Source organism: Papio anubis, chromosome 18, assembly GCF_008728515.1.
Source record: "Papio anubis isolate 15944 chromosome 18, Panubis1.0, whole genome shotgun sequence".
Classification (NCBI taxonomy): Eukaryota; Metazoa; Chordata; class Mammalia; order Primates; family Cercopithecidae; genus Papio; species Papio anubis.
Genome location: NC_044993.1, coordinates 63,232,081 through 63,374,170, shown reverse-complemented (window position 1 = coordinate 63,374,170; position 142,090 = coordinate 63,232,081). Strand labels below are relative to the sequence as shown.

General features: G+C 46.3%; 1 protein-coding gene and 1 long non-coding RNA gene across 3 annotated transcripts; one reads left to right on the top strand and one right to left on the bottom strand.

The window, feature by feature from the left end:
* Positions 1–37,542: 37,542 nt before the first annotated feature.
* TEKT5 (tektin 5) lies at positions 37,543–102,740 on the bottom strand. Its single transcript, XM_003916526.4, has 7 exons — positions 102,111–102,740; positions 98,785–98,868; positions 98,095–98,165; positions 90,722–90,865; positions 85,037–85,259; positions 45,751–45,905; positions 37,543–37,851 (listed from the first exon to the last, which is right to left on the bottom strand). Exons 1-7 carry the CDS (start codon positions 102,672–102,674, stop codon positions 37,635–37,637), a joined length of 1,458 nt encoding a protein of 485 aa, XP_003916575.1. The 5' UTR covers positions 102,675–102,740; the 3' UTR covers positions 37,543–37,634.
* On the top strand, positions 99,576–125,986 carry LOC103880309. 2 transcript variants are annotated; one of them, XR_002519143.2, is made up of 3 exons: positions 99,576–99,784; positions 104,596–104,767; positions 125,860–125,986. It is a non-coding gene; the product is annotated as an uncharacterized LOC103880309 (long non-coding RNA). The 2 variants fall into 2 exon arrangements; XR_002519144.2 differs by lacking the exon at positions 99,576–99,784 and adding an exon at positions 102,828–102,901.
* Positions 125,987–142,090: the final 16,104 nt, after the last annotated feature.

The window sequence follows — 142,090 nt, the reverse complement described above, 5'->3', positions numbered from 1 at the left end:
AGCAAATGCGGCCATAGTAACTGAGTATCAAATTTAACGTTGGAGCCTCTGACACCCTGGGCACGATGGTGAGCTGATATCCTATTGAGAAAGATTTCCTTAGCTGATGGAGAGTCGCCTTATATTCCCACAGCGGTGGCCCACAGGAGAGCATCATTGACTCAATTGAACTACCTTGACCTTCAGTTGCATCTCTCTGTTGCTAGAGAGGGCTTTGTGTGAATCCTTGGCTAGGGTAGGATTCAGATTTTGCTACCAAGGCACCGTGGCACAAACAGCACCGAAACAACCAGCCTAAGCGTGTAAACCGCTGGAATATGCATGGTCAACTTGGCATTGAGAATGACGATGAGCTGGTAAGATAAGGATGAACATTTCCAGCCCTGGAACAGCCACTCTCCCTCCTGGGAGAGATCCTGCATAGACAAAGTGGGACCGTGTTTACTCAACCTCCAGGACCAGAAAAACTGGGAAGTGTAGGGATGTGACGCCTTTGAAATTCTACTGTGTGTGCTGTCCTCAGCTAAGCTTCCAGAGCATCTTTGATTCTGTGCTCCTTGCCCTTTCTCGTACTTCTTTATTAATCCTTTCTTACGTTTCAGTAGCCCCTTCCTTGCTTCTGAAAAGCCTGAAACCTCTCCCCAGGCATTGAGCAACGGGAGGGAGACATAGATGGTGAGGTGGCTGACTGAGAAGGACAGACTTTATGTAGGACATTGCTACTTAAAGTGTGGTCCATGGACCAGCAGCATCAGCGTCCCTGGGAACTTGTGAAAAATGCAGACTCTGAGGTCCCACCTAGACTTGGTGGCTCAGAATCTACATTTTCACAGAACCTCTAGGTGAATCACCTGCGTGTTAAAGTTTGAGAAGTGCTGCTGTACTTATTCCTTCATCCCACAACTATTTTTTGAGGGCCTCCCAAGGGCCAGGCTCTGTCCCGGTGCTGGGGCCCAGTGATAAATGAAAATGACATAGTCCCTGACTCAGTGAAGGGAACAGACTAGTGAGGGAGCTATGAGATATTAATAAATACCCAAACAAACAAACATTCAATTACAAATTGTGCCAGCTACAATTCAAGAAGGAAAAAAAGATCCAAGTGACAAAGTATAAAAAAAGTTGTGGTCAGGTGCGGTGTCCTGTAATCCTAGCACTTTGGGAGGCCAAGGCGGGCAGCTCACATGAGGTTGGTAGTTCAAGACCAGCCTGACCAACATGGAGAAACCCCGTCTCAACTAAAAATACAAAATTAGCCAGACATGGTGGTGCATGCCTGTAATCCCAACTACTTGGGAGGCTGAGGCAGGAGAATCACTTGAACCCGGGAGGCGGAGGTTGCAGTAAGCCAAGATTACACCATTGTACTCCAGCCAGGGCAACAAGAGTGAAACTCCATCTAAAAAAAAAAAAAAAAAAAGGCGTAAGACAACAGACTTAGAGAGGGATTTGTAGCAGACAGAATAGACACAGAGTTAAAAGGAGGGGAAAGACCAAGGACAGTCAGGGCCAGGGAAGGTCTCTCTGAAGATGTGTCTTTTAAGCATGGAAAGTGGGTGGTCCTTGAAGGAGTTGGAAGATTCTAGAATGGATGGCCAGGTCTTATCCTGGATCAAGTGAATTGTCCTGCAAGCGAATTAGAACCTGAAATGTCAGAGCTCAGATTGTAAGATTCCTGGAGAAGCAGCTAGCACTGACCATACAAGGTTATAAGTTCATCCTGTCCATCTGCGCCCATGGGATCCTCTTCAACCCAGCCCTATTCAGCCTGGTGCTGAAGCATGGAGGCGGAGGCTCCCCGGGCCCATTCCTTGCTCCAGGATTGTAAATGCCTGTTAGACACCAGTCCTAGGGCTTGAAAACTGTTATTCTAGGGCCTCCTTATTCTAGGGTGGATCCCAGGTTTTGTGGCCAGAAAACTGGCAAATCAGCTTTTGGCTAAAGATTAGGGAAGGAGATGTTTTGTTCTGTTTTTCCTGAAATGGTTTCTAAATGTTCCCCCTCTCAAGGGTACTAATCACCTCTCCAACCAGCCAGTTCCGATGGCAAGACAGGAGCCCACGGCATAAGTCTCCACATGGTCACCCCCTCCCCTGGCAGCACTCCAGACTCCCCTAACCAGAGAGAGGGGGCCTCAGGTGGGAGGGGGTGCTCAGAGCTGAAAAAAATCCTGGGAAGCTGGAGAGATGAGGGAGGGAACCACAAAGACTTTTTCCCCACCTAATACAATGGAGGTAATCCCCTGGCTGGATTGGGTGGGAGGGGAGTGTTCATTAAAATTTTACATCACTGGGTCCATCATCCAAACCCACTGAATCAGAATCTCCAGGGGAGGGGGCTGGGAATGATCATTTTTAGAAGTAAGGGGTGGAGCACTAGGCAACTGTATGTCCAGGCGAGTTGGAAAGTCTGATGTGGAAGGAACAAGCTCAGAGAGGACTTGACTTGCTCAAGGGCGCATGGCAGGTCAGAAGACAACACAAGATGCTGGTCAAGAGAACCAAGCTCCTGGTCCAGTGGATTTTCCCTTAATTTTGTTGGTTTCAACCTTTTTTTTTTTTTCTTAAAAGAGATGGGGTCTCACTTTGTTGCCCAGACTGGTCTTAAATTCCTGGGCTCAAGTGATCCTCCCATCTTGGCCTCCCAAAGTGCTGGGATTACAGATGTGAGCCACCATGCCTGGTCTCAACCTTTTAGGATTCAGAATCTTTTATCTTTGTGTTCAAATGAAATATTGTGGGGAACAGAATGTATAAGTCAGACCTAAAGGAGTAGGGGGTGAGGGGACCATGGCACATAGTAGGTGCTCAACAAATACCTGTCAAATGAACAAAAGAATAATATTTCTCCTAAAGAAAGAGCACAAGGCCTCAACTCAGAAGTTTGGTTAGGCAACAGCCTCCAGGTAGAATTGAAAAACATTGTTTTGCTTTGGCTCTATTTTTCTAATTTCCTTCCATTTAGGCTAGAAATTCTGATTTTCTGTTTATGGTAGTGGTAAAAAAAAATTTCATTTTAAAACAAATTTAAGTCAAAAACATAAGTTGATTTTTTTTTTTTTTTTTTTTTTAGGCGGATTTTCGCGCGGTCTCCCCCAGGCTGGAGTGCAGTGGCGCGATCTCGGCTCACTGCAAGCTCCGCCTCCCTGGTTTACGCCATTCTCCTGCCTCAGCCTCCCGAGTAGCTGGGACTACAGGCGCCGCCACTACGCCCGGCTATTTTTTTGTATTTTTAGTAGAGACGGGGTTTCACTGTGTTAGCCAGGATGGTCTCGATCTCCTGACCTCGTGATCCGCCCGTCTCGGCCTCCCAAAGTGCTGGGATTACAGGCTTGAGCCACCGCGCCCGGCCTAGTTGATTTTTTTTTAATGAAGTATAATCAAAGGTCACGAAACTTTTTCTGTAAAGGGCCAGATAGCAATTATTTTTAACTTTGCAGGCCATACATCTCTACTATAAATGGCTGGGACTGGCTGTGTCCCAATAAAACTTTATTTACAAAGGCAGACTTGGGATCATATTTGGCCCACAGGCTGCAATTGAACAAACTCTGAAATAATAATATAGGTAGGAGATACTGAAAAGGCAGTAACTGTGAAGGTGGTATTGGGACGACCAAATTCAGAACTCTGTTCCAGGATAAATCTAGGAAATCAAGGATAATAACACAGAGTAGTAGAGAGTGAATCTTGGGGTCTCTTCCCACGTGCAGCCCCCAGACCTTTTGTGGCACATCTATTGATCCCCCCCCTTTGCATCCCCCAAAGGGGAAGTTAAAGGATACCCCAAAAAACGTTCTAAGGGCTTTAATTCCTGTCTTTCCTCTGCAGTTGAATCCAGTGTCTGTCCATTTAATAACCCGGGGCTGGGTCTAAGGACACTTAGCAGACATAGGAGGGTCCAGGAAGCACCCTTCAACCCAAATCACCCTCTCGTATCCCCTTCTCTGTGCCAGGCTCGGCAGAGAATGTTCCTTTGGCTTCTCGAGGTGTCACTGGGTAAAATTCTTAGATGGGAAAGCATGCTAATTATCCCATTAGCTACACATCAACTGTTAGCACTTCAGCTAGAGCATGAGCAACCAGCTTTGCAAAGTGACAAAACAGAATATAGAGTGGAAAGAGTCCAGAGAGGTGGGGCCCATCCCTGCATTGTCTAGGAAGGGAAAGTAAAACTTAGATGAGAGAGAAAGGAGGCACAGCAAGTGATAACAGGCACCAGACTGTCCTCAGTATTGGCCATCTAAGCTTCTCTTCCTTATTCCCAACTTATCGAACGCCTAAGTGCTGAACACTTTTTACCTGCCCTGGCTTCATCTAATCCTCGCCACACTAGAAGGTAGGTGCTATGACGCCTGTTTCACAGGTGAGGGAGCAGAGGCTCAGACAGGTTAATTAAGTAGGTGGCAAGAGGTCTCAAAGGTCTGCGGAACTCCAAATTTTTTTTTTTGAAATGGTTTCACTCTTGTTGCCCAGGCTGGAATGCAATGGCGCAACCTTGACTCACTGCAACCTCCACCTTCTGGGTTCAAGTGATTTCCCTGCCTCAGCCTCCCGAGTAGCTGGGATTACAGGTGCCCACCACCACACCCAGCTTTTTTTTTTTTTTTTGTATTTTCAGTAGAAACGGGGTTTTGCCATGTTGGTGAGGCTGGTCTCAAGCTCCTGATCTCAGATGATCCGCCTGCCTCAGCCTCCCAAAGTTCTGGGATTACAGCATAAGCCTCTGCACCCAGGCTCCAAATTCTTTAAAAAAAATTTATTATTATTGCTACTATTTTTAGAGACAGGGTCTCACTATGTTGCCCAGACTGGTCTTGAACTCCTGGGCTCAAGTGATCTTCTCACCTTGGCCTCCCAAAGTGCTGGGAATACAGGCATGAGCCACCATGCATGGCCAAAATTATTTTTTTCATTTAAGTTAATGTATTTATTTTTAGTGATATATTAGATGTACATATTTGAGGGTACATGTAATAATTTGATACATTCATATAATCAAATCAGGATAATTGGAATATCCAAGGAGCTCCAGATTCTTAATGACCACACTCAACTGTCTTGCGTCCCCCTCAAGGTTTCTCTCCTTACTGGCTTCTTCATGCATTTATCTTGACCCAATCTCCAGTTCATTTCCAGCCCTGGAATACTTCCTCCTTTCCCTCCACCAGGACGTGAGATGCTCTCAGGAAGCCTGACTCAAGTGACCGCGTGCCCAGCACATCCTCGGTTCCTGGAAGGATGCCAGGGAACCTCTGTGTCCTTTGAGTTGATGGTCTCAAACCCAGAGTCAATGCAGACTGGGGCTGCTCTGAGGGTGGGAGACCAGATGCCTCCCCATCTCCAGGGCAGGAGTGTCACAGTTCACTGGCTGGCACCCTCACCAGCCCACACCCTACACTCACCCAACCAGTTGGGTCACACCACCCACATGCCAGGTGGATCCATTTGGACGGGCGCACAGCATGACCCAGCTTGTCTGCCACCTGTCTTCGGCTGCTGGGTTCCTCCCATCCTCCCACCTCCCAGGTGCCCCAGGTCCAGGTGTTCAAAGGCTGCTCCGTGCACATGCCCCTCCTCCATGAGAGCGCTTTGTGTGTCTCACAAAGAAGAGAAACAGGTCATTTCCTGGAAGCTCACGGAGGCTCAGTGCTGGGGATTCCCTGCCCCTGGGTGCTGGGCTCCCGTTTGTGGGAAGTGATTCCAAAGCCCAAGTATTCCTGGATGGAGGGAGGTTAGAGAAGTTCTTCCCCAAGGGGATGGAAGGCCAGGTTGGTATTCTGATATGGCTTCCTTGTCTCTTGCCTGGCCTCAGTTTCCCCATTTGAAAACAGGACAAAGAATTCCCTCATTGTAACTCTCTGAAGTATTCCATAGGAGGATTACTTGGCATTACACACACTCCATTGCCCCATTAATTTATTCATTTATTCAAATATGTCTAAATTTTGTATTTTTTAATTTTTTTGAGAACGAGTCTCACTCTGTTGCCCAGGCTGGAGTACAGTGGTGCCATCTCGGCTCACTACAACCTCTGCCTCCCAGGTTCAAGTGATCCTCCTGCCTCAGTCTCCTGAGTAGCTGGGACTACAGGAGCCTGCCACCACCACGCCTGGCTAATTTTTGTATTTTTAGTAGAGATGGGGTTTCACCATGTTGGCCACGCTGGTCTCAAACTCCTGGTCTCAAGTGATCCACCTGCCTCGGCCTCCCAAAGTGCTGACATTACAGGCGTTGAGCCACAGTGCTCGGCCTCAAATATCATTTTTTTGAAACGCTGGCCAAGTTCCAAGGGCTCTGCCTGGCCCAGGAAGGTAGGGGGAGGCACGACACTCAGAGAGGGGGCTTACACCAAACAGGGGAGACCGACAAAAGCAAATCAACATACAAGGCAGCCAGCCAACCTCGGCTCACGATATGTGCCCTGAGGAAAATACAGCTGGAGGACATGGGAGACACTGACCACAGGGGCAGGGCAGGGCCTCTCTGAGGACACCGTTGATAGAGGCTGAAACAGCCAGAAAGAGCGGCCGTGAGAAGGAGGGTCTGCTGCTGAATGTCCGGAGCGAGGAAGCAGCAAGTACAAGTGCCCGGGGTGACTAGGAGCTTGCCCTTCCGAGGCATAAACAGTGACAGTGCTGCTGAAACATGGCGCACGATAGGGAAAGTGGCAGGAATGAGGTCAGAGGGAAAGGCTGGGGCGGGAGCCTGTGGGGAGCCCTCTGAGGATTCTGTGTACAGCAAGAGGCTCCCCAGTCACAGGAGATACAGGATCTTGCATGACTTGGGAGGAGCCCAGAAGTGGGAACCACCTTCCTCCTTCATCACCCCTGGTTCCCTGGGGCTGGGACTCCTGTTTGGAGAGAGGATCTGATCGGCTTAGGTTGGGTTATATGTCCACCACCATGGCCATGGGGAAGCCAGAACCCTGTATTAGACACTCCTGCCCCCCCGATCTGTACAGCATGGTCAAAGGGTAGTTCTCAAAAGGGAATGCATGCAGCTAGCAGAGAAAGGAGGACTGGGCACTGGGCAAACAGAAGCCACAGCTGTGCACTCCTTTCCACCGACCCCCACTTCTGACCTAGATTCTGATGCCTTTCTCTGCTGTCTGAGCCCCACTCCCCGCCATTTCCTACCCACTCCAGGAGTTTCTGGCATACTGGCTGGCACCCATTTGTCACTTAATAGAATCATAAAACCAAGAGAAATGCCCAGGACCATCCTGTCACTGTTGCACTTTGGAGCTGGGGAAACTGAGTCTGGTGTAGTGAGAAGCCATGGGTCCTAGAACTTTGTGCTTCTGATTTACCCACCATGGAATTCTGCTGCTTCTTTTACGATTCCTGAAGGAATTACTTGTCCCCCGTTCCAAACGCCTTCAGCAGCCTCATTTCACCCATGGGGGTGAGGCCACAATATAAGGAGATGGATTTTCTTTGCCTTGTGCAACCCAGCTAAGAAGTTTGCATCACACCTCATGTTTCCCCATAGACATGCCACAGCTTAGGGAGCTGGCTATGCCTGGGTTTGACTGACTATGTGATCTTACACAGATCATTTAACCTCTCTGTGCCTTCACTTTCTCATCTGTAAAACGGGACTACTACTACTACTCCCTACCTCCCACGATTGTGGAAAGGTTGAGTTCGTACATGCAAAGCACTTAGAATAACCCTTGGGGTGTATTACCTTCAGAGTGGTGATGTGTAGTTCCTAAGCCCCTACAGTGCCTTGCACACACTTCATGCTTTGAAACTCTTTGTGAATTTCTTTTGTTCCTTCATTCAACTAACACCTTTTGAGCATTTGCCAGGCCCAAATGCCCTCACTCATGATGAACAGGCCAGACAAGGTTCCCACCCTCTCTAGGGGTAGAGATAGATCATGGAGGAAAAAAAATCAATCGAAAACAAGACACTTTCAGTAATGACAAGTGCTAGGAAGAAATGAAACAGGGTGACAGACAGAGACAGTGGTGAGGGCGCTGTTTAAGCAGAGTGATCTGGGAAGATCTCCCTGAACGGTGACAGTTAGAAGAGGAACCAGCCACAGAACAAAACCTTCTTGTAGAGGACAGAAACAGCAGGTGCAAAGTCCCTGGAGTAGGAAAGAGTCACGTGTGTGTGATGGAAAGGAGAAAGTTGTTATGGCTGGAATGAGTTGGGGGAATGGGAGATAAGGAGAAAGCAGAGAGGCAGGCAGGGGCCACATTAAGCAGCTCTCCTCGACCTTGGTAGGAATTTGAATTTGATCCTAAGGATGGTGGAAGCCTGTGAACAGTTGAAGCAGTGGAGTGAATGAGCCAATTCATGTTTTCTGGCTACTGTGGGAGAAATGGATTGGAGGGGACAAGATTAGAAAAGGAGAGACTGGTCATGAAGCTGTTGAGAAGTGGTGACACATATCTTTGGGTCCCTACAGAGCACTTAGCCAGGCACCTGGGGCACCTCATCAAAGAGCACTGCTCACGGCACGCGGGTGGTCCCTGTTTGTGAGGCTGCATCATTCCACTAATGAAAGAGGATAACTCCATACAACCTGGGTGCCCTAGGCAGAGAACTGGAGATGAGTCCCTGCCTGGAACCTGCTCCAGGATCAATCTTTTTTTTTTTTTTTTTTTTTGAGAGGGAGTCTTGCTCTGTCACCCAGGCTGGAGTGCAGTGGTGCAATCTCAGCTCACTGCAACCTTCGCCTCCTGGGCTCAAGCAATTCTCCTGCCTCAGCCTCCTGAGTACCTGGGATAACAGGCACCTGTCACCACACCCAACTAATTTTTATATTTTTAGTAGAGACAGGGTTTCACCACAGTGGCCAGGTAGGTCTTGAACTCCTGACCTCAAGTGATCCACCTGCCTCAGCCTCCCAAAGCACTGGGATTACAGGCGTGAACCACTGCGCCCGGCCAGGAATCAGTCTTGTTCCAGCAGCCCTGCTAGGGCCCTGGCTCTGGCTTCCTTCCAACCTCCGGGGAGTGCCCAGGGCAGAAATCCGGCCCTGCCCACCCTGGGCTGCACACCGATAACCTCCCCAAAGGGAAGCCGTTTGTTTGGAAGGAAATGGTGCAGAATGAGCAGTGGCCACGCTTAAAATAGGGCTGGGGCCTGATTTCCAGGGCTGAGCTGGGAGCGCTGGAGCTGAGATTTCAGTGGCTGAGACGTTTGGTGGCCTTTCCCGGGACTGTGAAGATCGGATCCGGTTCGGCACCCTCTGCCTTGCCCCAAGGAGCTTCCAAGAGTTTGCATGTAATGCCATTCTTGGGGCAATGCGCTAAGCACTCAGGGGCATAATCACTTTCTTTTTTTTTTTTTTTTGGAGATGGAGTTTTGCTGTTGTTACCCCGGCTGGAGTGCAGCGGTGCCATCTCGGCTCACTGCAACCTCTGCCTCCCAGGTTCAAGCGATTCTCCTGCCTCAGCCTCCCGAGTAGCTGGGATTACAGGCACTTGCCACCACACCTGGCTAATATTTGTATTTTTAATAGAGATGGGGTTTCACCGTGTTGGCCAGGCTGGTCTCGAACTCCTGACCTCACATGAAGGGGCATGATCACTTTTAATCCTCAGTCCTGGGAAGTGGGGGCATAGTAAACCCTCATTTCAAAGAGCAGAGCCCAGGGGTATTGATGGGTTTAAAGTCCTGTCCCAAAGCAAGCTCCTCTCAGTGCCCTGGGGGGCTCCGGAGGAAGATGACAGCTCCACAGAGGGTCTCTGGGGCTGACCCATGACTCTTTACTCTCCCTGTCTCCACTTCCTCCTTCATTCTGGCATTTTCTTGTCCCCATCTTGCCCCATGATGAAGAAGAGGGTTGGAAGTTGGGAATTATAATCGCCTGGCTGCACACTGGCAACACCTGGGGAACTTTTAAAAGTGCTGCTGCCAAGACCCCACCTCTGACCAATTCAGCCAGGTACTGGGGTGGGGCCCTGGCACTGGTCTTAAAAAAAAAAAAAAAAGAAAAAAGAAAGAAAGATCCCCCCGGGGGATCCTAACATACAGCCAAGGTTGAGAGCCACTGCTTCAAAGCCTTTCCAATCCTGTAGTTCCCGGCCTTGACTGGTCGTCGCAAATCACCTGGGTAGATGTTATTATGAACTCACATCTGAGCTGCACCCCGGGCGAATTAAGCTAGGATCCCTGAGGATGGCGTCTGGGCAGTATATTGTTAAAGAGCTCTCACAGGTGATTCCCAAGGGCAGGCAAGGTGGGGAAGCTCTGTGAGTCCAGTCTCGTAGGTGTACACATATGGAAACTGTGGCCCAGAGGAACGTGGCAACTTGTCCAGGGCCACAGAGCAGCTAGTGGAGTTCAAACCCAACACTCTCGACCCCCAGGCTAGCACAGCCCTGATGGAGGAGGTCTAGGGGCCACTGCCTGCTGTGACTGTAACCATCAGCCCTCGGGACCCTCACCTTTCTCTAATCCCCGATTTGAGGATGGGTAGGACCTGAGAATATACTGAGCTATCGCTCCTGTGACTATATTACTTTTATTACCTTACTTAGCAAAAGGGATTTATTGGTTGCCTTTGAGTTCATCAAAAGGGACTTATCTAGGTGAACCTAATCTAATCACATAAGCCGTATAGAAGCAGAGTATGGCCAGGTACAGTGGTTCATGCCTGGAATCCCAGTACTTTGAGAGGCCGAGATGGGCAGATTGCTTGAGCCCTGGAATTCAAGAGCAGCCTGGGCAACATGGCGAAGCCCCATCTCTACAAAAAAATACAAAAATTAGTTGGGCATGTTGGCACACACTTATCACTCTAGCTTTTCGGGAGGTTGAGGATGGGAGGATTGCTTGAGCCCAGGGGGTTGAACTGCAGTGATCCGAGATTGCACCACTGCGCTCCAGCCTGGGCGACAGAGTGAGACTCCATCTCAAAAAAACCAAAAAAAACAAAAAAAACCCACCCTTTCCGGTGGGTGGCCCATGGTCCCCCACTGTGGCCAGGTAAGTATAGTCAAATGCATCCAGGTTACTGCACCCAGTCTCCCCTACAAAGGCGTGACCCACCTTCTGAGGCTGTTTCTCAAAAAGACAGCTTTGCCCACTCACTCCTTTCCTTGACTCAAAAGTCCCAGAGACTTTCCCTGACCCCAGTCCACACTTGACATACTGCACCCCACCAAGCCCACCTTCCTTGATCCCTTTTTGCATCACCCTGTTGTATTTCCCCACAGCTCGTAATGCCACCTGAGACCATCTGTTTCATTGACTCATGTGTTCACTGTCTGCACTCAGCCCCAGTTCGCAGTCACAGGAACCCAAACCCAGAAAGGCAGGGACCTTGTGGATCTGGAGCCTAACACAGTGCACCAGCCAGATCTGTGGGGCTACTGAGGGGGTTTCAGGGAGAGGGTTGGGAGGGAGGGGAGAGGCCTGGGGCAAAGAGCTGACCCTGAGCCAGCTGCCTTATGCATCCCACCCCAGGCTCCTGGGATCCGCTGCGGGATTCCTGGGTCCTGCAGACTTCAGCCAGGCCATGCGCACTCCCTGCCCTTCAGGGAAGCCCTGGCAGGTCCCCTGGAAGTGCCTGGAGGGTCCGAGCTCAGAGACATGGAGGGAAGGAGGTGAGGCAGGGTGATCCTGACAGCTCCCAGGGGAAACTCCCTGCTCTCTTCCCACAGGTCCCTTAGCTCGGTGTTTTTTAAATGATTTGTGGTGAAGGACCAGTCTGTGCATCTGTTTTCAATTGCTGATTCATCACACACCAATACTTTCACAATTTACCATAAAAATCCCCCTGTGCCTACATGTCGCAGCAATGGCTAATTGCTATGTAGGTTTCCAAACCCTTCCTCTGGGAACTGCACTCAGCTTTTCGAGGACAGATAACTGTGAACGGCTTGCAGGCCACACTTTGAGCTGTACAGATCTGGATATGCCAAGGCCCAGGATGGGTGGGTGGGTGGGTGTTGGCAGCTACAAGGGCCCTGACACCTGCCCAGAGGCTGGGTGTTGGAGGGATGAAGGGCGGGGTGGGATGTGCGGGTGAGGCGGGGACCTGATGTGCAAGCCTGTGTCCCCCAGCAGTAAAGAGCCAGGGCTGGGAAGTAGAAGGAATCTCCTCTGTCCTCAAACCACAGGAGACAGGCAGGCAGGAGTGGAGGTACTCCTCCAGCTCGGTCCATGCCTCCTGGTCCTTCTCACAGTTCAGGGGAAACTTCTTTGGGGGAGGGAGCAGTTTTGCCCCACTCCGTACTTGTCATCGCCATGCCACTTTGGCCCGGAGTCATTAAACTCCTCTAGAGATGTTTGCCTTGTGCCTTCTCGTGCAGATTCCAGTCCGGGAGGAATGCGCGCTCATGACATGAAGGCAGTGTCAGAGGGCCTTGCATCTCTCTGCACCCAGCCTGGGGACAGCTGGCTTCCATCTGCCAGACTTCAGGCTGTTGACAGGGGTGGGGTGGTGATACCGTCCCAGCCCAGCATTCAGGGAGCTGGCATCTCAGATTGCCCCACCCTGCCCCTCCCCGGCCCTCAAGGAGCCGAGAGGAGAGTGAGATCGAAACTCCACTCCATCAAGAGTGGGCTGACCCGGCCCCCTCCGTTTCTGGGTGGGGTCCCAGGAATGCCTCACCCCCCCTCCCCACACCGTCTTGCACACAGTAGGCACTTAGAGTATTTGCTAAGCACATGCAGGGTCCTCAGCTGGCCTGGAGGGAGCCCCAGCCCAGTGGCCTTCCCCAGGGTCACCTCGGTAGCCTTCAGGCCCTGGCCGCATTGTTCCGATTCCTACAGGTTTGGAATGTCTCTGTTTACTGTCAATGTCAATCTGACTGGGAGAACATCCAGTTCCCAGAGGCCTTCTGGGGGCCGGCAGGGGACACAAGGCTGAGAGATGGGAGCAGGCCACACCTGGGCCCCCCAGCTCCCTTCAGGATCCCCTACGTTACAGACCCCAATCCAGGCACATTGTCACTCTGGGACCCGGAATTGCATAAGCAGATAGGTGGCAGCCAGCAGGAGTTCCACAGGGCCTCGTACCTCTACCCACGACTTCCAGCCCCTCCCCTCCCTCCTTGTCCTTTTATTTGGCAGGATATGGGGAGCAATGGCTCCTTCTGCAAGGAGCTGCCCCTCCTCCTATGCCTTTGAACGGAGTCCCTCCACCCCCCACCTCCACCTGTCCAAACCCTCTCCGACTCATAGATCTCAGCTCTGTCTCCAGATGGCTTGGATTCAAATCTTACCTCCACCATTTCTAGCTGTGTTGCCTGGGCAAGTTACTCAACCTCTCTCTGCCTGTTTTCTCACCTGTAGAGTGGCATGTTGGGGGCATTTCTTCTATTTCTGACTGCCCATCATTTCGGAATCCCCTTTCTGTAACTGGAGATTTCTCCATTTGCCCATAGTATGAGTCTGTTCTCACGAATGCAGAAGTCAGAATTCAATTTCGCGCCGGGCGCGGTGGCTCAAGCCTGTAATCCCAGCACTTTGGGAGGCCGAGACGGGCGGATCACGAGGTCAGGAGTTCGAGACCATCCTGGCTAACACGGTGAAACCCCGTCTCTACTAAAAAATACGAAAAACTAGCCGGGCGAGGTGGCAGGCGCCTGTAGTCCCGGCTACTCGGGAGGCTGAGGCAGGAGAATGGCGTAAAAACCCGGGAGGCGGAGCTTGCAGTGAGCTGAGATCCGGCCACTGCACTCCAGCCTGGGCGACACAGCGAGACTCCGTCTCAAAAAAAAAAAAATAAAATAAAAATAAAAAAAAAAATAAAAATAAAAAAATAAAAGAATTCAATTTCGCAACCCCTGTTTGATCATCAATCTGGTGCAACCATGTAGGACTTCCATGGAGAGACAGATCATTAGCTCAAGCACTATCTTTTCTTTGGTGAACATGGTGGCGGGAACAATTGGATCTTTGGGGACATCAATGGCTGAACTCATGTGTCTGTAGAAGCAGTTGCACATTTGCTAAAGGATCCTCCGTAGACTGGTTGGGTGTTATCTCTCACTACCTACCACCCAGACCCAGTTTTCTGTCTCCTCACCCTGAATTCAGAGAGCTGCCTACTTTTAAAAAGCCTTTGCTGTTTAAATTAGCTAAAATTCTGTTATTTGCAACCAAGACGCTTAACAAAGCATGGGGACAATAGTAATATCTACCTCGTGGTGGTGGTGTGAAGATCAAACCCTCCTACAGGCTTGGTGGGAAGTCAAGAGGCAGCCAGCCCAGCTCTTTGAATATCTTCCTTGTGTCTAGGTTGTCCAGCTTTATGGTTTGTGGACAGTGTCCTCTGCCTGTGTCCCAGAACACAGCCTCACTTGCAGGCAAATTGCTCTTCTGAATCTTCCCTCTCCTTTAAGAAGCACAAGAACCCCAGGGTTGCACTAGGTCCCAGGGTCAGTCACTCAACTCCCCGAAATAAAACCAAGACATCTGACCCATATGGCAAAGAGCTCCATTCTCTGAGTGCAGCATCCGAAACAAGACCTATTTGCTACAGGAGATGCTACGGTAGCCGGGACTCCTGCAGCCGGGGACAGCCCCTTTCCCCTTGGGAAGTTCGATGGAGACCGAGAAGCACTGAGGCTTCGGACATGGGGGCACATCCCCAGTCCCAGAAATACCTAACTGGAGGAGACCTGGGATTTCTAGGTCCCTGCTAGTTAGTGACACAGGCAGACCTTGCATGTGGCTCCTATATTCTTGGTCACTTCCCTGGGGCAGCCATGGTGAACTTGGCCGGGCAGGTCTTAGAATCCACTGCCTCGCAGCCCCAGAACTGACATCTTCCCTTAGTATCCCAACTTTCTGTACATGGAGACATGCCTCCACACGGCCACTCTGGCCGTGTTTAAACATAATTGTAACTGTGATGTGTAATTTAAAGGTGGCGACAGCCGGTCGTGGTGGCTCATGCCTGAAATCCCAGCATTTTGGGAAGCTGAGGCGGGCGGATCACTTGAGGTCAGAAGTTTGAGAACAGCCTGGCCAACATGATGAAACCCTGTCTCCACTAAAAATACAAAAATTAGCTGGACATAGTAGCATGTGCCTGTAATCCCAGCTACTCTGGAGGCTGAGGTGGGAGAATTGCTTGAACCCGGGAGGCAGAAGTTGCAGTGAGCTGAGATTGCGCCACTGTGCTCCAGCCTTGGCGACAAAGCAGGACTCCATCTCAAAAAAAAAAAAAAAAAAAGGGTGGTGACGATTGCAGTTAGGAAATTTTGCATAAGCAGCTCATGGGCCTTTGGCAAAGGAAGCAATTGAGACACTGTCCCCAATCTATGGGTCACGGATTGTCCAAACGCTTCCCAACCAAGAGATGTCAGTTCTGTATCCAGGCAGCTTGGATTCAAATCTTACCTCCACCATTTCTAGCTGTGTTGCTTGGGCAAGTTACTCGACCTCTCTGTGCCTCTGTTTTCTCACCTGTAGAGTGCTGTGCTGGGGGCCTTTCTCCTATTTCTGGCTGCCCATCATCTCCGAACCACCTTTCTTTAACTGGAGATTTCTCCATTTGCCCATAGAGTGAGTCTACTCACTAATCTAGAAGTGAGCTCAACAGAAATACACTAAGAGGCCGGTGGCTCACGCCTGTAATCCCAGCACTTTGGGAGGCCAAGGTGGGTGGATCACAAGGTCAGGAGATCGAGACCATCCTGGCTAACACTGTGAAACTCCGTCTCTACTAAAAATACAAAAAATTAGCTGGGCGTGTAGTCCCAGCTACTCGGGAGGTTGAGGCAGGATAATCACTTCAACCCAGGAGGCTGAGGTTGCGGTGAGCTGAGATCACGCCATTGCACTCCAGCCTGGGTGACAGAGCAAAACTCTGTCTCAAAAAAAAACCCCTCAATTTATTTTATTTTAATGTATTCATTTTTTTTTTCAGAACAGGGTCCTGCTCCCTGCTCTGTAACCCAGGCTGGAGTGCAATCATGCAATCATAGCTCACTGCAGCCTCAAACTCCTGGGCTCAAGTGATTCTCCCACCTCAGCTCAAGTAGCTGAGACTACGAGTGCACGCCACCATGACTAGCTAATTTTTTGTAGAGATGGAGTCTTGCTATGTTGCCCAGGCTGGCCTCAAACTCCTGAGCTCAAGCAAATCCTCCCTCTGCAGCCTCCCAGTGGGCTGGGATTACAGATGTGAGACACTATTCCCTACCCAAATATCTCAATTTAAACAGTAGCATCTAATTTTTTAGCTTTGTGTGGAAAAACTGAAGATAACAAGTTTGCACTAATTTTTATGAAACAATTGGCCAAAAACTGATGGTGTAACTCTCTCCAAGCTGTAGACAGATTTCATCTTCTGTACTCAGCAAAAGACTCCCATTATCCTTTATTCGAGTAGTTCAACCAGTGACTTTCGGAAAGTGGCTTAGTGGCTTTATGCCTCAGTTTCTTCATTTGTAAAAGAGAGATAATGATACTCTCTAATCCTACTGCATAGGGTTGCTATGAAGATTAAATGAATTAATTTTGTGATTCACTTACACAAAATAAGTGCTCAGTAAGGATTGGCGGTTATTGTTATTATTATTGTTAGCCAAAGCAGCTTGAAGGGGGGATGTTCTGTGTTACAGGAAGTTCTCAATTTAGACCACTCGGAGCCTCCTGCAGGCTTCCTACTGCATTCCTGGGTTCTCTCCCTCCCTATGGAGACTCAGCCAGAGGAGACCCTTCTTCCTGACCCACCCCCACCAGAAAGTGGGGGTCCCAACAAGGCACACACAGTCCTTGTAAAGACAGAGATTACATCCTGGTTTTGGTGTGGTTGGGACGTAGCCTCCTGAGCACTGTGCCTCCAAATCATGTTTGCAAAGTGATTGTTCAGGACCAATGGTTGGGAAGCAGAATGGCTCAGGTTCTTGGCTGAACAACAGATGAGAGGGGGCCTCTGGCTTCCCAGAGGAAGGGGAAGAAAGGGACATGAGTGAGTTAGCGGCGAGGCAGGGAACAGAGAGCAAGCAGGTGACAGCTTGGGCTCTGGCTGGTCCACCCACCTGGTACAGCCCCCACACTACATCACAAAGCTCTTGCTCATGATAAATCCCCGGGCTCTACTCCCATGCTCGACAGCATCCCTAGCTGCTAAGCACATTCCTTAGCATTCAAGACCTTCCTGGTTTCCCCTGCTGACCACCAGCTTCTTTCCAGTTTTGAACTTCATGCTGCCTGGAGCCCCCTTCACAGAACACACTCTCTCATGCCCGTCAGCTGTTCCTTCTGCTCAAAAAGCTCTCTCACCTTGCTGGATTCCAGTCCTCCTGTGAAACTGCCTCCAGGAAGCCTCCTGACTCCCCAGTGGGGTCGCGTTCTTCCTGGATGACGAGGACATTTCTGTTCGCTTAACCATTTCCCTCATCGAGACTGGCAGCGCCACACAAGGGCACGGAGGGGTCTGAGCCCCCAGCTGCATACTATGAAGTGGACCTGGGAACCCCGAGGAGAACTCCTTAACCTTAGGTCCTCCCCTGCCCCCCTCTTCCTCAAACTTTACTTTTACCAAAGATCATCTAAGGATCTCTATTGCACGCCCACCCAGTTCTGCAAGGGGTGCAGGGGAAGGGGGAGGCTCTCCCTACTTCAGAGAGGTGTTATAGGGTGAATTACATCACTCCCAAAATACATATGCTGAAGTCCTGACCCCCGGTATCTTAGAATGTGACTGTATTTGGAGAGAGTGTCTTGAAAGAGGTAAGTTGAAAGAGGTAAGTTAAAGTGAGGCCACTCAAGTGGGCTGTAACCCAGTATGACCAGTGTCCTTATGAGAAGAGGAAATCTGGACACAGACACGTACAGAGGGAAGACCACGTATAGACACAGGGAGAAGAAGGCTGTCAACTAGCTAAGGAGGGAAGAACCATCCCTGCTGACACCTTGATCTTGGACTTCCGGCCTCCAGAACTGTGAGAAAATACATTTCTGTGGTTTAAGCCAGGGTCTCCAACTCCCCAGGGAACCAGTTAGGAACCGGGCCACACAGCAGGAGGTGAGCAGGCAAGTAAAGCTTCATCTGTTTTTACAGCCACCCCTCATCGCTTCCATTACCACCTGAGCTCTGTCTCCTGTCAGATCAGCAGTGGCAATACATTCTTATAGGAGCTGGCAGGGTGTGGTGGCTCACACCCGTAATCCCAGCACTTTGGAAGGCCAATGCAGGCAGATCACCTGAGGTCAGGAGTTTAAGGCCAGCCTGACCAACATGGTGAAACCCTGTCTCTACTAAAAATACAAAAATTAGCTGGTCGTGATGGTAAGCACCTGTAATTCCAGCTGCTTGGGAGGCTGAGGTGGAAGAATCACTTGAACCTGGGAGGCGGAGATTATAGTGAGCCGAGATTGTGCCACTGCACTCCAGCCTGGGTGACAGAGCAATACTCTGTCTCAAAAAAACAATAAATAAATAAAATTAAAAATTAAAAAAAAATTTTTTATCAGCGCGTGAACCCTACTGTAAACTGCACATTCAAGGGATCTAGGTTGCGTGCTCCTTATGAGAATCCAACGCCTGGTGATCTGTCACTGTCCCCCATCGTCCCCAGAGGGGACCGTCTAGGTGCAGGAAAACAAGCTCACGGCTCGCATTAATTCTACCTTATGGTGAGTTGCATAATTATTTCACTATATATTACAATGTAATGATAATAGAAATAAAGTACACAATAAATGCAATGCACTTGAATCATCCCCAAACCATCCCCCAACCCCCATCTGTGGAAAAATTGCCTTCCATGAAACCAGTCCCTGGTACCAAAAAGGTTGAGGACTGCTGGTTTCAGCCACCCAGTCTGAGGTGCTGTGTTATGGCAGGGTAAGAAACTTACATAAGGAATTGATAGTCCTCCGTTTCTGCCTTCGTAAAACAGAGATAATAATGGTCTCTACCTCATAAAGTGGTCAGGAAGACTGAGTGAGTCAAATGCACATAAAACAGAGCTGATATTGATGCATCAAACAATCCTAGGATTTCAGAGCCGGGAAGCCCGCTTGGTGTCCCCCTCCCTTGTCCGATGAGTGAGCAGAAGAGAAGGGACTTTCTCAAAGTCTCATGGTAAATGGGGAACACCAGGGCCAGAATGCAGCTTCCAGGCTCCGAGCCTTGGCCACGCCATCATGACGCTCGTGGGTTTCTATTATTAAGCAAAATGCACGCTTGTTCTTTGTTGCACAGCTTGCATCAGCGCCTGGCCAGCCCACTCTTGGGGTGCTGGATTGATCCTCGCTTGATGAGACACAGACTGCAAGGAGGAAACAGTCTGGCCAGTAGGGAGTGGGAAGTAGCTGTTTCCAGCTTTGCATCTGCTAAGCTACTTACTCTAAGGGCCTCTCCACACCCAGGCAGCCAAGAGCTTCCCTCGTGTGGGAGCTCTGCCCAGGACCTGGAACTGAGCAGACAGCCATGAGGGGTCCTCCCTCTGCACACTATCTGGGAGCAGGAGAAAATGGGGGCCTCATGGGGCTGACCCTGAAGCTGGGCTAAGCCACAGGGGCACAGAAGGCAGGCAGGGTCCGGTGCTCCTTCTGCCGATCCTTGCCCACTGAACCAACAGTAGTTCATGCTGGATTCCTGTTAAGAAGAGATGATTCCTGCTGTGTGGAATGAGAGCTGCTTTCTAGGCCACTTCCAGGAAGATGATGAGCTGCTCTCTAGCTATGCACTTAGCTGTGGTCCCAGAAGGCCCTACACATCGAGGAGACCCAGGAGCTGAATGGGTTCTCGACTCTGATGTCATCACGTGTTGTCCCTACTTCACGATCATCCACCTTCGGCTTGAAATGCTCTCAGGACAGGGAACTCACTACTCCACAAACCATTCTATTCCATTGTAACAGAGGTTTTAATCAGTGCTACCCAACAGAAATATAATGTAAACATGTTAACGTTACTTTTTAATGTATATTTAAAAAGTAAAAAGAAACAAGTCAAACGAATTTTAATAATGTATTTTCTTTTTCCCAATAGATCTAAAATACGATCATTTCAACATGTAATCAATATTCAGAAATGTAGGCCGGACACGGCGGCTCACACCTGTCATCTGAGCACTTTGGGAGGCTAAGGTGGGTGGATCACCTGAGGTCAGGAGTTCGATACCAGCCTGACCAACATTGTGAAACCCTGTCTTTACCAAAAATACAAAAATCAGTTGGGCGTGGTGGCACACGCCTGTAATCCCAGCTACTCAGGATGCTGAGGCAGGAGAATTCCTTGAACCTGGCGGGTGGAGGTTTCAGTGAGCTAAGATCATACCACTGCACTCCAGCCTGGATGACAGAGCGAGACTCAGTCTCAAAAAAAAAAAAAAAAGTTAGAAATTTAATGGGATGTTTTACATTCATATGTATTGTACTAAATCTTAGAAATCTGGTGTGTATTTTACACATCACCACTTCTCAATCAGACTAGCTGGATCAGGGCTCAGTGGTCACTTCGGGCTCATGGCTACTGTGTTGGATAGTACAAGTGTAAATTATAGTTTTCTCTTGTGCTGAATTAAAATCTAACTCCCTGCTATTGTTACCTGTTCTGTTGATCTGTTTTTTTTTGTTGTTTTTTTTTTTTTTGTTTTTTTTTTTTTGTCTACTGTGCTTAGCAGGCTTAACTCCTTTTCTATATACTAGCTATTTGGTGGTTGTTTGTTTGTTTTGGTTTTTTTTGCAACAGTCTTGCTCTGTCGCCCAGGCTGGATTGCAGTGGTGTGGTCACAGCTCACTACAGCTTCAATCCCCAGGGCTCAAGCGATCCTTCCGCCTCAGCCTCTAGAGTAGCTGGGACAACAGGTATGCACCACCACATCCAGCTAATTTTTGTTTTGTTTAGAGATAGGGTTTTGCCATGTTTCCCAGGCTGGTCTTGAAATCGTAGACTCAAGCAATCTGTCTGCCTTGGCCTCTCAAAGTGCTGGGATTACAGGCGTGAGCCACCACGCCTGGCCCCTGGCATTATGTTTTTATTGCACTGCGTTGCGCTAACGCGTTTCCTTCCACGCTAAATAGTCTCCATTCCTTCAACAGTTCTGTGCATGACATCACTTCTAATTCCTTCCCCCGGATGCTTCTTTTGATGAGTGTTTCTAGGAGTGAACAATGATCTATTTTTCTGTAACTTGGTAGCTGATGTCCTTGGCCCGATTTGAGCATAAGTGGTTTTTCCTTTTGTTCTATTGGTGTTCAATTCAATTATTTCTGTAATTAGGAGTATTTACCTTTGTCCATTGCAATGTTGTAAATCTTTTCTCCCAGTCATTGTTGGCCTTTCAACTTTTTCTATGCTATCTTTGGCTATACAAGTTTCTGTTTTCAGGAAGTCAGTCTGCAAATATTTTCCATTTGTAGCTTCTGGACTTTGTGGCATGCTAAGGAAAGTCTTGCCCACTCTCATGTGTATGAAAAAGTATTATCCTGCATTTTCTTTCACTGTGTCCACTTTTTAATACTTCCTTCATCTAACTGGAATTGTTTTGTGATACGAGGAAGGGGTCTAACTTAATTTCCATTCCCCCAAATGCTAGCCAGTTGTTCTATTTTGTGAATAATCCATTCTTTCCCCACTAATGTAAAATGCCATTTAAAACAATCAGTTTTAGGGCTGGGCATGGTGGCTCACTCCTGTAATCCCAGCACTTTGGGAGGCGAAGGCGGGCAGATCACTTGAGGTCAGGAGTTCAACACCAGCCTGGCCAACATGGTGAAATCCTGTCTCTACTAAAAATACAATAATTAGCCAGGCGTGGCAGTGTGCACCTGTAGTCCCAGCTACTTAGGAGGCTGAGGCGGGAGAATCACTTGAACCCCAGGAGGCAGAGGTTGCAGTAAACCGAAATTGCACCATTGCACTCCAGCCTGGGTGAGAGAGCCAGACTCCGTCTCAAACCAACAAACAACAACAAAAAATTAATTAAAAAAATAAAAATAAATAAAAATAAAAAATCATCTTTAGGGTCTACGTTCTCTTTGTCAGCAGAGAAGTAAGACTCTAGCAGTTCCAGGGTTGCATCTGATCAGCTCAACAAGCTCAGCAAAGAGTTTTCCCCTTCTCTAATGGTCCTGGCAAAAGAGTCCTAGAACTAACTCCCACTGGACAGCCTAGACCAACATGGAACCAATGGGAGAATAGGATCTGCTGATTGGCCACATCTGATCCCCCTGTCTTCCTCAGGAGGAGAGGGGAAGTATCACTTGAGAAAGGGGGAAGGGTAGATACTCAAGGGGAAAGTAGGATGCTGTCGACAGAAAGAACAGATGCTGTTCAATCCAAATGCTGCCTACCACAATGCAGCTGCCCTCTTAGCCTGACACTGGGTGCTGCACAGCCCCAGCTCTGTAGGCATCTGGGGAGTCCACATCCCCTCCGCTGTATCTAGGTTTCCGTCTCAAAGATCAGCTAGAGTTGTGTCTGCCCCAGAAATTCAGATCTGAGGCTGGGCATGGTGGGATTACACCTCTAATTCCAGCACTTTGGGAGGCCAAGGTGGGCAGATCACTGGAGGTCAGGAGTTCGAGATCAGCTTGGCCAACATGGTGAAACCCCATCTCTACTAAAAACACAAAAATCAGCCGGGTGTGGTGATGTGTGCCTCTAACCCCAGCTACTCAGAAGGCTGAGGCAGGAGAATTGTTTGAACCCAGGGGTGCAGGTTGCAGTAAGCCCAGATTGTGCCACTGCACTCCAGCCTGGGCGACAGAATGAGACTCTGTTTCAAAGAAAAGAAAAGAAAAGAAAAGAAAAGAGAAAAGAAAAGAAAAAAGAAAAGAAGGGAAGAGAAGGGAAGGGAAGGGAAATTCAGGTCTGATTCCAGATGCCTTTTCAGCGGGATCCCCACTAGCCTAGAAAATCAGCCCAGCAAGGTTGGGTAGGACAGTCCTGCCCCCTCCTGCCCCAGGACCTTGTCCACGTTGCTTCTCTCTGCCAAAAAGAGCAGAGTTCAGGAAGGCCAGGAGGAAGGAAGGATGCCAGTAGGATGTGGATGCTGTTTACAAACAGAAAGTGGCTCCGTCCTGCCCACCTCCAGGAGCAGTGCTGCCTTGCTTAGCTACTGCAGGGAGGGTCCCTGGAATGCCCTTTCTGGCCTCTTGTCAAAGACCCACAGCCAATCCCTGGGTCACCAGAGGACAGCCTTAGAATCCAGAGATCAGGCTCTAGAGAAAGGTTTACAGGCCAGACCGCAGACCCGGAGTGTTGACCTGAGAGAACAGATGGCTGTGTTTCTACACGGGGATGCCCCAGCCCTTGACGCCTCACGCCACAAGGTGGGCACGGTGAGCCCCTTCCTCTCACTCTTGAGCCTTCAGGGAATCAGGATGTGATTTGGGAGGAGTCAGTGGATGAGGTCAGAACCCCAATTTTTTTGGTTGCCCCCTCCATCTCCATCAGCCCCTACAAAGGCCCCATAATAATAATATGCTAAGTAGAACAATAGTAAAGTGAAAACACCATATAAAATGGAAATTAAAACTCTTTTTAGGCAGGGTGCAGTGGCTCATGCCTGGAATCCCAGCACTTTGGGACGCCGAGGTAGGCAGATCACCTGAGGTGAGGAGTTTGAGACCAGCCTGGCCAACATGATGAAATGCCATACCTACAAAATAATAATAATAATAATAATAATAATTAGCTGGGTATGACGGCACGTGCCTGTAATACCAGCTACTCAGGAGACTGAGGCAGGAGAATTGCTTGAACCTGGGAGGTGGAGGTTGCAGTGAGCAGAGATTACGCCACTGCACTGAAGCCTGGACGACGGAGTGAAACTCTGCCTGAAAATAAAAGCAGCATAGGAATAAAGACTCTCCTTAGTAAACTTTGCTCTGTTGGAAGACAGGGAGCACTTCAACTAAACAAAAGCAAGCTGCTCGCCTGCAGTGTGAGGGATGCTTGAGTTCAAAGCTCAGCCCTGCCACTCGCTGACTGTGACCCAGTGACTTGCAGAAACTTCCTGTGGCTCCAGAGACCCCCGTGACATGAGGCTGAGGACTGTCTCCACCTTGTAAGATTGTTGTGAGGATTCAAGACATGAGTAACTGCAGTAAACCAACAATAACAGCAACAATGTGTTGGGTGGTTATGGGTGATGATAGCATTTGCAGAAGTGAAATGAATGGCAGCAACATTATAAAGGAGGGGAGGGAGGAATTGCAGATACTCAGTGAAACCCTAGAGCATTATTTGAAAGTGGACTCAGGGTTAGGTGCGGTGGCTCATGCCTGTAATTTCAGCACTCTGGGAGGCCGAGGCAGGAGGATCACTCGAGGTCAGGAGTTCAAGACCTGCCTGGCCAACAGGGTAAAACCCCGTTTCTACTAAAACTACAAAAGTTAGCTGGGTGTGGTGGTGAGCACCTGTAATCCTGCTACTCCTCCTGTGGGAGGCTGAGGTGGGAGGATTGCTTGAACCCCAGAGGCAGAAGTTGCAGTGAGCTGAGATTGTGCCACTGCACTCCAGCCTGGGCAACAGAGTGAGACTCCATCTCACAAAACAAAAATGAAAACAAAAACAAAACAAAACCCACAAAACAAAACAAAACAAAAAAGAAAGTGGACTCAGATTACTTGTAAATGTATAGTAAATGTATATTACAAAACCTCTAGGTCAACCACCAAAAAGTTGCTTAAAAGAAGTATAATTGATATGCTAAGAAAGGAGAGAATATGGAATCACATAAAACACTCAAAACCAGAGAAGGCAGAAAAAGAGGAGAAGATTTTTTTAAAGTAAAAACAAGTGTACTGAATGCAAAGTAGTTAGAAATGTGGTAGGTATTAATCCAACTACTTTAAATGTGAATGGTCTAAATACACCAGTTAAAGACAGACAGCTCAGAACGGATTAGAAAAATCAAGACCCAACTATGTATTGTCCACAGGAAACCCACTTTATATACAAACAGGAATGCTAGCAGAGGGTGAAGGGCGGGGGAGCCAAACTGCCCAAGTTATTGGGCCACTTCTTAACTTCCTTCCTTCCTCCCTCCCTCCCTCCCTCCCTCCCTCCCTCCCTCCCTCCTTCCTTCCCTCCCTCCCTTTTTTTCCTCCCTTCCTTCTCTCCCTTCCGTCTTCCCTTCCTCTTTCTTTCTTTTTATGAAACAGCGTCTTGCTTTGTCTCCTAGGCTGGAGTGCAGCAGTGCAATCACAGCTCACTGCAACCTTGACCTCCTGAGCTCAAGCAATCGTTCTGCCTCAGTCTCCTAAGTAGCTGAGACTACAGGTGCATGGGTGCATGCCACCATGCCTGGATAATTTTTTGATTTTTTTTATAGAGACAAGGTCTCACTCTGCTGTCCAGGCTGGTCTCAAACTCCTGGGCTCAAGTAATCCTCCCATCTCAGTCTCCCAAAGTGCTGGGATTACGGGCATGAAACACCACACCTGGCCACTTTTTAAATTTTAATAAGCCTCAGTTTCCTTTTCTATAAAATCGGAATAGTAGTAGTTCTGATAAAAAATAGTATAATTGATACACTAAGAAAGGAGATTAAATGAGCTAACTCATATAAAGCATTTATTTATTTGAGAAGGAATCTCACTGTCACCCAGGCTGTAGTGCAGTGGCACAATCTCAGCTCACTGCAACCTCCACCTCCTGGATTCAAGCGATTCTCCTGCCTCAGCCTCAGAGTAGCTGGGATTATGGGCACCCGCCACCATGTCTGGCTAATTTTTGTATTTTTAGTAGAGATGGGGGTTTTCACCATGTTGGCCAGGCTGGTCTCTAATTGCTGACCTCAAGTATCTGCCCCCCTCAGCCTCCCAAAGTGCTGGGATTACATGTGTGAGCCACCGCAGGTGGTCCCACATAAAGCATTTAGAATAGTGACTGGTACATAAGTGCTATAAGAATATGCTGTTATTGTTATTATTATTATCCAAGTGCAGCTTCAGAATAAATTGCCTAGACCTCACTCCTAATGAGCCTTTTACTTCAAAGCTTCTCCTAAATAGAAATTTTGGAGCCACTAATATTTCCTTTTTTTTTTTTTTTTTTTTTTTTTTTAAGACAGTCTCACTCTATCACTCAGTCTGGAGTACAGTAGCGCAATCTCAACTCACTGCAACCTCCGCCTCCTGGGTTCAAGTGATTCTCCTGTCTCAGCCTCCCAAATAGCTGGGACCACAGGTGCATGCCACCACGCCCAGCTAATTTTTGTATTTTTAGTAGAGACAGGGTTTTATCATCATATTGGTCAGTCTGGTTTCAAACTCCTGACCTCAGGTGATCCACCCGCCTTGGCCTCCCAAAGTGCTGGGATTACAGGTATGAGCCACTGCACCTGGCCCCTTGTGTTTTAAGATCAGGATTGGCTACATAATTTTCAGAGCTCAGTGCAAAATGAAAACAGAGTCCCTTGTTCAATATTACAAGGAATTTTAAGATGGTACTTCTGTGTGACAGTACAGGTAGAATGTCCATGAAGCCAGCCGTGAATAAGACTATAGACTAAGAGGGCAAAGTCAGAATCCAAGATGCCAACTACCCAGTCTGTTCCACCCCACTTGAGTCTGGAGGGCCATGACCTCCTGGCTGTGAACACATCTCACCTCTCTGCCCCCAGGGAATCCCAGCCCAGGTGCACATTTTGAGGAAAAAAAAAAAAAGAACTTCAGCAAATGCTCTGTGGAGCCCTAATGCTGGCTGTCTTGTGAAATCCTGGATCCAGGATTTCCGGGGCGCTGGGGGCTGGGCTCCCCTGGGCTGGAGGCCAGTTTTGGAGAAAGGAAGGGCAGAGCTCAGACTGCTTCTGAGAAATGCGCTCAGGAGTGGGCTGAGAATTTTTGGTTTCCTGGGACGCCTGCTCCAGGGAGCCCGCAGCAGCAGGAGCGAGTCCTGGCCTGTCCAACACTCTCACCCACTCCCCCTTCACCCTCAAGTCACCCAGTTGGCCACACTCTCCTGGGGGGCGGGGGTGGAGGTTGGCAGAGTCTTCAGAGCCTTTTATTAAAACCTTTTGGGTGCTTTGTTTACCAGGCCTGGCAAAGTCCAGGGCTCTGGCTTACCCTGGTCTCTCCTTGTCCTGCCCCAAAGGTCACCACCCAGGGTCCCAGTGCCTTGTCCTTTGGGGCACTCTCAGAGCTGCCACTCTGGGGAGGGGGAGCAGATGGGCACAGGCCTGGTGTTAGCGGCAACCTCCGCCTGGGGTGCCCGGCCACACAGGCGATTCCCAGAGAGTGTGGGCGGCAGACAAACAAGCGTTCAGTGTCAGCACAGCCCACCCAGCTCTGAAATGCGTCCTTTCTGTCTCCCAGGGGTGGGGCCTGACAGTAACCCCTGGGGCCCAGTGACTGCAGGGGCCACCCGCTCCCTAGCACCCCCACCTCCCACTCCTCCTACTTTGCAGATCCAGCCCTCCCCTCCCATCAAGCGGCAGGGACAAGGCCAGCTCTGCAGGGTGTGGGCCAGTTGGCTTTTGATCTCAAAGATACTGTTCATCCCAGCCTGGGCAGGGCATTGGGAAAGCCTCTGGCTCCTCCCGCCCTCTCTTTCCATTTCCTGCCCCCTCCGGCACCCTGCCAAGCTAGAAATCCTGAAATGCAGGCTGCAGCCTCTTGTGGGTGCAGGTTAGGAAGCCAAGAGGCAGGAGAGCTGGGGAAAGGGGCTGGCTCCTTCTGCTACCCCCAGTCCCTCCTCCCTTCACCCCTATACTCTCGCAGCAGATGGAAGAGCCCCACCACTACGCTTGGCCTCCAGAGCAGGGGCGATGTTCACAGAACCCGAAATCAGCAAATACAGACGGAGAGGGGCTCCGGTGGAGAGACTGGCAGGGAGAGAGGAGCTGTTTGAAATCCAGGACATGCCATGGTGGAAGCAATACTTCAATTCCAAGTTTAACACTTGGAGGAACTGGAAGGGGAGGGAAAAGAGAGGAAATTGGTGCCTGGCAGGAACTGGAGAGGGAGAGGGAGCAAGGGAGCAGGTGCAGCTACTAGATTGCATGACCTGAAGTGCAAAATGCTCAAAGCAGTGCCTAGCATTATCCGGATGCCCAAAAGGCACATCTTCATTGCCGTCGTTGTTACCCTGTCCTGTCTGGGTCATCAGCTCCCCACAGGTGTAACCAATTCTCTGCCTCCACCTGACCTGGGGGAGAGATGCCCTCCCAGCAGGAGGTGGGTCCAGCTACATCAGGGTGGGTACTCCTGTCCTCTGCTCAGGGCTCACTGCGCAGGCAGAGTCCTCTTCCCATACTCGCCTCAATCCTGGACCCCATTTGGGTTTTATTAACATCCTGTTCACACTGTCTCAGCTCTGATTCCCAGCGCCCACATCATTCACCTTGGCATTCTTCTTGTGGACTAGTCTTGTGTAGGCCGGGTAAGAAGTACGGTATGCTCAGAATTGAATCACAGTTAGTTACTGCGACTAATTTCATTCATTCTATAGCCATCCATCCACTTAATAAGTATATCTTGAGCCAGATCCCACGCCAGACGCTGTGCTGGAGATGGGGTTGCAACGGTAAAGAAACGGCGGTGCTCACTTCCTGGTGCTCAGAACCTGGGGTAGGGGCGTCCCTCTGCTGCCAGCCCATGGTGGTGGTCCGGCATCACCCAGCTCCCTCTCTCGGAGCTTCTAACTCTAGGGACAGGAAAGGGTCAAGGAATCCGTATTTTTAAAACATGTATATTTCACATGACTATTTTCAAGGCAGTTCGGGAAACTGCATCCTAAGGAAAGGAAATCTACTGGACTGGGGAAAAAAAGAAGCTGAGAGGACCCCTCAGCGAGATCCGGTAAGGCTTTCCTGGGAAACTGACTGACAGCTGTGACCTGTGACTACAGGTCAAGGCTGTGAACTGGGGAAAGAAGGGAGGGACAGGAACCAACGTTCCAGGAGGGAACAGCGCGTGCAAAGACCCTGATGTGGGTAAATGCAGCTTGGGGGTAATGGGGAGCTGGAGAGGTGGCTGTGAGTTGGAGTCAGAGACGGAGATGGGGTATCCTAGGAGCCCTGGGGAGCCCTGGGAGGGTTTTGTGCAAAAGGCCTGCTGTGATCGTTGTTTTGAAAAGGTTTCTCATTCAGCAGATGCCTGTACTGAGCCATACAGGCCCCGTGCCAGCTTCTGGCAGAATCAGGCTTCTCTCCCAATTCCCTCTCCCTGTCAGGCCCTGGCTAGCCCCGCTTCTGCAGGCCTTGGCAGAGGGAGGAGGGGAAGCCCAAGTGGCCTGGAGGCCCCAGCTCCGCTCCTCTCCCTGTCTTGGCAGACAGAAAGCTATAGACTGGGTTTTGGCATCTCCCACCGGCTGTGTCTGCCTCAGCATCCCCCCAGACCCAGCGGTGGGTGGGCACCCCTTAGGGAACCCATTGGCCCTACTGCCAAGAACCCCTTTGCTCTCCAGAAGGTGATGTCAGGACTACCCCCCATCCCCCGACACACACTCCACCCCTCCTCCAGACCAGAAAGGGTCACCTGCCAAGACACTAACAGATGGGCCACGGGGAGCTCAGAGGAGCAGGCATGCGGCCCCTCGGGCAGAGTCCTCATCCCTGCACCTGACTCAGCCCCGCGCTCCCACCACCACCTCCTCATATGCTCCAAAGTCTTGGGGAGCAAACGGGGAGCAGGGGGATCCCCAGCCACTTCTCAATCCCGCAGAAGCTGGTGGGTAGGAGGCAGTGGCAGTGGGGGGAGCAGGGGGGCAGGATCCACGGTGAGCTGGGCTGGGTTGGAACAGAGCTGGCCAGGTGCCCGAGGTCTGTGCAGGGGTGTGGCGGGTGTGGTGCGCACCGAGGGGCGGGGTTACAGAGTGGCTTCGTTTGCATACAACCGTGAGGGGCGGGGCCATGCCGCCTACCATAATTCTTGATCTGCGATCTCCCCACCTCCGCAGCAGCCAGACTTCCCCCCACCCAGCCTCGTTATCTCCTCTTTGATTAGATTTAATGCTCCTGAACCAAATTCCTGGAATTCAGGGAAGATAGATGGGGGTTGGGGACAGAATGAACCCCACCCTGCAAACTGATGACACTGCTCCCGTTTCCACTTCTGGAAAAAATCAAGTCCATTGGCATTTCTGAGAAACCAGTATGGGGAGGTGCGACAGGGAGGGGTCATATCCCAACAAGGGTCATTTGCTCTTTTCCCCAGACTCCTGGGGTCCTCAAACTCTCTCCTCCTCCTCCTCTTATTCCAGGGGCAGCGCTGAGTGAGAAGCCCCTTCACCCAGCATGCACCACTGTCTTGCTAAATCTGAGTGCCAGTCAGCGAGTTCTACGTGGGAAAGGCCCCTGCAGGGTCGCTCTCCATTTTGAAGCAGGGAGTCCCTAACAGCTCCTAGGCCAGCAGGACCAGCTAGTGAGTGCCCGCTATGTGCCAGTCTCTGTGACCCCGACCTCATATACATTCACTCAAATAACCCTTGCTAAGTAAGCCTTTATGAGTAGAGACTATTGTCATTGTCCCCATTTTACAGATGAGAAAACCGAGGCTTGGAGTGTGTAAGTGAGTTGCGGAGGCCCCCAGAGGGGGAGCTGAAGAACTCGGATTTAAATCCAGGCAGAGGGGCTTCAGACGTAAGAGTGGGTGCTTTCAACTCAAGTGCTGACCACAAAGAGGGTGAAAAGGTGTCATCTGTGCTGGGAGGGACATAGGGTGACTGGATGCAAAAGCACAGAGCACCCTTAAAAGGTGACAGGGGCCTGAATCGGGACTAAGGTGAGCCAAGGGAGGCATATAATGTGATGAGGTCCTTGGGTTTGTGCCAATGCAGACCCTTTAGTTGAAAGGCCATGAGAGCAGGTCCTTCTTATGTGTACATAGATTTATTATGTAAATTTTCAAGATATTTTCCAATTTTTTAATCACTAAGTTTTCTTGTGTCTAATGGAAATTTCCGTGCAGAAATTTCCTTAGAAAGGTCTAAGAATAAGATCACAGGAAGGAAGAGAATGGGCTGCACCAGCCATAACGAATCCTTTCTCTTTCTTAAAAAGTCAAGGTGAAGGCTGGGTGCGGTGGCTCACGCTTGTAATCCCAGCACTTTGGGAGGCCGAGGCAGGCGGATCACGAGGTCAAGAAGTTCGAGACCAGTCTGACTAACATGGTGAAACCCCGTTTCTACTACAAATACAAAAATTAGCCGGGCATGGTGGTATGCACCTGCAATCAGGAGGCTGAGGCAGGAGAATCGCTTGAACCCGGGAGGCAGAGGTTGCAGTGAGCCAAGATTGCACCACTGCACTCCAGCCTGGGCAACACAGTGAGACTCTGTCTCAAAAAAAAAAAAAAAAAAAAAAAAAAAAAAGATGAAATTAGCATAACATAAAATTAACTATTTTAAAGTGTTCAGGAGTATTCACAGTGAATTCACAATGTTCATCAGCTCTATCTAGTTCCAAAACATTTTCATTGCCAACTGGAGACCATGTACCCTTGGGCAGTTGCTCCCCAGTCCCTTCTCCCAGACCATTAAGGGTGAAATGAGGCCAGGCATCATGGCTCACACCTGTAATCCCAGCACTTCAGGAGGCTCTTTAGGAGGATCGCTTGAGGCCAGGAGTTGGAGACCAGCTTAGGCAACACAGTGAGACTCTGTTCTCTATAAAAAATAAAGAAAATTAGTTGGATACGGTGGTGTGTGCCTGTAGCCCTATAGTCCCAGCTACTCTGGAGGCTGAGAGCAGGGAATTGCTTGAGTCCAGGAGTTGGAGGCTGCAGTGAGCCATGATCACACCACTGCACTCTAGCCTGGGTGACAGAGTGAGACTCTGTCTGGAAAAAAAAAAAAAAAAAGCCAGGCTCAGTGGCTGACGCCTGTAATTCCAGCACTTTGGGAGTCCAAGGCAGGTGGATCACTTGATCTCAGGACTTCAAAGACCAGCCTAGGCAACATGGTGAAACCCTGTCTCTACAAAAAATACAAAAATTAGCCAGGTGGGGTAGCGTGGGCCTGTAGTCCCAGCTACTTGGGAGGCTGAGGCATGAGAATCGCTTGAACCCGGGAGGCAGAGGTTGCAGTGAGCCGAGATCACGCCACTGCACTCCAGCCTGGGGGACAGAGTAAGACCCTGTCTCAAAAAAAAAAAAAAAAAGTAAGAAAAGAGAAAAAAAACTTGAAGTGACCCGAAGTGAAGACTTCTTAGATTTTGCGCCCCCAGTGTCCTGCCAGCCTTGCCTCGCCCTGGTCCTCCCTGATCTGCCTTTCAGTTCATCGATAACCACAGCCTCTTATCTGCTCTCAGCTCCTAGATAAGGGAAGCCCCTTATCAGCAGAGGAGGTCCACACCCCTGGGGAAGGCAGGCCTCTCTCATTCACACCTCAGCCGAAGGGTCTCCCTTATCTTCGGAGACCACCAACAGCCCAGGTCCCAGCAGAGGCAGCTGCAGACACCCACTCCCAGCACACGCACACACTGCCAGGTGCTGACCTACCAGGCATGTGGCCTGGGCCAGCAGCCCCTCAGATATCCCCGACTCAGGCTGTCCAGGGTTCTGCGGCCCATGGGTGCCCACACCCGTGCCTGCCCCCGGAGGAGCGCCAGGAATCCCAAGCAGCCCTGCTGGGTGGGGGGCGGAGGGAGGGGCCGGCTGTCTCGGGGGACACAGAGAATTCCACCGGGGAGCATGTCTGGGGTCACATGGGATGGGAGAAGGTGTGGCAAGAGGCTTCCAGCCCAGCCCCCTGTGCCATACGCAGACCAAGAATGCTCTGCATGTGGAATAAGACTCCATATCGCGGCTTAGGAATTTTAATTGTGTGCTTTAAACCTGTCTCCCATTCCTGCTCCTCCTCCCACCCCTCACCCTGGGAGCAGGGACACTTGTTTAGAGTGCCTTGGAAATCACAGGCGCGAACAGCCAGGACTTTGTGTGATAGTGACACACTGACATTTCTGGACCAGGCAAAAAATGCAGCCGCCTCCCTCCCAGGCAGTGCCTTGTCACTGACACTGGCTGGGAGTAGAGCAGTGGGGGCAAAAGCGCCAGCGGGGGGCCACCTGGGTGGGTGCATAAGCACTGAAGGCCAGGGCCAACCCATCCTAGCTGTGTAACTGTGGGCAAGGGACCTAGACTCTCTGTGCCTCAGTTTCCTTATCTGTAAAGTGGGGATGAGCGTGGGGATTATCTGAGATAGAGCACTTGGCATGTCCCAAGCATTCAAGCTGTTAGTGCCAGTTTTTTGTTTTTGTTTTTGTTTTTTAGAGACAGGGTCTTGCTCAGTCACTCAGGCTGGAGTGCAGTAGCACCATCATAGCTCACCGCAGCCTTAAACTCCTGGACTCAAGTGATTCTCCTGCCTCAGTCTCCCAACTAACTGGGACCACAGGTGCGCACCACTGTGCCCAGCGAATTTTTTTTTTTTTTTAGAGATGGGGTCTTGCTGTGTTGCCCAGGCTGGCCTTGAAGTCCTGGCCTCAAGCAATCCTCCCACCTTGGCCTCCAATTGTTATTGTTATCATTACTCTCTTCTCCAGAGAATGAAGAAATGTTTAATCAAGTCGGCCCCTCTGAGAGCAAAGCTGTGAGGTCCTCTGCTCCTTTAGATGCCGCTGTGGGGCCGGCCTTTGCCTGACCCTTTTTGGTCTGTGGATCCACCCTAAACAATAGTTTTTTCTTTATTTTGGGAAACTGTGGTCAGTAGTAGTTCAGACCCAGGATTCTCATAACTGGACATAACTGTCTCAGTCATTTATTATTTGCAAATCCTCACTTAGGGGGACCATTATATAGATAAGGAGATGCTGTGACTATGGCTAAGTTTCTTTTTTTTTTTTTTTTTTTTTGAGCCGGGTTTACCGACTCCTATCGCCCAGGCTGGAGTGCAGTGGCCAGATCTCAGCTCACTACAAGCTCTGCCTCCCGGGTTCCGCCATTCTCCTGCCTCAAGCCTCCCAAGTAGCTGGGACTACAGGCGCCCGCCACCTTGCCCGGCTAGTTTTGTACTTTTTAGTAGAGGCAGGGGTTTTCACCATATTATTAGCCAGCTTGTGGTCTCGATCTCCTGACCTCGTGATCCGCCCGTCTCGGCCTCCCAAAGTGCTGGGATTACAGGCTTGAGCCACCGCGCGCGGCCATGGCTAAGTTTCTTAACCTCTCTGTGCCTTAATTTCCATTTCCATGTTTCACGGCTGGTGATGATTAAAATGAGATGGTACTTTTAGAATTGCCTGGCACAGAGCAAATCCTCAGTAAATATGAGCTGTTATTCTTAAAATATTACTGAATACCCCTTAGATATGGAGGTATTAGTCCTATCATCCTAACTTAGTCCTCACAGTCACCCATGAATGGGGGAAATGAATATTGGCCCCCTTTGACAGATAGGGAAACTGAGGTTCAGTGACTCAGTGACTTTCCCAAGGCAACACAGCTAGTGGGGAGTGGAGTCAAATTAGATCTAGTGTGAAAGTTCTGCTCATGCCAGGATCACTGGCTAGCACCTGACATCCCAGTGCTTTGGGAGACTGAGGCAGGAGGATCACTTGAGGCCAGGAGTTCAAGACCAGCTTAGGCAACATGGCAAAACCCTGAGGAAGGAAGGAAGGAAGGAAGGAAGGAAGAGGAAGGAAGGAAGGAAGGAAGGGAAAGGAAGGAAGGAAGGAAAGGAAGAAGAGAGGAGGGAGGGAGGGAGGGAGGAGGGAGGGAGGAGGAGGGAGGGAGGAGGAGGAGGGAGGAGGAAGGAGGGAGGGAGGGTCTTGCTCTTGACCATGGTGTCATCCCACCACCTCTTTTAAATAATGACAGAGAAGGAGAACCCCTTCTCCACATGAGATTAGGTGGCCTCCTTCTTTATATTTTCAGGATTTGTCAAAGAAAATCTACAATAATAGAAGGCCAGTATCAATTCAATAATATATTGGTTGAACCCAATGGCGTCCACGAACATTTCAATCATAGCTTAAAAAGTGTTGGAGATCTATTTTTTTTTTTCTACCCATGTTTTGGTGCTCACATGGGCTCAAGGATTCTGTCCCAATAATGCTGAGGTTTTCCTAGACATCCTCGTGCTGGGGGACCCATTATACAAACAAGGCGACTGAGGCTCACTGAAGTGCAGGAACCTTGCCAACTCAAGCGCCTGACTTCAAGGTTGGTTTTTCCTGAAAGATCACTGGCCCCCGTCTGCCTAAATGTAGCTGCATCTGGTGGTGTATAGTCCCTGTGTCTCCTTGTAGCACCTATAAGGGCCAGGGGGGCCACAGTCCAAGTTGACTCATCTTCCTTCCCCACTGTACCTGTTGCCCAGGTGAGACATAATAGGTGCTTATCTCAGATGGTAACAGAAGAGAAGGCGAGCAGTGGCCAAGTTCAGGAAAGATTCGGAAGGTAGTATGCACGTGACTTGCTGATGAATTAAATGTGGGGTGTGGGAGAAAGACAGGGATCAAGGATGACTCTAAGGTTGGGGATCGGCTGGGGAAGAACAGAGGGTGGCCTGGAACTGGGCAGGTAAAGCTAGAAATGTCGTCAGGAGCTGAGTTCAGGAGCCTGGATTTAGAAGCCAGAAATTTGGGAGTCAGTGGGGGGATGAATGGGATTAAAAGGAAGGGAAGGTACGCTGGGCTCATGCCTGTAATCCCAGCACTTTACAAGGCCGAGGTGGGTGGATCGCCTGAGGTCAGGAGTTGGAGACCAGCCAGGCCAACATGGCGAAATCCCATCTCTGCTAAAAATACAAAAAATTAGCTGGGCACAGTGGTGGGCATCTGTAGTTCCAGCTACTTGGGAAGCTGAGGCAGAAGAATCGCTTGAACCCAGGGAGGCAGATGTTGCAGCGAGCCCAGATTATGCCATTGCACTCCAGCCTGGGTGACAAGAGCGAAACTCCATCTCAAAAGAAAAGAAAAAAATAAAATAAATAAATAAGAGGGGAAGGAGTGAAATCCCCTATGGAAGAGATATATTAAGAAACTGAGGCCTGGCTGGGTGCGGTGGCTCATGCCTGTAATCCCAGCCCTTTGGGAGGCCGAGGCAGGCGGATCTTGAGGTCAGGAGATCGAGACCATCCTGACTAACACAGTGAAACCCCGTCTCTACTAAAATTACAAAAAATTAGCTGGGCATGGTGGTGGGCGCCTGTAGTCCCAGCTACTTGGGAGGCTGAGGCAGGAGAATCGCTTGAACCCGGGAGGTGGAGGTTTGCAGTGAGCCAAGATTGCAGCATTGCACTCCAGCCTGGGTGACAGAGAGAAACTCCAACTCAAAAATAAACAAACAATTCTATGGCATTTAGTGTATTCACAATGTCATGCAACCACCTCTCTCTAGTTCCAAAACATTTTCATCACTCCAAAGTAAAACTCTGCAACCACTAAGCAGTCACTCCCTGTTCCCCTCTCCCAGCAACCATATCTATTTCTATGGATTTGCCTATTCTGGACATTTCATATAAATAGAATCATACACTATGTGGGATTTCTGTCTAGCTTTTTTCACTTAGCATCCTGTTTTCAAGGTTCATCCACGTTGCACCGAGGATCAGTGAGTGCTTCATTCCATTTTATGGCTAAATCAGACTCCTTTGTATGGATTCAGCACACTTTGTTTTCCCATCCATCCATGGATAGACATTTGGGTCATTCCACCCTTTGACTAATGTGATCAGTGCTGCTGTGAACATTCGTGCACGAGTATTTGAGGATCGTTTTTACTTCTCTTGGGTAAACACCTAGGAGTGAAATTGCTGGGTCATAGGGCAGTTTTATGTTTAACTACTTTTTGAGGAGTGCAGTGGCATAATCTTGGCTCACTGAAACCTCCGTCTCCCAGGTTCAAGCGATTCTCCCACCTTAGCCTCCCCAGTAGCTGGGATTACGGGTTTCCACCAAGACACCTGGCAAATTTTTGTATTTTTAGTAGAGATGTGGTTTCCCCACGTTGGCCAGGCTTGTCTGGAACTCCTGGCCTCAAGTGATCCACCCACCTCGGCCTCCCAAAGTGCTGGAATTACAGGTGTAAGCCACCACAGCTGGCCTCCCATAGCTATTTCTAAAATACTCCATCGGCCAGACGTGGTGGCTCACGTCTGTAGTCCCAACACTTTGGGAGGCTGAGACGTGTGGATCACCTGAGGTCAGGAGTTTGAGACCAGCCTGGTCAACATGGTGAAAACCTATCTCTCTACTAAAAATACAAAAATTAGCCAGGCGTAGTGGTGGGTGCCTGTCATCCCAGCTAGCGAGGCAGGGGAACTGCTTGAACCCAGGAGGTGGAGGTTGCAGTGAGCCGAGATTGCACCATTGCACTCCAGCCTGGGTGACAGAGTGAAACTCCATGTCAAATAAATAAATACATAAACAAACACTCCATCTACCAAGGCTGGGATTCATACCCAGAACTTCTGATTCCAAATCCTGGTTTTTTTGTGTGTGTGTTTTTTTTTTTTCTCTCTGCCCCACACTGCTGGCAATCCCCCGCACCTCGGACTATCCTCATTCCATAGATGAGGACCACAGGTGAGAAACTTGTTCCAGGCCACACAGGTCCTAAGTGACAGTGCTGGGCTCTAGATTTTGAGCTATCAAGTCTAATCTTAAAACACCATGGTCTACACTGTGCTCCTAAGGTGACAAACAGGTAACAGAGAGAGAGAGTGAGAGAGAGAGAGAAAAATGCAGATAACAAATAGGTACGAAAAAGAGAAATTCGGCCCCTTCCAAACAAAATAACTGTTTTACTTTGTTTCTCAGCCTTTTCCAATTTTATGCCAGCGTGGAACGAGGCGCCAGGGCGGTGCTCAGGTGTGGCCCACCAGGCGCGGGGTGCAGGGGAAGGTCTTACGCATGCCCATGCACTTCTCCTTGTCGATGCAGAGGGTGTTGGCCTTGATGGCGAGCTCGTGCTCTAGCCGGCACTTGGTCATGACCAGCAGCTGCAGCACGTCCTGCGTCTCCCGCAGCCGCAGCTTCAGGGTCTGCAGGGTGTCGTCGATGGTGAACACCTCGTTAACCAGCCTGGGGTGAGGGAAGAGGAGAAGGCACAGGTTATTCATTTATTTTTATTTGTTTATTTTTTGAGACAGAGTCTCACTCTGTCGCCCAGGCTGGAGTGCAGTGGCATGATCTCGGTTCACTGCAAGCTCCACCTCCCAGGTTCAAGCAATTCTGCTTCAGCCTCCCGAGTAGCTGGGATTACAGTCACGCACCACAACGCTCAGCTAATTTTTGTATATATATATATATATTTTTTTTTAGTAGAGGCAGGGTTTCACCATGTTGGTCAGGCTGGCCAAGAACTCCTGACCTCAAGTGACCCACCTGCCTTGGCCTCCCAAAGTGCTGGGATTACAAGCATGAGCCATGGTGCCCAGCCTGGCACAGGTTATTAGGTTCAAGGTAGATGTACTCACTGTGCACTGGGAACTGTGCCTGACAGCAGCAAGCAAGACAGGCAAGGCTCATCAGCCCTCCCTGGGAAGGCAGGGGCAGAATAGGTAGACGAGTAAATACACAAGAGAACTGTCAAGGGTAATGTACACAAAGGAAGAAATAAGACAGGATGGTAAAACGGAACAGGAGACCAATCTGGAGATTCCTTGGTAAGTTAGACATAGACTTACCATACAGTCCAGCAGTCCTGCTCTTGGGTATATACCCAAAAGAACGGAAAACAGGTGTTCAAACCAAAACGTGTACATGAATGTTCACAGCAGCCCTATTCACGATAGCCAAAAGGTGCAAGCAGCTCAAATGTCCATGGATGGATGGATGAGTAGATAAGCACAATGTAATCAAGCCACAAAATGGGAGATTATTCAGCTATAATAAAAAGGAATGAAATACAGCTGGGTGTGGTGGCTCACGTCTGTAATTCCAGCACTTTGGGAAGCCGAGGCAGGTGGATCACTTGAGGTCAAGAGTTCAGGACCAGCCTGGCCAACATGGGGAAACCCCATCTCCACTGAAAATACAAAAAATTAGCCGGGCATGATGGCGCGTGCCTGTAATCCCAGCCACTTGAGAGGCTGAGGCGCGGGAAGCTCTTGAACCCGGGAGGCGGAGGTTGCAGTGAGCTGAGATCACACCATTGCACTCTGACGGAGCGAAACTCCGTCCCAAAAAAAAGAAAAAAAAAAAAGTGATGAAATACTAATACCTGTGACAACATGGATGAATATTGAAAAACATGATGCTAAACAAAGGAAGTCACACACGAAAGGACAAATATTGCATGACTGCATTCATAGGAAACGTCCAGAATAGGCAAAGCCACACAGACAGAAAGTTAACTGGTGACTTCCAAAGGTCAGGCGGTGAGGAGAATGTAGAAGATTCTTTAATGGGTACGGGGTTTCCTTTTGGGTTGATGAAAATGTCATAGAACTAGAGAGTAGTGAGGGTTGCACAAACACCGTGAATGTACCAAATGTCACTGATGGTAAAATTTATGTTATGCGTACTTTATCACAATTTTTTGTTTTTTGTTTTTTTTTTTGAGACGGGGTCTCATCCTGTCGTCCAGGCTGGAGTACAGTGGTGCAATCTCGGCTCACGGCAACCTCCACCTCCCAGGTTCAAGCAATTCTCTTGCCTCAGCCTCCCAAATAGCTGGGATTACAGAAGCCCGCTACCACACTCAGCTAATTTTTTTGTGTTTTAGTAGAGGCAGGGTTTCACCGTGTTGCCCAGGCTGGTCTCGAACTCCTGAGCTCAGGCAATCCGCCAGTCTCAGCCTTCCAACGTGCTGGGATTACAGGCAGGAGCCACCGCTCCCGGCCCTATAATTTTTTCCTAAACAGGATAACAGGGCCAGCCTCGTCTAGGTAAGAGCCTCACTCAGTCTTTGTTACTGACCAGGGCACCATCCCCAGCTGCTATGCTAGCGGCCCACAGGTCTGTACTTCTCCAGAGAATTATGTTGCTCAGCCAGTCAGAGCTATCTCACCTGGGAGGAGAGTCCCTGCCAGTGGCCACAGGCAATGACTGGCTGACTCAGGTACAAAGGGCCTCTGGTGCAGACATCTCCATGATGCACTTCACCGTCTGGAGCCCCTTGCAGGATCAGCTGGGGTTGAGCTGCCCCGTACTACTTCCCCACCCCCCTCCTTCTGAGGCTTTGCTTTTCTAGAACTTTCCGAGGAGAGGACTTTTTTTTTCTTTTTTCTTTTTGAGACAGAGTCTCACTCTGTCTAGGCCAGAGTGCAGTGGCACAGTCATAGCTCACTGCAGCCTCAACTTCCTTGGCTTAAGCGTTCCTCCAGCCTCAGCCTCTCAAGTAGCTGGGTCTACAGGTGTGCAAAACCGCACTTGACTAATTTTACATTTTTTGTAGAGACAAGGTTTCACCATGTTGCCCAGGCTGGTCTCAAACTCCTGGGCTCAAGTAGTCTGCCCGACTTGGCCTCCCAAAATGCTGAGATTACAGGCATGAGCCACCACACCCAGCTGATTTTAATTTTAATTTTTATTTTTTAGACAAAGTCTCCCTTGTCACCCAGGCTGGAGTGCAGTGGTGCCACCATAGCTTACTGTAGCCTCAAACCTCTGGGTTCAAGAGATCCTCCTGTCTCAGCCTCCCAAATAGCTGAGGCTACAGGCATGCACCACCACACCTGGTTAATTAAAAAAAAAAGGTTTTATAGAGATGGGATTTCTTTTTTTTGCCTCCAGGTTGGTCTCAAACTCCTGGGCTCAAGTGATCCTCCTCCCTCAGCCCCCCATGAGATGACTTTGACCAGAGAAGAAGATGAGATTGAGCTGGACGTGCCAAGAGGGAAATTGGGCTTCAGCAGTGCTGTGGAGTAGAACTTTCTGTGAAGATGGGAAGGTCTATATCTGCACCATCCAATATGGTACCCACCAGCCCCACAGGGCTAATGAACTGAAAAACTGAATTTTTAATTGTATTACTTTAATTTAAAATTTAAATTTTGGCTGGGCGTGGTGACTCACGCTTGTAATCTCAGCACTTTAGGAGGCTGAGACGGGCAGATCACTTGAGGTCAGGGGTTCGAGACCAGCCTGGCCAACATGGTGGCAAAACGCCGTCTCTACTGACAACACAAAAAATTAGTCAGGTGTCGTGGTGCACACCTGTAATCCCAGCTACTTGGGAGGCTGACCCAGGGGGCAGAGGTTGCAGCCTGTAATCCCAACACTTTGGGAGGCTGAAGCGGGCAGATCACTTGAGGTCAAGAAGTTGAGACCACCCTGGCCAACATGGTGAAACCTGGTCCTTACTTAAAAAAAAAAATACAAAAATTAGCCAGGTGTGGTGGCATGTGCCTGTAATCCCAGCTACTCAGGAGGCCGAGGCAGAAGAATCACTTGAACTCGGGAGGCAGAGGTTGCAGTGGGCTGAGATCATGCTACTACACTCCAGCCTGGGCAATAGAGCAAGACTCCATTTCAAAAAAAAAAAGAGAAAAGCACATGCAAAATTAAGGGCTTGGGTTTGTTCTCAGCGCTGTGGGAAGCCATGGGGTAGGGGCGGGGGGGTTGAAACAGGGAATGACATGCTGATTGGAGTTTCGGGATAACCTCTAGGTGGCTGTGTAAGATGAGATTGGAAGGGGCAAGAGTAGAGGCAGGAGAAAGGTTAGGAGGTTATTGTGAATCCACACGGAGCGGATTGGATGGTGTTCCCCAGAAAGATATGTTCAAGTCCTAAGCCTTGGTGGGCGTGTGATGTTATTAGGAAATAGGGTCTTCGCAGGCGTAATGAAGTTAAGGATCTTAAGATGAGATCATCCTGGATTTAGGGTGACACTGAAATCCAATGACTGATCTCCTCGTAAGAGAAAGGAGAGGGAGGTTTGAGACACGGAGACATGCAGGGGAGAAGGCCATGTGGAGACGGAGGCAGAGATGGCAGCGATGCGGGTACAAGCTGAGGGACGCCAAAGATTGCTGACAGTCCCCCGGAACCGGGAGAGTGGCAGGGGACAGAGCCTCTCTCAGAGCCTCCAGGAAGAGCAACCTTGATTTGGAACTTCGGGCCCCCAAAGCTGTGAGGGAATAAACTTCTGTTCTCTGTAGCCACCCAGTTTGTAGTAATTTGTGATAGCAGCCCTGGGAAATGAAGGCAGCAAGCTGAGCTGTGACGGTGGCTTGGCTGTGGGACTGCGCTGGGGGTCCCACCTCTGCGGAGAAGAGACAATGAAACCGTGCTCAGGACCGGAGAACATGAAGCTGGGTGAACTTCCCCATGGAGAGCCTGGGCTAGAGAGAAGCGAAGACAAGTGACAGCAGCAGCCTGGAAACTTCCACCAGCACTGTCCAATAGAACTTTCTAGAGCAAGGGAGATGTTCTGTGCTACATTGTCTGATATGGTGGACCCTAGCCACATGTGGATACTGAGGTCTTGAAATGTGATTAGTGTGAATAAGGAATTGAATTTTTTAACTTTATTTAATTTTAATTAAAATTCAGTTGTTGTTGTTGTTGTTGTTTTGACAGGGTGTTGCTCTGTTGCCCAGGATGGAGTACAGTGGCACGATTATAGCTCACTGCAGCTTCCACTTCTGTGCTTAAGCAATCCTCCTGCTTCAGCCTCCTGAGTAGCTTGAACTATAGGCACGCCACCACGCCTGGCTAATTTTTGTATTTTTTGTAGAGATGGGTGGGGTCTTGCTATGTTGTCCAGGCTAGTCTCGAACTGCTGGCCTCATGCAATCCTCCCACCTCAGCCTCCCAAAGTACTGGGGTTACAGGTCTGAACCACCACACCTAGCCTTTAAAGTTCAATTTTAAATGGACTTTCTTTCTGGGGGATAGGCATGGATGGGACCCCAGTGATTGGAGTAGGTCAGGAGAAGAGAGACCACTTGCAGGAGGAAAAGGAAAAAGACGGCCCAAAGGCAGGAATAGAGGGGATGGGGACACGGAAGATCATGCGTAGATGGGACAATGTAGCCACTGGAGAAGGGAGACAGCCTGAATCCTATCATCTGCTCAGTTCCCAAGACAGCCATGCATACAAACCAAAACACAACATGTACAAACATACAGACACACAGAGACACACACACACACACACACACACGGCCCGACTCCTGAACCAAACATGCTCTACCTTCTTGCTCTCTGTCTGTCCTCCTCAGTGGTACGACTGTTGAACAGGAAACGGAAAGGCAGAGAGCTTGCCCCAAAGCGGTAGGTCCTCCAGGCAACTCCCCCAGAAGCCCTGTTCTGTAGAAGTCCCCTGTGGGGGCCGGGCACTGTGGCTCACGCCTGTAATCCCAGCACTCTGGGAGGTGGAGGTGGCTGGATCACTTGAGGTTAGGAGTTCGAGACCAGTCTGGCCAACATGGTGAAACCCTGTCTGTACTAAAAATACAAAAATTAGGCGAGCATGGTGGCAGGCACCTGTAATCCCACCTACTCAGGAGGCTGAGGCATGAGAATCTCTTGAACCTGGGAGGTGGAGGTTGCAGTGAGCTGAGATCGTGCCACTGCACTCCAGCCTGGGCAACAGAGTGAGACTCAATTTAAAGAAAAAAAAAAATAGTCCTGTTGAGGAGGCAAAGGGATCACCTGAGCCCTCCACTCCAGGAGGTGCTGGGGTTCAGCTTGAGCATCGAAGAAGCAGGGGCAGGTGGAAGACAGGTCAGCAGAGCCCAGCCCCCACTCTTCTGCAGCAGGACCCAGACCCCATCCAGCCCACTTCCAGAGCTGAAGACCTAGCAAGCCAGTAGCAGGCCTGCTGGGTGTTGCTCTGTTGCCCAGGGTGGAGTGCAATGGTGCAATCATAACTCACTGCAGCCTCCAACTCCTGGGCCTAAGCAATCCTTCTGCCTCAGCCTCCTGAGTAGCTGGGACTACAGGTACATGCCACCATCCCTGGCTAATTTTTGTATTTTTTTTTTTTTTAGAGATGGGGTCTTGCTATGTCGTCCAGGCTGGTCTCAAACTCTTGGCCTCAAGTGATCCTCCTGCCTCAGCCTCCCAAAGTGGGAGGGACCCCAGGCCCTCAAGTTCAAAGCCTTGAATCATGTTGCCTGCCCCTCCACCCCACACCAACACATACCCTGCTTTTTCCATTTCCTAAATGGTTACTTAGGCGGTAACTGAGGCTGGGCAAAAATCATCGCTTGGACACCACCCAACACTTTTTCTGGATTATCTATCCTCTTTCTCCTAACTGATAGCTTTCTTCTTGACATCTTTTCACTTCTAGCAGTGGGGTCTCCACACCAGGATGTAGGAAGCAGGGTCCATCGCTGGACCAAGACCTGTACTCCCTGCCCAGTGAAGCCCTGGCTTCGTGCTGTGTGACTGCGACAGTTTTTTCAACCTCTCTGGACCTCAATTTATCTTCCCATTTGACAATAGTAGGAGTAACAGACTTCCCAACTCCCCTAGGAGTAAGACTGAAAGGGACAGAACTCAAAAGAAGCTCAAGGGATTGCAGTTAGACATCAGGGTGAATTTCCCTTGCTGTAGGCCAGGGCTGAAATAATGTGCACAAGGAAGCCTGAGGATGGTCCTTTCCATCTTCTTCTCATGGGGGATATCAACTCAGTATCTTGTCAAAAGAAGTACTACTATGAAACCCGGTGAGCACAGCCCTGGGCACAGTGAATGCAGAATAAGGTTTATGGAGCAAATGAGCAGCTGAAATGGGGCCAAACTCAGTCTCCTCCCACTCCACCAGAAACCCTGTTAGTGCCCATAGGAGGATGTTCCAAGGATGACCCTCAATGATCACCATCTCCTGGTATCACACCCTTGAGTGTGGGCTGAACCTAGAGACTTGGTTCTAAAGAAGAGCATGCAGAAAGAGTGATGGGTGTCACTTCCACGGTTAGGTTACAAAAGACTGCGACGTCCTTGCTCCTGGTACTGTTATTGTCCTTCTGGCTTGCATCCTTTGTTGAAACAAGCCACCATGCTGGAAAGACCCATGGGTGAGTGAGGGTGGCTGCCAGCCAACAGCCAGCAAAGAACTGAGTTCTGCCAACAAGCATGGGAGTGAGCTTGGATGTGGAACCTTCCCCAGTCCAGCCTTGAGATAAGACCACAGCCCCAGCTGACACCTTGATTGCAACCTCTGGAAGACCCTGACATGTGGAACCTAGCAAGGAACCTAGCCCAATTCCTAACCCACAGAAACTGAGATAACAAATGTGGTTCTTTCAAGTCACTACCTTTTGGGATAATTTATTACACAGCAATAGACAACTAAGATAATGCCCCTAGCATAGGAGAACAGAGTGGCCAGGTGGTTTGCCCCAAGTCATACAGCACGTTCATGGGAAATAATCCCCAAGTCTGATGACCTGTTCCTTCTTGGTCTGGCCATCATCCTATTACAATCCCCCCCCTCCGCCCCCCACAAACCTCCTTTCTAGGCTGGAATGAGCTTTTCACCCCGTCCTGTGAGAAAGCCCTTCGTCAACAGACACCATCCTCCTTAGCACAGCAGGATGGATGGAATCCATCAGCCAGGAGCTCATGAGGCTCTTCCAGGGCTTCATGGTGAGAACTTCACAAAGCAGGAGGCGGGAAATGAGTGAGGTATGAGCCAGGTGCCTCTTTCATGGGAGCCTGGAGAAAGAAGGTAAAGCCACTGCCTGGGAGGCTACCATTCATTGCCTTGGCTTTCAAGGGAAACAGGAGGGTTTCTAGAGCACAACCGAGTTACAAAACCAGCGCTAGTTTAGGCAAGTGAGAAGACCACAGTGCACAGGGTGGGGCTCCCAGTGATGAGGAAGCCACGCAGTGGTACAGCCCGAGCTGCATCTCAGAACTCCACCCGCACCCTGCACTCTATTGAGTTGTGCCACTGGATGTCCTGATTGAGGGAGGGTCCATTTTTCAGACCCAGTGCACCTGGGAGCTCCTGAGACCCACCCTTCCACCTTCCTGGATTGCCAGGGGTTCTCCTGCCTCCTCTGGCCTCCCTCACTTACTTGAACTGCGGGATGTCCCTGCACAGCTCCACGTTGGGGCGCCAGGTCCGGCACTCCAGCCTCGTCTGGGCCACCTTCAGCGGGCCCTCCTTGGCCATGATGGACCTTTCCAGCAGCATGATGGTGTTCTCGGCCTGGAAGATCTCCTGCAGCGTCTGCGAGGGAACACACAGGTGTCACCACCCACCAGGCCCTTTTGACCTCCTCTGACTGGGGACCTGGGGGCAGCTCAAGTCAACTAGGTCAGCATCCAGCCAGGCACTTACGATACCCCTTCCCTGGCCTTGACTACCTGTGGGGCAGGGAGCTCACCCTTCCTAAGAAACCCTGAGGCCCCAGGCGCGGTGGCTCACGCCTGTAATCCCAGCACTTTGGGAGGCCGAGGCGGGTGGATCACCTGAGGTCAGGAGTTGTAGACCTGCCTAGCCAACATGGTGAAACCCCATCTCTACTAAAAATACAAAAATTAGCCGGGCATGGTGGCAGGTGCCTGTAATCCCAGCTATTCGGGGGACCGAGGCAGGAGAATCGCTTGAACCCGGGAGGCGGAGATTGCAGTGAGCCGAGATCACGCTGTCACACTCCAGCCTGGGGGACAAGAGTGAGACTTCATCTCAGGAAAAAAAAAAAAAAATGGGTTAGAAACCCTGAGAAGCCGCTTCAGGTACCCTTTAGTCACCGGGGCACTGTGGACATGGAAGACGGGCCAGTACCATGGTTAGTTTTGTTCTGAATCTCCAATAGCCATTAGAGTTGCCTGTCAGTGCTCAGCAGGAAGAAAGCAAAGGAAGGGAGTGAGGGAGAGGAAGAGGGAGAGGAAGGGAAGGAGGAAGGCAGGCCTTTCAGATTGACAGAGACTGTTCATCTGAAACAATCTCTAAGCCAATCTCTAAGCCAGTTTCACTTAATCTGGGTTTTTCCATAATATATATATGTATGTATGTATGTATTATATATTCCATAATATATATATGTATGTATTCAGATTCCATAATATATATATGTATGTATGTATTCAAACATATATATATTATGTATGTATTCAAACATAATATATATATGTATGTATGTATTCAAACTTCTTAATTACTAAGAAGGTAAACTCTGGATCTGTATGTATTTTCCATTATTAGTAGTATTATTTTGACATGGAGTCCCGCTCTGTCGCCCAGGCTGGAGCCCAGGTAGCGGCATGATCTGGGCTCACTGCAAACTCCGCCCCCCAAGTTCAAGTGATTCTCCTGCCTCAGTCTCCCAAGTAGCTGGGATTACAGGCACCTGCTGCCTCACCTGGTTGATTTTTGTATTTTTAGTACAAATGGGGTTTTGCCATGTTGGCCAGGCTTGTCTCAAACTCCTGACCTCAAGTGATCCACCTGCCTCAGCCTCACAAAGTGCTGGGATTACAGGCGTGAGCCACCACACCCAGTCTGTTTTTTTTTTTTTTTTTTAACAAATCCAGAGTTTACCCTCTTAGTAACTAAATCAGTGAATAAAGAAGAAGGGAAGGAAACAAGAATGCAAGGAGGGAGGGAGGGGAGGGAGAGAGAGAAAAGGGAGAGGAAGGGAGGGAGAAAAGAAGGCAGGAAGGCAAGAAGGAAAACAAGTTTTTATCTGTCAAAATATTTTTCCCAATACGATGTCACCGTTGTATCCTACAATTTATGAAAATGCAGATCTCAGGGAGGGGCAGGCAAGAGCCTGCTGAGGTCTGAGAATGTTCTACATCTTGATCTGAAGGTTGCACAGATATAAACATAGATGAAAATTCATCTTCAAAATCCATCAAGCTGTGAGCTTTACTGACTGTTATGCCTCAACAGAAAATTCAATGAAAATCAGAAAAAGTCAAATACAAGGCACGATTGGTGAAATGTCAACATTTGTGTTGGGTATATGAAAGTCTTTATTTTATTTTTTTGAGAAAGGGTCTTGCTCTGTCACTCAGGCTGCAGTGCAGTTGTGCAATCACAGCTCGCCACAGCCTTGACCTCCGGGGCTCAAATGAGCTTCCCGCCTCAGTCTCACAAGTATCGGGGACTACAGTCACACACCACCACACCTGGCTAATTGTTTAGTTTTTTTCAAGAGATAAGGTCTCGCTATGTTGCTCAGACTGGTCTCAAACTCCTGGGCCCAAGCAGCCATCATGCCTCAGCCTCCCAAAGTGCTGGGATTACAGGTGTGGTCCACAGCACCTGGTGCGAGTCTTTGATATGATTCTCTCTACTTCTGTGTACTGGAAACTTTCCACAACAGAAAATAAAAGAATGAGAGCATGAACAAAGAATGGGCTCAAAAGCCTATGCATTTATTCCAGAAGGAACCCATCCTTGCGCACTTGGCCAACCACAAACACACCCAGAACTGAGACACTGGCACTAAACGATGTCACATCCCCATGACTGAAACATCCACTCTCCACCCTATTGTCACCCAGTGGCCCTCGACCTGTGAGCAGTTCTGCTGGTCACGGTGTCCCTCTCCTGTGACAAGGCCCTTTGAGGACAAGCTGTCCTGACACCCCTTCCCAGACTCAGCAGAACACAATGGCGAGGTTGCATGTGCTCAGTCCCTGAGAAGCCTAGAAATGATGCAGTGATGTCCTGCCATGATGGCCTCCAGCGCTCAGAAGGATATGCCTGAGCAACTGATGACCATGAAGAGTTCAATTTCATTTTCCCAGAGACTCTATACCACCTAGAGAAGCCATTCATCAGCTCCACCAGGAACATCTTCATGGGGTCACTGCTGGAGATGCACATGCTCTTCCGTATAAGGGCATCTGCTTTGTGAATGTGATTGCTACCTTGATACAAGACCATGGGAAGTCAACATTTATGACCATTTCTACCCTGTTCACGTAATTAATGAAGAGGATAATTCAAAGAAACAACCAGTGAATCCCTACTTTAAAGTTCATCATCAAAACCATGGGGGTTTGGGGAAAGAGACAGACAAGACTATGATGTGAAACAAAAAATACTATCTGCAAGTGACGTGGGGTAATTCATTCAATATTTGTTCAATACCGTCTACCTTTTCCATTTTAGACTAGTGATAAGTGATAATGATTTACAACTGAAGGGTCCCAAATGCACCTTCAAATCACACTCAAGTTTGGGTGCAGTGGCTCACACCTGGAATCCCAACATTTTGGGAGGCCAAGGTGGCAGAATTGCTTGAACCCAGGAGTTTGAGACTATCCTGGGCAACATACCAACATACCTTATCTCTACAAAATAATTTTAAAAGTTAGCCAGGCATGGTGGCGCAAGTCTGTAGTCCCAGTTACCTGGGAGGCTGAGGCTGGAGGACTATTTGAGCCCAGGAGTTCAAGGTTGCAGTGAGCTATGATTGCACCATGGCACTCCAGCCCAGATAACAGAGCAAGACCCTATCTCCAAAAAGCAAAAACAAAAAACTCAAACAGTTGTACATTCCAATATATTCTCCATCCACACACGCACACACTAGAGGCAGATTGGGAATAATAGGAGTGCTGAATTGGAAACTAGACCACCAGGGGCCAAATCTTGGTATCACCACTATACCTATAAGACCTATACCTATAAGACCTTGGGCATCCATGTCCTTATGTGGAGGTGATAAAAGTGTCCACACAGTAAGTGTGTGACAAGAATAAAATGGAATACTGCATGTACAGCTTTCCAAGAGTCCCTAGCACATACTAAGTGCTCAACAGAGGCCAGCTATTCCAATGATCACACTCTATTTTTTTTTTTTTTTTTTTTTGAGACGGAGTCTCGCTCTGTCGCCCAGGCTGGAGTGCAGTGGCCGGATCTCAGCTCACTGCAAGCTCTGCCTCCCGGGTTTACGCCATTCTCCTGCCTCAGCCTCCCGAGTAGCTGGGACTACAGGCGCCCGCCACCTCGCCCGGCTAGTTTTTCGTATTTTTAGTAGAGACGGGGTTTCACCATGTTAGCCAGGATGGTCTCGATCTCCTGACCTTGTGATCCGCCCGTCTCGGCCTCCCACAGTGCTGGGATTACAGGCTTGAGCCACCACGCCCGGCCCTATTTTTCAAATATGAGACCAATACATTGAAATACCATTGTTTCCAAGAAGCCTCATCCCATCCTCCCAATTGAAACAAATCACATCTCTGGCATAAGCAAAGGTTTGTGTCTCCTCTAACACACCTCAGACAGACTGGTTCACAGCAGGGTAGGTTGGGTCCCCCAATCAGAGTGTGAGCCACTCCGGGGGAGGGTCCAGGCCCACCTGTCCCCTTCTGTGTCCCCTCTGCATCCTAGCGCCTGCTCCCAGATCTGCCTTGGGACTGGAGGCTGGCACTGCCTCACAGTCTGATCTCCCGCCAGCCCACCCCTAAAGCTTACACATGCTTCTTTCTTCTTTTTCTTCCTCCTCTTCCTCCTCCTCAGTCTTTCTCTTCCTCCTTCTCCTTCTTTCTCTTCCTCCTTCTCCTTCTCTTCCTCCTCCTCCTCCTTTTTCTTTCTCTTTTTCTCCTTCCTTCCTTCCTTCCCTCCCTCCCTCCTCCTCCCCCCGTCTTCTCCTCCTCCTCCTCTGTGGCACAGGGTCTCTGTTGCTCGGATTAAAGAGCAATGGCGGGATCATGGCTTACTGCCTCCCAGGCTCCAGGGATCCTCTCACCTCAGCTTCCTCAGTAGCTGGGACTACAGGTGCATGCCACCACACTCAGTTAACTTTCTTTTTATATTTTTAGAGAGGGTGTCTTGCTATGTTGCCCAGGCCTGTCTCAAACTCCTCACCTAAAGTGATCCTGCTGCCTCGACCTCTTGAAGCACTGAGAATACAGGCATGCGAGCCACCATGACTGGCTTGTACATGACTTTTTAAAACACAGATTTTTTTTTTTTAAAGCTTTATAGCTTTGAGGCAGAGTTGATATATAATAAATTACACATGTTTAATGTTTACAATTAGCTGAGTTTTGACTTATGTATATACCCATGAAACCATCACCATAATCAAGATAATGAATGAATCCATCACTCCCCAAGGTTTCTGTATACCTATTTATAATCCCTCCCTCCTACCCTAGGCAACCACTGATCACAGATAAACACTTCTCCTTACAGTGCATTTAGTTTTGCCTTTCTGAGTATCAGGATCCCAGACTCTCTCTCTCTCTCTATATATATATATATATATATTTTTTTTTTTTTGGAGGGGGGTGGGTCTGGTTTCTTTCATTCAGCATAATTACTTTGAAATTACTTCATGTATTAATATGTATGGTGATCTGTTTCATTTCATTGTACAATATTCCACTGCATAGATACACCACAATTTTCTTTCTTTTTTTGTTTTTGGGACTGGAGTCATAAGCACAGCCCTAGACTGGAATGCAGTGGCACAATCTCAGCTCACTGCAAGCTCCGCCTCCCGGGTTCATGCCATTCTCCTGCCTCAGCCTCCTGAGCAGCTGGGACTACAGGCACCCGCCACCACGCCCGGCTAATTTTTTGTATTTTTAGTAGAGACGGGGTTTCACCGTGTTAGCCAGGATGGTCTCGATCTCCTGACCTCGTGATCTGCCCGACTCAGCCTCCCAAAGTGCTGGGATTACAGGCGTGAGCCACCGCGCCCGGCCGACACCACAATTTTCATCCAGCCACCTGTTGATGGACATGTGGGTTGTTTCCACTTTGGGGCTATTACAAATAAGAGCTGCTATGAGCATTTGTATTTGAGTCTCTGGGGAGATGTGTACTTTCATCTCTTTTGGGTAAATGCCTAGGAGTGGAGTGGAATAGCTGGATCATAGACTAGGTCAATGTTTCACTTTTTAAGAAATTGTCAAAGTTTTCCCCCAAGTTTCCAGTTTTCATTCCCACCTGCAGTATTCAAGAGTGCCAGTTGCTCCACACCTTCACCAGTACTTAGTGTGGTCAGTCTTTTTAATTTCAGCTGTTCTTGTGAATGTAGTGGTATATTATGGTTTTCATTTGCATTGTGCTTGTCTCTTTGAAGAGCAGGTCTTCAGAGAAGCATGTGGATTAGCCCAGGTGGTCCAGGTGGACAGGTGGATTGGGGTGGCGCCTGAGGGGTGGGCATCAGAGATATTAACCGAAAGAGGGTCCTATCCCTACACTCTCCTCCCATGGTCCGCAAGCACCAACCACTGAGATGTTGCAGCCAAGAGGGACCTGGTATTTCCAAGGGAGAGGAAAATACCACTCCTCATCTCCCAATACACTTGGGTGATTATCAGCAGGCACTAGAAACCCCTAGATTCCCCCAGACCCCACCATGTTTGGAGTTGGGCATTAATATCACATAGAGGCCTGACGTGGTAGCTCATGACTATAATTGCAGCACTCTGGGAGGATGAGGTGGGAGGATTACTTGAGTCCAGGAGTTTGAGACCAGCCTGGGCAACATAGTGAGACCTTGTCTCTACAAAAAATAGACAAAATTAGCCAGGTATGGTGATGCATGCCTGTAGTCCCAGCTACAAGGGAGGCTGAGGCAGGAGCATCACTTGAGCAGGGGAGATCAAGCCTGCAGTGAACTGAGATCATGCCACTGCACCCCAGCCTGGGTGACAGAGTGAGACACTGTCTAAAAAGAAAATAATCACACGAAAGGAGGAGAAAGGGATCCTGTCCCTTGAATGTCTCAACTGGAATTAGGCAAAGCCTTCACAACTTCTAGCACAAGAAACAAGCTCTGAAGAAGCTCAGTTCAGGCAATTCCTTGAAATCTTTCTTCCTGTTAAAAGCTAAGGGGCTGGCCGCAGGCTGTCAGGGCCGAGAAATGACAGAGCTATTGACATTCACCCAAACCAATCTGGATTGTCATGCCCCCGGCCAAACCTCTTGCTGTATGAGTGCATGACACATGTCTTATCTTTTGTGTTCTGGAGCTTTGATATCTGAGGCCTTGCTGACCCTACAGGCACTGGCCCTCCCAGGGTTAGCCAGTTCCTAGAGATAAGCAGACAAGTCACCCTGGAGCACACTCTTCAAATGCAAAGCAACCAACCTACAGCCCACAGTCCGACCACCTCCTTTACTGGGCATTCACTGTCCACCAGGCCACCATACACCTGCTCTAATCACCCCAGGCCAGGTACTATTCAACTAGGGACAGTCCCTATTCCCCAGAGCCCATTGAAATGATCCTAATTAGCCATTCCTAAGCCTCTTACCCTGCCCCACCCTGTCCTTCCCACGGAAACCATAACAGGCTCCTGCCCACAATTCTCCCCCTCCCTCCCTCCTTCCTGAGCCACCCCAGTGCTCCCCCTGTGGACCCCTGTGGTGTGGAATGCCCCCTCTTCTTAGGAACTATCTTTTCAATGGTGATCATCTGTTGATCTGTTGCCCTTAGTCTGGCTTCTTTTACTTAGCCTATTGTAAGAATCATTCATATTGTTGTGTCACTGGTCTGTTTCACTTTACTGTTCAATATTCTACCATCGAAGTAAACCACGGACAGAAAGTTAAACACTGCATGCTCTCACTCATATCTGAATCTAAAGTGTTGATCTCATAGAAGTAAATGGTAGAACAGAGGATACTACAGGCCTGGAAGGGGAAGGGAAAGGGCGGGGGATAGAGAGTGAGTTCTTAAAGGATGCAAAGTTACAGCGAGGTGGGAGGAATAAGTTCCAGTGTTTTATGCCACTGTAGGATGACTATGACATAAGCTCCAAATAGCTAGAAGGAGGATAGTGGATGTTCCCAACACAAAGAAATGATGTTTGATATGATGGAAATGCAAGTTACCCTGATCACTATACATGGTGTGCATCAAAACATATGCACAATTATTGTGTCAATTTAAAAAATAAAATAAAGGCTAGTCACAGTGGCTCATGCCTGTAATCCCTGCACTTTGGGATGCCAAGGCAGGAGAATCACTTGAGACCAGGAGTTTGAGACCAGCCTGGGCAACGCTGGTGAGACTTTTCATCTCTAAAAAAAAAAATTATCTGGGCCTGGTAGCTCACATGTCCTATAATTTCTTCTCAGAGGCCCAGAGGTGGGAGGGATGGCAGGCCCTTGAGTTCTAAGGCTCTGAAGTGAGCTGAGTGGCACAGCATTGCACTGCAGGCTGGGTGGGAACTCACTTTGAGACAGGAGATCTGCATCTCTTCATGAGCTATATATATATATATAGGTCTGTCAGCTTCCATCTCGGCTCACTACAAGCTCTGCCTCCTGGGTTCATGCCATTCTCCTGCCTCAGCCTCCTGAGCAGCTGGGACTACAGGTGCCTGCCACCACGCCTGGCTAATTTTTTGTATTTTTAGTAGAGACGGGGTTTCACCGGGTTAGCCAGGATGGTCTCGATCTCCTGACCTTGCGATCCGCCTGCCTTGGTCTCCCAAAGTACTGAGATTACAGGTGTGAGCCACCGCGCCCGGCCCCATCTCTTTAAAAAAAAAAAAAAGGAAAAGTAAAATATAAAAATATTTAAAAATTTGCTGTATGATTATACCTCAAAATTTCCACTAATACACTGTGTTTTAAAACAATGAGGCTGGCTCTTCACAAAATATTCATGATATAAGCTGTGCTGTCCAACATGAGACCAAGGGTCACACATGGCTGTTAAGCACTTCAATGTGGCTAGTGCAAATCGAGATGAGCATAAGTGAGCCGTAAGCATATAACATGCACCAGATTTTGAAGACTTAGCACAAGAAAATTGTTATAAAATATCTCTGTAGTAATTTTTACATTGACAACATGTAAAAATAACACTTTGGTATATTATCAAAGTATTATGTATTACATAAAACATATTAAAATCAATTTCCTGCTGGGCGGTGTGGCTCACGCCTGTTTTACCAGCACTTTGGAAGGCCGAGACAGGTGGATGACCTGAGGTCAGAAGTTCCAGACCAACCCAGTCCACATGATGAAACCCCGTCTCTACTAAAAAAAGAATAAAATTAGCCGGGTCTGGTGGTGGGTGCCTGTAATCCCAACTACTGGGGAGGCTGAGGCAGGAGAATCGCTTGAACTCGGGAGGAGGAGGTTGCAGTGAGCCGAGGTCGCTCCACTGTACTCCAGACTGGGCAACAAGAGCAAAACTCTGTCTCAAAAAATAAATAAAATAAAATAAAATAAATTTCATTTTTTTGCTTTTTCAAGCAGCTACTAGGCACTTTAAAGTTACACAAGGGGCTTGCATTGTATTTCTATTGGACAGCGCTAGTCGAGACCCTGCTGAGCGCTTTTCAGTTTATGAAGTCCTTTCCCATCTTTTACGTCATTTGATACCCACAACAGCCCTGTGAGAAAGCTAGTCAGTGGCTACTATCCCCACTGCACATATGAAGTCAACTGAGGCCCAGAGAAGGGCAGTAAACAGCTCAGTGGATCATCAGAGGTGGACATGAGCCTTGAAACCCTAAAGTCATTTTTCTCCAAGTGGCGTTCACAGACCCCCATATCGGAATCTTCCAGAAGGGCTTATTATCTATGCGGATCCTTGAGCCTTACATACTTACTGCATCTAAATCTCACCTCCCCAAGTCCTTGTTTAAATGTCACCTCCAAAGAAAGAGCCTCCCTGTCTACTCTATTAAAAATGGACAGCCACCTCTATCACTCCACCCCTCACCTGGCTTCCCCCTTCCTTCCTGGATCTATTTGTCTATGTGGATTGATTTGTCTCCAGACCCTATGGGGTCACCAGGAAATTGCTTCCTCACTAGAACATAAGCTGTCAGAAATCAGGGGCTGTGTTTTGTTCACGCTGTTCTCCCATCGCCTAGAACAGTGTTTGGTGCAGCATTAGGGTTACCAGTTAAACTATAGGACTCCTAGTTAAAATTGAATTTCACATAAACAGCAAAGCACTTTCTCATGTATGTTCTATAACGGACTGTCTGAATGTTTGTGTTCCCCCAAAATTCCTATATCGAAAGCTTAATCTGTCCCAATGTGCTGGAGGTGGGGCCTCTGGGAGGCGATTAGGTGAGAAGTGGAGCTCTTGTGAATGGGATGAGTGCCTTTATAAGAGGCCAAAGAGCTACGTTGCTCTCTGCCAGGTGAAGAATAAACAAAGGCTGTCTACGACCCGGAAGAGGGCCCTCACCAGAACCCGCTCGTGCTGGCACCGTGACCTTGAACTTTCAGCCTCCAGAACTGTGAGAAATAAATTTCGCTGTTTACAAGCCACCTAGCCTATGGTACTTGGTTATAGTAGCATGAATGCATGGAGGCAAGCCCCGGTTATTGCATGAGACATGCTGATGTTAAAACACGATTTGTAGGTCAGGCACAGTAGCTCACACCTATAATCCTAACACTTTGGGAGGCTGAGGTGGGAGGACTGCTTGAGCCCAGGAGTTCGAGACCAGCCTGGGAAACAGGGTGAAAACCCATCTCCACAAAAAATACAAAAAAATTAGTCAGGTGTAGTGGTATGCACCTGTGGTCCCAGCTACTCAGGAGGCTGAGGTGGGAGGATTAGCCTGACCCCAGGAGGTGAAGGCTGCAGTGAACCATGATGCACCACTGCACTCCAGCCTGGGCAGCAGAGCAAGATCCTGTCTCGAAAAATAATAATAATTTGACTGGGCGCAGCGGTTCACGCCTGTAATCCCAGCACTTTGGGAGGCCAAGGCAGGCAGATCACCTGAGGTCAGGAGTTCAAAACCAGCCTGGCCAACATGATAAAACCCCACCTCTACTAAAAATACAAAAATTGGCCAGGCGTGTTGGCAGGCACCTATAATTCCAGCTACTGGGAGGCGGAGACAGGAACATCGCTTGAACCTGGGAGGCAGAGGTTGCAGGGAGCCAAGATCACACCATTGCACTGGGCTGCAAGGCTGAGCAACAAGAGTGAAACTCTGTCTCAAAAAAATAAATAAAATAAAATAAAAATAATTTGTCAGTCGGCCATGGTGCCTTTGTGCCTGTAATCCCAGCACTTTGGGGGGTTGCTGAGGTGGGAGGATTGCTTGAGCCCAGGAGTTTGAGACCAGCCTGGGCAATATAGTGAGACCCCATCCCTATAAAAAAAAAAATGAAAAATTGGTCAGGCATATAGTGCACATCTGCAGTCCCAGCTACTTGGGGGCTGAGGAAGGACTGCTTGAGCCCAGAAGGTCGAGGTTGCACTGAGCTATGATCACAACACTGTACTGCATTCTAGCCTGGGCAAAAGAGTAAGACTCTGTCTCAAAGAAAAAAAAAATTTTGTTGATCTGACATTCAAGTTTAAATGGACATCCTGTATTTGTCTTTGCTAAATCTGGAAACCCTACTTACTGTAGTAGCTCAATAAACATTAATTGAATGAATGAATCACAGTGGGATCTGGAAGTCTGGATTTTTAACCAGCTTCCCCCCACTGACTCTTATGCACACTCAAATTTGGGAACAACCTGCCCTACAAATTATAGAGTCCTGCCCATCTCAGATTTTAAGATAGGGGAAAACTGATTACACAGTAAATTGCTCCTGAACAAGGTGGGATTGCAAGTATAACACCCAGTCCCTGCCTTCAAGGATTTTACAATCACTTTGTTTTTTTCCTTTCTCATAAGCTGTAAAACATTCACACATCTTCATATGCAGGAATGACTGTTTTAGTGAGGTTGGGTCCATACCCTATGGACACCAAGAAATTGCTTAAAACAGAATTTTTTCAAAGAATAAAAGTCCTGGCTTCTCTATTAGCTTACGAAAAAATCCAGAAAAAACAGATAGCAGTTTGCTCCCTAAAGACGACAAAAGGATGCCTGTTTCCTACTGGTGGAGTCAAGACAGGAAGCTGGGTTATAGGAGGCAGGGAGGCCCAGCCTCCTCCGGAGCCCACCTAGGAAGGAGGCCAGCCCCTCACCTGGTCCTCCGTGAGCCACAGCAACTCAGCCCACACGCAGGTTAAACATTATCCCATAAGAATGTTCTGTGCCCAGCGAGTGAGTGGCATATAAACACTCAATGGGGGAACACCTCTCTTGGAAGCCCTGGGGATTTTCTTCAGAAACCTCCCCTTTGTGGGGGCAGTGGGTGGGATGTACAACCCTTAGAATGCACCACTTCAGCCCAGCGCAGAAGAAAATAAAGCCTTATATAGATGAAAAATGCTTCTTGGTGCCACTTTGCCCAGTGTTTGCCCTGTCATGGAAAACAGCCCCTACCATCTAGGCGTCCTTACTTGAAGAGCCTATTGTTGGGGTGGAGAGGACATTACTGAGAGTTCAGCGGGTGATAAGAAGCTGCCAGTGGGCTGGGCGTGGTGGTGCACACCAGTAGTCCTAGCTACTCAGGAGGCCGAGCAGGAGGATCGCTTAAGCCTGGGATGTCGAGGCTGCAGTGAGCTGTGATCACGCCACTGCACTCTACCCTGGGTGACAGAGTGGGACCCTGTCTCAAAATAAAATAAAATAAAATAAAATAAAAAGAAGCAGCTGCCTGTGGTACGCACCGGCCCTGCCTCACCCTGAGCCCATCCAGGGCAGCTCCCAGGATGCTCCTCTCCACCAATAGGTGCTGCTGCTAGAGAAATCTAGAGATGCCACAGGCCAGTGACCTGAGCCCACTTTGTCTCTTTCTTTGTTCACTTTCTCCACTCCCTGGTCACCATGCTCAGGGCTCAGCCAGCCTCTGATAGGGACCTGAAACTTTACAAAAGGCCTGTCTCCTGGGTCTGGGAAAGGAAGAGCTAATACTCATTCATAAGCTCAATCCTTTCTTCATTCATTCATTCATTCATTCATTCATTCATTCATTCATTCAGAGTCACTGATTCATGTGTCGACGCAACAAATGTTCACTGAGCACCTACTTAGTGCAAAGCACTGTTCCAGGCAGTGGATCCAGCAGTAAGCAGAACAGCTGGAAAACCCTGTCCTTGTGGAGTGGACATTTGGGTGGACTTTACACTCTGTTTGCTTTTTATGCAACAAACACTTGTTAAGCGTATATGAGTGCATGCTACAAGTGAGACAAATGGTCACCTCCAGCATCACAGGAACTCAAGTCCCTTCCACCTCCTGTTAAAAACATTTATTAGATGCCTTTGATGTACAGCACATGGATGGGGGACAGGGCCACAAAAAAAGGCACCATGTTAGTTCTCCTGGAATTCCTGTGTAAGCAGAGGAACAAGGGCACAGCCACACACGACCATTTCTCAAGTGTTTACTCCAGGCCGGGTCCTGCGCCAAGACTCTCACATGAATCATCTCATTATAGGACCAAACCAATCCTATGCAGAAGGTTCTAGCAACATTCCCTGGCTTTTATTTTTATTTTATTTATTTATTTATTTATTTATTTATTTTTTTGAGACGAAGTCTCGCTCTGTCGCCCAGGCTGGAGTGCAGTGGCCGGATCTCAGCTCACTGCAAACTCCACCTCTTGGGTTCAAGTGATTCTCCTGCCTCAGCCTCCTGAGTAGCTGGGACACAGGCGTGTGCCACCACATCTGGCTAATTTTTGTATTTATTTATTTTTTTAGTAGAGACAGGGTTTCGCCATGTTGGCCACGCTGGTCTCAAACTCCTGGCCTCAAGTGATCTGCCTATCTCGGCCTCCCGAAGTGCTGGGATTACAGGCATGAGCCACCACACCCTGCCTGCATTCCCTGGTTTTTAGATGAGAGAAGTGAGACAGTTACCACCTTGTCAATTCTTTTTCAAACCTGCTGACCATTTCCAGGCAAGAGGCCCCACGTGGTGCCAGCCTATCTTTGTCTCTCTAGCCCTTGGCCATGTTGCATAGTTCACAAACAGCAGCTTCAGCATTGAGCAGTTTCTGCAGGCCACAGGCTCAGACTGCATTTGAATGGTTGGCTGTGCTTTCCTTATATTTATTTTCTAGCTACCCTCAGGTTACAGCAAGTGCTGATGGTTTTCCATTTATGTGACCTGAAGTTTCTCTTTTATTTTCATTTTTAATTATATTTATTTTTAGAGACAAGGTCTCTCTCTGTTGCCCAGGCTGGAGTGCAATGGCATGATCATGGCTCACTGCAACCTTAAACTCCTGGGCTCAAGTGATCCTCCTGCCTCAGCCTCCTGAGTAACGGGTGCTACAGGTACATGCCACCGTACTTGGCTATTTTTTTATTTTTATTTTGTTTGTAGAAATTGGATCTCACTATATTGCCCAGGCTGGAGTGCAGTGGCACTATCGTATCTCACTGCAGCCTAGAACTCCTGGCCTCAAGTGATGTTCCCAACCCAGCCTCCCATGTAGCTGGCATTACAAGTGTGTGCCACCATGCCTGGCTAATTTTTTGTAGAGATGGGGTCTTGCTATGTTGCCCAGGCTGGTCTTGAACTCCTAGCCTCAAGCCATCCTCCTGCCTCAGCCTCCCAAAGTTCTGGAATTATAGGCATGAGCCAATGCACCCAGCTGTGTCTCTTTTAAATACATTTTTTTTTTTTTAATTTTCTTTTTCTTTTTAACAAAGGGTCTCTTACCCAGGCTGGAGTGAAGTGGCACCATTTCTCCTCACTGCAGCCTCGACCTTCTAGGCCTCAAATGATCCTCCCACCTCAGCCTCCTGAGTAGCTAGGACTACAGACATACACCACCATATTCAGCTAGTTTTAGTGTTTTTTTGTAGAGACTGGGTCTCGCCTTGTTGCCCAGGCTGGTCTTGAACTCTGGGGCTCAAGTGATTCTCCCATATGAGCCTCCTAAAGTGCCGGGAATACAAGTATGAGCCACTGCACTCGGCCTATTTTTTGAAATTTTTAGGTGACTCAATTTAAATAGAAATACAAAGTCAGTAATAGTCCAGGTGGCACATGAACACAGTAAAATTGAGAACATGGCGCTGCTGCACTTGGTACATAGATAACACAGGTGAAAGAGAATTGAAGCAGAGCTAGGAGGAGGACACTGAGGGGCAGAGACCACTGCAGAGCCTGTTCCCACCCCATATCCTTCCCAGGTTGAGACTGGAACTGACAGCTGCCTGTTTCTCCATCACCCCCACCCCGTTCCACTTTCTTCCTCCCCCTGTAGTCCCCTCCTCCTCCCCCCACCATTTCTTTTATTTTTATTTTTATTTTTTTATTTTTGAGACGGAGTCTCGCTCTGTCGCCCGGGCTGGAGTGCAGTGGCCGGATCTCAGCTCAGCTCACTGCAAGCTCCGCCTCCTGAGTTTACGCCATTCTCCTGCCTCAGCCTCCCGAGTAGCTGGGACTACAGATGCCCGCCACCACGCCCGGCTAATTTTTTTTTGTATTTTTTTTAGTAGAGACGGGGTTTCACCGTGTTAGCCAGGATGGTCTCGATCTCCTGACCTCGTGATCCGCCCGTCTCAGCCTCCCAAAGTGCTGGGATTACGGGCTTGAGCCACCGCGCCCGGCCTATTTTTATTTTTATTTTTTATTTTTATTTTTGAGACTAAGTCTTGCTCTGTTGCCCACGCTGGAGTTCAGTGGCACAATCTCGGCTTACTGCAACCTCTGCTTCCCGGGTTCAAGCAATTCTCCTGCCTCTGACTCCCCGGTAGCTGGGATTACAGGTGTGTGCCACAAGGCCTGGATAATTTTTGTATTTTTAGTGGAGACAGGGTTTCACCATGTTGGCCAAGCAGGTCTTGAACTCCTGACCTCAGGTGATCTGCCCACCTTGGCCTCCCAAAGTGCTGGGATTACAGGTGTGAGCCACTGTGCCTGGTCCCCCTCCCATTTCTTTACAGGGCCTGTCTGCAGGTTTTCCAGAATTGGCTTCCCTAGAACCTATCAATGACTCACACCCAACGTAAATCTGTCCATGTGGGTATGCCCTCTGCCAAAAAACATGCCCCTTAACATCTTGTCCAGACTCTGTCACTCAAGGCCAGGGTCATCTTCATTAGAAGGGAGGAAATCTGGCTAGGTAGGTGGCTCACACCTGTAATCCCAGCACTTTGGGATGCCAAGGCAGGCGGATCACCTGAGGTCAGGAGTTTGAGACCAGCCTGGCCAACATGGTGATACCCAGTCTCTACTAAAAATACAAAAATTAGCCAGGCGTGGTGGTCTGAGCCTGTAATCCCAGCTACTCATGAGGCTGAGGCACGAGAATCGCTTGAACCTGGGAAGCGGAGGTTACAGTGAGCCGAGATTGTAGCATTGCATTCCAGCCTGGGTGACAGAGTAAGATTCCATCTTAAAAAAAAAAAAAAAAAAAAAAAAGCCACACCCACTCTGTCTTGGGGGCAGCCCCTGCTTGTGCACTAGAAACACTGGGGCACCATGAGAGCTTCCAGAAGTTTGAGGAATGGGACTCCCAACGCCGGAGAGGCAGATGGCTGCATGGGCTGGCCAGGGGCAGGGGCTGGAGACAGAGCAGGTTGAAGCTTCTTGCTGAGGAGGGAACCCAGGGGACCTTCATCCCGAGCTGGAGGGACAGTTTAGTGACATGGTCTTTCTACAGGGCAATCCAAAGCAACAAGATCAAATAGGGGAGCTGCCCCTCCACCTGGGATGTACCTCCCCAGGTATCCACATGCCTTATTCTCCCACCTCCTTCAGACTATGGCTAAAAAGTCAAGAAGCCCTTCCCTGACATCCCAGTTTAAATTGCAGCCCGAAACCAGCCAGCACCCCCAATCGCCTGCTTCCCGGCTTCACTTTCTCTCTAGCCCTTATCCCTGACATACTGTGTGTTTTACTCATTAATTTTGTTGTTAATTCCCCTAACCAAAAAGCAAGCTTTTCCTCTGGGAAGGGGTTTTGGTCTGTTTTGCTCACTTCTGAATTCCCAGTGCCTACATGGGATCAATATCGGTAACACAGTAAATACTAATGATGATGATGATGATAATATGCAACACTTAGCATACTGCTATTGTGTACCAGGCACTTTTCCAAGGACTTTGCATATATTAATCAATTAGTAGGTGCTCAGTGAACACTGTCTCTCTGGATGGATAAATACATACCATGGGGTGTGTGTTTAAGACAAGAGTACACAATCGGGTGCAGTGGCTCACACCTGTAATCCCAGTACTTTGGGAGGCCGAGGCGGGAGGATCACCTGAGATCAGGGATTCGAGACTAGCATGACCAACATGGCAAAACCCCATCTCTACTAAAAATACAAAAAGAAAAAAAATAGCCAGGTGTGGTGGTGGGCACCTGTAATCCAAGCTACTTGAGAGACTGAGGCAGGAGAATCACTTGAAACCAGGAGACAGAGGTTGCAGTGAGCCAAGATGGCACGAATGCACTCCAGCCTGGGCAATAGAGCAAGACTCCAAAAAATGAAAAAGACAAGAGGAGAAGCATTGGCACCAGACTGTCTGAATCCCAGCTCCAGCATATCCAAGCTGGGTGTCCTTGGGCCAATGTCCTACCCTCTCTGAGCCTTTCCACTACAGCAGGGGTCATAATCATTCCTAGTCCATGGGCTGGAGGCGAGGTTTAGTGAGACAATCCAGCAACGTGATTAGCACAGGGCCTGGGAGAAGGAACTCTTGAAAACCTTAGCAGGTATGGACCCCTTCACTGCCTTGACACACAGAGCTGGCAGACGCAGACACTTCTCTGTTCACAGAGCAAAGGTGGCACGCAGCTCTTCCCACAGTGCATGCTTTTCTCCCACACAATCTGAAAAATGCCAAAGGAAAGTCCTGCTCCTCTCCCCACCTGCCCTCCCACCCTCTCCAGGACAGGTAGAACGATCCCTTATATACACAGGCAGACACACACACACACCGCACCCTCTCGAGGCCAGGTAGAACAATCCCTTGTATACACAGGCAGAGATGCACACACACCCCCACCCTCCCCAGGTCAGGTAGAACTATCCCTTCTATACACAGGCAGAGACGCACACACACCCCCACCCTCCCCAGGTCAGGTAGAACTATTCCTTGTATATACGGGCAGAGACGCACACACACCCCCACCCTCTCCAGGTCAGGTAGAATGATCTGTTATATACACAGGCAGAGACACACACATGCACAGACAGAGCTGGCATCTCTCTGCCCATCCCCCAAGCTCTGAGGGGCTCCCCCACTGCAGGCCCCCTCCGCCGGGATGTTAACCTTCCTGTTCCCACGAAGCTGGAGGAATCTGGGGAAAAGAGGCTTCTGGGGCACAGCCTGGCATATCCTAGTGGCTGGGTGAGGCTGCTGGGGATTGGCTCAGGGGGTCACCCCATGGGAGGAGTCCTGGCATCCTGTGTCTGGCAGCCAGCCCTGCCTTCCCCGCCCAGCCCTGCCTGGGAACTGGAACTCTGGTGGGAAGAGGGCGGTGGAGTAGAGGACTCACCTCACTCCCTTTCCCGCCCAAACTCTGTGCTCTGCATATAGCAGGCTGCCTGCCAGTGGAGATGAGGCGAGCCTGGGGAGCAGGAGTCCTAAGCCTCCCACGTGCTATACACCTGGGGACAGGTTACTTCACCTTCCTGAGCCTCTCTATAGTTGCACAGATGTAGGTTCAATTCCACCTCCTGCTGTGTGACCTTGCATGGATCACAACCTCTCTGTGCCTCATGCAATCTGCACTCAACAACAATTGAGCCCTTTCTAGCTGCCAGACACTGTGTAGGGCACTTGTTCTTTTGTCTATAAAAACTGGCTTAATAATAACTTGCCTGGCCAGGTGTGGTGGCCCATGCCTGTAATCCCAACACGTTGGGAGGCCAAGGCGGGCAGATCACTTGAGGTTAGGAGTTTGAGACCAGCCTGGTCAACATGGCAAAACTCCGTCTCTACTAAAAATACAAAAATTAGCCAGGTGTGGTGGCGGGTGCCTGTAATCTCAGCTACTTGGGAGGCTGAGGCAGGAGAGTCGCATGAACCTGGGAGGCAGAAGTTGCAGTGAGCCGAGACTGACCTATTTTACTCCAGCCTGGGGAATAAGAGTGAAACTCTGTCTCAAAAAAATAAAAACAAAAACACTTGCCCACAAGGTTACTGGGGGGACTAAGTAAAACTGTGTGTGTGTGCACGTGTGTGTGTGTGTGTGGTGGCTGCTCTATTATTTTTTTGAGAGAGGTTCTCACCCCGTTGTCCAGGCTGAAGTGCGGTGGCACTATTACGGCTCACTGCAGCCTCAACATCCCAGGCTCAAGGGATCCTCCCACTTCAACCTCCCGAGTTGCTGGAACTACAGGCACATGCTACCACACCCAGGTAATTTTTGTGTTTTTCATAGAGATGAGGTTTTGCCACGTTGGCCAGGCTGATCTCAAACTCCTGGGCTCAAGCAATCCACCCACCTCAGCCTCCCAAAGTGCTGGGATTACAGATGTGAGCCACTGCACCCAGCCAGTGGTTAATTTTATATGTCAATTTGACTGGCTTGACTGGGTTAATTGTATATGTTAATTTAAAGGGATACCCAGGTAGCTAGCTGGTAAACTATTATTTTGAGGGGTGTCTGTGAAGGTGTTTCTGGAAGAAACTAATACTTGAATGGATGAACTCAGTGGTCATGTCCAATGTGGGCAGGCATCACCCAACCCACTGAGGGTCCGAATAGAACAAAAAGGTAGAGGAAGGGTGAATTTGCTCTCTCTGCTTTAGCTGGGACATCCACCTTCTCCTTCCCTTGGACATCAGAGTTGCTGGTTCAGACTCAGACTGAGGCTTACAGCCTCAGCCCCTGACTCCTAGACCTTAGGACTGGAACTGAATTATACTACCAGGTTACCCAGGTCTCCAGCATGCACACTGCAGGTTGTGGGCCTTCTCAGCCTCCATAACCTCACAAGCCAATTCCTATAATAAATCTCCTCTCAGATATATTTCTGTACATCCTATTGCTTCTGTTTCTCTGGAGACCCCTAAAACAGTGTGTACATTGCTTAGTCCAGTGTCTGCCACCATGCCATGGACTGTCCTGCTCCCCACCCTACCTTCCCCAACCCCCCCCAGTCTGTGATGAGATTTTTCATTTGGGATCATTATGGGGTTTTTTTTTGTTTTTTTTTTTTTAATGTAAGACAATAGGAAATTCAGATTCGCTTGAAAGAATTTGTCTTTGCAGGCAACTTAAATTCTGTAATGCAGGAAGAGAGAGTAACTGCTGGAAAAATAATTACCTTTCCTAAAAAAAAAATTGAGGACTAAATTTATCCTTCAAGAATTGTTATCTCTTTTACATATACACAAATGCTGAACGGGTAACTCGAAAGCCGATTACATAAAAAATGTTGCCTTTACAAACAGCCTCCAACCATATTTACACATTCTTATTGCTCCCAGTCTAAACGGAGGGAGTGTAGTCCATTGGAAAAAGTAGGCCTTCAGAACCCAGCAGAACTCCTGGGTTCCAATCCCAGTTCCACTACTTAACCCCTATTCAACCTTGTACAAATTACCTAATCTCTCTAAACCTCAGTATTTTTTTAAAATTATGAAATATTTTTAATGCCTGCCATATAGGATTATTGTGAGGGTTATGTAAGATTATGTATGTTTATATGTGGGTGGCATTGTGGCTACTTGACACATAGAAAGGGCCATATTAATACCCATTTTCTCTTAACCTATGGAACACTATAAAAGACTACATTTCCCAGGCTCCCTTGTAGCTCCAGGCCATGTGACTAATTCCAGCCAGTAGAAAGGAATCAAAATGTTGTTTGGGACTCTTGGGAAGTCTCTTTTAAAAGGGGGTGGTTGTGCCCTTCTCTTTCTCAGGTATCTTCCTGCTAGCTCAAACTTAAGATGTGATGGTGGAGCTCCAGCAGCCCCCTTGGACCATGAGGTCTAAGTGTGAAAAATAAATGCTTGGATGGTGACGTGAAAAAATAGCAGCCTGGGCATCTGATAACACCATGAAACCAACTTGCCAACCCAAGATTTATTTTATGTGAGAGGAAAGTACACTTCTAACTTACTTAAATTGGTGCTATTTGAGGTTTTCTATCACATGTGGCTGAACCTAATCCCAAATGAGTTGTCATATATGACCAAAGAGTTCATAGCAAATCATCCCTGATGAGGGTATCTTGACCTCAGCACTACTGACATTTTGATAGACTCTTTGATAAAATTTGTGGAGGAGGCCGTCCTGTGCATTGAAGGATGTTTAGCAGCATCCCTGGTCTCTACCCACTAGATACCAGTAGTACTCGCTTCCAGTGTGACAACCAAAATCATCTCCAGACATTGCCAACTACCCCCTAGAGGAAAAAATTGCCCCGTGTTGAGAACCACTGCCCTTGATTTATTTATTTTTATTTTTATTTTTTGAGAGTCCTGCTCATCCCTTAGGCTGGAATGCAGTGGCGTGATCTCAGCTCCCTGCAATCTATGCCTCCTGGGCCCAAGCAATTCTTCCACCTCAGCCTCCTAAGTACCTGGGACTATAGGCGTGTGCCACCACGCCCAGCTAATTATTCTTATTTTTTTGTTGCCTAGGCTGGCCTCTAACTCCTGGGCTCAAGCGATCCACCCGCCTTGGCCTCCCAAAGTGCTGGGATGACAAGTGTGAGCCACTGTGCCCAGCCATCTTGATTTATTTGCTGAGAAATTTGGAAGCCAAAGAGGTAAGGCCTATGGAAGTGAACCCCTAGAAATGAACAAACACCTGAGATATAATAAACTGATAAGAGGAAAAGGTAATCAAAGGCACAAACATTTGGGTTATACAGATCTCTCCAGAAAAGTATTCAACTGGGTACACGCAAATTATTTTTTGTTTTGTTTTTGAAACAGTGTCTTGGCTTTGTTGCCCAGGCTGGAGTACAATGGTGCAATCACTCCTCACTACAGCCTCAATCTCCTGGGCTCAAGTGGCCCTCCCGCCTCAGCCTCCTAAGTAGCTAGGACTACAGATGCACACCACCATGCCTGACTAATTTATTATTTTGTCTCGAGATGGGGTCTTGCTAGATTGCCCAAGCTGGTCTTGAACTCCTGGGCTCAAGTGATCCTCCCACTTCAGCCTCCCAAAGTGCTGGGATTACAGGTCTGAGTCATTGAGCCCAGCCTACCTTTTTGACTTGAAGTTCAAGCCTAGACTCAGATTCATGGACAATTAGTTGTATATAAAGCCAAAAATTAGGGCTGCCTGTTTTTTTGTTTTTGTTTTTTTTTTTTTTTTGAGACAGTTTCACTCTTGTTGCCCAGGCTGGAGTGCAGTGGCGCGATCTCGGCTCACTGTAACCTCCGCCTGCCAGGTTCAAGCGATTCTCCTGCCTCAGCCTTCTGAGTAGCTGGAATTACAGGCGTGCACCACCATGCCCAGCCAATTTTTTTGTATATTTAGTAGAAATGGGGTTTCACCATGTTGGCCAGGCTGGTCTCAAGCTCCCGACCTCAGGCGATCCACCTGCCTCAGCCTTCCAAAGTGCTAGGATTACAGGCGTGGGCTACCATGCCCAGCCTAGAGCTGCTTTTAAACAACTGTATTTAGGATAGGAATCAATAGGATAAGACAGTAGAGAAATAGGAGTGAAGCCAATGCTGTAACCAATGACTTCCAAAGTGATTTTAAGTGGTAAATGATAACATAAGTCACATTGTAGGAAAGTCATTCCCCTTTCAATTTTTTCAACATCTTTATTGAGATACAATTTACCAAAAAGTTCACCCACTTAAAATGTACTGTGGTTTTCAGTATAGTTACAGTTGTCCAGCCATCACTATAATCTAATTTAGAACATTTTCATTACCCACCCACAAAAGAAACTTTGTATCCCCTGTCTTTGAATCTGATTATTGTCTTGTAATCTAAATGAAAGAGATGACAATTCTAAGTGTTGACTAGGATGCAGAGAAACTGGACCACTTATATGCGGCTGGTAGAAGTCAATATTTGTCAACTTCTGGAAAGCCATTTGACAGAACCTACTGAAGTTGAAGATACACCCACTCTATCAGCCAGGGATTCCTGGGAATCCCTGGGAACGCCCATGAGAAAGGAGTCTGTATGTCCACCAAAAGACTTGTGCAAGAATGTTCATAACAACTTAAACATCTGTCATCAGGAGGATGGATCAGTTGTGGAATAGTCCCACAATAGACTACTATCCAGCAGTAAAAAAAGAACTTCTAACACACACACAACAATACAATGGACGACCCTCACCGATATTATATTGAGTGGAAGCAGCCAAGCACCAAGCAAAGAACATATTGCATGATTCCATCAACATGAATTTCAAGACCAGGCAAATCTAATGGCTGGTGATAGAAGTAAGAATGACGGTTCCTTTGGGAGAGGGTGTAGACTGGGAGGGGGCAAGAGGGGGGCTCCTGGAACTAGAAATGTCCTAGGCTTTGATCTGGAACAGGGTTTTCCAACCTCATCATCTATTGACATTTAGGGTCAGATATTTCTTTTTTTTTTTTGAGACAGAGTCATTCTGTCACCCAGGCTGGAGTGCAGTGGTGCCATCTCAGCTGACTGCAACCTCTGCCTCCCGGGTTCAAGCAATCATTGTACCTCAGCCCCCTGAGTACCTGGGATTACAGGCATGCACCACCACACCCGGCTAATTTTTGTATTTTTAATAGAGATGGGGTTTCACCATGTTGGTCAGGCTGGTCTCAAACCTCTGGCCTCAAGTGATCCACCCACCTCAGTCTCCCAAAGTGCTAGAATTACAGATGTGAGCCACGGTGCCTGGTCTGGGACCAGATAATTCTGTGTGTGGCATCTGTCCTGTGCATTGAAGGATGTTTAGTAGCATCCCTGGCCTCTACCCACTAAATGCCAGTAGCATTTAGCAATGTGACAACCACATTGCTAAATATCCCCTGAGGGGCATAATCACCCCATGACTGACAGCCACTGAACTAGGTACTGGTTACACATGTGCACACACATGTAAAAATCAAATTCAAGCTGTACACAGATTAATGCAGTCAAATGTCACATGTACCTGATGAATATGTACAACTATGTCCCCATAATAACTAAACATTTTTTTAAATTTGAACATTAATACAGTTGTGTTCTTTGCTGTGTTATATGTCAGTTTGTTTGTTTGTTTATTTATTTATTTATTTATTTTGAGACGGAGCCTCGCTCTGTCGCCCAGGCAGGAGTGTAGTGGCGCCATCTCGGCTCACTATAACCTCCACCTCCTGGGTTCAAGAGATTCTCCTGCCTTAGCCTCCTGAGTAGCTGGGACTACAGGCCCACACCATCACACCTGGCTGATTTTTGTATTTTTAGTAGAGACAGGGTTTTGCCATGTTGGCCAGGCTGGTCTCGAACTCCTGACCTCAAGTGATTGACCCACCTTGGCCTCCCAAAGTGTTGGGATACAGACGTGAGCCACTATGCCTGGCTGTGTTTTGTTTTTACTTCTTCAAGTCCATCCTCTTTAAATTGCTGCAAGTCTCAATATACAGCTTTATGATCTCTGTTGAAACTACTCAACTTGGCCTTTCTAGCACAAAAGCAGCCGCAGACAACAAGAAAATGTATTGGGCATGGCTGTGCTCCAATAAAACTATTTATAAAAATAGGTTGCAGGGCGGGGATTTGGCCCTTGGGGCTGTGAGTTTGCAACCGCTGTTATAAACTATTCCAGGGGAAATCATGATCCCCGAAAGCCGCCCATCTCATACAAGTCTGCTGCTCCTCTGGGGTTTCTGTGTTCAGAGAACAATTTCTCCAGTGCCTCGCTACTCCAAGTGTGGTCCATGGACCAGCATCTTTGGACTTGAAGAGCTTGTTAGAAACCCAGGCCCCACCCCAGATCTCAGCACAGAATCTACATTTTTACAAACTCCCAAGCTATTCATGTGCATAGTAAAGCTTTAAAGCAAGAGAAAGACATGATTATGTTTGTAGTTTTATGCAGATCTCTCTGGCTGCCATTTGGAGGACGGACAGAGGGGACAATCTGGATAAGCTGAGAGACAGGAAGACTCACACCTAGGCAGTGTGGACAATTGCAGAAGGAATGAGGTCACCAGAGTATCCAGAAGTTGAAGTAGGAAGGACTTGAGAACTTATGGAATGTGTGGAGTGAGGAGAGGCCAGTGGTATTCGGATTCCAGTGTGCCCACCTCACTACCATCCAGAGGAACCTTCTAGAAGAGAGGTTGGGGAGCCACCAGCCACTGCCAAGCGTGTGGCCTTGGAAAATCACCAAATCTCTCTGAGCCTCAGTTTCCCCATGTGTATAAAGAGGATGATAATAACACCTATCCCAGAAGATGACTTCTAGGATGGATCTAGGTAACCCGTGTAATGTGTTCAGCCCTGCGGCCAGCATATAGCAAGCCTTCCAGAGCCTGGGTCCCTCAGCCTCCACACTATCTATCCTTCCATCTGCCTAGCCATCTACCTATCTACTCTCTTTTTTCCTTTCTGTCTTTTTAAATTAAACCTTAATGCTAGCAGATCAGGGTTTCTTAGCCTTAGCACTATTGACATTTGAGGCTGGGTGATTCTCCATGGTGGGGGTGGGGACTGTCCTGTGCACTGTGGGATGTTTGGCAGCATCCTTGGCCTCTACTCACTGGATGCCAATCATCAGTAGCACGCACCGCCATTTGTGACAACTAAATGTCTTCAGACATTGCCAAATGCCCCTTGGGGGAAATGGAGGCAAATCACCTTGTTTGAGAACTACTGCTTTAGATGTTGACCTGTTATTGTTATCACTAGGCTGGGTAGCGGAGGAAGCATCCCTATTAACCTGAAGCCCAGAATCTAGAGCTGGACTTGTGGCATCCTAATAAGTTAGCAACAACTAGGAGGGGGCCCCAAGTTGGGGAGAACAATTGTTCTGAGAGACGGTTAACCACAAACAACTCACTTGCACAGCATTCTGTTCCCAAATACTTTGTTCTGCACGTACCCCCAGCAGCACAACCCTGTAAAACTTCCTTCCAGCTCCTGCCTCTTTGCAGACAGCCCCTTCTGTGCTGTGCTACCCATTGCTTTCTTGCAACGTATCCTTCTACTTTCTCCAATACATCTGCCTTTCTTTACCCATGACCATCTTGGTAAATTCTTTTACCACCCACAACACTGGCCCCAGTCAGTTGCACCCATGACAGGACCACCTGGAGTAAAATCACAGCTCTGCCATTTCCTAGTTGGAGAGGTTAGTGGTGGGGACTTCAGGTAAATCACTTTTTGTGATGAGTCCTCAGTTTCCTCATCTGTAAAATAGGTCTAATAATAACCCCTTCTTCATAGGAGGGAAAGATAAGCTCACCTAAGTAAAGCACTCAGTAGAGCTAATATGTCTTTTGTTGTTACAGTAAGTTATCTTCTTCTTTCTCCTTCTGCTTGCAGCAGGATGGAAAACTCGATTATGATCACCCACTCCCACCTCCTGTAGAGGAGAAGCCAGAAGCAAATCTCCACTCCACCCACCCACCCACTCACCCACTCACCCTCAACCCTGCACCCAGAATATGGAAAGGGTTGAGGTCAGCACTGGGAATGGTCTCTGGCCATGCATGGGGTGTGAAAGGCAATTACCAGGTCTGCCTCAGATAAAACCAACCTCGGCTCGGTGGAAAAGTGTGCTGATAGTCCTGGCTGGACTAGAAATCCACCCAGCAGCTCTGAAAGCAGAGATATGTTTGGCAGGGTTGTTCGCCATGTAAAACTATCTGCCTGTGTCTTGTGACAGTGGAGAAAGCCTCTAAGGCCAAGAAATTATTTTTGATGTGGAAGGGGGAAAAAAAAATGGATTTAGCAGTTCCAGCCAGCTTTAGGCTTCTGGATGTTTTGTGCAACCTTGCAAATTTATTGTTTTCCAAAGTGCACGAAGCCAAGGAGTTTCCAAGGAGATGCTTAGCTCAGTGCAGATCCCCAGCTCAGGAAGGGGGAAGGCAGCTTGAAATCCTTTTCTGGTCAAATGGTGGAAGATTCTCAAGTTCAGCCAAATTCAGGAGCAAGGAGAGAGAGAAAGTGGAGAAGAGCACTCCGGAGGGACCTGGCCAGGGATTCAGAACATGAACGTCCCAGAGCTGGGACTCTCAACCCTCAGCACTCTTGACATTTGGGCCCAGATATATCTCAGCTGTGGGGACTGTCCTGTGCATTGGGAGCTGTTTAGCACAGCATCCTTGGTCTCTACCCACTAAATGTTAATAGCATTCTCCACCCCCAGCAGTTACAACAACCAAAAATGTCTCCAGACATTGGCGAATGCCAGTGGGGTGCAAATTCACCCTGGTTGGGAACCAGTACTCCAGGAGATAAATGTTGAGCAGGTCCTGCTCACAGCTGTTTCTGTCAAGTGGTGGCCCAGCTGCTTTCAGAAAATGTCAAGCCAGCACATGCATCAGCTGTTGAGAAGCTGTCTGAGGTCAGAGGTCCTGAAAGTCCTGAATGGGGTTAGAAATGGGTAGAAGCTTTCTTGCCTGAGAGACCAATGTGTTCTTAAAAAAACTGATGGAAATTCACCATCTCAGGCCTTTGAGGGCCTCCTTCTTAACACTTACTACCGTTTTTAATTAATTGTGTGTTTGCTTATTTTTTTAAACTCTGTTTCCCCCTCTAGAATGTAAGCCCCTTGAGGGTAGGGATCTTGTCTGTTGGTCACTGTTGTATCCCCAGCGCCACACTCAGTCTAGCACATAGGATGGGCTAAGTACATATCTGCTGCAGGGAGGAAAGGAACAGGGAGGGAGGGAACAACAGATAATTGTTGCATGTCTACACCTGGAAGATATACCTAGAGGGCTTGTTAAAACTCGGATCACTGGACCCCGCTTGCAGACTTTCTGATTCAGTGGGTCCCGGATGGAGCCTGAGAATGTGCATTTTTATCAAATTCCCAGGTAGTGCTGATGCTGATGGTCGAAGGACCACACTTTAAGAACCACTGGTCTGAAGACCTAACTTTTGGTCCTCCGTCCTGGGCTGTGCATTAGAGTCACCTGGAGAGCTTTAAAAAGATCTGCTGCAGGCCACATCCTGGCCAATTGAATCAGAATCCCTAGAGCGAGGCCCAGGCATCTGGGAGATTCCAATGCGGCACTAAGGCTGAGAGCAGCTCACCTGCACCTTCTCACTTGTTCCTCACAGCTGGTAGCATTGTTCCTTTCTTACAGATTAGGAAACACATTCAGGAGGGTTAGTTACTTCCTCAAGATCCCTTAGTTGTACTAAAATTCAAACCAGGTGCCAGGTTCTTTCAGTTACTTTGTCGTCCCTCCCACTTCAGCAGATCAGAAAGCAGACCATAGCTTTGTACTATTTTTATAACTAATAGTCATTGATCACTAAGGGATGGGCACAGCTGCTGTTATTCTCACAACTGCTTGTCAAACATCATTACTCCCATTTGACAGAGGAAAAAACTGAGGCACAGAGAGGTAGAGAAACCTGACTTTGGTCACACAGCCAGGAAGTGCTAAAGCCAGAACTGAGCCCAGCCCTCTGCAATACACTATGGGTCTTACCTGTGAGGACACAGAAGGTGGAGATGGAAGGGGAGGCTGGACCAAGGAGGAGGCCAGCAGATGTCAAAGCTGGAGCATAGGTGAGGCTAGCCAGTAGGTCCCATGCTAGCAAGCAGACAAAGACACAAAGGTACACGAGGCATGACTTGGAAAAAATTAGGGGACTGCTGAGGCATAACAGTACACGCGAGATGCCACTGCAACCCTCTGCCTTGGCCAGGCTGCACCTTATATTCTTCTCATCTCACCAGGAACCAATCCCGGTGATTGTCCTTCCCAGGGCTTCCAGGCAAAGCATATGATTGGCTGTCACCATTTGAAGCCAGCCATGGGAGGAAGGAAGTACTAGCGTCCCTGAGCATAGGTGGTGCTCACAAAATGAGCTAGAAACAGCCTCATTTGTGCTGCCCTCTCCCATGTTCGTTCTCTCCATCTCCTGTCTGGTCCCTCCAACTTCCTGCATCTGTCGGCTACCTCCCCAGCTCTGGACCTTGGCTCCACCTTCCTGATTCCAGCAACTCCTCTCCCATTTGGCACAGTGTTCCCATGAACTGATAACCAGTGACACAGTCCCCCTGACCAGCCCACCTTTTGGCGCAGCTCTCAGAGTTTCCCATGTCTGAGCTCCCAGGGAGCCCTCATGCTGGGTCCATCCAGTCACATATGTACTATGATGAGACCTGAGCCCACATGACACTAGAAGGGCTATTGATTCCTCCTGGTGCTAAGGTGGGCATCAGGTAGAGACCTACCTATGCATGCATATGACGCTGAGCCATTTCCTGAGAGCTACAGCCTGAGATAGCTGGAAACCCATAGACAGCAGAGCCTCTGAAAGTCACATTCACACCAAGTCCAGGACCTACAGGAACCTAGTCTTAAATAGAACAGGGGTCCGGGTGCGGTGGCTCAGGCCTGTAATCCCAGCACTTTGGGAGGCTGAGGCTGGTGGACCTTGGAGTTCGAGATCAGCCTGACCAACATGGTGAAACCTCGTCTCTACTAAAAATACAAAAATTAGCCGGGCGTGGTGGTGCACGTCCGTAATCCCAGCTACTCGGGAGGCTGAGGCAGGAGGATCGCTTGAACCTGGGAGGCAGAGGTTGCAGTGAGCCGAGATCGTGCCACTGCACTCCACCCTGGGCAACAGAGGGAGACTCTGTCTCGAAAGCAAAACAAAACAAAAACAGATCAGGGATGGCATTTAGGGGTGTGGATGCCCTGAAGAACCACCCTGTTCACCAAGCCACGGGGAGTAGGCACAGCCCAGGTTTTATACACCCAAATTCTTCCTCCCTTCTGGAATCTTGTAGTTTATAAGAGGGCAATTGGCTCCTTCAGACAACAGTCTGTGAGTTCAGGACTCACGCAGATCTGAAGAATTCTAGAGGTCTTCTACCTCCTCAAACCCTCCCCCCCATTCCTCAGTGGTGCCTGGAATTCCTTTAAAACAAGGTTTCTCAGCCTCAGCATTACTGACATTCAGGCCCAATCATTCTTTGCTGTGGGGGGCTGTCCTGTGCCATGTAGGAAGTTTAGCAGTATCCCTGGCCTCTATCCAGTAGATGCCAGCAGCACCCCCTCACCCAACTATAGCAACCAAAAATGCCTCCAAACATTTCAAATGTCCTCTGGGGAACACAACTGCCTTCAGCTGACAACCACCGCATTGAAGAATTACTCAGGTCACAACCTTCTAAGAAAATGCAGACTGCAGAGAGAGGGGAGCGCCTGCACAGGAATGGACAGTGGCCGTTGATTACTGAGTGTCTGCAAGGGCGGCTCATCTTATGAAGCCAGGGATGGGGTGTTGTTCTGAAGTCAATACAAGGCATGAAAATTGCGTCTGGTCAAAAGTGCTCTTGAAACCTGGTCATCCCTCCATCAGGACATACGGCTGTTTCCTTAGTTGAATACTGATGTGGGTGTGTTTTCCTAAAACATGGCAGTCACTTTCAGGGCACAATTGCCCATATGAACTATCTACACTGGTGCAGGGGTAACTATTCTGCCAGGGATTCCGATGAAACGAACTAAACTTCATTCAGCCTAACGCTGGCTCCTTACTATTTTCTTTTTTCTTTGAGACAGGGTCTCGCTCTGTTGCACAGGCTGGAGTGCAGTGGCACAACCACAGCTCACCGAAGCCTCGGCCTCCTGGGCTCAAGTGATCCTCCCACCTCAGCCTACCAAGTAGCTGGGACTACAGGCGCATGCCACCATGCCCAGGTAATTTTTATGTTTTTTGTAGAGACAAGATCTTACTATGTTGCCCAGGCTGGTCTCAAACTCCTGGCTCAAGCTATTCTCCCACCTCAGCCTCCAAAAGTGCTGAGATTACAGGCATGAGCCACCACGTCCAGCTTCCTTCCTTACATATCTTAACGGTCTCTCCCGTACACAGTGAACTGTGACCTAACTAGATGTGTGAACAGCCTGGAACCGACTCCTGCACCAATCACAGAATTTTAGCCAATCGCAGGCAGCCAACTGTTCGAATCCTGTTCAAATAAGGCAAACAAACAATAAGCAGAAACCAATCTGGCTGTTTCTGCACCTGACTTCCACCTTCTGTGCCTCACTTGCCTTTTTCTGTCTGTAAATATCATCCGACCACGTGGCAGCTTTGGGGCTGCTCTGAATCTATTCTGGTGCAGGGCGCTGCCCGATTCACGAATCATTCTTTGCTCAATTAAATTCTGTTAAATTTAATCTGCCTTAAGTTTTCCTCTTAACGCTCCCAAATTTCAGGTACTGGGCAGCAATGTCATCACATTTCCCATATTCATATACCATCTACATAATCATTTAATATTTTTCTTCAAATCAGCCTGTTTCAGCCTTTAACGTATGTATTTGAAATGAAATCTTTAAATTATTTCCCCAAGTGGAAAGCTACTATTATTTTCCACTAATAGAGGGTACCATAACAATAGGGAAAATGGGAAAAATAAGTTAATAATTCTTTTTTTTTTTGAGATGGACACTCACTCTGTCGCCCAGGCTGGAGTACAGTGGCACAATCTCGGCTCACTGCAACCTCTGCCTCCCAGGTTCAAGTCATTCTCTTGCCTCAGCCTCCGGACTAGCTGGAACTACAGGCATGCACCACCACACCCAGCTAATTTTTGTATTTTTAGTAGAGATGGGGTTTCACCATGTTGGCCAGGCTTATCTGGAACTCCTGAACTCAGGTAATCTGCCTGCCTCGGCTTCCCAAAGTGCTGGGATTACAGATGTGAGCTACCACGCCTAGCTGGAAAAAGAAGTTAATAATTTTCTCTAGGTTCTATTGCTTTCCAAAGCTTCTAAGCCTGAGGCCTGATGCCTTTGCTAGAAAGGTAGATGAGCAAAGGAAGGACATGTGTTAAAGAGAAGTCGGCATCATGATGAGTCTTGCTCTGTGACACCATCAGAAAAGACAGAGACTTTCTCCCCGGGATGCAGTGGTGTTTTATGAGGAGGGTAGCACAGGGCCAGACTGCCAGCTCCACTTCCCCAGGGCTGGGCCAGTTTTAGAAACCAGCCATCAGTAGCTTGGCTGCAGGCTCCGCCGCTGGAAAGAATCGGCTGCAAAGCACAAAAGCATTTCCCAGTGCACAATGGGTTCCAGACCTCCTTGGACAAACAGAGGGATTGGCAGTAGGCACGCAGGGCCTCAGATCACCAGCAGGGGCCCTCACCCCTCAGACGCCAGACTTTCCTGGCCAGGCATTCCTGGGAAGGGGTGGTTTTGCTGATGCTAATAATGGCTGCTTGGGAGTCAAAACCCCAAAGAAACTTCAGAATGAAACCAAAGCCCTTCAAGGTTAAAATTCATAGCCCTTCTCTGTTCTGTTCAAACTCTTCCTATGCCTGGATGTTCTGTTTATCTGCCTCTCTGAATTTCCTCTGATATATAAAGCAGAGTGCACAAATACAGGGCTACAGGATCAAGTAAATAATGCAAATGAGGGAAGTGTGCTGTAATAGGGAGTGGTGGGGCCTGAGGCTAATTGGAGCACCTGACCCCAAAGAGAGGCAGCAGCCACTCAACTCTTAGCCACTGTTCCTTGTAGAAACATGGGCTCTGAATTGCTAGAGCTACTAATTTTTCAAGAGATGCTGGAAATCTGAAAAATTCTTATGTGAAATCCCCATTTTATACCAAATATTTTTTGAACTCTGTGAGAGTGCATACAAATATGTGTACATGAGGGTTCACAGCAGCTCTACTTGTAACACCCCAAATGGAAACAACCCAAATGCTTATCAGTAGGTGAGGCCACGTGCAGTGGCTCACACCTGCAATCCCAGCACTTCGAGAGGCCAAGGCTGGTGGATCACCTGAAGACCAGCCTGGCCAACATGGTGAAACCCCATCTCTACTAAATATACAAAAAAATTAGCTGGGCAAGGTGGTGCACACCTGCAATCCCAGCTACTCGGAAGGCTGAGGCAGGAGAAATGCTTGAAACTGGCAGGTGGAGGTTGCAGTGAGCCGAGATTGCGCCACTGTACTCCAGCCTGGGCAATAAAGAGGGACCCTGTCTCCAAAAAAAAATTATAAAAGGAAGATTGGCAGGTGTTAAAAGAGGTAAGGAAGGCATTCTAGCACCTTTGAGATAGTCAGAAGCAATGAAGAAGGAATAATCTTCCCGTTGTATGATTCAATGATATTAATGCTACATCCATGTAACACATCTAATATTTCACCTGCCAGGATCTAGTTCCCACGTCAGAATAAGCACTTTCTCCATAGAAGGATCCCTGACCCCACACATCCTACCCCCAAAAGCCATATTTGTGCATCTTTTCCCCCCACACATGAAGAGATCCCCCACTCAAATGCGCATTCATGTGGGTAATTGCATGTAAGTGAGGGGTTGTTTTTCTAGAAGTTTCCAGGGCCCTGTGTCTCAGAGAAATCAGCACTCAAAGGCAGCAACCCACTCTGTGGCCACCAACTTCTTTAGTCCAGAGAAGTCACCAGCTCCTCTGCTAGCAGTGGTCAGTATGATACAGTGATGCCTGGAGCCTCAAAGTGCAAGGATGAGGCCCCAGGGCAAGTTAGGAGGCTTGGGGTGTGGCCGAGGTGACAGAACTCTAGGATCCCAGTGAACAGGTGAGGCTGTCTGCATAGCCCCAAACCACTGTCTGCATGTGGAGCCATGTAGATCTGGCCTTACAAGGTGGATTCCTATGACCGCTTGGGAAATAACTGCCTTGCAGCACAGGTACGGATGGGCACTTGGAATTTTCCAGAAATGCCTTTTGCCAAGGAGAATCAGGCTGAGCTCGACTAATAACAGTTACATTTTTAAAGAGAGCATTTCAGGCCAGGTACGGTGGCTCAAGCCTGTAATCCCAGCACTTTGGGAGGCCAAGGCGGGTGGATCACCTGGGATCAGGAGTTTGAGACTAGCCTGGTCAACATGGTGAAAACTCGTCTCTACTAAAAATACAAAAATTAGCTGGGCATAGTGGCGGGCACCACCCACTACTCAGGAGGCTGAGGAGGGAGAATTGCTTGAACCTGGAAAGCAGAGGTTGCAGTAAGCCAAGATCTTGTCACCGCACTCCAGCCTGCACGACGGAGTGAGACTCCGTCTCAAAAAAAGAAGAGAGCATTTCAAATCCTCCAGCCAAAGTAAACTGTCGAAAGGTGAAATGGTTGCTATATATTTATCTTCATTGAGTCAAATTCCTGTATTATTTTAGAAAAATACCATGTGAAATTCACCAACCAGAAGACAAATCCTTGCTCAGGAAAATGTCAATAGGGTAGGGTTGGAGTTTGGCGCATTTCAGACGGGTGCTAGCTTATTTGCAGAACAGCTGGTGATTAAATTATGACTATTAATAAAAATCCATGAGGTTGCAAAAACCCTCTGGTCTGCAGTGATGAGGTTGTTAGTAACAATTCAAAACTTCCCTGGAGGAATTTTTATTTTTATTTATTTATTTCAACTTATTTTAATTTTAATTTTTAGAGACAAAGTCTTGCTCTGTCACCCAGACTGCAGTGCAGTGCTGCGATCATAGCTCACTACAGTATCAAACTCCTGGACTCAAGGGATCCTCACTAGAGAAATTTTGAAAGGGAAAAGGTTTTGCTCTCTCCACCTCCACTCAAAAGATCCTTTCTCTCTCCATCAATAATTGAATTAATACTTACAGTTACCTTTTACTGACTGTTGATCATTTGTCAAGCACTGTTTTAAGAGCTCCAGAGATTAATTCATTAATACAGTAATGTTACCATGTAGAAATTTTTATCTCTGTTTCACAGGTGAGAAACCAGGCACCAAGAGCCAACCAAAAGAGCCTTCCCAAGTCATCCCCAGACCACAAACTTCAGGCAATGAAACATGACAATGAACTACATTTGATCCACCGTATGAGATGCCTCATTAAAAGAAAATGCACAAGAGCCAAAAGACGGACACCACCAAGTGTCCATAAATGGATGAATGGATAAAGAAGATGTGGTATAGACAACGGAATATTATTCTGACTTGAAAAGGAAGGAAATTCTGACACACGCTACAACATGGATGAGCCTTGAAGACATTATGTCAAGTGAAATTAACCAGTCACAGAAGGACAACTACTGTATAATTCCACTTATATGAGGTCCATAGAGGAGTCAAATTCTCAGAGACAGAAAGTAGAATGGAGGTTACTTGTATTCATGTGTTCTCATGTTGCTAATAAAGACATACCAAAGACTGGGAAAAAAAGATTTAATGGACTCGCAGTTCGACATGGCTAGGAAGGCCTCACGGTCATGATGGAAGGCAGGGGAGGAGCAAAGGCACGTCTAACATGGCAGGAGGCAAAAGAGAACGTGCAGGGGAACTCTCTTTTATAGAACCACCAGGTCTCACAAGACTTATTCGCTATCACAAGAACCGCATGGGAAAAACCTGCCCCCATGATTCAATTACCTCCCACCGGGTCCCTTCCACTGACACATGGGGTTTATGGGAGCTACAATTCAAGATGAGATTTGGGTGGAAACACAACCAAACCATATCACCATGGATATGGGGGAAGATGGAAATGCAAAGGGAGTGTTTAAAGGGTGCAGAGTTTCAGTTTGGGAAGATGGAAAAGTTCTGGAGATGGATGGTGGTGATGGATGCACAATGTGTGAATGTACTTAATGCCACAGAACTGTACACTTAAGAGTGGTTAAAATGCTAAGTTTTATGTTATGCATATTTTACCATAAAAAATGGATTTTTGCATGAAAAAAGAAAAAGAGACATTAAAAGCATTCATTCATGCATGCTTCATTCTTAAAAAAAAAAAACCTCAATAAAAAACTCAACATTGTAGGCTGGACATGGTGGCTCACACTTGTAATTCCAGCACTTTGGGAGGCAGAGGCAGGCAGATCACTTGAGACCAGGGGACTTGAGCCTGGAAGTTCAAGACCAGCCTGGGCAATATGGCAAAACCCCATCTCTACAAAAAATACAAAAATTAGCTGGGGTGTGGTGGCGGTGCAGGGTGCCTGTAAACCCAGCTACTCAGGAGGCTGAGGCAGGAGAATCGCTTGAACCTGGGAGGCAAAGGTTGCAGTGAGCTGACATTGAGTCACTGCACTCCAGCCTGGGCTACAGAGTGAGACTGTCTCAAAAAAGCCACCTCAACATTGTAGAGTCCTTCCATTCATTGCACAAAGATGTGAGCAGTACCAGGCAGTTACTAAGCAGTAGGGGGACAAGGTTAAATCAGGAGCAGTGCTCTGAAGACATACTGGCAAGTAAATAAACTAATACAGTAAGATCACAGCCACTAGTACAGACATGGTGCCTACTACGTGCCCTCACTCCTTCAGGTGTTATACCTGCATTAACTCAAATAATCCTCATGGCAGTCATTTTCGGTTTTTTTTTTTTTTTTTTTTTTTTTGAGACAAGGTCTCGCTCTGTCATCCAGGTTGGATGGAGTGCAGTGGTGCAATCACAACTCACTGCAGCCTCCACCTCCCAGGCTCAAGCGATCCTCCTTGCCTCAGCCTCCTGTGACAGTCATTCTTATCCTCATTCTACAAACAAGGAGACTGAGGCTCAAAGAAGTTAAGAAAGTTGGCCAAGGTTATAGAGGATTCATCACATCCATGCAGTGTGGCTCAAGGTCAGTGGTTCTAGCCAAAAGGTATGAGATGGAAGAAGCAATGAAAAACACAGTCTCAGAACGCAGTGGCCACCCAGAGATGGTGAGTGCAAATAGGCCGTGGAGTTTAGGAAGGATTCCTGGAGGGAGAGGCTTTTGAGCTAAGTTCCAGAGCAGGGGTTGTCAAAACCACAACCTGTAGACCAAATCCGGCCCGCTGCCTAGTTCTGTGAAGTTTTATTGGAACACAGCCGTGCTCATTTGTGTACAGATTGTCCATAGCTGCTTTTGCAGTATGCAGAAACCATATGGCCTGCAAAGCTGAACACAGTTATCATCTAGCGCTTGACAGAAGAAGTTTGCCAAGCCTGTTCTAGAGAATTAATAGGAAAATAGTTCATGAAAGATAAAGGGAAGGTGCACAGGCCAACTCGGTGCCAACTTTGCCTTCTCTAGATATCTTACCCTCTTCCAGTCCTTCTTCGACTTGATGTCACCACCACAGCACAGGCAGCCTTCCCCACTCCCTGGGCCTCTTCCAGAGCCCCCTAACCACTCTATCCATCCATTCCTTTTTTTTTTTGAGACAGAGTCTCACTCTGTCACCCAGGCTGGAGTGCAGTGGCAAGATCTCAGCTCATTGCAACCTCTGCCTCCTGGGTTCAAATTATTCTCCTGCCTCAGCCTCCCGAGTAGCTGGAATTACAGGTGCATGCCACTGTGCCCAGCTGATTTTTTGTATTTTTAGTAGAGACAGGGTTTCACTATATTAATCAGACTGGTCTCTAACTCCTGACCTCAAGCGATCCTCCTGCCTCTGCCTTCCAAAGTGCTAGGATTACAGGTGTGAACCACCACGTCCGGCCCCTGCATCCATTCTTAACTGCTGCATCCCGTCTGCCACCCAGGCAGAAAAGAAATCAACAAAAGGACAAGCTTGGACCCAAACACTGTCTGCTTAAAACCTTCAAAGGCTCCCCATTGTTCTTAGGTGAGAATCCAAACCCTTCACCAAGCCTACCCAGACCCGCCTGCCCCTTCTTCCAGCTTCGTCCCGGATGCATCCTTTGCCTTGCTGCTCTCTCTGGAATCCTCTTCCCACCAACTTTCGGCCACTCAACTCCCTGTTGATCTGTTCTGGGTGGCAATGTCCCCTGCTTCTCTGCTCTACCCAGTGTGGGTCCCATGAGAATCTCTGGCTCACCCACCCTTGCTCCCTCCCTATAAAAATGTTGGAATGATTTCATGGAAACTTCTGTTTCGAGGCCAGGCACGGTGGTTCACTCCCGTAATCCTAACACTTTGACAGGCCGAAGTGGGAGGACTGCTTGAGCCCAGGAGTTTGAGACCAGCCTAAGCAACATAGCGAAACGCTGTCTCTACAAAAAACTAAAAAACTTAGCCAGGTGTAGTCGCTCACACATGTAGTCTTAGCTGCTTGGGAGGCTGAGGCGGGAGGATCGCTTGAGTCCAGGAGTTCAAGGCTGCAGTGAGCCGTGATTGTGCCACTGCACTCCAGCCTGGGCAACAGAGCAAGATCATCTCAGGAAAAAAAAAAAAAAAAGAGACAGAGAGAGAGAAGAAAAGAAAAATAAACTTTACTTATTTTTTGTCTCTTCTGGAGTACCAGACTAAAGGGTGGCAGATGTAGGTGGGCTGAAGTTACCACTGTAATTTCCATCAAACCCTGCCTGCAGCCCACGAATCCCCCCAAAGATACAGACACAATAAAAAAGGGCACAGTTTTTTTTTTTTTTGTTTGTTTGTTTGTTTTGAGACAGGGTCTCACTCTTTTGCCAAGGCTGGAGTGCAGTGGTGTGATCTTGGCTCACTGCAACCTCTGCCTCCCAAGTTCAAGCGATTCTCCCACCTCAGCTTCCCCAAGTAGCTGGGATTACAGGCATGCGCCACCACACTTGGCTAGTTTTTTGTATTTTTAGTAGAGACAGGGTTTCACCATGTTGGCCAAGCTGGTCTCAAATTCCTGACCTCAAATGATCTGCCCACCTTGGCCTCCCAAAGTGCTGAGATTACAGGCGTGAGCCACTGTGCTTGGCCTTAAAAAGGCGTACTGTTCTGCAAATACAAATTCAAGGCAAGTTCCCTCTGACCTGACTATCATCCAAGTTCTTTCTGTGTATATAAATTTCACAGCCACCACTGTTCTTCCAGGAGAATGTCAAATCCCCAGAGGCCAGGGCCCGTGTTTATACGGCTCCTCATTTTATTCCTAGTGCCTAGCGCAGCATCTGGCACCCAGTGGGAATCTAAATTTGCATTGAGCAGGGAGTATAGATTCCATCCAAAGAGGACTCCAAGAGCCAACCCGGAGGTGTGACACAGCATGACGCAAAATGCCTAAAGGGCAAGCTGGTGTGGGCATAGCGGGCTGACGACAGAATCGGGCAGTGCTGCAGACTCCTCAGATCCAAAAAGCACCCCATCCCTCAGCAGGAAATCCCTTTAGACTGTTATGGTTCTGTTGAGGCCTTTGGAAGTCAAAGGTTACACTTCCAAAGATGCTGCTGTGGGCGGAGAAGATGTGTTGGAGTGACAGAGACAATGCGCTGCCAGGCTCCGTTCTCTGCACCTGTCATGCTCAGTCACATGGGTTTTAGATGGAGAATAAGGGGTCCTGGGAGCGTCACAGCCTCTTGGGGACAGCCAGGCCAAGTTCCAGGCTCCATCCTCCAGTGAGCAAGAGAGGATGAACCCTGGATGCTTAAATCCCCCCAGGAAGCTCAGCCCTTGGCCGCTTTTAGAAAGAACAAGACCACAGACCTTGGGGAGGGAGGGTACTGGTTTGGCACCAGGGGCAGGGCCAGCTTGGCCCAGAAACTGCTCAGATTCACGGGAGGAGGGTGAGGGCTTGGCAGAGAAGGCAGGGGTCCTGGGAGGATCTGCTCACCTTCGCCAGCTGTGTCTGCAGCTTATTCTTCACGTCCGTCACCTCGGAGATGCGGGCGTTGAAGGCCAGGTTGGTGTCTGTGAACTGCCTCCACATCTGATCCGACAAGGTCTCAAAGAGGTGCTCCGCCTCCTCCCGCAGCCGGATGGAGTCGGCCCGCATGTTCTGAGAGTGCTTGATGTTGTCGTTACTGAACTTGGCCCAGGTCTCGGGTACGGAGATCCTGCAAAGGCACAGGGACGAGTTGCTGCAGCCCTGGGAGACCTCACAATCTGCGGTTTCTCAGCTTTGGCAGTCTTGGCCTCTGGATCGGGATTATTCTCTCTCCTGTGCATTGTGGGATGTTTAGCAGCATCCCTGGCCTCTACCTACTAGATGCCAGCAGCTCCCGGACCACCCCATTGTGACAACCAAAAAATGGCTCCAGACATTGCCAAGTACCCTCCTGGGAGAGGGCACAGTCACCCCTTGCTGAGAACCACTGTCCTGATCCAACACCCTCATTTTACAGGGGAGGCAAGAGAACCCTAAAGAGAGCAGCTGGTCGGCAGAAGGGCACTCAGTGAGTGGGTCAAAGAGAGGGGCTCCCTCAGAGAGCTCTTTTCCCTAACACCCACACCACTGCCACCAGAAACACAACACGGACAAGCCAAGAAGCAGGCATTGGGCACAGAGAGGGTTCAGGGACCCTCCAACTCTGCAATGAGAATGTGGCCACGCTACTTTCACTGCCATTAATTCATGGAATATTTCTTCAACTTCTACCACATGCCACACATTGTTCCAGGCACTTAGGAGAGAGCCATGAACAAGAACAGCAACATCCATGTCCTCGTGGCGGTTAATTGCCAGAGAAGGAAGATTGACAGTGAATGAGGAGATAGTTACACATTGTGTTATGTGCTGGGAAGGGATTTAGAAACTGGAGGGCCGGGCCAGCCATGCCTCTAATCCCAGCATGCTGGGAGGCCGAGGAAGGCAGATCAGTTGAGCCCAGGAGTTCAAGACCAGCCTGGTCAATGTGGTGAAACCCCCATCTCTATAAAAAATGCCAAAAAGAAGTACCTATGTGTGGTGGTACATGCCTGTGGTCCCAGCTACTTGGGAGGCTGAGGTGGGAGGATCTCTTGAGCCCAGGAGTTCAGGGTTGCAGTGAGCCATGATTGCACCACTGCACTCCAGCCTGGGCAACATAACAAGACCCTGTCTCAAAAGCAGCAGCAGCAGCAGCAGCAGGAGGATGAAAGAGACAAATGGAGTGGTGTCATTATGTGTTGGTCAGGGTTGTAAATGGGAATAGATGAATACTCGGAAGGGTGTTGAGATGGTTAGGGATTAGAAAATGCATGAAGTGCTGAATGCGGTGGCTCATGGCTGTAATCCCAGCACTTTGGGAGCCCAAGGCGGGAGGATCACTTGAGGTCAGGAGTTCGAGACCAGCTTGGCCAACATAGTGAAATCCCGTCCCTACTAAAACCACAAAAATTAGCTGGGTGTAGTGGCACGTGCCTGTAACCCCAGCTACTCAGAAGGCTGAGGCAGGAGAAACACTTGAATTGGAAGTCAGAGACTGCAGTGAGCCAAGATCACGTTGCTGCACTCCAGCATGGGCAACAGAGTAAGACCCTATCCCCACCACTAAAAGGTAAAAAGAAACTGCATGAAGTTGTCATTATCCCAGCTGTAACGGGCAAGAGAAAAGGAAGCAGTAGGTGTTATAACAGCCCCAGAAGAGAAGGAACCATGGTCGACTACAGTGTCTGGGAGGGAGGTAGCAGGGGAAGAAATCGTAGCCTCTCCCCTCCCACACTCTGTCTTCTGCTGGTGCCCCTCCTCCTGGCTGAACCCATCTGGAAATCAAAGGACAGAGAGCCCAGGAGAGGAGGTCTGCAGAGGAGAGTCTGTTGTGCAGGACACACAGTGTGGCAGCTGGAGAATGGATCTGGGGAGATCAATGGACAGGGACACAGGCTACATTAGCAAAGGCAGGCAGGGAAGGCTTCTCGGAGGTGGTGACACACGAGCAACTCCTCAGTAAAGTTCTTCCTGGCAGAGCATGTAAATCCCTGCAACAAGCAACCAATGGACCACGTGGGGTTTTCTCATCTGGGAAGGCTTTGAGGAAGGGCATGCATTTCTTTGAGTTGGCTTCAGGTCCTGGATAAACCAGACTAGGTAATTTCTCAAGGTCTTTTCTGGTCCAGGAAGTCTCCAGTTCTTAAATAAAGCAGATTTTTATACTCAGGCAGCAGGAATTGAACTCATATTTCTGAAATAAAACTCTCTTTTCAGACTTTTTTTTTCTTTCTTTCTTTCTTTTTTTTTTTTTTTTGAGATGCAGTCTTGCTCTGTTGCCAGGCTGGAGTGCAGTGGCAGGATCTCGGCTCACTGCAACCTCTGTCTTCCAAGTTCAAGCAATTCTCCTGCCTCAGCCTCCCAAGTAGCTGGGACTACAGGCGAGCACCACCACGCCTGGCTAATTTTTGTATTTTTAGTAGAGATGGGGTTTCACCATGTTGGCCAGGATGGTCTGGATCTCTTGACCTCGTGATTCGCCCACCTCGGCCTCCCAAAGTGCTGTAATTATGGGCGTGAGTCACCATACCCGGCTTCTTTTCAGACATTTTAAAGCACACTTAGGTTGCATGGTGCATAGAAAGTATTAAAAATCATATAGTGTGTGTGATTGTTTTGCCCGGCTTTTGTAGGAGTTAAAAATCAAGCAATAAACAGGCATCTCGGGCTTCTGGAGATAGGAGTGGTACTATGTCAGGTTCAGAGCTTCATCCCACCAAGACCTGAGGCTCCGAGAGTGGGGCATCTTGTTCAAGGCCGCACAACAACGCCCCATCCCAGAACACGGAGGAAAGAGGAGACGATAAGGACAGCAGAGAGAAACACGCAGATTTACTTTGAGTGTCTCTGTTGCCTCTGAAAGGGGGGACACTGTCAATGTCATGAACAGTAACCTCTAAGCCCTTGTTCTCCCCTGCAACAGACAGCTGAGCTCCCCAGAGAAAATAACGTGCTTAATGACATTCTCCCTGGGGAGGAATTTGCCAAAGACAGTCTGCCTCCTCAGCAGGCAGTGTGCCTCAGGAGGGGGAAGTGCTTTCTGGAGTCTATGTCCACTAAAGATGGAGAGGACAGCTGGCCTTGCTGGAGACGCAGGAAGGCACCATTGGTAAAACACATAGGCTCAGTATTCAGTGCCGATTCAGAATCACGGCTCTGTCATTTGCTGTGTGAGCTTGAGCCAATCGATTCACCTCTCTGAGCCTTAGTTTCCTCATTGTAAAATGGAGATAATGGTACTAACCCCCAGGGTTGCTGAGTGTTTAAATGTGAAGTCCTTATCACGGCACTGGACAGAGTAAGCGCCCGAAAAATATTTATTATTCATGAGATGTTGCACATGAAGCTGTCAGCACAATGTCTAGCACACAGCAGACACCAGGTAAAAGGTGTCTCTTCCTGGCCAAGATGGTGAAACCCTGTCCCTACTAAGAATACAAAAATTAGCTGGGCGTGGTGGCACGTGCCTGCAGTCCCAGCTACTTGGGAGGCTGAGGTAGGAGAATCACTTGAACCTGGGAGGCAGAGTTTGCAGTGAGCTGAGATCGTGCCACTGCACTCTGGCCTAGTGACAGAGCGAGACTCTGTCTTAAAAAAAAAGGTGTCTACTGCCATCATCATCATCATCATCATCACTGTTAATCTAGAAAATAGAGATACTGCAATTCAGACAGTCACCAAACATCCTCTTTCATCCGCCCAGACATAGCCCTGCTTTAAGAAAACCCCAAGGCTGGGCATGGTGGCTCACACCTGTAATCCCAGCACTCTGGGAGGCCAAGGCCTGAGGATCACCTGAGGTCAGGAGTTTGAGACCAGCCTGACCAACATGCAGAAACCCCATCTCCACTAAAAATACAAACAAATTAGCTGGACGTGGTGGCGCATGCCTGTAATCCCAGCTACTCGGGAGGCTGAGGCAGGAGAATCGCTTGAACTGGAGACGTGGAGGTTGTGGTGAGCCGAGATCGCACCATTGCACTCCAGCCTGGGCAACAAGAGCAAAACTCTGTCTTGAATAAGTAAATAAATAACAAAACCACAAATACAAAGCCCCAAGCTAGCACATCTGGGAAGCAATTAATTGCCACAAACAGCAGCTCTCTTCTGCAGATGGAGTCTCTAGATGGGGGACTTCAAGTAGCAGGTCCCTCCTGGGTGTAGAAATTGGAGGCTCTGGGGCTGCCAGGTTTCTGGAGAGGAATCTGTTTGGGAAGAGAGACCCTCTGGACTCCCTGTGTAGATGAGGGGGGCCAAGCCCCCAAAGTCCTGCTCACCTTGCCAGTGCCATGGGGGACAGCACCTTGTCAGGAAGAGGAAGAAAGTCCCCAGGAGTTGTCATTACCGTAAGTCCCAAAGGGTCACCTCAGCACTTCGACATTTGTAAGATCCAGAAAGTGACCCCAGGCTTGGGCCAAGGAGACTGCCAAGGAATACCGTCCTTCTCGCTCCCCTTCCTCCCTTCCTGTGGTTCTTCTTTCCCTCCCTTCCTCCTTACACTCATTCTTCCATTCAATAAAAATTTATTGCATACCAACATGTGCCAAGCACAATTCTATGTACTAGAGATTTTTTTTTTTTAAACAGAAGAAGGCGGAACTAAGATAGACCCCACCTTCTTCCTCATCCTAAGCATCTCTCAGACCTCAGACTACCAAGTGGGAAGCATGTTTTCATTCTGCATAAAATCTCACAATTCTGTGATATGCCCAGGATCATGACAGGCTCACAGAAGGCACCACCTCGTAGCTGCTGTGACGAGAAAATGAGGTCACACAGTAAGCACTCGATAAATGTTGGCTGTTATTATTCTATACTAGGCTCTGTGCTTAAAACTTCATACACCCACCTTTTTCATACTCACAGCAGCCCTGGGAATTGAGTACTAATTTTCTCCCAGAGGTATAGATTCAGAAATGGCCCAAAGAAATGAAGTGACTTGCTCAGTGTTAGTGTAGAGGCTGGGATTTGAAGCCAGGCAACCTGGCTCCAGACTCCACTCTCTCTCTCTCTCTCTCTCTCTCTCTCTCTCTCTCTCTGGCTGGTCTGGAAAACTCCTGGAACTCCTGGCCTCAAGCAATTCTCCAGCCTCAGCCTCCCAAAGGGCTGTGACTACAGGGGTAAGCCACCACACCTGGCCAGGCAAGAATTCACTCTCTTAAACCACTATCAGCATCAGCTGACCCCAGGTGGCCTCCCTGCCAAGCTTGTCACTCGTTTGGGAATTTCTTTTTTGGTGAAACTGCTGAGCGGCAGTGGCTGTGCGACCCTCACTAAGCCAATGGCATGCTCTGTCGAAATTTGGATCTTGAACAGTGGGGCAAGGATGGAAAGATGAAGGCACTCTGACCACACAGCTCCCCCTGCCAGGACCTTCCTCTCCAGCCTTCCCCTTGAGTTCGTGGCTCCCCCATAACCCCTTGGGTAAATCCATTTTGTCTTAAGTTAACCCAACTTGGATTCTGCCGCCTGCACTGGAGGATCCCCGTTCGACCACACTACTTCCCACTTAGCTGGCGCACGATGCCACTTCGCCATTCGTTGGCAGGAGCAGAAGCCCTCACTCCAGTTGGACACGCCAGGGATGGGGAGGGGGTGTCTAATACTTACGTGCCATCAATTTTCTCCATGCCGTGGAAGAAGCTGATGCAGTCTGACGTATTTCTCAGGTTAAAGCACTTCTCATCGATGCACTGCGCCGAGCTTTTATCCTCGAGGTCCCTCTCCAGGGCGTGCTGAGCATCTCGGTTATCCCTGCAGGGAGGGAGGAGTCATTCCTGGACTGTGCACCTGCCCAGAATTCCCAGCCTGGGCCACACAGCAGGTGTGTGTTACAAGCCCTGGTCCCCCAGGAAACCCCCCAGTAGCTTCTCAGTCCTCTTCCCACCTCAATGCCCCACCACATACCCAGAGGCTCCCCCCATTCCAAACAGATTTGCCCTTTATTCTTTTTTTTTTTTTTTCCAGAGTCTCACTCTGTCACCCGGGTTGGAGTGCAGTGGTGCAGTCATGGTTTACTGCAGCCTTGAGCTCCCAGGCTCAAGCACTCTTCCCACCTCAGTCTCCTGAGTAGCTAGGACTACAGGCATGCAGCCACCAGCCTGATTAACTTTTTAAATATTTTGTAGACACGGTCTTGCTGTGTTGTGCAAGCTGGTCTTGAATTCCTAGGCTCAAGTGATCCTCCTGCCTCAGTTTCCCAAAGTGTTGAGATTATAGGCGTAAGCCACCACACCTAGCCCCTGTTGTCCTTTAGAAGAAGGATGGGTAAGCATTTACTGTAAAGTGTTGCATGATAAATATTTTAGGCTTTGTGGGTCATATGGTCTCTGTTGCAACTACTGAACTGTGCACGAAAGCAGTCGCAGATATGTAAAAATGGTTGCGGCTTCATCTCAATAAAACTTTATTTAAAAAAACAGATTGTGGGCCAGATTTGTCCCTCCAGCTGTAGCTTGCTGACCTAATTTAGAAGATATCAATCCATACTTTGGCCAACGTCTGATGCAAGTCAAATCACTTCGTAAATCCATCATTGTGTCTGACCCTATGCTGCACACCAAGGGATGAGACATGAATAAGATGACACAGTCACTGCCTTCAAGTTGCTCACAGATTTGTGTGAACAAATACTATATATACACACACACACACACACACACATATATATATCTCAGAAGGGTAAGGCCATTGTGCAGGTTTGAAAATACAAAAAAACACAGAGGAGGAAACCGTTAATTGAGGATGAGAGGGTGGTCAGGGAAGGCTTTCCAAGGAGGTGTCTGAGCTGGGTTTTCACAATAAATTGGAGTAGACATTATGGGGGAATTGCTGCTGGGGGAATGAGAATTCCAAGCCGAGAACATCACACGTGCCAAGGCAGAGAAGCTAGAAACACCAGATGTTTAGGGACCTCGGGATCAGGAACTGGGGGGAGTCAGGGGCTACGTTAGGACAGGGACTAGGTGGAGTCAGTGACTGGGTAAAGACAGAGATTGGGTGGGTTCAGGGACTGGGTTGGGTCGGGGGCTAGGTGAAGACAGGAATTGGGTAGGGTTGGGGCTGGGTGGGGTCAGAGACTGGGCTGAGGTAAAGAGAGGACAATGGATCAGGGCCAGGGCTTAGGCCAGGAGGGCTGGTTGGTATCTTGGCTAAGAAACTTAGACTTAAAGATTACTGCCAAATTCCAGACATTTGAGAACCACTTCCATGATTCTTGTCAAATACCAAACTCTACTTATTTTTCCTTTTTAAAATCACTTTTATTTAATTAATTTTTTTTGAGATGGAGTTTCCCTCTTATCGCTTAGGCTGGAGTGCAGTGGCAGGATCTCAGCTCACTGCAACCTCCGCCTCCTGGGTTCAAGGGGTTCTCCTACCTCAGTCTCCCTAGTAGCTGGGATTACAGGCACCCGCCGCCACTTCTGGGTGATTTTTGTATTTTTTTAGTAGAGACGGGGTTTCATCATGTTGGCCAAGCTGGTCTTGAACTCCTGACCTCAGGCGATCCGCCTGCCTTGGCCTCCCAAAGTACTGGGATTATAGGCGTGAGCCACCGCATTCAGCCTAAAATCACTTTTAAAATGTAAATAAATGTATGATAAAATGAAATTTTACATTCCTGACTTTAAAGAAAAACCCATCACCCTTTCCATCGATAGAAGATCACCTCAGACCTAAATATTAATACTAAGTAGGCACTCACTAAATATTAATAAATATTAATACTAAGTAGGCACTTACTAAATCCTAGCTAGAATCTACTTCCTCCAGAAGGTTCTAAGCCTAGACCTTTTTCTGTTTCCCTGTTGGCTGAAAAAAGAGAGATCAGTTGATGTTACAGACACATAAGCCGCAGCTGAAACTTTGCCTTGGAGTGTTTAGAAGAATTGTAAGAGCAGAGAAGGGAATAACTTCCATTAAGTGAGGGTATGTCAGACACCAGCTAAACTGAGTGTCTCTGTTCTCTTTCTCTCTCTCTCCCTCCCTTCTTGTGTCTATGTCTCTGTCTCTCCAACCTTTGTCTCTTTCTTGGTTTCTCTCTGTCTCAGCCTCTGTGTGTCTCTCTGGGTGTCTCTCTCCCTCTCCTCCATCTATGTCTTTTTTTTTTTTTTTTTTTTTTTTTTCTGTTATGGATGTTGGTTGCGGGTGAGGGATTTCCAGCAGGCCAGGAGCCAGGAAGTGAAATCCTGACAGTAATGGGGGTTCCCACCTATCAGGAAGCATGGGTCACATCGGAGCAGGAGGAACCCCTGACCCGGGGCCCTTGGGGTTTCCAAATTGGCAGAGCCCTGGAGAAATGGGGCCCTGTCCTGCCGAATGAGCTGGAACGTGAAGCGAGGCCAGGATGTGGAAAGCAAACATGGCAGAGAATTAGAGGGAAACCTGGGGACCTCAGAGTCCAGTGTGTCCAGCTGCCTGGCCCTTGCCATGAGGCCTGGGGAAAGAGGAGGCAGTCCTGTCCTCCCTACTTGGCCCACAACCAAGGGCCGGATCAGCGCCAAGCTCACCCTGCTGTCAGCCCACCAGGAAAAGCCCAAACGTGACTTCCTCTGTCAGGAAGAGCCTTTTCTCACCTGGTGTGGCAAGCACACCACCCTGCCCCAATGCAGGCCTCAGGCTTCGCAGAAAACCATGAGCCAGCAGCCTGGTGTTGGCCACCTGAGCAGTTCAGCGGCAGAGCTTCCCCAAGCGCGTGAGGACACACCAGACTCTGCCTGGCTAATGAGGTTCTGGCCAGCTCTCAGTTAATCAGTATAATCCCAATCCCTCTGGCAGCACAAGCTGCCTCCCCGTGAGATGGCAGGAGTCATCTGACACACAGCCACTGCCCAGCGACAAACAGTCTCCATCCAGGGTGGCTCGGCCTCCAGTCTCCACAAAGCGAAATGCTGCCCTCACCTGCTCTCATCCTCTCCCTCACTCACTCTGTGTTTGTTTTCTCTCTCTCTTGCTCTTGCTGTCTGTCTCAGTTGCTCTCATCTCTCTCAGTCTCTATCCAAGCTCAAACATCTCCCTCTCTCTTTCTCTTTCTCTCTCTCTCTCTCACACAGTCTTGCTCTGTGGCCTGGGCTGGAGTGCAGTGGCGTGATCTTGGCTCACTACAACCTCCACCTCCTGGGTTCAAGCCATTCTCCTGCCTCAGCCTCCCGAGTAGCTAGGATTAAAGACATGCATCACTGCCCAGCTAATTTTGTGTTTTTAGTAGAGACGGGGTTTCACCATTTTGGCCAGGCTGGTCTCGAACTCCTGACCGCAAGTGATCCACCCACCTCAGCCTCCCAAAGTGCTGGAATTACAGGCGTGAGCCACCGTACCCGGTCTCTTGTCCTCTTTCTCCATATCTGTCTCTCCTCATCTCTCTGCCTTTCTCTGTCTCTATCTCGTCTCTTGATTTCGCTTTCTGGCATATCTGACTCTGTGCCTCTTTGTCCCTCTGTCTCCCTACTCCCCATCCCTGTCTCTGTTTATCTCTTCATGTCTGTCTCTTTTGATGTCAGTGCTCATCTCTCTCTGTGTGTCTCTCAGTCTCTGGGACTGTCTCCATCTGTCTCAGTCTCCCTGGTTCTCCCAGCTCCCCCGGCCTCTGCTTGCATCATCTGGGGTTGCACAAGCAGCCTCCTGACCCCAGTCTCAGGATTTCTCCTCTGAGGTCCAGCTCCCCACTTCAAATCTGTGATTGGTTCACTCTGCCGGCTCAGACGACACCACTTCCCAAACGTCAGCCCTCCTGTCTCCACCGGCGCCATGGTTTGTCACATCCCATGGCAGTTACAAATGGAAAACCACTCTCTCTTGCCATACATAGAAGATCACAAAAATAACTGGAAGAAAGAACAGAATAGAGAGCCCAGAAATAAATCCAGGCATTTACAGTCAATGGATTTTCAGCAAAGATGCCAAAAACACACAATGCAGAAAGGACAGCTTCTTCCTTTCTTTCTTTCCCAATACCATGTAAAAATGGTATTGATACAAGTGGAAATGTACATGCCGAAGAACAAGTTAGAGCTCTACCTCACACCGTAGACAAAAATCAACTCAAAATAGATTAAAGATTAGCCGGGCATGGTGGCGGGCACATGTAACCCCTGCTACTCAGGAGGCCGAGGCAGAAGAATCACTTGAACCCGGGAGGAGGAGGTTGCAGTCAACCGAGATTGCACCACTGCACTCCAGCCTGGGTGACAGAGGCAGACTCCATCTCAAAAAAAAAAAAAAAAAATAGATTAAAGACTAAAATGTAACACCTGAAACGGTAAAACTACTAGAAGAAAACATAGATGGGGAAAAGTTCCATGACATTGGTCTGGACAATGACCCCAATAGCACAAGAAATCAAAGCAAAAATAGACAAATGAGATTACATCAAACTAAAAAGCTTCTCACAGCAAACAAAACAATCAAGAGAGTGAAGAGACAACCTAAGAAATGGGAGAAAATATTTGCAAACTATACCTCTGATAAGGGGTTACTATCCAAAATATATAAGGAACTCAATAGCAAGAAAACAACCTAGCTTTAAAATGGGCAGTTATTGCGGCCCAATTTACGACAGCCAGGACATGAAATCACCCTAGGTGTCTCATAATAGATGAATGGATGAAGAAAATGTGGCATGTATACACGACAGAATACTACTCAGCCTTGAAAAAGAAGGAAATCCTGTCATTTGCGACAACAAGGATGAGCCTATAGGACATAATGTAAAGTGAAATAAGTCAGGCACAGAAAGACAAATATCTCATGATCTCCCCATATATGTGGAATCTAAAACAATCAAACTAATAAAAGCACAGAGTAGAATGGTGGTTACCAGAGGCTGGGGGTGGGGGATTGAGGAGATGTTGATCAAAGAGTACAAATTTCAGTTTGTCAGGGGGAATAAGTTCCAAAGACATGGTGACCATAGTTAATAACAATGTACTGTGTACTTGAAAATCACTGAGATTTTAACTGTTCTCACCACAAAAAATAAGTATGTGAGGTAACATACATGTTAAGTAGTTCAAATTAGTTCAATGTTTTGAAACATACATGTAATTTCAAAGCATCATGTTTTATATGATACAGCATATACCACTTTTGTCAATTAAAAATGAATAAGTAATTTTTTTAAAAGTGCAAGAAAAATGCAATAAAACAAAGACACTGGCCTGTCCCAATTCTCCCTTTGTTAAAGTTTGCCTGTTTAAATAAGAGTATTTAGGCCGAGCGCAGTGACTCACGCCTATAATCTCAGCACTTTGGGAGCCCAAGGTGGGCAGATCACCTGAGGTCAGGAGTTTGAGACCAGCCTGGCCAACATGGTGAAACACTGTCTCTACTAAAAATACAAAAAAATAGCTAGGTGTGGTGGCATGGGCCTGTAATCCCAGCTACTCGGGAGGCTGAGGCCAGAGATACTTATGAATCTGGGAGGTGGAGGTTGCAGTGAGCTGAGCCCGCACCACTGCACTCCAGCCTGGACAGCAGAGTGAGACTTCGTCTCAAAAAAACAAACAAACAAATAAATATGAATATTTAAGGAATTTTGTTTACTGAATTGATTTTTTATTTTTTATTTTTTTTGAACTTTTGCAGGTACATAGTAGGTGTATATATTTGTGGGAGGTATTTTGATACAGGCGTGCAATTTGTAACAATCACATTAAGGTAACTGGGGTATCCATCCCCTCCAGCATTTATCATTTCTTTGTGTTACAAACATTCCCATTTATACTCTTTTAGCTATTTTTAAATGTGCAATAAATTACTGTTGACTGTAGTCGCCCTGGTGTGCTTAAGGTTTTTTTAAGCAAATCAATTTATAGACAAACTATAGGTAACAGTAGTCCCGGTGACAGGTGGAATTGTGAGAAATTAGGACAGGGGCACACAGACCATCAAACTTCAACTCTGTTTTTGTCCTTTCAGCCATCATCCCTCCTGCTATATTTGCATCTTCTCTGTATACCTCCACCCCTGATGTCTTTCTAGGGGTCTCCAATGTGTCTGTCCCTGACCAAGCTCTTTGCTCTAAGGGTAACTTGCTTGTGATGTCTTTCTTCCTAACATCCAGCACTAACCACTTCGGGGGCTCCAAGGGCTCCTAGAGGAGGAGGTGGGTTCTGGGGTACAGCAAACCAAGACGTGTGCTCCCAGGGCTGCTTTGGAAGCTACCCGGCCCCTCTGCTTCCACCCCAGCCGACCATGTGCACCAGGCAGCGGGACGGACAGCCACTGCCAGGTTGCCAGCCTGTCCCGTGCTTACTGTGTCTCTGTGTCAAGAGTGAATGAAGTGGAAAAACCAGCAGAGCAGCGTGCCCTGAAAGAGTTAAAGGTGAGTGCCAGATACAGGTGGAGGTGAGGCAGCTGCTTCCAGGGGGAGCTGGTGCCAAGGGCTTAGCTATGGGCCCCAAGCCCTGTAAAACCTGTCTCCCTTTAATTATGAGGGGGGTCACCGGGCTTGTCGGGATACTGGTTACATAATTTTGTAAGAACAAAAAGCTGATTTCTTTTGAAGACTTCTGGCTCAATGCATCCACCAGCTCCCTTGCAGAGGTGCCCAGCCCCTGGCCCTGCTACCTAATACCACCCACCCTCTGTCATCTCCCAAGGTTTAGAACTCAAATGGGGAAACCACAGGCTAAGAGGGGCCTCAAGGAGGCCAGCTGCCTCTTGCCAGGGCTCTCGTTGTAAACAAGAGTAACAAGTGACGCACCGGCTTGTGAGAGTCAGTTGTGCACGTCTCAGTAACATCATATTAGCGGCTTAAAATCAGCCATTGTGGTAGCATTTACACCACCCAAACTGGCTGATCCTACATTCAGGACTCTTTTTTTTCCCCCAGAAAGCTGGTTGTTGAACATTTACCAGCACACCACTGACCAAAAGAACCACACAGAGACAAGTGGGCCCCTCTGGCTTGTCCCCCAGAAACCTGGGAGTCCCAAAACAAACCCCAAGGAGAGGGAATTTAAAAAAAAAAAAAAAGCCCTTACCGCATCTGGAGGTCAATCCTTTGAGCTAATTTTCTCATCTGTTGTTGGCAACATTTTAGCAAATCCACTTCCTGAAATGAAAAATGTCAGAAAGAGTGGTGCCTCTTAGAACCTCAGTCTTGTCTCTCAAGCCATAGCCGTCACTTCTCCCCTCCCCTCTCACTGACCACCCTCGACCCCAGGAAGTGAAATGTCAGCGTGGGGCCCCTGCCTCAATCCACGTGACCCCAGGGCCAGGCAGCTAAGGGTTGATTATGGAGGCTCCACCATTGTTTTTCTTTTTATTGCCCTACTTTCTTTTTATAGACTCCCAGAAAAAAAGAAAATTTAGCACCTACTATGTGCCAAGCACTCACTTATAGATTATTTTATCATTACATTAAATAATGCATATGAAGTGGTATAGCCTATGACATATAGTAGGTGCTCAATAAACACTAGTTTTTATTATTGTTATTGGTATATTATTATCATGCCTATTTTGGAGATGAAAAGACTGAGAGTCAAATAACTCCATTTCTCCCTGTTCCTAAATTGCAAACTAGGCCTCCGCCCATGCTTCCTGAGCCCTAGCTTTCCACAGGGTGACACGTGTGGCTTCTGCTCCTGACAGGTAGCTCAGTAATTTCTGTGACCTGCTGGCCGTCCCACCTCCTTCCGGGGGCTGGGCAGACCTAAGAGATACCTTACCCGGATAAGGTTTTTCTCCACGTTGTCATGGACCAAATCAATCCCAATCCTCTTCTCTCGATGGTACAGACACTCCAAGGCCACCTGTGGGAAGCAGCATGACGAGCTTATTCTTCCTGCAGCTGTATGCAGACCCTGAGCAGAAGGCACTCACATCCACCCTTGCCACAATCTGTTCCTTTCTCCCGGAAACCTGGGTGCCTCATGTGACCTCATTACTGTGCATTGGATGGGCTTCTGCCTCCCCTTCTCACCGGATGAGAGCTGTGGGTTGCCACACGACCAATGCATCTGGAGATGCAAGGCCCATGTAGAGAAGGCAGGACAAGGTAGCATCTCAAGAACCAATTTGGATTCCCATAATTGCATCAGCAGCCCCAAGCTTTCCCCAAATACAATAATACATAGAGTAAAACTTCATAATAATTTCAGATAAGATGGTTTTGGCTGCCATCCTCCATGTAGCTTCTCTTCTGACTTCAATCGGGGCTTGGCCACTTCCTATTGTGTGCATTTGGGCAAATTGCTTAACCTCTCTGCTGGTTTCCTCCTACGCTGATGGGTGCCATATTGGTGCCTATCTCGCAGGTCCATTGTGCAGGTGAAGTCGACTTGACAAGTGTAAATCACTGAGAACATTGCCCAAAAATATTACCTGTGAATACGCATGAAAATCCCTCTTTGCAGATCTCCCAGTGGAGGGACAGTTTGGGGAGGTGGTCAGGACAACCCTGCCACACAGCCCTGGGTCTTACAACTCTCACGCAGACCTGGGCAGAGCAGAAGAGAGGACAGGAAAGGGGGCTTTTCAGGGGTGCTCTGTGACAGGAAGCTGATGAACAGCAGCGCTTGGCATACTAGCCCGTGATGTCACAAAGGGCCCAGGAGCAGAAGGAAGCAGGACATCAAGGTCTGGATGTCACGATGCAAATATATGTGAGAACTCAGAAACGGGAGGGGGTCACTGACCCGTGCCACAAGGATTTCCGGAACCCCTTCTGTGAGTCATGCTCTGCTGAGGTGCTGGGGATAGCACAATGAACCAGGCTGAGAGTCCCTGCTCTCACGCAGCCTGTGTTCTACTAGGGGAGAGAACTCCCATAAGAAAATCAGGTTGGGCGCAGTGCCTCCTTCACGCCTGTAATCTCAATGCTTTGGGAAGCCAAGGGGGGAGGATCACTTGAGTTCAGGAGTTGGAGACCAGCCTGGGCAGCATAGCAAGATCCCATCTCTTCAAAAAATTTTAAAATTAACCAGACGTGGTGGTGCGTGTCTATAGTCCCAGCTCCTTGGGAGGCTGAGGTTGGAGGATCTCTTGACTCCAGGAGGTCAAGCAATGAGCCAAAATCATGCCACTGCACTCCAGCCTGGGCAACAGAGCAAGACCCTGTCTCAAACAACAACAAACCAGGAACTCAATCATTTCCAACTGTGTGAAGGGCCAGGATGAAAATATTCAGGGTGATGTGAGTGGGTGAGGAGTAACCAGCAGAGTGGTCAGGGAGGAATTCTCTGAGGAGGAGAAGGACTGTGTCATGAGAAGCAGAGATGCAGACCTGGATAGAAATGCACCAGAAGGGAAAACAGCAGCTACAAAGGCCCTGAGGTCGGCAGAGAAACAGACAGGAAGCCATTGGCATTGGATTAGAGGAAGTGAGACTGGAGCAATAGCGGCGACAGGGGTTATGGGGAGGAATGGAGGAATTCGGGAATTAAGATGTTAATTTCTTGGAGGCCATCAAGGCAATCAGTGGCTGCTGTGAGGACAATGGGTTGGAAGGGAGCAGGAATTGGGAGACCAGGAAGGAGGTGGTTGACATTGTGCAGGGAGAGGCTGCCTGGACTGTGGGGGCAGCCCGGGAGATGGAATTGAGATGTTGATGGTCCCCCTGCCACCATGTGGCTGATCAGAGAAAGCCAGATGTGACCAGGCAGAGCTGGACTTTCTAGACAGGATGGGGGAGTGAGAAGAGAGTGGGAGGGAGAGCAGTAGGTTTGGGATGCTGCTGTAGGGCTCTGAAAAGCAGCCCTGCCCATCCTCCTTCCCAGGGAGAATCTGGAGTTGTATGGAATCTGCTCCCTGCATTGCATGGGTTTGGACATCTCAGAGTGATGGAAACCTATGCCATGTCTCCCAGGAGGATCCAGAGGCAGGATCTCTCCTACAGAAGCCCCTGAAGCTGCAGGAGGCTTCCAGGCAAGAGGTCCTGAGTTCCCCACACACTCCAGGGAGCAGCCAGTCATCTTCCTGTGCGGTCAAAGTCAGTTCCCATAGGTGCTGCTGGTTCCTTACCCAGTGTCCACTCAACCCCTTCCATCACTTTCTCCTGGGTGCTGTGAGAAACATTCACTTATCCAGACCCCTTTGTATCCAGACCCAGGCGTGAGCCACTGCGCCCAGTCACATTTAGATATTTACTCATTTATTCAGCATGTATTTATTGCATGCCTACTCTGTGCTTCGCCCTGTCCTAGGCTGGGAATACATTCAAAACGTTAGTGTAAACAACATCAATCAGCACCGATATTGGTCATTACGGACCCACACAGACATACAGGTGCCCTGCACTGAATAGCAGTCTTGAATACATCAGTGACAACACAGGCAAAAGTCTCTGCCTTGATGGAGACGATCCTATATTCTAATATTCAATCAAGTATACATCTTGTTAGAGGATAAGTATTACGGGGAAAAATAAGGCAGTTATGGGCCAGGTGCAGTGGCTCATGCCTGTAATCCCAGCACTCTGGTAGGTAGAGGCAGGCAGATCAGATCGAGACCAGCCTGGCTAACATAGCAAAACCCTGTCTTTACTAAAAATACAAAAATTAGCTGGCCATGGTGGCGGGCGCCTGTAATCCCAGCTCCTCGGGAGGCTGAGGCACGAGAGTCGCTTGAACCCAGGAGGTGGAAGTCGCAGTGAGCCAAGATCGAGCCACTGCACTCCAGCCTGGGTGACAGAGGGAGACTCTGTGTAATAAATAAACAAATAAATACATAAGTCAGTTATTTTAAGTATGTGCTTTAAGGACCGGAACACACACATGCTCAGGCATGCATATGTATGCACACAATACCTTCATGAAACCCCTGCAACTTTGATGTAGCTTCAAGGAGAAAAGGAAATTCTGTTGAGTCCAAGAAACCCTGATTTGACTGGGATTATCCTGAATTGACTAAGATTGTATTACTGATCACATTCGGTGGTGCAGCTCAAACCGACCTGCAAGGCGCCTGCCACCTTAATCTTCAGTCGAGGGAAGTGGAATGAGTGTGCAGTATCCCCATCACATGGCCACAGCCCTGTCCCCAACCCTGTACTCACCTGCAATGGGCAGTTCACCTCATTGGCCGCGCACTCCAGCCGCCTCTTGACCGTCTCCAAGTTCTGGTTCTCAGTCAGAAGTCTGTCCAGCTCATAGCTCAGCTCCGACTTCCAGAAACCGATGTCTGACAGTCTCTGGCCCAGGTTCCGGGTGGTGCCCTGCTGCATCTGCTGCGTCAACTGGTCCTTGTCCTGCAAGAGCCTCACGGAGTCGTCCGTCAGCCGGCTGGCCCACAGCCGGGAGGCCTCTGCCCCACGCACCTGCAGCTGGTTGGAATGGTCCCAGTCATGGGGGCTATAGCGAGAGAAGAGCGCTGAGCGCAACGCGGGCAGGGTGGTGGGTGGCCGCAGGGTGCTGGAGCTCTCGTCCGGGCAGGTCTGGACGTTGGATATCTTGTAGAAGAGGCTAGGCCTCCATGAATTGAGGTAGCGGTACCCGGGCAGGTAGTAGGGCTGATAGCACTCCTGGATCACTGGAGCTTGTACAGCTGGCAGTGAGGTCAAGCCACAGCATTTCTTGGGGCCACAGTAACTGGCAGTCTGAGTGGTCCCAAGAAACTCCATCTTCCTCCATGAGCCCTGCTCGGGCAAAACTCTGCTCAAGGATCCAAAGTCATCACCAGGAAAGGGGAAAGTGCTTCTCCTGGGGACTGGCAGAACCTCTATGACTCAGCACTGGTGTCATAAAGCCTGGGGAGAGGGACTCTTAGTGGGGCCTTTGCTCACTTACAGGCCAGCTGGGGCCATATTGTCCAAAACAAAAAGACAAAACAATGATCGGCAAAGTGAATGTGAGTTTCGTAATCCACAGATTCGGTTGCAAGAAGTGACATTTTATCTTCCTATTAGAACGGAACTGTGTTCCCAGACCTAACTGGGCCCCATGGGAGGAAAATTAATGTAGTCTAGCCAGTGAATTCAATCAGCTCGGGCCAATTTGGTCAAAGCGAGTTGTTTTCTTTCTTTCTTTCTTTCTTTGTCCCCAACATGGCATCAAAATGGTCCATCTGAGGTGAGGCATGGTAGCTCTTGCCTGTCACCTCAGCACTTTGGGAGGCTGCGGCTGGAGGATTGCTCGAGTACAGGAGTTACTAGTATGGGAGACTGGCCTGGGCAACGTATTGAGACCCCACCTCTACAAAAGAATTTTAAAATGAGCTGGGCACAGTGGCTGGTGTCTGCAGTCCCAGCTACTCAGGAGGCTGAGACAGGAGGATCACTTGAGTCCAGGAGGTGGAAGTGGCAGTGAGCTGTGATTGCTCCAACTGCACTCCAGCCTGGGTGACAGAGAAAGACTTTCTCCAAGAAAAAAGAAGGACCACTGGTACCATGGGATACCACTCAGCAATACTACTCAAAAGAGCACGAATGAATCTCAAATGTTAAGCTATGTAGAAGCAGCTAGGCTCAAAAGATGACATTGTGTATTAGTTCATGTATATGGCATTCTCGAAAAGACAAATCCATATGGACAGAGGACAGATCACTGGCTGCCAGGGTCTAGAGGTTGGGGTAGAGTTGCTGACTCCAAAGGAGCATAAGAAAATTGGGAAGAGCAAGACAGTATGTTCTAGATCTTAATTGTGTTGGTTACACATTTGCTGAAACCCATAGAAGTTTCCACTAAAAAGAGTAAATTTTACTGTACATCAATTATACTTGAATAAACCTGGTTTCTAAAAATAGAGGGAGGGATCTTGAGCATCGGGAGGCAGAGACCATGTCTATTTTGCTCACCACTAAATTCCTGGCATCCAGAACGCTACTGAATGAGTGAATGGATGGGTATCTAAAATGAGAGCTTTCTTGTTCCAGAGAAGTTATTAACTCTATATTCTGTAACAATTTTTTTTGTTTTCAGAAAGACAGTGTTGCTCTGTTGCCTAGGCTGGAGTGCAGTTGCATGATCGTAGCTTACTGCAGCCTGAAACCCTTGGGCTCAAGTGATCCTTCTCCCTCAGCCTCCCAAGTAACGGGGACTACAGATGCATGCCATCATGCCTGGCTAATTTTTTTTTTTTTTTGTAGAGATAGGGGTCTCACTATGTTGCCCAGCCTGGTCTCAAACTCCTGGCCTCAAGCGATCCTCCCATCTTGGCCTCCCAAAGTGCTGGGATTATAGGCATGAGCCCTCCACCCCACCCCACCACCACTACCCAGCCTATAACAATATTTTAATTACACCAAGAAACTTTCCTCCCTCTTTGGCCGGTGGGAGTAGCAACAAAGTGACAAGGTATAGAACAAGAGGAGCGCTTGATTTGTGGGGATTCTTTCTGCTGTTGAAATGGGAAAGAGATGAATCTAACTCTCAAATGGTCTTTGTTAGTAGAGTATGATGTTCAATGGCAATTTTCCCCCAACCGCCTAAAATCAGGAGTGGGTATGAGAGGACCAAGGCAGCGAAAGTGAAGATAAATAACATTTAGTAAGCACCTTCAATGCTCTTGCACTTTACATAGACTCATTTATTTCATTCCCACAGAAAACCTCTAAGTAAGGCTTCACACCCACATCTTCTAGTGTGGGATCAGAAAAGAAGTGGGCCTTGGTCCTCCAGATGTTCACAACCCTTACCTCTCAGGATCTTCTAAGAGTCACATACGGGAGAGGCCTGCACACAGAAGGCAGCCAAGAAATTGACGAGAAAGATTCAGGTATTTTTTTAAGCACTAAATGGTTATGGTAAAGTATTATTTTGGAGGGAAGTGTAGGGGGAGGCAAGGGGAAAAAAGGTTTTTTGTGTAACATCAACAAGTATAAAGTGAAATTTAGGGTTTCTCATCATCCTTGGCTTCTTGTAGCCTCCCCAGACATAACTAATATTATCAGATTTTTCCAGAGATAATTCATACATATATCGCATACATATAGATGATATCATATATAACACACTATGATGTTAATAAAATATCTAAAATATTTATAATAATATCAAGTGTTAACACACAGTGTTACCACACTATGATGTTAATAAAATATTGATATTTATAATATCTAGTGTTAACGCAAAGTGATATTAGTAAACTAATGCATCTACAAATTCTAGTGTTAACATACTGTGATACTAATAAAATATCTATATTTATAAAATCTAGTGCTAACACATGGTGTTAACACACAATGATATTAATAAAATCTCTGTATTTATAATATCTAGTGTTAACACACTATGATATCAGCAAAATATGATATTTATAATATCTAGTGTTAACACATGATATTAACAAACTATGATATTTATAATATCTGATGTGTACAGTGTTAACACACTGTGATATTAAGAAAATATCTTGGCTGGGTGCGGTGGCTCAAGCCTATAATCCCAGCACTTTGGGAGGCCGAGACAGGCGGATCACCTGAGGTCAGGAGTTCGAGACCATCCTGGCTAATACGGTGAAATCCCGTCTCTACTAAAAAAATACAAAAAACTAGCCGGGCGAGGTGGCAGGCGCCTGTAGTCCCAGCTACTCAGGAGGCTGAGGCAGGAGAATGGCCTAAACTCGGGAGGCGGAGCTTGCAGTGAGTGGAGATCCAGCCACTACACCCCAGCCTGGGCGACAGAGAGAGACTCCGTCTCAAAAAAAAAAAAAACCAAAACTTTATATTTATCATATCTAGTCATAACACACTATGGTATTAAGAAAATATGTGTGATATTTACACAACCTTATGTTAACATACAGTGTAAACACACTATAATATTCATAAAATACCTGTGATAAATATAATATCTAGTGTTAACACACAGGGTTAATACATTATGATACTAATAAAATATCTATGATATTTATAATATCTAAAGTTAGCACACTGTGTTAACACACTATAATATTCATAAAATATCTATGCTATTTATAATAACTAGTGTAAACACACTATGATATTTATAATATCTAGTGTTACCACACAGTGTTAACACACTATAATATTAAAAATATCTATGATATCGAAAATATCTAGTGTTAAAACACACTAAGATATTAATAAAACATCTATCATATTTATAGTAGCTAGGGTTAATACACACTGTTAGCACACTATGATATTAATAAAATATCCATGAGATTTATAATATATAGTCTTAACACACAGGGTTAATGCACTATGCTATTAATAAAATATCTATGACATTTATAATATTTAGTGTTAACATACTATGATATTAATAAAATATACATGATATTTATATTATCAAGTGTTAACACACTATGACATTAATAAAATTTCCATGATATTTATAATATCTAGTGTTAACACACTATGCTATTAATAAAATACCCAGTATTAACACACTATGGTATTAATAAAATATCCATGATATTTATACTATCTAGTATTAACACATGTGATACTAATAATATATCTATGATATTCATAATATCTAATGTTATCACAGGGTGCTAACACACTATGCCACTAAGAAAGTATCCATGATATTTATAATATCTAGTGTTAACACACTAGGATATTAATGAAATACTCATAATATCTCACCCCCCGTGACATTAGGAGTAATATCTCCCTAGGATATTATGAATAATGTTACAGGGTGCCCACACATGATGTACACCTCTGTGACATTAGAAGCAATGTCTCCCTTGGATATTACGAGTAATGTCACAGAGTGTCCACACACAGTGTATACCTCCTGTGACATTAGGAGTAATATCTCACTAGGATATTACAAATAATAGCACAGGGTGTACACACACGGTGTAAACCTCCTTTGACATTAGCAGTAATATCTCCCTAGGATATTAGGAATAATATCACAGGGTGTACACATGGTGTACACTTTCTGTGACATTAGGAGTAATATCTCCCTAGAATATTCCAAATAATATCGAAGGGTGTACACACATGGTGCACACCCTCTGTGATTAGGAGTAATATCTCCATAAGATATTATGAATAATATCACAGTGTGTACACTCCCTGTGACATTAGGAGTAATATTTTCCTAGGACATTATGAATAATATCACAAGGTGTAATCCCCTATAATATTACAGAAGTAATATCCCCCTATAATATTACGAATGATATCACAGTGTGTACACCTCCTGTGATATTAGGATTAATACCCTTCTAGGATATTCTGAAAAACATCACAGGGTGTACACCCACTGTGACATTAGAAGTAATATCCCCCTAAGATATTAAAAATAATATAACAGGATGTACATCGACTGTGAAATCAGGATTAATATCCCCCTAAGATATTATGAATAATATCATATGGTGTACTCCCACTGTGACCAGAGGAGTAATATTACCCTAGGATATTATGAATACTATCACAAGAAGTACACACGTGGTGTACACCCACTGTGACCTTAGAAGTAACATCCCCCTAGGACATGCCGAATAATATCACAAGGTGTACACACGTGGTATACAACCACTGTGACATTAGGGGTAACATTTCTCTAGAACATGATGAATAATATCACAGAGTGTACATCCTGTGAGTAATATCCTAGGAGTAAAATCCCCATAGGATATTAGGAATAATATCACAGGGAAAGTACACACATGGTGTACACCCACTGTGACATTAGGTTTAACGTCCTCCTAGGATAAGATGAATAACATCACAGGGTGTACACACATGGTGGACACCCCCTGTGACATTAGGAATAACATCCCTTTAGAATATTAGGAATAATACACAGGGTGTACATCCCCTGTGACATTAGAACTAACATCCCCTTAAGATATTACGAATAACATCACAGGCTTTATACATCCTGTGATGTTAGGAGTAACATCCCCCTAGGAGATTACAAATAATATCACAGGGTGTACACCCCCTGTAACATTAGGACTAAAATTCCCCTATAACATTATGAATAATATCACAGGATATACATCCCCTGCGACATTAGGAGTAACATCACCCTAAAATATTACAAATAATATAACAGGGTGTACACCCCATGTGACATTAGGAGTAACATATCCCTAAAATGTCACTGATGGTATCAAAAGGGGGTACACAACCTGTGACATTAGAAATAACATCCTCCTAGGATATTACAAATAATATCACAGGGTGTACACCCACTGTGACAATAGGAGTAATATCTACCTAGGTTAATATGAATAATATCATAATCATAGAGTGTACACCCACTGTGATATTAGGAGTAATATCTACCTAGGATATTATGAATAATATCACAGGGTGTACCCACATGGTGTACACACACTGTGATATTAAAAGTAATATCTTTGTAGGATATTATGAATAATATCACAGGGTGTACACCCACTGTGATATTAGGAGTAATACCTCCCTAGGATATTATGTGAAATTAACAGTAACATCTTCCTAGGATATTAGGAATAATATCACAGAGTGTACATCCACTGTGATATTAGGAGTAACCTCTCAGGAGGATATTACAAATAATATCACAGGGTGTACACCCATTGTGATATTAGGAGTAATATCTCGCTAACATATTACGAATTATATCACAGGGTGGAAATCTACCTAGATAGTAGGAGTAATATCTTCCAAGGATATTACAGATAATATCATGGAGTGTACAACCACTGTGATATTAGGAGTAATATCTCCCTAGAATGTTACTAATAATATCACAGGATGTACACCCACTGTGATATAAGAAGTAATATCTCCCTAGGATATTATGAATAATATCACAGAGCATATGCTCACTGTGATATTAGGTGTAATATCTCCATAGGATATTATGAATAATATCAGAGGGTGTAAACATATGGTGTACACACACTGTGATATTAGAAGTAATATCTCAATAGGATATTACAAATAATATTGCAGTGGGTGTACACCCACTGTGATATTAGCAGTAACATCTCCCTAGGATGTTATGACCAATATCACAGGGTGTACACCCACTGTGATATTAGGAGTAACATCTCCCTAATAAATTACGAATAATATTACAGGGTGTACACCCACTGTGATATTAGGAGTACTACCTCTCTAATATATTATGAATAATACCACATGGTGTATGCTCACTGTCATATTAGGAATAGAGTAATATCACCCTAGGATATTACAAATGATATCACAAGTTTTATGCCCACTTTGATATTAGGAGTAATATCTCCCTAGAATATTATGAACATTATCACAGGGTGTACATCTACTGTGATATTAGGAGTAATATCTCCCTGGGATATTATTAATAATATCACAAGGTGTACACCCCCTGTGATAGTAAAAGTAATAGCTCCCTAAAATACTACAAATAATATCACAGAGTTTATACCCACTGTGATTTAGGAGTAATATCTCCTTTAGCTATTATGAATCATATAACAGGGTGTACACCCACTGTGATATTAGAAATAATATATCTCTAGGATATTACGAATATTATCACAGGGTATACACTCTCTGTGACATGAACAGTAATATCTTTCTAGGATATTATGAATAATATCACAGGGCATTCACCCACTATGGTATTAGGAGTAATATCTCCCTAAAATATTACAAATAATATCACAGTGGGTGTACACACATGGTGTACACTCCTCTGTGATATTGAGTAATATCTCTGCAGGATACTACAAATAATATCCCAGGGTGTCCATCTACTGTGATATTAGAAGTAATATATCCTCAGGATACTACAAATAATATCCCAATGTGTTCACACATGGTGTACCCCATCTGTGATATTAAAAGTAATATCTCCCCAGAAATTATGAATCCTATCTCAGGGTATACACACATGGTGTACGCCCACTGTGATATTAGGAGTAATATATTGCCAGGATATTGCTAACACTATTCCAGGGTGTACATACATGGTGTCAAAGCATTGTGGTAGTAGGATTTATATCTCCCCAAGATATTACAAATGTTATACCAGTGTGTACACACACTATGATATTAAAAGTAGTACCTCCCCAGGATATTACGAATAGTATCCCAGGGTGTACACACATTGTGTACATCCACTGTAATATTAGGAGTAATGTCTCCTCAGGATATTACGAATACTATACCAGTGTGTACACACATGGTGTACACCAACTGTGATATTATAAGTAGTATCTCTCCAGGATATTATGATTACTATCCCAGGATATAGACACATGGTTTACACCCACTGTGGTATTAGAAGTAATATCACCCCAGATATTACTAATAATATACCAGGGTATACACACATGGTGTACCTACCCCCACTTTGATATTAGGAGTAATGTCTTCCCAGGATATTACAATGTCCTAGGGTGTACAGACACGGGGTACACCCACTGTGATATTAGGAGTAATATCTCCCCAGGATATTACAAATAATGTCCCAGGGTGTACACATGTGGTGCACAACAACTGTGATATTAGGAGTAACATCTTTTTAGGATATTATGAATAATGTCCCACGGTGTACACACATCGTGTCAACCAACTGTGATATCAGGAGAAATATCTGCCCAGCATGTTACAAATAATGTACACACCATGTGTGTATATCCACTGAGATATTAGGAGTAATATCTCCCCAGGATACTGCTAATACTATCCTAGGGTGTACACACATGGTGTACACCCACTGTGATATTAAGTGTAATATTTTCCCAGGATATTACAAGTACTCTCCCAGGGTGTACCCACATGGTGTACAGCCACTGTGATATTTTGGGTAATATCTCCCAAGGATATTATGAATACTATTACAGGGTATAGACACTTGGTGTACACCCCCTGTGATATTAGGAGTAATCTCTCTTGAGGACATTTCGAGTACTATCCAACATGTCGTGTACACCCACCATGATATTAGGAGTAATATCTTCCCAGGATATTATGAATACTATACGAGGGTGTACAGGGTGTACACACATGATGTACACCCACTGTGATATTAGGAGGAGTATCTCCCCAAAATATTACAGATACTATAACAGGGTGTACACACATGGTATACAACCACTGTGATATTAGGAGTAATAGCTCCCAAGGATATTAAGAATACTATGCCTGCTGTACACATATAGTGTACACTCACTGTGATATTAGAAGAAATATCACCCAAGAATACTATGAATACTACTTGGGGGTGTACACACATAGCATAAACCACTGTGATGTTATGAGTAACATATCCCCAGAATATTGTGAACACTATCCCAGGGTGTACACATCTGGTGTACACCCACTGTGATATTAGGAGTAATATCTTTCCAGGATATTATGAATACTATCCCAGGGTGCACACACATGGTTTACACCCACCATAATATTAGGGGTAATATCCACTTAGGATATTATGGATATTGTCGCAGGGTGTACACCATGTGTGTGATATTAGTAGTATATTTCCTCAGAATATTATGAATACTATCTCAGGATGTACACACATAGTGTGCAACTACTGTGATATCACCAGTAATACCATCTAATGTTATTACGAATGCTATACCAGGCTCTATACATATAGTGTACAACTACTGTGATATTAGGAGTAATATCTCTTCAGTTTATTAAAAACACTATCCAAGGGTGTACACACATGATGTACACCCACTGTGACATTAGAAGTAATAGCTCCCCAGGATATTACAAATACTATGCTATCCCAGGGTGTACACACATGGTGTACACTCACTGTGATTTTAGGAGAAATATCGCTCCAGGACATTACAAACACTTCTCTAGGGTGTGCACACATGGTGTGCACACACTGTGATATTAGGACTGATATCTCCACAGGATGTTATGAATACTATCTCAGGGTTTAAATACATGGTGTACATCCACAGTGACATTAGGAGCAATATCTCCCCAGGAGTTTACGAATAATACTCCATGATATTAAAAGTAATATTTCCCCAAAATATTACAAATACTATCCCAGGGTGTGTACACATGGTGTACAGCCACAGTGATATTAACAGTAATATCTCCCTAGGATATTATGAATACTATCCTAGAGTGTACAACCACTGTGATATTAGGAGTAATATCTCAACAGGATATTATGAATAATATCCCAGGGTGTACACACATGGTGTACACCCACTGTGATATTAAGAGTAATAACTCCAGAAAATATTACAAATACTATCCCACACATCGTGTACACTCACCGTGATATTAGGAGAAATATCTTCTTAGGATATTATGAATACTATCACAGGGTGTACACAAATGATGTACAACCACTGTGATATTTGGAGTAATGTCTCCCCAAAATATTAAGAATACAATAATAGGATATATACACATGGTGTACACCCACTGTGATATTAAGGGTAATATCTCCTAGGATGTTATGAATACTATACCAGTGTGTACACACATGGAGTACATGCACTGTGATATTAGGAGTAATATCTCCCCAAGTCACTGCGATATTAGCAGTAATATTTTCCAGGATATTACCAATGCTATCCCAGGGTGTACACACATGTTGTACACCTGCTGTGATACTGTAAGTAGTATCTCTGCATCATATTACAAATTCAATCCCAGGGGGTACACACAGGTTGAACACACACTTTGATATTAGGAGTAATATCTTTCAAGGATATTACAAATAGTATCCCACGGTGTACACACATGGTGTACACCCATTGCAATATTAGGAATAACATCTCTCAAGAATATTATGAATAATAGCACAGAGTGTACACACACGGTGTACACCCACTGTGATATTTTTAAAAATCTCCTGAGGATATTATAAATAATATCTCAGAGTGTACACACATGATATTATATCCTCCAAAGATATTACACCAAATATCAAAGTACACACCATGTGTGTACACTCACTGTGATATAAAAGTGATATCTCCAGAGGATATTACAAATAATATCACAAGGTGTACACTCACTGTGATATTAGAAGTAATATATTCCAAAGATATTATGAATAACGTCACAGGATGTACACTCAATGAAACATTAGGAGTAATATCTCCCTAGGATATTACAAATATTATCACAAGGGGTGCGCACACTGTGCTATTAGGAGAAATACCTCTCTAGGATATTACAAATAACATCACAGGCTGTACACACATGTTGTACACACCCTGTGCTATTAGAAGTAATATTTCCGTAGGATATTATTAATAATATCACAGGGTGTACACACACGGGTATATTTACTGTGATATTAGCAGTAATATCTCCCTATGATATTATGAATAATATCTCCCTCAGATATTATGAATAATATCACAGGGTGCACACACGTGGGGTACACCCACTGTGATTTTCGAAGAGAAGTATTTCCCCAGGATATCACAAGTAATATCACAGGGTGAGCAAACATGGCATACACTCACTGTGATATTAGAAGTGTAATATTTCCTCAGAATATCATGAATATAATCTTAAAGTGTACACCCACTGGGTTATTAGGAGAGTAATATATCCTTAGGATATTACGGATATTTCTGGGTGTACACATGGTGTGTACACCCACTGTGATATTAGGAGAATAATATTTCCCTGCAATATGGGGTGTAATATCATCCTTTTTCCCGCTGGATATTAGGGACTATATACACCCCCTGTGATATGGGAAGTAACATTATCCTTTCTTCACCAGGATACTCTGGACAATATCTCAGGGGGGTGTACAACCCCTGCGATATGCAGAGTAACATCATCCTCTCACCCCCTGGATATTATGAACAATATCACAAGGGGGTGTTCACCTACCGCGATATGGGGAGCAATATCGTCTTCAGTACATTCCCTGCGATATTGGGAATAATATCACCCTCATCACCCTCTCCCTCCCTGGATATTATGAAAAATAAAACGGGCGGCTGTACGCCCCCTGAGGTAGGGGGAGTAATATCATCTTCTTCATCCCTGGATATTAGGAAATATGTCATAACAAGGCATATACTTTCTGCGATATTGGGTGTAATATCATCCTCTCCCTCCCTGGATGTTATGAACAATGGTACAGGGAGGTGGACACTCCCTGTGGTATGGGGATTAATATTCTCTTCACTCCTGGATATTATGAAATATATCACAAGGGGGTGTATACTTTCTGTGATATTGGGAGTAATATCATCCTCTTCCACCCTGGATATTACAGACAATATCACAGGGGGGTGTACACTTCCTACAATATGGTAAGTAACATCATTCTCTATCCCCTGGATATTAAGGATATTATCGCAGGGTGTTGTACACCCACTGCGATGTGGGGAGTAGCGTCGTCCTCTCCACCCCTGAATATTACCGACAATATCGCAAGGAGGTTACACCCCCTGTAATATGGGTAGCAACGTCATCCTCTCCACCTTGGATATTATGAACAATATCATATGAAGGTATACACCATGCAGTATGTTATATTATGAAGCACATTGCAGTGGCGTCAACACCCCCCGCGATATGGGGAATAATGTCACCGCCCTCTCCCCCCTGGATATTACCAACCACATCGCAGAGGGGTGAACACTTCCTGCGATGTGGGGAGTAACATCTCCCCCTCTACCATCCTGGATATTACCAACCATATCACGGAAGGGTGAGAACACCCCCCACGATGTAGGGAGTAATATTACCACCCTCTCCCCCCTGGATGTTATGAACTATATCACACCCCCCCCCCACGATATGGAGAGTAATATCACCTGCCTCTCTGCCCTTGGATATTACGAATTTTATCACAACCCCCACAATATGGGGAATTATACCCCCTCCATCTTCCCCCCTGGATATTATGAACCATATCACAGGAGGGTGAGCACTTCTTGCAATATGGGGAGTAATATCACCTCCCTGTCCCCCCTTGGATATTATGAACCATATCACACCCCCCCGTGATATGGGGAGTAATATCGCCCCATCTCCCCCTCTGGATATTATGAACCATATCGTGGGTGGGTGAACACCTCCCCCGATATGAAGAGTAATATCACCCCCATCTTCCCCCCAGGACATTGCAAACTATATTGTGGGGTAATATTCCTGTGTAATATTAAGGGTTCTTCATATGGTTGAATATTCGTGTTGGCTAGATTTTATTGACCAGTTAATAATAGTATATGTTCTATAGTTAATTAAGAAATTTTGATACATCCTTATATGTGTGTGGGCTAACTTTTTTAGGTACTCTAATATATGAATGCACTATGTGCGATTAAGCATATATAGTACAATATATTATTCTTGGGGACTAACAGTAATGCACGAAGTACACAGAAGCACTAATGTATTAGTGTTAGTTTATTAATACTGATGTGGTAGTTAAAATGTGTGCTGAGAAAAGTACATGGAATAGTTTAATTAGAATTTCAGCTTTGGGAATTGACGGTGGAGTGGGAATGCTTTTTCCCTGAGTTGTCCTGGGGAGGGAATTCTCCATTTCTGGTTTATAAGACCAGAGTATTGAATTATACTACAAGGATAGTTTAAGTAGCTTATTTTTCAATTAGGGCAATGAGTGGCATAAGGGTGAGGATAGTGGAGAAATACATAATGGATGCTGTTTTTCCAATAATAATGAAAAGGTAGTAGACTGGCTGTCCTCCGATTCATGTGAGTGTGAGCAGGTCAGCTACTAAGATTCAGAATAGGTATCGACTTAATGGAAGAAATATTATGCTTTGTTGTTTAGACATGTGAAGTATGGGATAATCGCTAGAATGAGAAAGCAGGATATAAAGGCTAGTACACCACCTAGTTTGTTAGGGATGGATCGTAGAATTGCATATGCAAACAAAAAATATCACTCTGGCTTAATGTGGGGTGAGGTATTTAGGGGGCTGGCCAAAGTGTAATAATCTGGATTGCTTAGAAGGTCAGGTGACAATAGTGTTAGAGTTGTTAGGAGGAGGAAAAAAATTAAACCTAGAATATCTTTGATCATTTAGTAGGGGTGGAAGGTGATTCTATCTGGGTCTGATGAGACTCCTGAAGGGTTGTCAGATCCTGTTTCATATAAGAATAAATGGTAAACAGTTACTAGAGCTGTAATGATGAAAGGTAAGATGCAATGGAAGGTGAAAAATCGTGTAACGGTGGCTTTGTCAACTGAGAATCCACCTCAGATTCATTGTACGAGGTCAGTTCCAATATATGGAATGGCTGATAATAGGTTTGTAATTACTGTAGCACCTCAGAATGATATTTGGCCTCATGGAAGTACGTAGCTTATAAATGCTGTTGCTATGGTTGTGAGTAGGAGAATAATACCAGTATTTCAGTTTTCTAGAAATATAAATGACCAGTAGTATAAGCCTCGGTCAATGTGTAGGAAGAGGTAGATGAAGAATATTGAGGCACCGTTAGCATGAAAATAGTAGATTATTCAGCCATAATTTACATCTCCGCTGATGTGGGCGACTGAAGAGAAAGCAGCTGAGGTATCTGATGTATAACGTACGGCGAGAAATAATCCTATGATAATCTGGAGAATTTGGCAGGCACTAAGAAGTGAGCTCAAGTTCCATCACGTGGAAATGTTGGATGGCGTGGGGAAATCAATGAATGAATGCTTAATAATTTTTATTAGTGGGTGCGTTTTGTGTATTTTGGTCATTAGTGTTCTTATACTTGAAGTACAATGATGGTTTTTCATACCATTAGTCATCGTTATAGTCCACGTAGGAATAATGGCATATGCTTTATTTTTATTAAGTATTCTTTTGGTTATAGGGTTTGTAGGGTTTTCTTTGAAATCGTCTCCTATTTATAGGCGCTTAGGGTTAATTGTTAGTGGTGCTGTAGGCTGTGGTATTGTGTTGAACTTTCGTGGGGTTTATAGTGTTTTTAATTTATTTGGGTGGTTACAGCTAGGGCTGTTAGTTTTAGGTGACGCGGTATAGTTGTCTGGGGGGATGACATAGGAATAATACTGTTGGGGAAAGGAATCCAGAGAAGATACTGCCAGTTATTAGGCATTTAACTGAGTTAATTAGGAAGGGGTTATTTTTATTAATAGTGATCAGGGTTGCAAAGCGGGGTTGTCCTATCAGAGCGAAGAAAATAATTTGTATACTATAGACAGCTGTTAGGGAGGTTGCAATAAGAGTAATAGAAAGGGCTCGGCTGTTGGTATATGATGTGTTTACGGTTTCGATAATAAGATCTTTAGAATAAAAGCCTGTGAGGAAAGGCATACCTGTAGGTGTGAAGCTACCAATAATTAGGGAGGAGGAAGTGAGGAGTAAAGTCCTGAGTAGATCTCCTGTTTTTCAGATGACCTGTTCATCACTGAGGTTATGGATCATGGATCCTGAACATATAAATAACACAGCTTTAAAAAAAAAAAAAAAAAGGCATGGGTGCAGATGTGAAGAAATGCTAGGTGTGGTTGATTCATGCCAGTTGTGACTATTATAAGGCCTAGTTGGCTTGAGGTGGAGAACGCTACGATTTTTTTGATGCCCTTTTGTGTTAGAGCACAGATTGCTGTAAATAAGGTAGTCATAGCCCCTAAGCACAATGTAAAGGTTTGAACTAAGAGTTTATTTTCTATTAAAGGGTAGAAGCGGATGAGCAGGGAAACTCCAGCTACACTACGGGGCTGGAGTGGAGTAGAGCTGAGACTGGGGTTGGGCCTTCTATGGCGGAAGGAAGTCAGGGATGGAGGCCAAATTGACTTTCCTACTGCTGCTAGGAGAAGACTAATTAACGGAAGGGAATTGGTGGCAGAATCTATAATAAATGCTTGTTGAAGCTCCCATGTGTTGGAGGACAAGAGGAATCATGCTATAGGTAAAATGAAGCCAATGTCGCCGATGCGGTCACAGAACCGCTTGGAGGGTTGCTGTATTAGCATCCGCTCGGCCATATCATCAGCCACTTAATAAGAAGCACATGATTCCTACGCCTTCTCATCCGATAAAAAGTTGAAAGAGGTTATTGGCAGTAACGAGAATTAATATTGTGATGAGGAAAATGAGTATTTGAAAAATTGATTAATATTAGGGCCTGAGTTTATCATATTGAGAATTCTACGATAGATCAAGTAACAAATAGTGCTACCGGGAAAATATCGTGGAGAAGTAATCTAGTTTAAAGCTTAGTGAGAGTTTAAGAGTTTGGATTGTTAATCAATGTCAGTTTGAGATAACTACTTCTTGGTCTGTATAAATAAATATTGCCGTAGGGATGAGGCTAACAATGAAGACGCTTGCAATAGATATTTTTACATAGTATGGGTATGAATCTTTTTTGCAGGAGTTGGCCAAGGTAACAAAAATTGGTAAGATTAAGGGAATTAGAACTGTTATAGTAGTGGAAAAGTACATGTTTATTACTTTTATTTGGAGTTGCACCAATGTTTTTGGTTCCTGAGACCAATGGATAACTCTTATCCTTTAAAAGTTGAGAAAGCCATTTTGTTAGACACAGGGGCATGAGTTAGCAGTTCTTGCATACTTTCTTGGCATATAACAAGTTGCGGGCTTCTATTGTTAGATTCATAGTCTAATGTTTTGGTTAAACTATATCTACAGCATGCAAATCCCATAATAATTTTAGAGTTTAAGGATAATAGAAAAATAGGTGCAAGGTGTATAACTATTAGTGTATTTTCTCATGTAAAGGAGGGTTTAATACTGTTAACGTAATATGCAAGTGTCCCTCATTGTGTCATGGTTAGCATACACAGGGAGTAAAAGGGCTGTGATTAGCATATTAAGTCCTATAAGCATAATGGTGATGTTTGATCAGGAGAACGAAACCATAGTAATGAAGAGTTCTCCTACTAGATTTATAGTAGGGGGTAAGGCAAGGTTAGTAAGATTTGCTAGAAGTCATCAGGAGGCTATTAGTGGGAGCAATGTTTGAAGGCCTTGGGTAAGTAGTATAATTCGGCTATGGACTCGTTCATAGTTCCAATTTGCTAGGCAGAAGAGTAAGGATGAAGTGAATCCATGGGCAATTATAAGGGTGACTGCGCCTGTAAAGCTTCAAGAGGTTTGGATGAGGATAGCCATAATAACAAGTGCTATATGGCTTACGGAGGAGTAAGCGATAAGTGATTTTAAATCGATTTGTGGTAGACAAATTGAGCTTGTCATGACTATCCCTCATAAGGATAATATGAGGACAGGGTAGGCTATATATTCTGTTAGGGGGCTAAGGATAAGGGTAAGCCATATGATACTGTAGCTGCCTAGTTTTAGGAGTACCGCTGCAAGTACTATTGAGCCAGCAATACGGGCTTCTGCGTGGGCTTTGGGAAGTCATAGGTGAAGTCCATATAGAGGTATTTTTACTATAAAAGCCAAGATACATGCTAGTCATATAATGTTATTAGATCATGTGTTTAATAGTTCTTCAGTGGTAAACATCATTATTAGCATACTTAGTGAACCTGAGACATTTTGAGTATAGATAAGTGTGACAAGAAGGGGAAGGGATCTCACTAGTGTAAAGAGTAAGAAATATGAGCTTGCATTGAGGCATTCTGTTTGGTTACCTCAACAGGTGATGATAATTAGGGTAGGAATAAGTGTAGTTTCAAAGACGATATAAAATATAATTAGTTCTGTGGCTGTGAATGCTATAATTAAAAAATTTATAGGGAAATTAATATGGAAATGTAGAGATTTTTTCGTAGAAGTGATTCACTGGACAGGTGATATTGGCTTGCTAGAATTATAAGAGGTAGTAATCAGGCTGTTAAGATTAGAAGGGGTGACGTTAGCGGGTCAGGAGAGAAGGTTAATGAGAAGTTAGATGAATTATTGTTTAACTGGTTAAAAAATAGTAATGAGGCCGATGAATGTGCTCTGAATAGTTACGTTAATTCAGATTATAGAGTTTTTTGAGAGTCATGTTATTGGTTAACAGTGTAATTGTCGGAATAATAACTTTTAGCATTGGAGTAAATTTAAATTTTGTATGTAATCTAGGCCATATGTGTTGGAGATTGAAACCGGTAAGGCGAGGCCCACTCGTAAGGCAGCAAATACTAGGAGGATAATGGGCACTATGGATGCTAGAATAAAATGTATATTTAAAGTTATAAGAGTACTTAAGATAAATATTGATAACATTATGCCTTCTAAGCATAATAGGGATGATATTAAGTGGGATCGATAGATTAATATTCCCAGAGCAGTGCTATGGTACATGCTAATATGTTAATATAAATAAAGGGCATTTGGTAAATATGGTCTATCATAATCTAATGAGTCAAAATCATTTATTTTAACTTCAACTATTTATCAATTCAGCTCAATCTAATCCTTTTTGGGTTCATTCATAAATTAAGCCTAGGATTAAAATGATAATGAATATAAGGGCTGTACTAATTATTAGTGTTAGGTTGTTTGTTTGAAGGGTAACAAGATATACACATATTATGTACACCCAGTGTGATATTAAGAGTAATATCTTTCTTTGATATTATGAATAACACAGGGTGTACACCCACAGTGATATCAGGAGTAATATCTCTCTACAATATTATGAATAATATCACAGGGTGTACACCGTGATATTAGGAGTAGTATCTCCTTATGATGTTACAAATAATATCACAGGGTGTATACCCATTGTGATATTAAGAGTCATATCTGTTTTTGATATTATAAATAATTCCACTGGGTGTATACACGGTGTACACCCTCTGTGATATATGAGTAATATCGCCATAAAATATGACAAATAATATCACAGGGTATACACCCACTGTGATATTAGAAGTAATATCTTTCTACAATATTTTGAATAATATTACAGGGTGTACTCCTCCTGTGATATTAGCAGTAATATTTCGAGAATATGTTATGCATAATAACATAGCGTTTACACCCCATGTGATATTAGCCTTAATGTCTTGAGCATATATTATGCATAACATCACAGGGGTTTACACACACAGGGTGTACACACCTCTGTGATATTACCAGTAACATATCGAGGATATCTTATGTATACTATCACTGGGGGTGTACACACAGGGTGTACTCCCCCTATGATATTAGCAATAATTTCTCAAAGATATATTATGCATAACATCACAGGGGTTGTACACAAACAGGGTATACTCTTTCTCTGATCTTAACAGTAATGTCTCAAGGATATGTTATGCATAATATCACAGCGGGTGTACACACACAGGGTGTACATTCCCTTTTATATTACCAGTAATGTCTCAAGGATATATTATGCATAATATCACAGTGTGTAAACCCACGGTAATATTATCAGTAATATCTTAAGGACACTATGCATAATATCACAGGGTGTACACCATGGTGATACTAACAGTAATATCTCAAGGAATTATGCATAATAACAGAGGATTACACCCACTATGATATGAGCAGCAATATCTCAAGGATATTTATACACCGTGATATTAATGAAATATCACTCTGATATTTATAATATCCAATAATTACATGCTATGATATTAATGAAATATTGCTTTGATATTTATAATATCTAGTGTTTACACATTGTGATTTTAATGAAACATTGCTCATATATACATATCTAGTGTTTACATATTGTGATATTAATGAAATATCACTCTATTTATATTATGATATTATCCAGTGTTTACACACCGTGATACTTATGAAACATTGCTCTGATATTTATAATATGCATTGTTTACACACTGTGATATTACTGAAATACCACTCTGGCATTTATAATACCCCGTGTTTACACACTGTGATAATATTGAAGTATCAGTCTGACATTTATAATATCTACTGCTTACACACTGTGATATAAATATCCTTCTTATATTTATAATATCCAGTGTTTGCACACTGTGATATTAATGAAATGGTGCTCTGATATTTATAATGTCCAGTATTTACACACTGTGATATTAATGAAATATAGCTCTGTTATTTATAATATCCAGTATTTACACACTGTGATATTAATGAAATATCGCTCTGATATTTATAATATCCAGTGTTTGTACACTGTGATACTAATGAAATATCGCTCTGATATTTATAATATCCAGTACTTACACACTGTGATATTCATGAAATATCGCTGATATTTATAATATCCAATGTTTACACACTGTAATATTAATGAAATATTGCTGTGAAGGGCCCGGCGTGGTGGCTCACGCCTGTAATCCCAGCACTTTAGGAGGCCAAGGCGGGTGGATCACGACGTCAGCAGATTGAGACCAGCCTGACCAACATGGTGAAACCCCGTCTCTACTAAAAATACAAAAAAATTAGCTGGGCATGGTGGCACGTGCCTGTAATCCCAGCGACTTGGGAGGCTCAGGCAGGAGAATTGCTTGAAAGAAGGCAAAGGCTGCAGTGAGCCGAGATTGCACCACTGCACTCGAGCCTGGGCAATAAGAGCAAAAACTCCGTCTCAAAAAAAAAAAAAAAAAAAGAAAGAAAGAAAGAAAGAAAAAGAAATATTGCTGAGATATTTACAATATCCAGTGTTTACACACTGTAATATTAATAAAATATCGCTCTGATATTGATAATATCCAGTGACACACCGTGATATTAATGAAATATCGTTCTGATATTTATAGTAACCAGTGTTTACACACAGTGTTTACACCTTGTGATATTAGTGAAATATCACTGTGATACTTATCATATTTAGTGTCGATGCACTATGGCGTTAATGATATGCCGCCATGGTGTTTATCATATCTAGTGTTAATGTACTATGGTATTAATGAAATATCACTGTGATATTTATCATACGTAGTGTCAACGCACTATATTATTAATGAAATTAGTGAAATATTGTGATATTTATCATATCTAGTGTCAATGCACTGTTGTATTAAGTAAATATCGCTGTGATATGTATCATATCTAGTGTCGATGCACCACGGTACGAATGAAATATCGCCATGGTAGTTATCATATCTAAGTCAACACATTATAGTATTCATGGAATATCGCTGTGATTATTTATCATACCTAGTGACAATGCACTATGGTATTAATTAAATATCGCTGTGGTATTTCTCATATCTAGTGTCAACACTACCTTAATGAAATATCGCTGTGATACTTATACTGTCATATGTAGTGCCAATGCACTATGGTATGAGTGAAATATCGCCATGACATTTATCTGATCATACGTAGTGTCAACGTACTATGATATTAATGAAATACCTCTGTGGCACTTATCATAACATATCTAGTGTCAATGCACTATGATATTAATGAAATATCACTGTCACATATATCATACCTAGTGACAATGAACTATGGCATTAATGAAATATCACTGTGACATTTATCATATTTATTGTCAACGCACCATGGTATTAATGAAATATTGCTGTGATATCATATCTAGTGTCAACGGACTACGGTATTAATAAAATTTTGCTGTAATATTTATATCTAGTGTCAATGCATTATAGTATTAATGAAATGTTGTTGTGATATTCGTCATATCATATCTAACATCAACACACTATGGTATTAATGAAATATTGCTATGATATTTATTATATCATCTCTAGTGTCAAACCACTGTGATTTTAATAAAATATCATCTATATATTTACAATATCTAGTGTTAACACACTACGATGTTAATATCATCTATATATTTATAATATCTAGTGTTAACACACAATGATATCCATGAAATATTAGCTACATATTTATAACATCTAGTGTTAACACACTATGATATTGATAAAATATCTAGATGATATTTATAACATCTAGTGTTAACACGCTATGATATTTATAAAATATCATCTAGATGATATTTCTAATATCTAGTGTTAACACAGTGTTAACAGCTGGGTATAGTGGCTCACGCTTGTAATCCCAACACTTTGGGAGGCTGAGGTGGGCAGATCTCCTGAGGTCAGGAGCTCGAGACCAGCCTGGTCAACATGGTGAAACCCTATCTCTACTAAAAATACAAAAATTAGCCATGCATGGTGGTGTGTGCCTGCAGTCCCAGCTACTTGGGAGGCTGACGCCTGAGAATCACTTGAATCCAGGAGGCGGAGTTTGCAGTGAGCCAAGATTGCACCATTGCACTCCAGCCTAGGCAAAAAGAGTGAAACTCTGTCTCAAAAAATATATATATATTATCTGCATGATATTTGCAGTATTTAGTATTAATACACAGTGCTAACACACTATAATATTAATAGGATATCATCTATATGATATTTATAATATCTAGTATTAACACACCATGACATTAATAAAATATCATCTACACGATATTTACAATATCTAGTGTTAACACACTATATTAACAAAATATCACGTAAATGATATTTATAATATCAAATATTAACACACTATGATATTAAATATCTACATGATATTTATAATAGTGTTAATACACTATATTAAAATATCCATGTGATATTTATAATACCAAGTGTTAACACACTATGATATTAATAAAATATCATCTATATGTTTATAATATCTAGTATTAACACACTCTAATAATAAAATATGATCTATATAATATCTAGTGTTAACACACTATGATATTTATAAAATATCATCTATAAGATATTTATGTCTAATTTTAACACACAGTGTTAATGCACCATGATATGAATAAAATATCATCTATATATTTACACTGTCTAGTGTTAACACATATTAATAAAATATCTATATTATATTCAAAATGTATATTGTTAACACACTATATTAATAAAATATCACCTAGATATTTATAATGTCTACTGTTAACATGCAGTATTAACACACTATGATATTAATAAAACATCATCTAGATGATATTTATAAGGTCTAGTGTTAACACACTGACAGTAATAAAATATTATCTAGATATTTACAATGTCATGTTAACACACAGTGTTAACACACTATGATATTAATAAAATATCATCTAGATGATATTTATAATGTCTAGTGTTAACACACTATATTAATAAAATATATCTGATTTTATCATGTCTAGTGTTAACACACAGTATTAACACACTATATTAATAAAATATCATCCATATTATATTTGTAATGTCTAGTGTTAACACACTATATTAATAAAATATCTAGATATTTATAATGTCTAGTGTTATCACACTATGATAGTAATAAAATATCTAGAAAATATGTCTAGTGTTAACTCACTACGATATTAATAAAATATAATCTACATTATATTTATAATGTCTAGTGTTACACAGTGTTAATACACTATAATATTAATAAAATGTCATCTACATATTTATAATGTCTAGTGTTAAATCACTATATTAATAAAATATTATCTACATAATATTTAGAATGTCTAGTGTTAACACAGTGTTGATAGAACATCATCTGAATATTTATAGTGCCTAGTTCAACACATGAAATTTATCAAATATCATCTCTATGATATTTATAATATCTCTACTGTTGTTAACACAAGATGATATTAATAGAATATTGTCTGTATATTTATAAAATCTCTAGTGTTAACACATGATGATATTAATAGAATATCATCTCTATAATATTTATAATATTTCCAGTGTTGTTAGCACACGATGATATTAATAGAGTATTGTCTCTATGATATTTATAATATCTCTAGTGTTAACACACAATGGTATTAATAGAATATCATTTCTATGATATTTATAATATCCCTAATGTTAACACACTATGATATGAAGAATATCATCTATATCTGTATATATATGTGTGTGTGTGTGTGTGTGTATATATATATATGTAATATAAATGGTTAATACCATACAAACCATTTTCCACATAACAAATGCTCTTGGAGACCATACCACTTCGAGTTATAAAATCTCTCTTTTCCTTTTTAGTGCTGTGTAGTACTCCATTGTATGGATATACCGTTATTTATTTGACCATTCTCTATGGCTGGGCATTTGAGTTGTTCCCTGACTTCTGCTACTACCAGCATTGCTGCAATAAATATCTTTCCACGTGCGATTTGTTTAAGTCAAGTTTATCGAGGTACGATGTTCACACAGTGAAATTCTCCTTCTTCAGCACACAGCTCCTGAACCCTGACTAAGTCATGCAGGCATGCCCCCACTCACAACCAAGATTAGAGCATTTCCATCACCCGAGGAAGTCTCCTTGTCCCTTCCCCCTGCCACTAATAGGGCCCTTGGTCCCCACAAATGTCACCTAAAAGGAATAATACAAGATGCAGTCTTTTGAGTCTAGCACTCTCATTTAGCATAATGTGAAAAGCAATAAATATCCTTCCATATACGCTTCTGGGCATATGTGAGAGAACTTCAGAAGAAACTGCAGGATTGAAGAGCATGTGTATTTTTTACTTGTTATAGATCATCTTTTTTTTTTTTTTTTCCAAACACAGTCTCTCACTCTGTCGCCCAGGCTGGAGTGCAGTGGTGTGATCTCGGCTCACTGCAACCTCCGCCTCCCCGGTTGAAGTGATTCTCCTACCTCAGCCTCCCAAGTAACTGGGACTACAGGTGCATGCCAGCACACCCAGCTAATTTTTGTATTTTTTGTAGAGACGGGGAATCACCATGTTGGTCAGGCTGGTCTTGAACTCCTAGCCTCAAGTGATCCACCACCTTCAGCCTCCCAAAGTGCTGGCATTACAGGCGTGAGCCACCGCGCCTGGCCCCATTATATATCATCTCGATGATTTCTCGCTCCTGCGGACCTCTTGTTATAGACTTCATTACTATGTAGTTTTTAAGTGCATATATCCTGCTCTAACGGTCTCTGTGGGGAGCATACAGGGTTCTCCTTGGGCCCTGGCTCAGATGCCAACAGATCCCACTCAGGTGTGGTGGCTCCTGCCTGTTTGAGTTGGTTGGGATCACGGTGCTCTGGGTGTGGGGGAGCTCAGGCATGAACACCAAAGCCAGAAAGGGGCTTCCCAAGATTCCCCCAAACTCATGCCAGTGACAGGGCTGCTGTGGAGGGGAAGTCAGAACCTTAGAAAAAGACAGAAAGAGGTCAAAAAATGTCCCTTGGTAATTTCCAGGGTGGACTGCTCTCTGCAGGCGGGAAGTGTCTGGGACCTTGCTCATCTGGGCTCCAGGTCAGCTGCTTGAGTGATTTGGGGAGTCGAGTGAGGATAGACCCCATGAAAGTCTGCCATCCACTTGGGGCTCTTGTTTGATCTTCCTAAGCAAGGTGGGGCTCCTTGAAGGAAAGAATCTCAAATTTCTGATATTTGACTTTGCATATATAATATATATGGACAAAATATGATCTCTACTTTCGTGTGTGCATGTGTGTATAACCCATGTACATTTTTCCCTGCTGTAAAGACAGATAAGAACCTATGTCAAGAGTCCAACAGTAAAGCAGAGTGCAGCTTGTAAGGTGTAATATTTTTGTTTGGAAAGTGACATTTTTAGTTCCTCCATGAAATCTTTTACTGATTCCAAACAATGTCTTTAACATTGGCCAGGCATGATGGCTCATGCCTATAATCCCAGCACTTTGGGAGGAGAGGAGGATCACTTGACCCCAGGAGTTCCAGACCAGCCTGGGCAATGTGGCGAGACCCCATTTCTTAAAAAAAAAAAAAAAAAAAAATTAATTAGCCGGGCATGGTGGTATGCGCGTGTAGTCCCAGATATTCGGGGAGTCTGAGGTGAGAGGATCACTTGAGCCCAGGAGGCTGAGGCTGTGATAAGCCATGATCTCACCACTGCACTCCAGTCTGGATGATAGAGCAAGACTCTGTCTCAAAAAAAAAAAACCACGAAAGTTGAACTATATTCTCCTTTTATTTAATTGCTACAAAACCATAAAACTAACCAAAAACATAACTATCACTGAAAATGTTGTACAGTGAAAGAAAGCATTTTAAAAAATGATGTACTCCAATGCAAATACCCTACCTACATCACGGCTTAGAGGCGTCTCGCCCATCACCAAAAGATTGTTATCAATCTCTCTTAAACCATATTCATGGGAAAGACATTCTCTTTCTGAAATGCCAGAGGGCCAGCAGAATCCTACCCTGTGTGGGCAGTGGAGGAGGAGGGTGGGTGAGGTGGGAGAGGCAGAGACCTCACTGTCCCCAGGGGCAGGATTCCCGATCCTGTGCCCCAGCCTGGGCCTCCTGCACTTTGGACGCTCCAGGTCAAGGTTGCTGGGCCATTTTCCTGCCATCTATGCCTGGAACCTGCCCAGATTGTTTTGAGACAGCTGCTCGAGCTCCATGGGCTGGAAAGGAACCACGCCGCATCTGTGAACCTGATGTGAAACCCATCTGCCTGCTGAAGGAACGCACTGGAGACCGTCTTAGGTGACAGCTGGCACAGCGCTGTCTGACAGAAGTTTCTGTAGCAATGGAAATGTACTGTTCTGCGCTAACCACATGTGGCTACTGAGCACTTGAAATGGGGTGAGTCAACTCTTAATTGAAATGTAAATCGCCACATGTGGCTAGTGGCTATCATATTGGACAGCACAGGGCTGGAAAATCTACGTGTGCTAATGTGGGGTAACCGTGCAGATGGATGCATGAGGTGCATGGAGAGGCAAGGGTCCAATCCGCTGTCATTTGGCTGAAAACAGGGGTGGAGGGTGGTGTTTGCAGAGGCACACATCACACCGGAAGGACTGAGGACAGGAGAGGAGCTGGCAGAGGGCAAGAGGGAGAGTTCCCAGGTGTGCTCTTTCATACGTTTTGTATTTTGAACCATGGTAATGTATTACTAATTCCAAATATCGGCCCATTGAAAGGTATTGCTAAATGGCTGCAGGGGAGGAGCAGAATATAGCTGGGCATTATTACAGCATATGGGTATATTATATGCTACATGGGTATATTATAGCATATAGTATATGTCTCGGGTCAGGGGATGTGGCCACAGTGTGCATGCAGATAGCTGTGATAAAATGGGAGTGTGACTGTGAGTGTGGGTGTGTTGAGTGTATAAGAACAGGAGTGAGAATGACTGTGTGCGTGTGCGAGTGGATATGAGTGTGTGCATATGCAAATGCAAATTTTGCATAGGTTAGAGGATGGGTGTGTGAGAGGAGAGTGTGTGTGTAAATGTGAGTGTGGATGCGTGAGTCTGTAAAAGAATCAGTGGGAGAATGTGCAGGGAGTGTGATAAATAGCAAATGTGAGTGTGTGAATGTGTGTGTGTGGCTGAGTATGGGTGTGAGTGGGGATAGGTGTGTGCGACAGAGTACGGGAAAGTGTGTGCATGTATACAGGTGAGCGTGAGAGTGTCTGAATGAGTTGTGTGTGTGTGAGAGTGAGCCTGGAGAGGTGTGAGGCTGTGTGTCAGTGTGGGTGCGTGTGTGTGTGCACTGTGTGTAAGATCAGGCATGGGAGTCATCGAGGAAGGAAAAGACAGATGAGACACAAACTCCGACCTTGGAGAGCTCAACCCGGCGCGGGAGGGGGAGAGGAAACCCCTCAGCGAGAACCGCACAATAGGATGGTGCAAATTTAATTTGCTGACGTTTGACTCAGGGGACCGGCTGTGCTTAGAGAAATGTTTCCTAAGGGCTCAGCATAGAAGGTGGTAGCGGCAGCAATGGCATCTGTTGGGTTTTGAGCCCCTGTCATGGCAGAGTCTCCTGAGTTGAGAACTTCATAGTGTCATCCCCCGGCCATGTCCCCACCTGGCCCCAACTCAGGGCCTGCCTGCAGTGGGCACTCAGCACCCTCCAACCAGCCCAGGAGGAGCTACACAGCCTCCCTCGTCCCTGTTCACCTAGCCCCAGATCCCCGCAAGCGCTGGAGGCAACATGGGATACTCCATGGAGGCGGAGGAGGGGAAGAAAGGGAGAATCCCTCAGATCAAATGGGTCGTCAGTGCCACTCAAGACAACAGGCGTTCCACTGGTGCACCCTACAGCAGGCAGGAATCTTGTCTAACCTTTGCCTTCCTCGAAGCCAAAATTTGTGACTGGACGTGGCTCTCAAGCACTGTTTAGAAACGGAAAATGTGGGGACACACACACACACACACACACACACACACACACACACATACACACAAAGAGACAGAGAAAACCCAGAAAGAACCTGCTCTGCTTACAATTCAGCATCCATCTCAATCTGTATCCTCATTTTTTTTTTTTTTTTTTTTTTGAGACAGAGTCTCGCCTGTCAAATTAGCTGGAGTGCAGTGGCGCAATCTGGCTCACTGCAACCTGTGCCTCCCAGGTTTAAGTGATTCTCCTGCCTCAAGCCTCCCCAGTAGCTGGGACTAGCAGGCTTCGCCACCACGCCTGGCTATCAATTTCCAATCTCAAACCTAAAATGTAATTTATAGCAAAGCATTTTGTTTTTCACTTTCAATTTCAGAAGACATCTTTTTGGTGTTTAGAGCACTGGCCCTGGTTGGCATCCAGTGATCCAATAATCTTTCAGGAAATCTACCTGCAGACACATGCACGTGTGCTAAAAACACATGCAGAACCGCGTTCATTGCTGTATTGACTGCAAGCAGTGAAAAAGTAGAACTGACCAAATATCCCCAAGTAAGAGACAGCTAAACAAAATATAGAACACCCATTCTACAGAAAGTTTAGCAACACAGAAAGAGTAAGGCAGACCAGTATTGGCTGATAAGGAAAGCTTTCACATTAAGTGGCTAGGCACAGTGACTCACGCCTGTAATCCAGCACTTTGGGAGGCCGAGGCGGGTGGATCACTTGAGGCCAGGAGTTTGAGACCAGCCTGGCCAACATGGCAAAACCCCGTCTCTACCAAAAATACAAAAGTTAGACAGGTGTGGTGGCACGCACTCATTATTCCAGCTACTCAGGAGGCTGAGGCAGGAGAATTGCTTGAACCCAGCAGGCAGAGGTTACATTACGCTCAGATCATACCATTGCACTCCAGCCTGAGCTACAGAGAGAGACTCCACCTCAAAACAAACAAACAAACAAACAAAAACAACAAAAAAAAACCCAGTAAGTCAGACCAGTATTGGCTGATAAGGAAAGCTTTTGTATTAGGTGGCTGGGCACAGTGGCTCACATACTTTGGGAGGCTGAGGTGGGAGGATCACTTAAGGCCAAAAGTTTGAGACAACATAGTGAGACTCCACCTCTACAAAAAATAAAAAATGTAGCCAGGCATGGTGGTGCACGCCTATAGTCCCAACTACTTGGGAGGCTGAGGTAGGAGGATCACTTGAGCCCAGGAAGTGGAAGCTGCAAAGGAAGTGGAGGCTACAGTGAGCCATGATCATACCACTGCACTCCAGCCCAGGTGACAAACCAAGACCCTGTCTCAAAAAAAAAAAAAAAAAAAAGAACCAAACAAACAAAAAAAGATACATAAAGTGAAGAAACCAAGAAACCAAGTGTGATACCACCTAAGCAGATATATATGGAATTATACACCCAAACACTTCTGGGAGGGTACACAACAAACAGCACCAGAGTGAGAAACCTCTGGGGGTCAGGCAGGTGTGGAGTAGGGGAATGGGGCACAGAAGAAGACTTCTACTTTTCAATCAAGCCCTTCCATACCATTATTTATATATACATTTATTCCTCAAAAACGTAAAAGCAAACATATATATAACATATATATGTGTTTAAATATAAATATACATATATATGTGTATCCACAAAAATCTAATAGATTTCATCTTCTAGACAAGATTGAGTAAACACAGATTGATCTTACCCTCTTACCTGAAATGACTCCGAAAACACTCAAAATCCATAAAGCAATGGTGTTCCAGACACTGGCCATGAGGTCTTGAAGGACAGCGATCCCCCTGCTGTGGGAAAGAGATGAAATGTGTCCCATAATTGCCCAGCTGACTGCCTGGAGAAAGTTTCCAGGCATTGGCACAGGAACACTCCGGCAAAGGGAGTCCATTGACCTTCAAGAGATGGAGCTGGGAAGGAGGGGTGCCGATGTGGCTAGAGTGTGAAGGATGGAGCACAGGCAGCAGAAGGCCATGCAAATAGTGCCCTGAGACGTGCAGAGGGCTCCCTTAAGTCTTCAGCTGAGCGTGTGCATGCAAGTAAACAACCCCAGGCCAGGGAAAGAACCACCCAAAAGGATTAAAGGGAACAATTTCCAGAGCTCATGCAAGGCTGGGTAGTTCCTGATCCCAACAGAGGCAATAGAAAATTTCATAATTCATGTAGTATCAACTCAGATCCCAGAAGGGTTTTACCTCAGTATTAGGGCAAAATGAGCTCTGGACTTACACCACTCTGGTCCCATCTAACAAAACCCTTTTCTTTTTTAATTTTTCCTTTGAGACAGGGTCTCACTCTGTTGCCCAGGCTGGAGGGCAGTGTCATGATCTCAGCTCACTGCAACCTCCGCTTCCTGGTTCAAGCAATTCTCCCACCTCAACCTCCCAAGTAGCTGGGATTAGAGGCGTGTGCCACCATGCCTGGCTAATTTTTGTATTTTTAGTAGAGACCGGGTTTTCACCATGTTGTCCAGGCTGGTCTCAAACTCCTGGCCTCAAGCGATCCACCCACTTCAGCCTACCAAAGTGTTGGGATTACAGGCATGAGCCACCGCGCCCAGCCCCATCTAGCAAAGCTTAAAAAGAAGTCTCAAAACGATAAAAATGTTTCCAAGTAAATTAGCTGTGTCCTAGAAAAAAAAGATCAAGAATATTTGTAAAAGCACAAACATTTTTAGCACTCTGGCATGCAATTAAAAAAAAAAAAATAGAAGAAGAAGAAGGAGGCAATATCCATGCAAAGAGACAGGAAAATATGATCCAAAATGAAGGGGAGCAATTAATCAATTGAAACCAAACCAGAAATAACACAGATAATGGAATTAGTGGATTAGAACATTTTAAGTTATTATAATTGTATTCTATGTGTTCAAGAAACTAGAAAAAAGATTCAACACATTTAGTCGAGACATGAATGATACTTAAAAACAAACAACAACAACAAAAAAAACCTAAGCTGAACTTCTAGAGATGAAAACTATAATGTCTGAGATGCAAAATATTGATCCCCTCTTGATGCAAGATGGGATTAAGAACATATCTTAGCTCAGGATGCCATAACAAAATAATACTCTGGGTGGCTTACACACTTACTTTCTCACAGTTCTGGAGGCTGGAAGTCCAAGACCAGGCACCAGCATGGTTGGGTTCTGGTGAGGACTATCTTCCTGGCTTGCAGACTGGCTTCTGGCTCTGCCCTCACATGGCCTTTCCTTGGTGTGTACATGTGGAGAGAGAGACGGCACAAGCTCTCTGGTGTCTGTTATTATAAAGATACAAAGTTCACTATGAAGACCCCATCCTCATGACCTCATCTAGCTCTAATTACCTCCCAAAGTCCCCATTCCCAAATATCACACATTGGTATTTGGTTAGGGCTTCAACACACGAATTTGAGGGGGACACAAACATTCCATTCATAACAATGCAAATTAGACCCTGTAGAAGAAAATATTAGTGAAGTTGAAGACATGGCAATAGAAAGTATCCAAAATAAAACAAAGAAGAAAAAAAAAAAAAAAAGACTGAGGAAAAAAACTACTATTGCTGAGAGAAATTTTAAAATAGATAAAATAGAAATTTAAATAGAAAGATCTGTCATGTGTGTGGACCAGAAGGCTTCATATGGTTATGATGTCAATTCTTCCTAAATTGATGGACAGACTTAAACCCATTCAAAATCCTAGTAGGCTTTTTTGGTACAAATTAATAAACTAATTCTAATATTTGTATGACAATTCAAAGACCTAGAATAGCCTAAAACAACTTTGGAAAGAAAAAGTTGGAGGACTTAGGCTCTCTGACTTCAAGCCTTATATATTTTTGTTTTATTTTTATTATTATTTTTTTTGAGACAGGGTCTTACTCTATTGCCCAGGCTGTAGTGCAGTGTTATGATCATGGTCAAGCCTTATTATAAAACTACAGTATGGTATTGGCATAAAGACAGACAAATAGAGCAATGGACAGAATAAAGAGTCCAGGCCAGGCGCAGGGGCTCACACCTGTAATCCCAGAACTTTAGGAGGCTGAAGCAGGCTGACTGCTTGAGCCTAAAAGTTCAAGACCAGCCTGGGCAACACAATGAGAGCTTGGCTCTCTCTCTCTCTCTATATATATATATATAGAGAGAGAGAGAGAGTCCAGAAATGGTCCATTTATTTTCCAATGAAGGCACAAAGTTAATTTTGTGGAGAAAGGCTAGCCTTTTCAACCAATGGTGTTGGAACAATTGGATATCCAAACAGAAAAAAATGAACTTCAACCCATATTTCACACCACATACCAAAATTACCTACAAAAATTTACTCCAAATGGATCAGAGACCTCAATGTAAAGTCTAAAACTGTAACATGTCTAGAAGGAAAAACAGGAGAAAATCTTTCTGACATTGCATTTGGTTAACTCTTTCTTAGATATAATATCAAAAATACAATACATAAAAGAAAAAAATGAACTATAAAACCTCATCAAAATTAAGAATGGCTCTTCAAAATACACTTTTAAGAGAATAAAAGGACAAGCTACAGTCTAGGAAAAAACATTTGCCAAACACATAATTGATAAAGGACTTCTGGCTGGGTGTGGTGGCTCACGTCTGTAATCCCAGTACTTTGGGAGGCTGAGGCAGTTGGATCACCCGAGGTCAGGCGTTCGAGACCAGCCTGGGCAACATAGTGAAACCCCATCTCTACTAAAAATACAAAAATTAGCCAGGCATGGTGTCCCAGCTGTTTGGGAGGCTGAGGCAGTCAAGTTGCTTGAACCCGGGAGGCAGAGATTGCAGTGAGCCGACATCGTGCCCTTGCACTCCAGCCTGGGTGATAGAGTGAGACTCTCTTGGAAAAAAATTAAAAAAAGTAAAAAAAAGACTTCCATCCAGAATATATGCATAATATTATCCAAACTCAATAATAAAACAAACAACCAAATTTTATAAAGTGGGCTGGAAGGTTTGAATGAACACTTTCAACAAAAAATATGTAATGTCAAGTGAACACATGAGTCAATGTCAAGTGAATATGAGTGCGGAGAGCCACCGCGCTCGATTCAGGCTGGCTTAGTGGCTCACGCCTGTAACCCAGCACTTTGGAGGCTGAGGTAGGCATTTCACTTGAGGTCAGGAGTTTGAGATCAGCCTTGTTAGCACAGTGAAACCCTGTCTCTACTAAAATACAAAAATTAGTCAGGTGTGGTGACACACGCCTGTAATCCCAGGGAGGTTGACTGGATAGAGTACCTCGAACCTGGGAGGCAGAGTTTGCAGTTAGCCGAGATCGCGCCACTGCTCCAGCCTGGGACAGAGCGAGACTCTGTCTCATTAAAAAAAGAAATGAACAAACTGATAATTACTAACACCTATATAGCTCTTAAATGTGCCAGACATTCTAAAAAGCTCTTTTACTGATTAACTTGTTTAATCTTCCCAGTAATAAATCTTTGAATATTATCATTGACATTTTTCAGAGAAGGAAACAGGGAGCCTGAACACGAACATCTGGCATTCAAGGATCCATGTCCTCTCCAGTTTCTCTCTATATAATGCATCTGAGCCTTGTTTCTCGACTCAATTATGTGTTGAGCACCTGGTGTGTATACAGCCCCTTGTTATATTTGCCGGATCCCAGGGAAGAAGTAGAAAATTGTCTATACCTAAACCTAATTTGTTTCCATTGCCTGAGTACCTTGATCGTAGATGGGGGGAGAGCTCCACCTGCTGGTGTAACTAAGGAACCGCAGGCACTTCCTATGTTTTCTAAGGGCGCTCGCTGACGTCGTTTGAATATTTAAATGCCCCCGTCTGGCTGAAATCACCAGCAAACTTTTCAGCCGCTTTAACCAGGTTTTAGTCTTGTTTCACCCACTAATCTTTTTTTTCTTTTCTTTTTTTTGGTGAGACAGATTCTCGCTGTGTCGCCCTAGCTGGAGGGCAGTAGTGAGATCGCTTCCCAGGCTCAAGCAATTCTCCCACCTTGCAGCCTTCCGAGTAGATGGGACTCCAGGTGCCCACCACCACACCCGACTGATTTTTTATATGTTTACTAGAGATGGGATTTCACCATGTTGGCCAGGCGGGTCTCAAACTTATGATCTCAGGTGATCCACCCACCTCGGGCTCCTAAAGTGCTGGGATTACAGGCATGAGGCACCACACCTGGCCAGTTTCCCCCATTTTTATCATCTTGCATTAGTGTGATACATTTGTCACAGTTGCTGAACCAATATTGACACGTTATTATTAAATAAAGGCCATGGTTTATATTAGGGCTCACTCTTGGTGTGAGAGGTTCTGTGGGATTTGACGAATGTATAATGGCATGCATCCACCATTACAGTGTCACACTGTAGCTTCCCTGCCCTAAAAGTGCCCCCAGACTCCTGTTGACCCCTTTTCCCCTCCCACCCACCAAACTCCTAGCAACCCTGATCTTCTGACTTTATAGTTTTACTAATTTATTTTTAAAATTATTTTGAAGCCTAACTATTTAAACCCTTGGCACTAACTTAGCTTTGTAAATTAAACTTTCGTTTTGTTTTAGTCATTATTCACCATCTTCAGTCAGAGGGACTGAAATAAAAAAATTTAAATTTAAAATCTAGTCTTTCAAAATCACAGAACTAAGTTAAGTGTAAAGGAAAATCACACAAAATTTCAAATGCTAATTTTTGTTAAGTTTATGGCATTCATACTTTGGAAGTTGTTAGAATGGAAAACCGTGCTCAGACTTCTGGAACGCACTGTGTTCAGTTCCACGGGCCAGGAATGGCCTCTGTGGGGAGATGCTGCTGAGACTTGGCCTGTCACAGAGGACTGGGCCAAAGCCAGGTAGGCGAGGGATAGGCAATGGCCATTCCTGGCAGAAGGGCCTGTGTGAGTGACGGCAATGAACTAGGGTGCCTGGGCAAAGGCCAGCTGTTTAGTGAGTAGACTCGGTATTCTCAGTGACACTCAGGCTGGAAGGGTCAAAATGAGTCAAGGAGGCCACTGAACACCATGTGAAAACTGGGCCTTATCCTGTGGGCCACAGGGAGCCATTGATGGTTTATGAGCAGCACAGTGACTTGGTCTGATTTGCATGGGGAAAGAATGTTAAGACTGAGAAACAATTCAGGGAACTGTGGGAGACATCACTGTGATCCTGGATATCTGGTTTTCCTTCACTTCCAGTCATATAAAACTGTACTTCCTATACTTTTTTAGGCATGACCATGTGGCTTTTTTTTTCTTTCTTTCTTTCTTTCTTTAGAAACAGAGTTTTGCTCTTTTTGCCCAGGCTGGAGTGCAGTGGCGGATCTTGGCTCATTGCAACCTCCGCCTCCCAGGTTCAAGCAATTCTCTTGCCTCAGCCTCCCAAGTAGCTGGGATTATAGGCATGCACCTCTGTGCCCAGCTAATTTTTGCTATTTTTAATAGAGATGGAGTTTCACCCTGTTGGTCATGCTGGTCTTGAACTCCTGACCTCAGGTGATCCACTCACCTCAGCCTCCCAAAGTGCTGGGATTACAGGCATGAGCCACCACACCTGGCCTTTTTTTTTTTTTTTTTTTTGAGATGAGGTGTCACTCTGCTGCCCAGGCTGGAGGGCAGTAGTGTGATAACAGCTCAATGCTCATTGCAGCCTCCAACTCCAGCAATCCTCCTGCCTCAGCCTCCCAAGTAGCTGGGACTACAGGCACGCATCACCTTGCCCAGCTAATTTTTTAATTTTTTGTAGAGACAGGGTCTCACTATGTTGTTCTCCAACTCCTGGCCTCAAGCGATACTCCTGCCTTGGCCTCCTAAAATGCTGGGTTTACAGGTGTGAGCCACTGCAGCTGACCTGTGTGACTAATCATAGCCAATGAAAAATGGGCAGACAGATGTCATTTCTAGTGGAAGCATTTCAGAACCAGGATACAATTCCCCTGGCTTGTGTCCTCTGTGTTCAAAAGGGGCCACAGAAGATGGTGGAGCTTCAGTCTGTGTTCGTGAGGAACCACAGGGAGCAGGGGCCTCTGTCCATGAAGCTATATATGGAGCAAGTGCCAAAATAAACTCGGTTGCCTTGAGCCACTTCGGTTTGGGGATGTCTGTTTTAGTATATAGACTAGCCTATCCTGGCTGAAACAGACATTGCTGCAGGCCCAGGAGGAGGAGGGGCCCTGAGCTGAGGCAGGAGGGATGCTGGAAGGCATGGTGCGTCAGTTGTCTATAGCCACCCCAAACTCAGCAGTGTCAAACCATCAGCATTTAGCTAGTTCACCAACCTGTGCGTTGGCCGGATGGTTCTTCAGGACTCATGCATCTACAGCCAGCTGTGGGTCTGGATGGCTGGATCTGTGGGTACGGATGGGTGGATTGGCGGGTCTGGACAGGTGGAACTGCGGGTCCAGAGGGGTGGATCGGCGGGTCCGGAGGGGTGGATCGGCGGGTCCGGAGGGGTGGATCTGTGGGTCCGGATGGGTGGCTCTGCACCTCTTGGCTGAACTCTTCTCATGTGTCTCAGGCCGCTGGTTTAGGACGGCTTTGACTGAGAGCACTGGGGTGGCTCAGCTCAGTTCCATGTGTTTCACTTCCCATGGGCCAGCCCAGATCTCCTAGCGATTGCAGGGGAGCTGGAGAGGGATTAAAACAGGCAAAAGCCCCATTACCAGCTTTGCTTGAATCACATTTGCTAAAATAAGTCACATGCCTGAGCACAGAGTCCAGGGGTAGGAGAGAACCCCCTTCCCGCACGTGGGAGGGCACTGCAAATTCACCAGTCAAGGGCACAGATCCAGACGGGGAGAGAACTGGGGTCATGTGTGCTACCAGCCTACCACCTGCGGGTGCAGCTGCTGGCCTGATGTCTGATTGGATGCAGGGGGTGCTGTGGGCGTCTCTACGGACAACAATGACCCCCGTCCCTGTATGGTTATGCCACCCCACTCAGCAAGAGGAGGAGTCGTATCTGTGATGCTTTGACCAAGAGAACGTGGTGAAAGTGACAGCCACTTCCCAGCTTTGTCATTCCCAGTTGCCATTTAAAGGTACTCAGGCTAGACTACTGAAAAATGAGAGTGGGAGGCCACGAGGCGGGAATCAAGGCCAGTGTGAAAGTGAGGCCATTTGGGACCTTCCGGCTGAATGAAGCCCCATTAAGGGAGCCCAGGTGAACCCGGAAGAGTCACAGGAAGCAGGAAACCATGGTGGGTTTAAACCACTACATATTGGGGCAACTTGTCACACAGCACGTGATAACTGATGGAGATGGCGAAAACTAAGCAAGGTTGATGCTCAGATTTACAGCTTGAGTTCTCAGCCCAGGGGTCACGCCCTTTCCAGGGATAAGAAACCCAGAGGCAGGAACTGGCTTGAGAAGAAGTTGTAGACATTTATTTGTTACGCTTGTGGGACGTCCATGCAACAAAATCCAGTAGGCACAAGGTAGGATACACAGATCTGAACTTACGGAGAAAGAGGTGCTGGAGCTGGAGACAGATGATGGATGGTGTCAGGGCTGTCAGCTGCTTGCCCAGGAGGAAGTGGGAAGTGGGACTGGAAGTGGCCCAAGAACACAGTCTTGGGGAGCACCTTGCCTTAAGTGAGTGGTCCTGGCCAGGCGCAGGTCAGGCTCACGCCCTGTAATCCCGAGTTTCTGACTCTGAGAGGCCGAGGTAGGTGGATCACCTGAGGTCAGGAGGTTGAGACCAGTCTGGCCAACATAGTGAAACCTCGTATCTACTAAAAATACAAAAATTCCAGCCAAGCGTGAGATGGGGGTTTGGCTGAGGCACCTGTAATCCCAGCTACTTGGAGCAAGGCTGAGAGCAGGTTAAAATCATTTGAACCCAGGAGGTGGAGGTTGCAGTGAGCCGAACGATGGCAGCACTTGCACTCCAGCCTTGTTGGTCACAGCAGTGAGAACGGGAAGGGAAAGGTAAAAAAAAAAAAAAACAGTAGGCATTTCTTCTCTGCCACTGTGCAAAGACTCACTGAGTGTGGAGTGAGAGGACCTGTGTGATTAGAGACAAAAGAGAGATCTACAGTGGTGTCACTGCTGGAGACAGCTAGAAGGAGCCTGCCAGGAAATGTCTTAAGGGACATCAGGAAGGAAGAACAAAATGGGCCTGTTTCTGCTGGGCGCAGTGGCTCAAACCTGTAATCCCAGCACTTAGGGAGGCCGAGGTGGGTGGATCGCCTGAGTTCAGGAGTTCGAGACCAGCCTAACCAACACAGCTACTAAAAATACAAAAATTAGCCAGGCGTGGTGGTGCACACCTGTAATCCCAGCTACTTGGGAGATTGCAGCAGGCGAATCGCTTGAACCCAGGAGGCGGAGGTTTCAGTGAGCCAAGATCACACCATTGTGCTCCAGCCTGGGCGACACAGCCTCAAAACAAAACAAAAACAAAAACAAACAAACAAAAAAGGACCTGTCTCAAGCCTCTGAAGTATGGCAGGGGAAAAAGATTCTGTGGTCAGAAGAGTTCCAATGGAGTTTGCTAGCTGAGCACTTGAGCAAGTCACTTCACCTCCCTGAGCCTCAGTTTCCTCAGTAAAAGGAGAATAACTTGCAGCTGGGTGTGGTGGCTCACGCCTGTAATTCCAACACTTTGGGATGCCAAGGTGTGCAAATCACCTAAGGTCAGGACTTTGAGAACAGCCAGGCCAAAATGGTGAAACCCCGTCTCCACCAAAAATACAAAAACTTTGCCAGGTGTGGTGGTGGGTGCCTGTAATCCCAGCTACTTGGGAGGCCGATGCAGGAGAATCACTTGAACCTGGGAGGCAGAGGTTGCAGTGAGCCAAGATCACACCACTGTGCTACAGCCTGAGTAACAGAGTGAGATTCCATCTCAAAAAAATACAAATACAGAGGAGAATAATTTGCATCCTGCCCTTCAATGTGCAGTATAGTGATTAAGAGCCAAGGCCCTGTATCAGACTTTCGTTAAAAACCCATTTCTGCTCTTTCTGCCTCTCAGACTGTGGGCAAGTAAATCTTTGCAGCCATCTTATCGCCTGTAAAATGGAAATGACAACAGTCCCTACCTGATAGGTGACTTCCTCTCTGCTCTTCCAGGCCTTTACTGATGCCTCATCACTCTGATCCTCTTCTCCCAACCAGACTGGGCTCCAGATGGCAGGGGCCAGGTTAGTCTGGAATCAACGGCATCTAACCCAGTGCTGGCTGGGACCATCTGTTACTAAGTGCAGGCTCTGCAGCCAGACAGACCAGGTTTATCACCCTGGTTCCCCTGCTACCAGTCATGTGACCTTAGGAAAGTAGTTTACTTTAAGCCTCAGTTTCCTCATCCAAAAATGGAGACAGTAGGACTATGAAAGGACATAAATTAGGTAATTCACATGAAAGCACTAAGATGACAGCTGGCAAACAGTAAGTATTCTACAAAATGCTGGCTATAATTAGTGGTAGTGATGGGCAGCTGATACACTGCTGTTTAATAGATGTTTCTGGGACCTGGTGCGGTGGCTCACGCCTGTAATCCCAGCACTTTGGGAGGCTGAGGCGGGGGGATCTCGAGGTCAGGAGATCGAGACCATCCTGGCTAACACGGTGAAACCCCGCCTCTACGAAAAACACAAAAAATTAGTCGGGCATGGTGGCGGGTGCCTGTAATCCCAGCTACTCGGGAGGCTGAGGCAAGAGAATCGCTTGAACCCGGGAGGCAGAGGTTGCAGTGAGCCGAGATCGCGCCACTGTACTCCAGCCTGGGCGACAGAGCAAGACTCTGCCTCAAAAATAAATAAATAAATAAATAAATGTTTCAATATTCTTAGTGTCTGGGGCCAGGTAGTTTGTCCATTCATTAATATTCCAGGTGCCAAACCTGTGAGCAATGACACTCCAGTAGCAATGAGCACTTGTGGCATCCAGATCTCGGTTTCTGAACTGTTGTCTGCTAAAAAGTAACCGAGGCTCCCTGAAGAAATGACTGCCGCAGGGAGAAGGCATGACTGAAATATCTTACCGTATCATAAAGCAAGAAAATGCTCAAAGAAGTTGGATTAGTGCCCAAAGAACATAAGAACTGTCTTGAAGGGGCTTCCCTGGCCACATTTGGGGGGAAAAAAATGACCAGAAACAATAATAATTTATTACAAAAGGCAACTAAAAAAAAAATCCAGGAATCCATA

Excerpts from the sequence above, each read along its gene's own strand:
- TEKT5 (XM_003916526.4), bottom strand. The coding sequence starts at position 102,674 with ATGGAGTTTCTTGGGACCACTCAGACTGCCAGTTACTGTGGCCCCAAG. Across the intron at positions 98,166-98,784 it reads TGGAGAAAAACCTTATCCGG|GAAGTGGATTTGCTAAAATG; the intron begins GTAAGGTATCTC and ends TTTTCATTTCAG. Across the intron at positions 90,866-98,094 it reads AGGATTGACCTCCAGATGCG|GGATAACCGAGATGCTCAGC; the intron begins GTAAGGGCTTTT and ends CCCTCCCTGCAG.